At 22.7% G+C, this 123,751-nt stretch overlaps 9 protein-coding genes and 3 long non-coding RNA genes across 34 annotated transcripts in view; 6 read left to right on the top strand and 6 right to left on the bottom strand.

The window, feature by feature from the left end:
* Nucleotides 1-5,837: 5,837 nt before the first annotated feature.
* LOC107993224 (homeobox protein Hox-C6b) lies at nucleotides 5,838-14,054 on the top strand. 2 transcript variants are annotated; one of them, XM_017049542.3, is made up of 5 exons: nucleotides 5,838-6,080; nucleotides 6,751-7,036; nucleotides 8,221-8,501; nucleotides 11,506-11,666; nucleotides 13,866-14,054. In XM_017049542.3, the coding sequence occupies exons 2-5, from the start codon at nucleotides 6,756-6,758 to the stop codon at nucleotides 13,953-13,955; spliced, it is 813 nt and encodes a 270-aa protein (XP_016905031.1). In that variant the 5' UTR covers nucleotides 5,838-6,080; nucleotides 6,751-6,755; the 3' UTR covers nucleotides 13,956-14,054. The 2 variants fall into 2 exon arrangements, with proteins under 2 accessions (XP_016905031.1, XP_016905032.1); XM_017049543.3 differs by having other exon boundaries at nucleotides 5,839-6,080; nucleotides 8,224-8,501.
* Nucleotides 8,120-8,961, bottom strand: LOC133666416 (uncharacterized). The gene is made up of 2 exons (XR_009830523.1): nucleotides 8,635-8,961; nucleotides 8,120-8,423 (listed from the first exon to the last, which is right to left on the bottom strand). It is a non-coding gene; the product is annotated as an uncharacterized LOC133666416 (long non-coding RNA).
* Nucleotides 13,941-15,780, bottom strand: LOC107993225 (MKI67 FHA domain-interacting nucleolar phosphoprotein-like). Its single transcript, XM_017049544.3, has 4 exons — nucleotides 15,557-15,780; nucleotides 15,251-15,472; nucleotides 14,760-14,868; nucleotides 13,941-14,677 (listed from the first exon to the last, which is right to left on the bottom strand). Exons 1-4 carry the CDS (start codon nucleotides 15,692-15,694, stop codon nucleotides 14,436-14,438), a joined length of 711 nt encoding a protein of 236 aa, XP_016905033.1. The 5' UTR covers nucleotides 15,695-15,780; the 3' UTR covers nucleotides 13,941-14,435.
* Nucleotides 15,781-25,290: 9,510 nt separating this feature from the next.
* LOC107993201 (S-adenosylmethionine synthase) lies at nucleotides 25,291-33,086 on the top strand. 2 transcript variants are annotated; one of them, XM_017049508.3, is made up of 10 exons: nucleotides 25,291-25,460; nucleotides 25,964-26,522; nucleotides 27,479-27,556; nucleotides 27,805-27,927; nucleotides 28,558-28,670; nucleotides 30,382-30,525; nucleotides 30,745-30,963; nucleotides 31,054-31,236; nucleotides 31,350-31,483; nucleotides 31,611-33,086. In XM_017049508.3, exons 2-10 carry the CDS (start codon nucleotides 26,408-26,410, stop codon nucleotides 31,714-31,716), a joined length of 1,215 nt encoding a protein of 404 aa, XP_016904997.1. In that variant the 5' UTR covers nucleotides 25,291-25,460; nucleotides 25,964-26,407; the 3' UTR covers nucleotides 31,717-33,086. The 2 variants fall into 2 exon arrangements, with proteins under 2 accessions (XP_016904997.1, XP_016904996.1); XM_017049507.3 differs by lacking the exon at nucleotides 28,558-28,670 and adding an exon at nucleotides 29,257-29,369 and having other exon boundaries at nucleotides 25,294-25,460.
* A 1,176-nt stretch (nucleotides 33,087-34,262) lies between these two features.
* LOC107993154 (zinc finger protein 892) lies at nucleotides 34,263-38,594 on the bottom strand. Its single transcript, XM_017049423.3, has 5 exons — nucleotides 37,941-38,594; nucleotides 36,633-36,963; nucleotides 36,266-36,538; nucleotides 35,995-36,177; nucleotides 34,263-35,907 (listed from the first exon to the last, which is right to left on the bottom strand). Exons 1-5 carry the CDS (start codon nucleotides 38,103-38,105, stop codon nucleotides 35,537-35,539), a joined length of 1,323 nt encoding a protein of 440 aa, XP_016904912.1. The 5' UTR covers nucleotides 38,106-38,594; the 3' UTR covers nucleotides 34,263-35,536.
* A 1,310-nt stretch (nucleotides 38,595-39,904) lies between these two features.
* LOC107993178 (uncharacterized) lies at nucleotides 39,905-54,436 on the top strand. Of its 7 annotated transcripts, none has more exons than XM_017049459.3 (7): nucleotides 39,905-40,061; nucleotides 44,906-45,061; nucleotides 47,124-47,224; nucleotides 50,386-50,465; nucleotides 51,821-52,099; nucleotides 52,664-52,774; nucleotides 53,291-54,436. In XM_017049459.3, the coding sequence occupies exons 2-7, from the start codon at nucleotides 44,937-44,939 to the stop codon at nucleotides 53,567-53,569; spliced, it is 975 nt and encodes a 324-aa protein (XP_016904948.1). In that variant the 5' UTR covers nucleotides 39,905-40,061; nucleotides 44,906-44,936; the 3' UTR covers nucleotides 53,570-54,436. The 7 variants fall into 7 exon arrangements, with proteins under 7 accessions (XP_016904948.1, XP_061933025.1, XP_061933026.1 ...); XM_062077041.1 differs by having other exon boundaries at nucleotides 40,017-40,194; XM_062077042.1 differs by lacking the exon at nucleotides 39,905-40,061 and adding an exon at nucleotides 40,774-41,058.
* Nucleotides 54,437-54,451: 15 nt separating this feature from the next.
* On the bottom strand, nucleotides 54,452-61,390 carry LOC107993177 (probable E3 ubiquitin-protein ligase HERC4). 6 transcript variants are annotated; one of them, XM_062077037.1, is made up of 19 exons: nucleotides 60,979-61,230; nucleotides 60,580-60,660; nucleotides 59,834-60,026; nucleotides 59,625-59,735; nucleotides 59,439-59,561; nucleotides 59,062-59,337; nucleotides 58,840-58,991; nucleotides 58,660-58,776; nucleotides 58,310-58,576; nucleotides 58,085-58,212; nucleotides 57,751-57,919; nucleotides 57,377-57,676; nucleotides 57,107-57,292; nucleotides 56,884-56,967; nucleotides 56,633-56,815; nucleotides 56,249-56,559; nucleotides 55,932-56,081; nucleotides 55,514-55,853; nucleotides 54,452-55,448 (listed from the first exon to the last, which is right to left on the bottom strand). In XM_062077037.1, exons 2-19 carry the CDS (start codon nucleotides 60,580-60,582, stop codon nucleotides 55,296-55,298), a joined length of 3,246 nt encoding a protein of 1,081 aa, XP_061933021.1. In that variant the 5' UTR covers nucleotides 60,583-60,660; nucleotides 60,979-61,230; the 3' UTR covers nucleotides 54,452-55,295. The 6 variants fall into 6 exon arrangements, with proteins under 6 accessions (XP_061933021.1, XP_061933020.1, XP_061933022.1 ...); XM_062077036.1 differs by having other exon boundaries at nucleotides 60,580-60,895; nucleotides 60,979-61,224; XM_062077038.1 differs by having other exon boundaries at nucleotides 60,492-60,895; nucleotides 60,979-61,204.
* Nucleotides 61,391-61,983: 593 nt separating this feature from the next.
* On the top strand, nucleotides 61,984-92,441 carry LOC108004242 (moesin/ezrin/radixin homolog 1). 9 transcript variants are annotated; one of them, XM_062077024.1, is made up of 11 exons: nucleotides 61,984-62,192; nucleotides 64,091-64,150; nucleotides 65,454-65,633; nucleotides 82,374-82,406; nucleotides 87,058-87,180; nucleotides 87,647-87,919; nucleotides 87,997-88,326; nucleotides 88,412-88,654; nucleotides 88,745-88,920; nucleotides 89,022-89,238; nucleotides 89,346-92,441. In XM_062077024.1, exons 2-11 carry the CDS (start codon nucleotides 64,139-64,141, stop codon nucleotides 89,508-89,510), a joined length of 1,752 nt encoding a protein of 583 aa, XP_061933008.1. In that variant the 5' UTR covers nucleotides 61,984-62,192; nucleotides 64,091-64,138; the 3' UTR covers nucleotides 89,511-92,441. The 9 variants fall into 9 exon arrangements, with proteins under 9 accessions (XP_061933008.1, XP_061933011.1, XP_061933012.1 ...); XM_062077027.1 differs by lacking the exon at nucleotides 82,374-82,406; XM_062077028.1 differs by lacking the exons at nucleotides 61,984-62,192; nucleotides 82,374-82,406 and adding an exon at nucleotides 63,436-63,651.
* LOC133666415 (uncharacterized) lies at nucleotides 66,911-71,647 on the bottom strand. Its single transcript, XR_009830522.1, has 2 exons — nucleotides 71,444-71,647; nucleotides 66,911-67,242 (listed from the first exon to the last, which is right to left on the bottom strand). It is a non-coding gene; the product is annotated as an uncharacterized LOC133666415 (long non-coding RNA).
* Nucleotides 92,442-93,211: 770 nt separating the features above from the next.
* Nucleotides 93,212-105,409, top strand: LOC107993210 (mitogen-activated protein kinase kinase kinase 4). Of its 2 annotated transcripts, none has more exons than XM_062077019.1 (18): nucleotides 93,212-93,372; nucleotides 94,400-94,531; nucleotides 96,080-96,359; nucleotides 96,461-96,643; nucleotides 96,734-96,924; nucleotides 97,024-97,386; nucleotides 97,461-97,703; nucleotides 97,778-97,993; nucleotides 98,084-98,494; nucleotides 98,553-98,654; nucleotides 98,745-98,904; nucleotides 98,972-99,425; nucleotides 99,511-99,858; nucleotides 99,940-100,127; nucleotides 100,214-100,382; nucleotides 100,475-100,597; nucleotides 100,803-100,954; nucleotides 101,036-105,409. In XM_062077019.1, exons 1-18 carry the CDS (start codon nucleotides 93,293-93,295, stop codon nucleotides 101,213-101,215), a joined length of 3,975 nt encoding a protein of 1,324 aa, XP_061933003.1. In that variant the 5' UTR covers nucleotides 93,212-93,292; the 3' UTR covers nucleotides 101,216-105,409. The 2 variants fall into 2 exon arrangements, with proteins under 2 accessions (XP_061933003.1, XP_061933006.1); XM_062077022.1 differs by having other exon boundaries at nucleotides 101,018-105,409.
* Nucleotides 101,675-112,077, bottom strand: LOC107993140 (choline O-acetyltransferase). Its single transcript, XM_062077033.1, has 8 exons — nucleotides 112,059-112,077; nucleotides 111,393-111,567; nucleotides 110,209-110,438; nucleotides 109,535-109,746; nucleotides 109,162-109,284; nucleotides 108,803-109,007; nucleotides 106,823-107,023; nucleotides 101,675-106,403 (listed from the first exon to the last, which is right to left on the bottom strand). The coding sequence occupies exons 2-8, from the start codon at nucleotides 111,487-111,489 to the stop codon at nucleotides 106,194-106,196; spliced, it is 1,278 nt and encodes a 425-aa protein (XP_061933017.1). The 5' UTR covers nucleotides 111,490-111,567; nucleotides 112,059-112,077; the 3' UTR covers nucleotides 101,675-106,193.
* Nucleotides 112,078-120,322: 8,245 nt separating this feature from the next.
* Nucleotides 120,323-123,751, top strand: part of LOC133666413 (uncharacterized) — a 5,576-nt gene continuing 2,147 nt past the window's right edge. The window contains exon 1 of the long non-coding RNA XR_009830520.1: nucleotides 120,323-123,751. This exon is cut by the window's right edge and continues 956 nt beyond it. This is a non-coding gene — a long non-coding RNA (uncharacterized LOC133666413).

The raw sequence follows: 123,751 nt of genomic DNA, 5'->3' as shown, positions 1-123,751 counted from the left end.
AAATCTCATTTTAAAATAAGAATTTAAATATTTTAAATATTCTTAAAAATTTTAAAATAATATATAAATATATATATGAAAAATGATTTTTCATATTCCTTAATTTTGAATTGTTGCTACATACAAAATGTCCAGGTAGAATATTTGAAGAATAGATTTAGAAAAACACAAAAGTTCGTAAAAATATCTGTTAAAGTTTATTTTTCTACTATAGATAATTTAATTTTACGCCAGATGAAGTGAGATAGCAATGGAGGAAAATGCTATCTCCTTTATCTTCATTTCATTTTATCTGGTACAAAATTGTAAATTGAAAAATAAACTTCAATGAATACATTTTATATATATTAAATTTTGTATTTATTTTAGTTTTTATAATTATTCTTTAAATTTTCTATTTATCTTGTCTAAACTGTGTATATTCAAATTGTATTTAATATTTATCTGTAATTTTGTAACAACGTGTTAATCGACGAACTTCATGTAACATTTTTTTTTCACTTGTACAACAAACTCTTTTAATTTAAAAAAGTAAAAAATTCTATTTATGTGAAAAAAATACAAATCAATTCATTCTAATAAAAAATTATATAATATCCCATAAATTTGCTAATAAATTGCATTAAAATAAATAAGTATTTTTCGTTTTTAAAATTTTTAAAATGCTACTCGAACTTATATATTTCGTTTAAGAGGATATCTGTTCCTGTGGAATTTTTATGGAAAGAAACGTTATCATTAGGAACATTTCTAAGAAGTGTTCTTATGGAGTATATATTTTAGAATCTATATAATAAAAGTTTTATACAATCAAGTTATTTTAAAATATTTATTAAATCAAATATCAATTTTACTTAACAATATCATATCATTAATATGTTTGCACAGAACAAAAGATATTATTTAAGATCGATTCACAATAATAGACAATTTTGTTTATATATTAATGAACAAAATAAATCTGTTTCTATCGTAAAAATATTTTTATTTCAATAAATTTTATAAATTTTATTCAAACTTTAGATAAAAAAAAATTTTTTCCCATAAAAGTATAAATAAAAATAAGGAAAGAAAAAAGTTTTAGATATAATCTTCACCTCAGCTCAAAATTTTTGTACTCAAAAAATAATGTTTTAAACAGTGAATCTATTAAGGAGTTAACTATACCATAACTCTTTCGATCTCTTTACATTTCTGCAACGATTGATCTCTTTTAATCTGTGCGTATACAGCTCATGAAATTAATCTGTAAACGAAGCGATTATTTCGTTTTTCGATTAAATGAATGAACAGCGTGGATATATCTATGCGTTCGTTGCGAATCTCTGGGTCCAGCTTGCCGCACAGGTATTGCAACTTGCAACCTGTGTGGCATGAGAACGGGGCCTTCTCTTCTCACATAATGAACGACTTCGAAGAACGGTAGTGGCATTGACCTGAATCTATTAGGGCTTTGGTTTGGCGGTATTATAGCTGCCCGTGAATCAATCCCTTACTTAGCAACATTCGTAGACCACACGAAACTTCGTATACCTCATTATACCGGTCCTTATTCCGCCTTGTACCACTTCTTATGTCGATAAAGATACAACTTTATTCTTTTCGTATCCTTTTCATATAAAATATCGGTTGTACAAGTGTTCTTGTTTCATTCTCAATGGGATACTTTGGACCTTTCATCGTGTTTCGTTTATATATTTTCGTGTTTATAGGTTTATTGTTTATTCTCATATGGGTATCATTAATTGTAAAAGTTTTTTCATTTTAATTAAAAGTAAACAGATATTTTGAATATTTCCTCTGTTTTGTAATATTTTCATATTTATCGTTTTTTATTTACGTACGATTCATTGCGAAAGATATTTAAGAGGAAATAGATATTTGAATGTAGATTGAAAATTATACGATTTATATAATAATATTAGATAATAGTTTTTATTTACAAATTTTTAATTAAATTTATTTTGGTAATTGATAAATTAAATGGAGAATAATTTTTTAAAACAATACTCAATACAAATAATAATACAATTCAAAATAATACTAATTTTATAATTTTTCAATTTTAATTAAGATTCCATTTTTTAAATTTTCAACTTTTACTATTTTGTTACACTAAATCTTTCTTAAAATCACTTTCACTGTCTTAAAAAGAAAATTTTTTTGCTACAGATTCGATCAAACAGAATTCGTGACATTAAGATCAGGAGACATCTTTATACAAGAATTCCGTAAATAACTCTTTGTATAACTCTTTGATCGATGATTTCATTCCAAATGCAGACGACAACGCCCACTCGTGTTAAGAGATCAAATCCCTATTTCGATATACGTAATATTTCTTATTTGTTGCTGACAATTAATTGCATTCATTTTGATGATCCATAAAATTTAACAATATTCACTTATAATTATTTATTTACATATGAATAAAGACTTATTGTAAAGTAAATATTTCACTTCGATGTTCGAAGAACCACAAGTATTTTCACTGTTAAACTTGTGTTAAACTTCTATTTAAAGAGAATAAACTTGAATTTTTGCAATTAAAAATATATCTTGACAAAAAAAATCTTACAATGATGAATCAAATTTAATTTTAACAGTATAATCAGATTATACAAGTTAATAAAAATATTGAGACAAAAAAAAATTATGAAAACAATATAAGTCTAGATATTCATGAAGTATGAAATGATAAAAATACTTGAAAAATATAAAAAATATGAATCTTGTAATGCATGTAAAAAATGACACGATTGTTTAATATATTTAATGTCAAATGTTGCGTCGCTCATATAATGTAGATGTGAATATATATATTTGTAAAATAATATGTATAATACTAATTATATATCTAATAGAAAATATTTTTTCAAAGGCAATAATGAAAGTCAAAAATAAATCAATAATAAATTAAGTATGCTTACAATTTACTGTGAAACAAATGTTAATACATTATTATAAAATATATAAATTCTAACACAATAAAGATTTTTAATGGGATAAAATATAAGAAAATTAAATTTCTTTTTGTAAAAAGAACAAACAAATTAATAAGCAGTCGTTGATAAGTATAATTTTCATGTTTTATTAATTTTTGCAACCTTAAAGGCAATTATTTATACAAAAACTAAATATGGAAACGTTAAATTTTCGATTTCATAAATTTTACATGTGTAAAATTATTTATTTAATTAATTTATATTTTATAATTATAGTGTGAAGAATTAATATATGCTTAATTTTTTTAATATTTCGGTGTCATTGCAACGAGTGTGTGTAACTTCTAGCTTGATGATAGCATATATGAATAAATGACTATTCTTTATGGTTAATGAGAAATACAGGCAGCAACTACGGATTTATATACCTAGAACGAAATTTAAACTCATCATATTCAGAAGCTTTATGAGAAACTTGAATATCATATCTAAAAATACATAACTATTAGAAATATCTAAATATGTGAATGAAATAAAAATAATTCTAATAAATATTTATAGATTCATAAGTTTGAAAAGTATATATAAAAATATATATATAAATTTATATAAAATATAAATAAAAGTATAAATAGAAAATTTATAATATGATAAATTATTATAGTTAAAAAATTCTATTAAACTCTATGTTATTTATAGATAAAAATCAAATTTTAGTATATCTGCCATGTTTTAACATTTATAAAATTTCTTCCATAACATCTTTTTATTCGTTAATTTATATCACAGAATTTAAAAAATATTATAAGAGGAAAATTCAAGAATTTATTGCTTTTTTCAATGTTCATTACTTATTATTCTAAGTTCAATATATGTCACATTTTTCCATAAATAATTATGCAAAACTTTCATTTATATGGATAATTCATAACAGATTTTAAATGGATATTTTCAAATGAATAATAATGCATTATTATTGTACGTTAATACATTACTTATTGATCTGAAAAAATTTTTTAAAAGAAATTGCAAGGTATTTATTATATATATATATAATATAATAATATAATATATTATATATATATATATATATATATATACAACATCTATATCAACTATTTAATTGTTTTAAAATATTTAAAAATTGAAAAAAATTATTCTATTCCATATATTTAATTGTGTTTAATTACCTCGTCATTTTATTAAATATTAGATTGAAATTATTTAATTTTCAATTTCATTTTTAATTATGGAATAAACAAATCTGCTGATGCTAAATCTAGAGAGTAAATAAAAAGATACTTAAATATAAAAATCTTTTTTTATCTAAAAATATCATTATTGATATTCTTAGCAGATACATTATCATGTAATAGTATTTATAGAGATTATACACACATCGTTAATAGTAACAATAATTTTTACAATTTTTTCAAAAATCAATTTAATGTGATCTTTCTTATTTTCTTGATATGAGCACCAATAATTAAAATCGAACCACTTAAAATTAAAATCGAAAGATTAATGATTCTAATTTAAAGTTGATTTTGAAATATGACAAAATAATTAAACAAAATATAAATTCTAAAAAAAATATTTTATATTTTTAATAATCTCGTTACTTTCTTGCCACACAGTATGTGTATTCTCTTTATATGTACTTATTTGCTTACTTATATGTGTCTCCATAGACTATATTGCATTTAATAATTTCTCGTTTCACATAGAAGATCGTTTTTGATTAGACGGATGTTGGAAATATTCAAAGAGGAGAGGTTCTTTTCCACTCGATATAAATAAGTTGAAAAAGGAAAGTAAACAACACCGATGACTAATAGGATCTTCGTAGTCACCCTCTGAGAAAGGAAACCAACCCTCGAAAACGAAGAACGAAGATTGCTATCCATTTTCATCGTCCCTATTCTTTCTCTTGTGTTTTCTTAGGTGGAGCCAGAATTGACTTATACGCTTATTGACGCAATAATGGTTGACAATGGTGCAATGAAAAATTGTGTTGAAAATACGATGATTACATGTTCTATGTACTCTATTTATTAATTATATGTATATATATATATATATAAAATTTAAGTAAAATGAAGAACATGAATGAATTTTATATAGTCATTGTTTTTCATAAATCTATTTTTATTTAATGGACGTTTCTTGTAACAGGAAATTTATGAAATGCAAATGTAAATGAAATAAAAATTTATTCTGGTTTCTAAAGAAAAACTTCCAATAAAATAGAATGTGTTATTATATAACAATTGTATTTTCAGAATATATATATATATATATAAAACATTATTTTTGATCATAACATAATAACAGAAACTAAAAAAAAAGCAATAATATGGATTATTCGTTCAAAAAAATATGTAATCATAATATACATATAATATTTTATTCTCACAATAAAAAAAACCATAATTTTAACAAAATTTTAAAATTAATAATAAAAAGTTAAAAAATAAAATAATTAATAATATAGATAGAAAAAATTGATAAATTAAAACAATATCTGATCTTTTTAGATATAAGAAGTTACTTTAATTCGAAAAATTATTACATAAAATTTTATTAATGGTAATGGTCCACATGTATGTGTATATACTATAAATTTAAATTACAAAATAAATCATAATGCGTATTTATGTTAGAAGCCTTAGATTTAAAAAAAATGACAAAAAAACATAACCAACGTTCAAAGTAACCGAAATCTCAGAAATATCGTCTAGTTGTTTCTTCTCGTGTTGATCGAGATCGGTTCGGATTGGTTGGACTTGACAGAATAACTCTCTAACTCGAAACATTTGTCTGTCCTTTCAGCCCTACTCCATCCCCACAACTCTCATGTTCTCCAACTACATGTTTATTCGGATCTTCACTAGCCTGTCGCAGAATGGTCGTATGTGCTTGTTTGACATTTACAAGTTGGTGCTAATACAATTCACAAGTAGTGGGTGATCTTGTAACTACTTTAGGAGTAAAATTTATTTCGACCCTAGAGCCATGCAATTATTAAATATTTAATTCTTTAATTATAGTGATCTTATGTGATTTTGTGAAAATTTTATAGATCTTCATATTAATCTGATAATAGGATTGTTAATATTTGTGAGTTGTGTTTAGGTGAGCATTAAAATATTTTTCTATATTTTTTTCCCCCTCCTATTAATTTCGAATAATTTAAAATTATATATTTTATTAATTATATACTTTTTAATCATTTGTATATAATACATATTTAAATTCATTTTTAATTAATTTATATAAATTTAATTCTTTTGTCAAATATAATATAAATTTTATTGTATTATATTTATATTTACTATCTTGTAAGTCATCTCCTGAGTGATGCTTTTTTAAAAATTCAATTGCAAAAAATTATTTATATGTTTTTAAAACAAAATTAATCATCACAACTATAGTTTCTTTCAAAAAATCACAAATAATATTATTTTTCTTAAATTGATCGCACCTAGAAAAAGCAATAATAAAAAATTAAACAATATGACATACATAAACATTATTAATACATTAAATTCATGATATTTTTCTAAACAACGTAATCACTTATTATTTTTAATTTAAATTTTTCAAATGGCAAATCACAGAAATTAACATTAAATAAATTTCCAGAATAAAAAAATCAGAAAATTATTCCCTTAAAATAATTATTTATATAATGATCTAATATTTTTTAAAAAATTATTTTATTTAATTATATATTGCATATATTTTAATATATTGGTTTTCTAAAAAATAAAAGTAATTTAAAATTTTTTTAATTTGATTTTAGATGAAATGTCTTGTTTAGAAAATATGGCTACAACAAATCAACAATATAGCGAAAATATTTTTGAAAATCCATCGTTGACATCATCTTCTTCCGAGTTGAATATTCAGAATACTTACTTTCACGGAAATCGCGAGTCTTCGTTCACTCATGGATACTTTTGGAACAATTTTTCAAATCCTTGCAATATTTCAACATCGGTTAACACATTAAATGAAATCAATCTGTCATCGTTTTGTGCCACAAACATTCAACATTCTAACATAAATCGAAATTGCCGAATATACAGGTATATAAAAATAATTACTTTATATATTGGAACACTTGTGATTATTAATGAAAATTTTTCTTTTATTCTTCATTTGTTATAAAATACAATTAAAAATTAAAAATTTTTAGATTATTAAACACAAAAAGATACATTGTTGTTTAAATTTTTTATCTTATTCAATTTTTTTATCTTACTCAATTATCAATATCTTATACAATTGTCAAATTTGATATTTAGAAATGAAGTTTTTAGAACATTTAATATAGTTTTCGCTAATTAATTAATTAATTAAAAAATGAAGGATATATTATATTATATATAATATCAGTAAATTTATCCATTTAATATAAATGATTATTTTCATTTCAAATTTATGACTAATAATTTGTTTATATCTTATTTTAAAATTCTTCTTAGATTATATTTCTCATTATAAAACTAATAATAAATAAGAAACATCAAAATGAAAACAACCGAATCAATAGAATAATATCCAGTGATATTTTATTGAAATTAATATATTAAAACATAAAATTATTTGAATAAAAAGAATCAATTTTAAAAAGAATAGATGAAAACCAAATCAAATAGATATGACATTTTAGAAAAATAAAAATAAAAATTAAATAATTTTTTAATTTAATTTCTATAAAAAACATCTAATAAATAACTTTAGTCTATTCTAGAAAATAAAAGAAAAGAAAATGATTATGATTATCATTTTGTTTTAAATATTTAGAAATAAACAAAATATTGTAATTTCAATTTTATTTTTGCAAATTTCGATGTTTTTTTTTGTTTAAATTTTTGTTAAAATGTAATATATATATGTGTGTATAATTCAAATAAATTTTACTATTTTTTTATTTATACTCGAATTTTTTTATTTATATAATGAAATAATGAAAACATAATAATCAATGAGATGACAAATTCATATTATTAAATAATTAAAATAGTTAATATAGTTAAAGAATAACTATAAAAAGAAAAAGAAAAATTTAGATATATAACATTCTTACACTTTTTTTTAAAATATCTTTTTCAATTTTTTCTATAATTCAATTTCAATTTTAAATTTTTCATACTATTATTAACTTATTTTATTTTTTAACTAAAAAAATATCATCATTATATTAATCAAATAATCATATTAAAATTGGAATAATGATTTCGTTATTAAATAATTTCTTCCTCACAAGAAGATGGCAGCAATACTCGCATCAAAACTCCAATATCGATGAAAAGAATATAATAGATGGAATGATAGAAAGAGTAAACGTAAATTCTATGGAACAATCTTTAGATTTTGTTTGCGAAAAAACTCAAGATCGTCAAATTTCTACGACCACAAAAATATTTCACGCTTGGGAGATTCCATCGTGTCAAAACTCCGAGCAAAACACTGAGAATGAACAAAAATATTATTTATGGAGCGACAATTCCTTTGAGAAAGAGATGTGCTCTGTAGAACAAGAACATGGTAAGATAATTTTATATAAAATATTATCAGCATGCAAGATTGAAGCAAAAATTCGATATAAACATTTTAAGAGAATGTAATTCAAAATATTGCATGAAAAGATATTTATAATATATAATTCGAACATACTTACCATTTCCAATGGTTAATAATGAACGCAATATTAACTTCATTTATGGCATTACCGTCGCCAATATGGCTATAATGGAGCCAGCGTAGTCTAAATATTTATCAAGCAACATAACTACCATTCTCATTTCATATCATTACATGTAATAAAAGATGAAATTATCATAAAAATTTATTCTTATAGTAAAAAATTTAATACGATAAAATCATTTTAAAATATTTTATACAAATAATATATGTAATTGTTTTAATATGTAATAAATGTAATAAGGATAAACTTTTTTTTATTTCCATTTCAAATATTTATTTAAACAATATATATATATATATATTCATAAACTATATATTCATAATTTTCAAAATAAATAATATGTAAAAAAAATGAATTGTGATATTTTTGTATATTCTTATATATTTACAGATGTATATTATTATTAAAAAATAATTTTTTTATTTCAAAAATAATTTCCTTGGAAATCGAATTTGAAAATTTACAAATTCAATATTTAATTATTTCTTGATTGTGTATGTTCAATCTTGATTTTCTTAAAAAATATAAATATAATATAATATATAAAGCAAATTACATTTTGCATTTTTCATTTGTTTTCACGCATAAAATAATTTCTTTTCAATTTATATATTATATCCAAGCAAAAATTTAAAAAAAAAGAAATTGATAATTACTTATTTGAAAACAAAGCATCAAATAAAAAATATTTTCTTTTTTAGATTTATTTTTCATCATCATATATCAGTATCATTTTCTGCTTATTTGTACCATTCATCCTTAATTCCTTATACAGGGAATACAATATATTTGTGAAAGGATATTTGTGAATATTGTAATTCTTCAGAGATCAAAATAAATTTAAAAGTTAATATACAAAAAAAAAATCTTATTTATTAATAATAATAAAGATATCATTTATTAAGTTATAATCAATTGAAAAAATTAAGAGTATTATAAACAATCAATATTTTTATATATCAATATTTGTATTGTGTATCTTAATGTAAAATCGATTCTCCGAAGATATTTCACGAATATATTAATATATTCCATATATTTGAAATTAAAATAGGCACAAAAATAAAATTGATACTAGATTCTTATTGAAAAATTCAATTCTTTGAGGAACATGTAACATAAATATACATTGATCCAACAGAGAAAGAACGATATTCGTTCTTTCAAAAATATCATATATACTTGTTCGATTGACGTCAGTTAATAAACATAGTAGATTTATTTGAAATAGAAAATAACATTGCGATATCAAGTTTTCATTGAAAAATTAAATTCTTTAAGATTGATATTAAGAAATCCAATAGGGAAAAATATGATATTCAAAAAATTGCATATACCATACTTGTTCGATTGACGTCAGTTAACAAATATAGTGAATGAGATAGCGGTACGGAAGCAAGGCTAAGGGCTTTACCACCGATCCGACCATGTTTTATACATCATCGCCCGTAGATAATCCTGTGATTCCGACAACCTACATTATAGCGGCACGTTTATTAACTGGTACGCGGGAGCAGCTTGGTAATGACGCATTGAATATGAAGCTATTTTCATCTGACCGCCGCTTTCTGAATAAAAAACACACTGGTTAAAATCTTACTAGGATTACGTTACATGTAATATCTATAATAAAACGAATGTAAGAAATCATTGGTTAACAATTTAATAATATATAAAGTGAAAATATTCGAATATTTTTTTTTATTTTCTAATGAATTTTCTGTTTTTAACGAAATTTTGTAATAGGTTGTTTGAACAAAAAAAATTAAAAAAAATAAAATTAAAAATTCAAATTCAGATTGTTAATACACTCTTGATAATTTCATGATTATGCAAAACAGAGTAAAATTGTAAAATATTTAGTATTTTAAAATGTGAAGATATTGAAATTTTGGAATTGAATTTATCCTATTACAAAAATTTTTTATAAAAAAAATCCATATTTGAAATTGCTTCATTATGCTATATATATATATAAATTTTTATTAAAATTAAATTAATTAAATTTCCTATAAAATAGTTTAAATGCTTTTGAGATACAGTATATCAAATATCTGATATACTGGATGAGTCTTCTAAATAATAATAATAAAATAAATTAATATTTGTTGAAAAAATATTTTGTATAAATGTTACATGAAATAGAAGTAAATATAATATAATATTGTAACTTAATATTGTTAATTTTTTTCAAATGGACATACGAAGAATATATATTTTATAAAAGTCAATATTTTTTTCAAAAGGATATTTGTACATAAATATATGATGATTGTTTCAAATTTGCAATAATAATTCGACATTATTATATTACTTATTTTCAAGATTGTACAATCGTATACGTTGTATTATTAAAAACATCCTTTTATACACAAAGGTTGTCACATAACCTGCCGAATCGCACGATATCACTGCAATGAAATCAGTATCGTGTAGCTCATTTATATTGAGTCTTAAATTCAATATCATTCGAACAATAATAGACTGATATATGATTCAGGAAAATTTTTTTATGACAAATTGAAATTTAATAAGTCTAATCTGATACTTTATTAGAAGAAAAGTTTTGAAAAATTCTATTATTAATTAATTTTAAAAAAACAGTGATGAATATCAATATTATCAATAATTATCAATATCTACTTACATAATTATCCATGATTATTAAAATAAGATGCTATTCTTCTATAATTTAGATTTCAACTGTATCACTGTTTTTATGTATAGTTATATGATAATTTTTAAAATGTGAAATGTTATTTTATTTCTTATTTAAAAGTTTTGTATCGTTTTTAAAATCATATCTTTATTACAATTTATTAAAATTATTAATTCTTATTTCAGAGACAAATAAGAGATTAACTGGCGATAAACCTCGTAAAGAAAGAACTGCATTTACGAAACACCAAATTCGACACCTTGAATACGAGTTTGCGCATAGTAATTACCTTACACGTTTACGTCGCTATGAAATAGCAGTTGCTCTAGATTTAACAGAACGTCAGGTAAATTTCTAATTAATTCATTCATTTTAATAATCTAATATTTTTAAAATGATATGAAATATTTTCAACTCATTATTAATAGAAATTGTGATTTTGAATATATATATTTATTAAGAATTTAAAAATCCGTATTATTAATATACATTGATTATAAAATAAATGCACAGATTATAAATATATGTTGTCTTGTAAAAAATTTTTGAAAATAGAAAAATTTCACATGCACTTCTCAAATTATATTTTTTTAATATAAAATTAAAATTTTTTACAAGAAATAAAAATTCTTATTCAAATTTATAATTTTGTTTATGAAGATATAATAATTTATTGGAAGGAACTGATTCTCGAAATATTGTGAACAAAGACAAAATCTTTAATCTTATTTTTAAATTTTATAATGGATTTACAATTAAAATATATGAATTTATAATTAAAATAATATAATTTAAAAGAAAATAGCATAAATATTGTAAAAATTTTTTAGAATTTGATATATTTTTATGTTTTTTTTATATTATCACAAGAACTACATTTAATCATTTTTTATAAAATTTCATATATTATTTATTTTCTTTATATTTATTTCGTTATTTTTTATTATCTTATTTATTTAAAACGCTTATTATATATAAAAATATATAAAATATATACGAAATATAAAAATATTTATATAAAATATCCATCTAAAATTTAGTATCAATATCTACTTACATGATTATCTATAATAAAAATATATGTAGATGAATATAATAAATATAATAATATAATAATATAAAAATATATTTTTTCATATAAAAACATAAAGTATATTTTACTTATAGGCTAGATAAACAAAAATCAAAAAATTTATATATCCGTGGCTCCATCTCGCGTTTGAATGCTGAAAGTTTCAACTTATTACTAGTATAGCAGAATATGCGAGGAGGTATTCGTGACGTCACAATACAAAGAAAGTAATATCATATGTAGGGTTATGTCTCCATCATTTTAAAAACGCAATATTGAAAATTAATAAACAATGTTTTATTAAAAATTTTTGTATTTTTAAATTTACTTCTTAAAAATGAGATTTCAAAGAAGTTTCTCATAAAAATTTTAATTTGAAATTCTTTTCAAACAAAATTAAAAAATATTAAATATTAATTAATTTTTTATATTTTATTTTTGAAGTAATGGGAAGCATAATCAAAAATAATAATATGTTTGTTCTTCTTGTACAATATTATTTTCTTTGCTGTGACGTCACAAATACCTCTTTCTACATTTTGTTATACTAGTAATAAATCAAAGTTTTCAGCATGCAAACGCAAGATAGCGCCATTGGTATTTAATTCTTTTATTTTTAAATTTGTTCAAAATGTATTCTGTCAATAATTTAAGATAAAGAAGAAACTAACGATAATTTTATATTTAGAGAAGATATTTATTTAATAAATATCATAAATAAATCTATATCTAAATATTTCAAAGTGAGAAAATCGCACAAATGTTAAAAAAATTAGGAAAAGAAAATTTTTTTGAAAAAAAGAAAAGAAAAAAGATAAAAGGTAATTTCAATTTTAAAAATTTTTTTTAAATGATTATGATTAAAACAATTAAAATTTATAGTAATTTTTAATAAAATTGAATAATATAAATAAAATAATAAAATTCAAATAACTAATTATTATAAAAATATTATTTATTTAATATAAGAATGAAAAATATGTAATAGTAAGAAATCTCTTTTTTTTAGTTCAACTTCAAAAAAAAATATTATGAAATGAACAAAAATAAATGATTTAAGATATATGATTATCTTATCTTTGTATCAAATATAACAATATCCACTTGTTTATTGCATCATAATAGTCGTATTATTTTTTTAGTAAAAAATTTTTCTTTGTATATATTAAATTATTCTTATTCTATATAAATATTCTATATATATTATTCTATTCTAAAAAAAAGTATTAGAATATTAACATTGTTCAAAAATAATTTGATATATATATGTATTAAGGCATTTATGAAAAAATATAATACAATTTATCTTAAATCATTTATTTTTTTCTAATCTCAAGAAAAAAAAGACATAATTTATTAACATTATATAAATTATATATAAAAATCATATAAACAATAATAAAAAATATTATTATAAATATTAATAAATCACAAAATGTTTATTTTAACTATAAAATTTTCTTGATTTTTTAGGTAAAAGTATGGTTTCAAAATAGACGCATGAAATGGAAGAGGACAAAAGCAGGATTAGTAAATGAATCAAAAAAGTTTAATGTATCTTGATAATTATTTATGTAATTTTAAATATTTAAAATTTAATTGTAAATATTAAATTACATTAAATCATGTAATCAAATAACAAATCTCTACAATTCTTAATTATAATATCTATTATAATTTTTATTGTATAAATTACCTGAGATTAGAAGTTGAAATATTTTTTAAACTATTAATTACATTGCAAAAAATTTTAAATAAAAATTAAATGAAGAAAATATAATTTTACAATTTGATACTTTTTTTTATAATTAGAAGATATATGAAAATCGGACTTGATATTTTAAATGAAATTATAAATTTCTTAATAAAACAATCAATTAAAAAGCTTAAAGTAAAGTTAAACTATTTATATTGCAAAACCATTATTTTAAAAAATATTCCTTTCTAAACTGATTTGCTATTTATAATATATAAATTTGAATAAACATGTAATTATTTTTGTTTTTAATAAAAAATTAATGTTAATAAAAATATTCCTTAATATTATTTAGAATCATCTATTGGTACAAATTTCATATCAAAACCTTTTTCTTTTAATTTTTTTTCTAAAATAGATAATTTATCTTTTGTACTTTGTACGAATCTTATATGCTTTTTTTTGTCAATATTTCCATTTCTTATCTTAGTAATTTTATTTCTATTTATTATTTTAGGATAAATTTCTTTTGTCCATGATCTACCAACAAAAAAATCACTATGTTGTTTTTCAGGTGGGATATATGTAGCTAAAATATAAAAATATTATATTACATTAATTTAGTTTAATTAAAAAATTCATTTAATAATGTTATATAACTTTTATGATACCTTTTAATAATCTCCCACACATAAGATAATTATTCATTGTTTCTGCAGCTATTTTAGCAACTTCAGGATACATAAATTCCACATATCCATAACCACGACTTCTACCAGTCTAAAAATATCATATTATCATATTATTATGAGATTGTATTTTATCTATTTTTATTATTATTATATTATTATCATATATTTTATATTATTTTTATATTATTATCATATAATAGAATCATATATTAGAAATTGAACAAAATATTATAATATTTTATAATAAATTTATAATAAATTTAAATTAAATAAAAATGTTTATTTATAAAATAATTGAATAAGTTTTATTGATTATAATTTAAAAATTTGGTTCTAAATGTAAAATTTGTAAAAAATGTAAAATAGATTTTGAAAATGAAATATATTCCAAATAAAATATATAATATATAATAAAATTTTTAATTTATTTTTATTTATATTATATATAAATTAATAATTATGATACTTACATTTTTTGACCGAACAACACGTACTCTAGTTACATTTCCAAATTGTTTAAAATAATCTGTCATTTGTTCTTCATAAAAACCATGAGGTATATGTCCTAAATATATTATACCTCTTGAATGTTTTTTTTGGAATTTTGTTTGTCTAATTTTGGTTTTATTAATTTTATATGATTTTTCTACTTTCGGAGTTGAAATTGTGTTTATTACTTCAACATTTTTTTTCTATAATATTAAAATATATTTTAATTTTATTTTATATTAACAATATTATTTAAATACATAATATATATTTAAACACCGTCTAACCTTAAGTACTTTTTTAACATTTTCAATTGCTTTGGATACAGTTGATTCCTCTTCTAATTCTGATGATTTTCGTTTAATTTTTATTGCTTTTTTAACTGGTGGCACTCTTATTGCATTAGACCTTTTTTTAATTTTCATTTTAAATTTTCAATAATGCAATCTATGTATAGAAATATGTTATAGAAACTTTTAATACAATATGATATAACTTTTAATACAACTTTTTGCCGCTAGGTGAAGACACATTAAAAGAACATTTTCATGTAACATAAATTTTGATATTCATAATATCAATTTTTCTATTTCATTCCATAACAAATAGAGTATTTATATATCAGTATTAATATCTTTCAAATAATATATATATATATATATATTATTATATGAATTTCTTTTTGCTACGAGAATTTGGGAGTCATATCATTGTGGCAGTATTTATATATTTCATTTTTATAGGTAAAATTTATATTATTTTATTTCATTCTTAAAATCAATTCTTTATTTATTATTCACTATTATTATTTAAAATTTTAGAGGAAATAATTTCTCATTTTAATTATAAGATTTGAATAACTATAAAGTCATATGTTGATCTAATATAAAACCTACTAATTTTGTAATAAAAATTATTAATTTTGATATCACAGATATAATTTTTGTTAATTAATGTGATTGATAAATGATTGATAAATGATGTATCGATAAATTCCAGAAATAAAAAAAATAAAAAATATAGTGCGTCAGGAAATGCATTTAATGTTTATTATTAATATTAATATTATACTATTAATATTATATATGAAAAATTAAGTGATGAAATCTTTATACGATATTATTCAATTATATATGCATGTATACATGTTATACCATTCAATTTAATCGGTGGTTAAGAAATCATATGATTCGCGGTATGTTGTTGATAAACTACGATTCTAGGATAAATTACAAGAATTCATTCGTCATCATTATTTCATAACTTTTTCGATATTCAAATCATAAATTCGATAAAAAATAATATTACATTAATATTTCATCATTATGTGCTTTTGAAAAAATAATTATGTTATGTGTAATCTGTCAAAAATAAATGCTAATAAAAATGTTTACTATTCTAAATAAAAACTTGATATTTCAAATCATAGAGTATTTTAAATATTAAAAAAACCATAACAATTTAATTTATTATATTTATATGTAAATAAGACATTCAATAGTATTATGTTATACATTTATAAATATTTTTTCCACATAAACATATTGAGAAGTCTATACTATTTAAAAAAAAATTTACTTTAAAAGAAACAAAAATTTTTTAATAAAAAGATTCTCACCTCTTGAGTTTACATTCGTAAAGTAAATAAAAATAAGAAAATAGAAAGTATATAAAAAAAAAGTGAATAAAAAGATAATGCAATATGAGAAAAAAGTTAAGAATAGAAATGTAATTATTTAAAAATATAGCTCTTTCTTTAATAAAAGCATATTAAATCGAAATAAGTTCTTTTAATATTTAGAAGATTCCTTCTCATCTATTTCGAGCAGCTGGTTGCCTCGTTGAACATCGATCGCATAGTCAGCTTTTTCTGTGTGAAAGACACCAAAATATACATATATGTATATACATTAGGAGAAAGAGAGAGGGAGAAGGAGAGGGAGAGAGGGAAAGAGAGAGAGAGAGAGAGAGAGAGAGAGAGAGAGAGAGAAGAAGTTAGAGAAAACGAGTCATAGTAAGAAAAGAGACGGAATATATCTATCTTTTGTAAACGAAGTGTGAGGCGACAGAACCAAAGGGTTTTCAGGGTCAAGGCAAACTACTCTTTCCTTTCTCTATCATTTTCTATCTTTCACTGTTTATATTCTTTTCTAACATACATAAGCTCAGTGTCATGTATTACTCGAGTCAGTGTCAAGGGTCACTGAACTTTTGATTCGAACTATCTTTGTCACCGTCTTTGCGCATAAAACTTAAATTTTTCTACTAATCTTAATTACAAACAATATGGATAACAGTTTTTACAATTTTTACAATTACTTAAAATTCTGGCTTATTTTAAATTTAATTAAACATTGATTGTCTAATCCCAGATAAAGATTTGTAATTGAAAATATATATAGGATTCGTTTTTATTAAATTAAATTAATTAATTTTTTTATTTTTTTTAAATTTTAAAAAGGAAAATGAAGAAACTGATAAGTTTCCAATTATCTTCACAAGAAAAAAATTATAAATTATATTTTATATAAATCACTTTTATTGAAATAAACATTATAGAAATTGATAATAATATAATAATATAATATAAATATTTTAAGAATGATTTTAGGAATTAAAAAAATTTTTTTATTTGATTTGGTTTTTTTGTTTTTTTTTATTTAATAAAATTTAAAAAAAAATAATTTGAATTGATTTTCTTAATTTACTAATTTTCTGATAATAAATTAATAAAAAGCAATTTAGCACGCAATCAATTTTTTGAATCATTATCAAACAAGTTGCGATAATCAAATTTTTTATTAAAATTTATTAATAAATTTTATTATTGATAGTTTTGTAGTTGTAATTTTGATTTGTATAAACAATATAATATTGATACATTATATATACATTATATAATTTTTATTAATAATTTTTTATTAATTTAAATGATTCAAATTTATTAAATCTTACAATTAAATCTAAATTTTACAATATTTTTGCCATATAAATGAAAAAAATATGATATAATAATGAATATACATATAACTCATTGTATATTTCAGAGATATAGTATCGATTTCTATTTTCAAAATTGATTCAAATATTTTTCATATATTTATTAATTGCTAATTAATAAATATTTATTAATTGAAATTATTTATTAATTATTAATAAATCTTATTTATATTTTTAAATTTTTTATATATTATTATTTTTTATATTATATTATATAATGATTTATAGATACTATTTAGCTCGTCATTTATCATTTATCATTTTTTATTTAATAAGAAAAACTTAAAAATTGGATATAATAATTTACAATTTATGACATTAAAATCTAATTAAATACATCCTAATCCTATTATTCAAAAGTTAAAAATTATAATCTGTTTTATTTCTAGAAAATTCTTAATTACTTAATTTCTTAGTACTAATTAAATATTTAAAAAAAGAAAAATTTTTTCTTCGTTTTTTATAAATGATTTGCGGATGTTTTTTATCTATGTTCTTTATCTTTATTGACATACTATTAAGCATATATAATAAGCAAATTATTACTAAGCATTTAAATAATATATAAATATATTTACTTCCGTTTTATTATTCTTGACTTGTAACAAATTCAAAATTATATGGATTCATTTATTTCTATTAATAATCTCTCTTTATTGATAATATTGTATATTTTTATAATCATAATCAAAAAAAAAAATAGAATAAATGTGCAAGACAACACCCTGACCTATTTTTATTGTAATAGTGATTAGTGAAAATTTTATCATTTTCTAACCGATTTATATTTTTTGGTTTATATTTTCTTCCTACCGTTAAGATAATAAATTATGTTTTGTTAATAAAATAAGAAAGAAAAAAATTGCTTTAATGATATAGCAATCAGTTAATGTCAAACAATATCTTCTCATATGTGTATATAAATTGACCATGAACTACGAACGTTTATAAATTAAATATAGCAATAAAGAATAAGATGGCGATACTAAGCGAAAATAAATGTAATTTTTTAATTTTTTAAATTAAAAGAAAATTAATATTTTTGCTACAACAATCTTACATGTTTTACAAAATAAAAATGTATGTATAAATAATTTTATAATTGTTTTTAATAAAAGTCATAAAAAAACTAATTTGTGAATAAATTCGCCATCTAAAAGTTGCCATCCAATCTTTAATTTATCTCTTGGTATTTAGCCGACAATTGATGGATACGGATAACTGGCATCAACATTTTATTCATAACATATCGCCAATTTAACAGCATCACGACATCGGTACAGAAACTTTCAATTGTCTAAACATAAATATAGACATCATATACATTTCATAATAAGATGAAATGAATAGAAAGTCGATGTCACCGTATGTGCAGCACACGATCGTACTTTGATCGGCGAAAGATTCAGGTTGCTAGCGAAAAGATGTGAGACCATGTCGATAAATGATTGAATTGTTGCCGTTGAATTGGCGCACTGCAATTAAAATACATGTAATTAACATGAATATGCCGATACCGACTGGTTGCCGATCAATTGAGGTGCTGTCAAATGGGCGACGACCTTTACCCAAGTATTGGGTAAAATGGCGGAGGTACTGGGGTAAGATGATCATATTAATTTAATGAATACGATTTTGATATGCGAATAAGTCAATCTTATTATAGTTGGTGTAAAATTTGTATTGAAATAGTTAAAGCATTGTATTCGGTTCTTTAAAGACATATAATTCATGTATATTCGTTATATACTTATTATATTATACTATACTAATGAAACAATAAATAATTTTAAAATATAAAGTGAATTATAAAGTGAATCAATTATGGTAAAATAAAAAGTTCATCTTACCCCATTATTTTATTCCAACCAAACACATGGATAAATAAAATATCAATATATATATCAAAGTAAAATTGAGACTTAAAATTCTATTGTTAATTTATAAAAAAATGTCAATGTTTTTGTGAAATATCTAAATAATGGTATCAAAAATTTAAAAAAAAATATTAAATGGATTAAAACTTATGTAACGTATGAAACTGAAATCGCTACTTTTTTCAAAATATCGATTCATTTTAATACCTATGTCTGACATTATTTGGTATACAAAATTAAAATTTGTAGATTGATATTAATGATTGATAGTATCGATATGATATCGATCTCAATATTAATTATGTATACATATATTATGTATATATATATATATTATTGGCCATGAAGATTCTGATATTTTATTAAATTTAAAATAAGAATATTATATGAATATAATTAAAATTACACAAATTAATAATGTACAAATTAAAGATAAATCAATTTTACTTGTATTATTTTTTTGTCACTGTTTGAATTGATTTTTGTATTAGTTTAAAAAAACAAAATCATTTTCGTAATATTTAATATATAATATGCATATATTAATAAATATAATATTACAACATGATAGATAATTTATATATATATATATATATATATATAGAAATTCTTATTAGAGACAATATTTTACTATTCTTATTATTATATGTGTATACGTATACTTATATGAGAATACATATGTATATTAATTAAAATAATGTATTAAAAATTGCACGATTTAAAATACTTTTTAGATACTTTTAATGTATCATTTTTTACACGATCTTTTTGAAAAATATAATATAACTGTAAATGTAGTCTTGAAATACTAAAATAATAATAAAAAACCATTGACAATACTAGATACATATAGTGTGTCATTCAAGTTAAAAAGTCAATAAGTCAACGAAAAGTCAATTCAACAAAGCGTTTGGTACGGTTAAAATTTTAAAGTAAGATACCTTATGTCAACATATACTTACTATGTTCTTCTCAATAGATAAAAAAAAAATGATCTTGTCTATATGAATATATACGAATTGAAGGTAGGATATTTTACTAACAATATACTACAATATATCACATTACTATACAAAATGTGTAATATTTTGAAAATAATAATAATAATTCGATTGAAAAATGTTCTGAAAAATGAAATATTTCTACACTGATATTATAATATACAATTTATCTATTCAAATAATCTTAAAATATATTTTTTAATTGAATATATATTTTATTAAATTGAATTTAAAACATATAAACAAGTATAAATAATTTTTAATAAAATTAAAAATTAAAAATCAAATAATAATTTTAATTTTAATTTAATTTTAATTTTATATTAAATAATAAAGTTATGAAATTCAATATGCAATAATATTTATTATTAATAATAATGCGATATAAATCGTTTTAAATAGAATTCTAAGAATGCTAGTTCAAAAACGTATCAGTTCAATGAACTCCGAAACGATATTGATTTCATACGTCCAAGGGACGTTTAATATGATATTCTTAATCATCAACAGTGATCCAATGAATTGAATTATCTTTTAAAAATTATTACTAAAAGAATGTCATTCAAACAATAAATATTTGAAAAGTATCAATGAAATTTTTAATAATGGATCTATATTTATGAAAATGATTTAAACTTAATATAATTTGTTTGTATAAATATAATTAAAATGATGGAAACAGAAAAATATAAAATATTTTCATATCTTTTAGATAAATAATTCTTAATATTATATATTATAATATCTGAATATAATTATATATAAATATTATTATATATATTATTATATTAAATATATATTCAATTAAAAATATAAATATCTATTATATATATATCGAAAACGAAAAAATTACACATAAACTTTATCGTAAAACTAGAAAATAAATTTTTATGAAGATAATAGATAATAAAAATAAAATTATTAGTTGAGTTTAAAATATTTTTCGACAAATTTTCAAAAGATACAAGATACCAGAAAATGTAATTAGAACAAAAAAAGGAAAAAATCTTGTAAGTTCATGAGAATCAATCATCAGAATGCGAAAGAAATAAAAAAAAATTATTTATATATTAATATGAAATTAAAAAAAAATTATCAATTTGTCATTAGGGATCACTCCGATTAAATTTCGCAGATTAAATTAATAAGACAACAATCTATGATTTTTTCCAAATTGTTAAAAATTAAAAAAAAGATGTTATGTCACAGTTTTTCTGATCACTATAAAATATAAATATACAATGTATTAGATCAAATAAAAATAAATCAAAAAAATAAAGCAAATCATTTAATTAAATGAATTAAAAATTAATGTTTTGAAACAAGCAAAAATTGTAAAAAATTAATATGTATAACATCATTTATTAAAATGTTGATTTACATTTAGAAATATCGATGTTTTTTATTTTGTTATATGACATAATTTTCATTTAAAATTAATATCTATATAATTTTCAGTTTGAATAATAAAAAATGCTTATTTATTTCATTATTATTTAATATAATAATAAATAATAAGATAAAATTATTTATTATTATCAGATATTATTTAAGAAATAAATAAACTTTTTTCACTCTTATTATTATTATTTTTTTTACTTTTTTTAATTTTCATTATTGTTTTTTCTTGTTTTTTTTAATGTAAATAGTAAGCGTTAGTTTAAGTATACAAGCAATTTTATATTGCATATTGTAATGTGATTTTAATCGTATTTTTACAAATTTACTAACAAATCTATAATAATTAATTATATTAATTGTCATTTTAACAATAGTTTTTTTATTTTTAAATATGTTTAATATGATATAAAACTTGAATCAAGAAAATATATATTTAATTAAAATTCGTTGAACCATACAATCAATTGAACATAAACGACCGATATCATTACATTAAAAAAAAAATGATAAAAAACAATGATTAAAATAAGTGTTAATATTTATTATTTATAAAATATTGAATTTATTTTTCACACGCTTTATTTAATAAAACTTATTAATTATAATAATATCTAATTTCAGATAATAATATTCAAATGACTTTCAGTTATTTTTATAAGCATATTATATAATATTTATAATAATTATATCGATTAACAAAAATAAACTATATGTTATAACACATATGTATATATATATATATATATGTAAGTAGTTTATAAGTTTATATATATATATAAGTTTATATATATGTAAGTAGTTTTTCTAAAAATTCCATATTATGTACATAGTCATATAAATTTGAGAAGATAATATTTCACAAAATGTAGAATTTCATTTCTATAAATTATTTAATAATTAAGTTGATAAATATTATCTATATAATAAATAAATAATAAGCGAATTGTAAACAAAATAAAATGTTATAACACAAACTGGAAATCTTAGAAGAAAATTACAATATAAAATTTAAATTTCATAGACATTTCATTACTTAAATAAAAAGATATTTAATTGCAAAAAAAGAAATGCTTGCTTGCAATTTATGCATGTCTCATGTTTAGTTGTCTCAGTGATATTCAGACTGTTCTATGATTTCACTCTGAAAAAATTACACATAACTACGTTTCTTTTTTCTTTTTATTAAGAATTGCATGTTTATAGAATGAGATAATACAGATATAAAATAAATGTATAGATTGCACGTGTCTTCTACAAAAAGGAAAAACCGCAAGTACGATTAGTATAATAGAATGTAATTACGTACGTGATATTATAGTATCGTAAGATTAATTCAATTTGATAAAGAAAGTTGCATTACAAACATTACAAACATAAATTAAAAATTAAAAATAAAATATCAATGAAAAATTAATATGAATCAACAATTTTAATACATTAGTTCTATTATTAAATTAATTTTCATAAAATTAACAAAATAAATAATTTTAATTTTTATTATTTATACAAAAAAAAATTAATACTAAATATAATTTAAAAAAAAATTATGATTTCATTTCATAATTTAAAATCTTTATATTATTATTATTATTATTATTATTATTATTAATAAAATAACTAAATATAAAATTATAATTATAAAATATAAAATATAAATATAAAATTAATTATAACAATTAAAATAAAAATTTAAAATTTTCAAAAAATATAATTATATATATATATATTTATATCATAAATTTTATTGTAAAAATGTAAAAAATATAAAAGTTTCTACATATAGAAAGATTTATAAAAAATTTGCTCAATTTTAAATAATTTAATGTTGATATAATATTATTTTATTATTTTATTGTATAATATTATTTTATTAATAGAAAAAGAGCAAAAATATAAAGCTAAATAATGATCTTTAATTTAAATAAAAAATATAAAATTCAAATATGAATGATAAAATCTATTTTTATTAATTTTTTAAATAAAAAAAAATATTAATTTTGAAATTTAAATTGATTTATTTACGAACTGAAATACTTTAGAAATCGATTTATGATTAAATAATATGATGCAATAATAATAGATAATAGAAAATTTATTTATCAATCTTTTTATTTGTATATATTTAATATTAAATTATTTTAATATTTTTTTACTTTTTACTATTAATTTTTAACAAGATGAAATTTTTATGAAAACTTTTATAAAATTAACTTTAAAAAAATAACTAAAAGAATGCAAACATTTGCATTGAAATACATTTTGAAATACATATATATATATATATATATATATTATAATATTATATAATAAAAATATATTAAATACATCTTATATATATTATATATAATATTATATATATATATTACTATCAATGTTTTGTTAACGAAACATGTTTACTGAAAATGATTAACGAAATTGATTATTTTTCATTATTCATTTCATCAGTTCTTACAAATTTTCTTTTTCTTTTCAATTTCATTATCCTCTTTCTTTAATTATGTATAGAATTTTTCTTTTTCTTGAAAGTAACAGAATTTGCAAAAAATATCTTATCGTTTTATTATTTTACTCTATGAGTCTTTAATATCTTTTTAAGAATTTGTGCAATTATATATACATAAATACTTACTTCGTGCAACATGCATTACTATGAATGCTTTCTTCAACCCCACTCAAGTATTTCTCAACTTGGAGGGAGATGCTACAACATATAAAAGTCCGAATGATACATCTACTCAGTAGCAATTCTGTTCTTTCGAAGAAAATATACAAAACGTACAGCAGTTTGATAATTCAAGTCGGCTTGAACTCAAAGCTCAAAGTTCAATATACAATTATCCGGTTATTCTTTGAAAGTTTTCCATTCGAATAACCAGTGATTTTCTATAGAATCAAGACGCTATATTAACGAGGTGACGAATATTTTTAATTTGATTAAGATAATGGTTCGTATGGGAGATTATAAATTCACATGAGTGTGTTATCAGTGAAAATATGTGATCATTAAAAATCACGAATGTTTCGTTATATTAATTTCATTTAATATAAAAACTTTTAAGCTTTTACATAAAGTTTATTAAATATAAAGCTATTTTGCTCTTACACACACACATACATATATATACATTTGCATAGAGAAAAAAAAAATATATCGATAGAAAAATATAATTCTAGATAAAAGATTTTTTAAAGATTTTTCTTTTTTTAAATATTATTTTTACATTTTTAAATATTAAGAAAAATACCTATATTTTATACTCTTATTTTTATTAAATATTATTAATTGAGATAATAATATATTGATTGTTTATATAAACAATTTTGAATTATTTTTAAAATCATAGTATTAATTAAATTATTGAATTATAATTGTAAAATGTAGAAAAAAAATAAAATGTGATTTTTTTTCTTACAGGAATATTAAATATCGGGATTAAACATCAAAACGTGAAAAGTAAAAACAAAATCCATACAAATCTAATCGAATTCCGCGCCGATCATCATCTCCTGGGTGATAGAGTGTCACGTGACTCGAAATTAGCCGAACGAAACGAAGGTACCGAGGTTATAAATAGCGGTCACTACAGAGTGGGGAGTCTCTTTTACTTTCTACACTGTACAATAGTGCATTTGCTCCGCGCTTGTCTGACTATTACGTTTTGTGCTGTGCTGGTGTAAGGTTCGCTCGTGCGAAACCAAAGTAGGATATAAAGTTCGGACTAAACTTTCTCATTTTCTCTAAGTATTAGCGACATCGAACGAGCTGAACGTGTCAATAAAATTGCAACACGTGGCCAAAGTATTGGAACGCAGACAAAAGAAACCGAAGTCTATATCCACGATCACGAAAAGAAAGAAAATGCCGGAGACCGCTCATCACATGAACGGATATGCTAACGGGCATACACCACCCGAGCTACAACAGGAAGGCAGTTTTCTCTTCACTTCGGAGTCCGTTGGTGAAGGCCATCCAGGTAGGAACCTTAAAAAGCATGCGTTCACCTCATGACTCTTCTGTATTTCCGATGTTGTACGACTTCGTCTTGAGTTCCATGTCGGAGAGCCGCGTGTGCCGCCATGAAACTCGATGAACGGATCATACATATATACCGTGTGCGCACGCCGCAATTCTACCCTTCCTTCCCGCTTTCTTACTTTCCTTAAAAGCTTCGAAATGTGGGGATGGTATTACATTGCGATTTATTCATTATTCAAATTCCCTTTTTAATATCTATAAAATATCAAATATTGATTCATTTAAATACTAAAACTATATTTTTTTAAAATTGATATCAAGCAGAAGCGAATATGTACTCCGGCGTCGCCATGTGCTTCTTAATATTACAATTTATGATTTTTAATTTTTTATTCTTATATGTATTTTTTCTTACATATACATTAAAATTTTTTTCTTAATCTAATTATATGTTTTTAAGTTATTAAAATTAAATATAATTATATTTTTATATAATTCATCAATTTTTTATATTACTTATCTACTAATTATCTTTTACACGTGTAAACTCTAAAGTAATTAATATTTATTTAATCATGAATTTATATTAAACTATAATAACTTTTTTAATTCGTATTATTTACTATTTTAAAATATATAATTTAAAGTAAAATTAAAATTTTTTATTGATTAAAATGATTAAATATTGTTTGATTTATTATAGAATAGATCTTATAATATTAATTTCAATAATGCATTTTAATAAAATTTTGTAAACGTGTATCAAGTTTGAATCAATTAATAATATAGCATATATTTGATTTTATGATTATGCAATTGTTTCTATGAATATGTTTTATTTAATTTTATGAAATTCACACATATATGAATAAAAACAGTCAATTATTCATAATTTTAAAAAAATTTTATTTATTTTATAATTATAAGCAATTTTATTTTTTTTTCTTTTTTTAGATAAAATGTGTGATCAAATAAGTGATGCTATTTTAGATGCACATTTAAAGCAAGATCCGAATGCAAAAGTGGCTTGTGGTGAGTTTTCTTAAAATGATTTTAATTTTTTTAATGACTTGAAGCAGTTGGTGCTATAACCTCTATTTATAAATTAGTTACTATGACCTTGAGTTAATTTTGAATCATAGAATTCTGAAGGGACCTAGTACTTAATATAATATATATAACTTAACTTATTATTACTAAATATAAAATATTTTTATCAAATTATAATCTTTATATTTATATATGTGTATATATATATATCATATTTTTAAATTATTTAGAGACTGTGACAAAAACAGGAATGGTTTTATTATGTGGAGAAATTACATCAAAAGCTGTGGTAGATTATCAAAAAATTGTTCGGGATACTGTTAAACACATTGGATATGATGATTCTTCAAAAGGTAAAAAATATTTTTATTTATTCTTTAGGTTTCCTCTTTTCAGTGATGTATGTTTGTTAAATCCCTTGCAACCCTTACAATTTTGTTAAATTTATTTTATCTATACATCTAAAACATTTAAAAATTTCCTTGCTAACATAAAAAATTTCTAACTTATATATATATATATGCCCTGTGGCCGGATGATATTTTTATTATCTTATCCTTCATAAAATTCGCCTCATTTGGTTCTTTAGAATTAAATTTTATAAATACACGATCGAATCATGGCACGAAAGCTTCCAGCTTTAAATATAAAAATTTTTAGAATGCTTCTTTTATTTATTAAATTAAAAAATATATTTTTGTACAATATATATGTATAATATATATGTATATACACACACATACAAACATACACACATATACATATATATATATATATATATACATATATATAAAAGAATAATGAAAAATTTCAAGTTCTTATAAAAAGATGTGCTTTACGCTACATACACGTTAATAAATTGTTGGAGAAAATTCCATGACTCGATCGATTGGATGACCAATATCCTGTTCATTATCTTTCGGAAAAAATAAATAAAAGAACACGTATGAATATGTAACGTAAGCATATCATGATCGTGGCAGGATTCGATTGGCATACGTTGAACCTTTTGGTGGCGATCGAACAACAATCTCCAAATATCGCTGATGGTGTTCATTTGGCCAGGGAAGAGAAGGACTTGGGTGCAGGTGATCAGGTACATAACCCATTCTCAGCCCGTGCCGCAGAGCAGCCATACAATTCATTAACATACTCTTTTATTTTTTGTTTTTTTTTGTTTTTTTATTTTTTTAAATTTTTTTGTCCTCTTCTTTCTTTCTTATAATGTATTTTATAGAATTCTTACACATATATTTCCTTATGTTATGTGTGAATGAGTGAATCTGTGTTTACAAATAAGTATTATAATTATACAAATATAAATTATATATTTTATAATATAGAAATTTTATTAGGAAGTTTCATATATAAATAAATACTATAATAATTATTATAACAAAATATATTAATCTATATAAAAATATATTTTATTTTGAATATTTTAGTTAGGCTTTAAAATTATATATAATATTAATTGTAAAAAAATTTATATGGTATTATTATATATTAAAATAACTTATATTTTCAATTTCTTTCCAAAGCAAAAAGGTAACACTATTATTATGAAATATTATTGAAATAGCAGAATAAACTGGAATATGATACAGTGAAACATCAGTATAATGAAAGTGTTGATGTTCATGGTAGAGAATATTTATATCTCATTCATATAATTTCTGCAGGTTTTGACTTCAAGCTCTGCAGTGTTTTATTGGCGCTTGATGCTCAATCACCAAATATTGCAGCAGGAGTTCATGAAAACCGTAGTGATGAAGAAGTTGGCGCAGGAGATCAGGTCAATTAGTATTCTGATCTGTTCATTCGAGTTTTCTGTTCTTCTTTTTGTTCTATTGCCTAGCATAGTTGCTCCTATTTAGTTTCCTGAATAATGTATATATATTTGTTTTCCCTATTTTCAATTGTTTTCTATGTATAGTAGTAATAGAAAATTCTTATATCATTATTATATATTTGTAGATATATATTTAGTTTTAATAGTAGTATCGTATAGCTTATTCTTTTTTCATGTTTCTTCTTGTTATATAGGTTTATTATATCAACTTCTCATTTCTTAGTAATAGTTAATTGTTGTTCATAGTTATTATGAAAGCATGTATACACTATTAGAACTTACCTGATAACTTAGAATATATTTCTTTTTTAATATTTCTTCTATTATCTTATTAATTTATCATCTGATTGTTTGTGCTAAAAAAATGATTTTACAATATGTTGTAATATTGTTTGTTAATACTTATTCTTTCTTAAAAATTCTTTATAAATATATATAATATTTGTTAACATTTTATTTATTTCATGATTATATTTAAATTTTTTCTGTATACTGAAGTAATTTCTTTGCTGATTCAAAATCCAATGTATTTTAATTAGTTTTGAAAATTTCACCTTCTCAAATTTATATTATTATTTTATTATTATATATATTAATATATATTCTGTAAATAGTAACACAATATTTTATTACATAACAAAAATTATTAATTTAAAAAATATTGTATATAGTTATCCCAATATTGATTAGTAATTCTGCTCTGTGTGACACCTTTCTTGTATTTTATTAAGTGAATCTTATAATTTATCATATATTTAGTTATGTGCAAATTCTAAATGTGAATTAACATATTGAAACTGTATGTTGTGTGCACGTTATTACTTTATTAATGCTTAATCTTTTATATTAAGAATTTACATAATATTGCAAATTAATTAAAAGCACAATAAATCTTTTTTCTGCTTCAAGTTTATATTTTATAAATTTTAGTTTATAACTCAAATTATTATCTCAGGGTCTGATGTTTGGATATGCAACAGATGAAACTGATGAATGTATGCCATTAACTGTTGTCCTGGCACATAAATTAAATCAGAAAATTGCAGAATTAAGGCGAAGTGGAGAATTATGGTGGGCAAGACCAGATTCAAAAACACAAGTATGATTATTAATAAATTGAAGCAATATATATTTTAATAATATTTAAATAAATTTAATAATTTACATTAATATTTACAATGATGTCATATAGTATTTGCTACTCTTGAGTGCCATGATGTAATATATATTACTGAGAATAATAATAATTATTATAAATTATATATATATATATTTTTGAATATATTTTATTTCTGATATTTTGAAAATTATAAAATAGGTCACTTGTGAATATGTAATGGATCATGGTGCCTGTGTACCTATAAGGGTTCATACTGTTGTAGTGTCATTGCAACATAGTGAAAAAATTTGTTTGGAAGATTTACGTAAAGTAGTTATGGAAAAAATTATCAAAGAAGTAATTCCAGGAAGGTATTTAGATGATAAAACAATCTTCCATGTTAATCCTTGTGGATTATTTATTATTGGTGGTCCACAGGTAAAGTACATATTTTTTATATTCGATTAATTAATAATTTCAAATTAATTTTTGTAAATTATATTAATATTTGTTTATTTATTACATTAGAGCGATGCGGGTCTTACTGGTCGGAAAATTATAGTTGATACATATGGTGGTTGGGGAGCTCACGGAGGAGGAGCATTTTCTGGCAAAGACTTCACAAAAGTTGATAGATCTGCTGCTTATGCAGCAAGATGGGTTGCTAAATCTTTGGTGAAAGCTGGTCTTTGCAGACGATGCCTTGTACAAGTATAAATTACCGATATTTTTATTTTTATTATTATTATTATTAATGAAATATTTATTAATATCTTTGTTTAATATTCTTAATGAAAATATAAATATTTACAACAAATTTTTAGGTTTCTTATGCTATTGGAGTAGCAGAACCTCTTTCAATCACAGTTTTTGATTATGGTACTTCTAAATTATCTCAAAACGAACTTTTAGATATAGTTAATAAAAATTTTGATTTACGACCTGGGAAAATCGTTAAGTGAGTATATATATATTTATCGTAAATAATATTTTAAATATAAATAATTATAAAATTATGATGCATATAATGATAAATAATTAAATTTTATTAAATATTATAAATAGCAATATAATCATTTTTTTAGAGAGTTGAATCTTCGTAATCCTATTTATCAACAAACTAGCACATATGGACATTTCGGTCGAGAAGGATTCACTTGGGAACAACCAAAAACTCTAATTCTCGATTGATGAGAATATAGATAAATCAGTTTGACGTTTCTTATTGTAAAACGTCTATCGTTCTCAATAATCATATATCTCGTAAACGTTCTTCGAGATTTTCCGACCTCCGCGCTACTTCGCCAAGTCCATCAATTCCTTTTGCCAATTTAGTACTAGCAAGAAGAATGACATATTAGGTTTTTCCACATCACGAGATACTTGGTATTATGTGGTATTATAGTACAAATTTTGTTTATCCAGTATGCAGACAAGAGCAGTCAATTTTTCTCCACTATTTGAAAACTGAATTGAAGTTTATCAATCATTAGATATAATGAAACTATTGACAATGAGGAAAAATAAACTAAACTAAACCTGTTATGAGTATCTTATCCTACATATATATTCGTAACAGTAAAGTAGTTTATTCAGTGATGCAATTCATTACTGTGGCTTGTAAGTGGTGTGTGTTGGAAGTAAAAAATGATAAAAGAACAATAATACTTAAAATGAAAAACAATCTATTTCAAAAATGTATAAATTGGCAACATCGGGCCGTGCCTCAAAGCAAATATTTGAGATGAAAACATTCTCTCAAATTTTTAACAGTGTTTTAGTACTTTATATGAACGTACATGAAAGTTTGACCAACTTCCTTTTAGAGAATATTAATGTAATATTTTAATAACTTGTGTTTTTACATATTCTAGCAAATTCAATAATTAATAATAATGGTGCTTTCATGTATGTTTCTTCATTAGAATTATTTATCGTTCGAGTGCAAATATAAACTGGTAACGACTATGTACATTAATTTTAGCAAAGTGGGAAAATGAATTAATTAAAGCGACCAATTATAAAACGAACTTACTTTTTGCATAGTTAAACATTTGTGACATATGCAGTATAATGTTGACGAGGAGTTAATAATATCGCATTTATTTAAATCTGATTGTTAATTAAAACAAAAATTTTTTTAATTATATTTAAATTTAAGTAATGGCGATACTACTAACTCTCATATATTTATATACATATATATATATATTTTTTTCCCTCTTTGCTTTGTTTAATTAGATAATTTTAATAGACATTTTCGATCTTGTAATGTATAGCAAATAATACAAAATCGAATGTTAGACCTTATTTTGTGGAGGTCTAATACAGATCGTGTGGCGGAGCTCGAAAATTATACGATTTTTCCAATTTAGAGTGCGAAGATCTGTGACGTTATCGTATTTTGAACAACAGAAGTGTAAATGTGAAAATTTAGTAAATTCGTTCCGTTAGATTGATGTACCGATCTATCGTGTAATGGTATTGGCAGTGTAAAGATGCACAAGATTATATGCAAATCATAATAAAAAAAGATTTTTTAATAAAATATTAAATTGTCACTGATTTTATTTATTTTTTGCTCCAACTATTTATAATACCTTCTGCGATTCCTCCTGATATTTTATAATTAGATAATTATATAAAATTATTTACATATAAATTGGAGCTCTGTTGCACAGATTGCAAAATTGCAAATTATCTGTCAATAACTTTTGCATTTTCATAATTATTTTTCTTAACAATATTGCAAAGATATAAAAATAAAACTTTCTTTATATATAGCCTATTAGTATTTATTTTCTAATATTCATATATTAATATTTATTTTCTAATATTCATTTTAATGTGAATATGTGTATGATGTAGTATTTTAAAAAATTAAGAATATAATATTATATAATATAAATTATAAAACATTAAAATTTATTACAGATACAATAATTTAAATAAAATATGTTATTTATTTTTATCACAAGTGTATTATATAGTGTCATTTAAAAATTGTGTAAAATTACTTATCCTAGATATATCTTTATTAATATATTAATTATCATTAGTACCAATTATCAACTATTGATATTTAAATACACTGCCTAAAAAGCAGAAAAATATATAGATAAAACTTTGAATATACAAATAAATAATTAGTAAATTGTTATTGTACAAATTTATGTACTATTCTTAATATTATATATCAAATGTGAAATATATCTATGGAATAAATCTCATAATTTTCTGAATATAATCCTTTCTGATAAATTGCAATATTATATTATGATTCAATAAATTGTAATTAAATTTTGAATAATGATAAAAATGACAATTAAAATTAAATAATTTACATTTATTTTTTTCATTTTAATAATTTCATCCATTATAAACTTTTTATGAATTTTAAGAATTTATTCAGTATACTATAATAATATTATGATATTTTATAATAAATAAATTATAATATATCATATACATATGAAATGCAATATTATATATTCCTATCATTATATTTTTAGATATAAGGAAAAATAAAAAAAATTACGATTTTTTTTTGTTAAAATATATTTGCTCTTTTAAAATCACATCTTTGATCTTTTTGGATCAATTTGTTTTTAAATAATTGATTATAATTTTAGCATAAATTTACGAATTATTAATTTTATGCTTTTACTATAATATGTACAATATATTATATATAATTATATTATTTTTAAATTTAATTGGGAATAATCAAAACAATGTAAAAAGACATATAAGATATTTAATTATATTCTTATAATAATATATATATATACATAGAAATTCACGGAATTATATACAATACAGTCATGAAAATATGAATAAAGAAAAAACTTTTTATAAAATATGTTAAAATACTGATTCATAATTTTAACAATATACATTATTGAAATATAATATATACATAATAGTATATAATGAAAAAGAAAAAAAATATCAAATTTGAGATACACATATAAACTTTACATTTCATGAAAGAATTATATTTTATATACTTATAATTTTTTATGCGATTTTAAATATACAAAAATAATATGAAAATAGTATTATTACTAAAATTCCAATATGTAATACAAAATAATAAATAATCAAATTTTGAAATCATATTATGCTTTTCTTAAGAATAAAAAAATCATATAAATATAGATATGATGTATAAATATAGTTCTTTCTTTCAGACATAAATATTTTTTGTTTATAAGATATAAGATGAAAGATGAATGCTTTGCTAAAAATTATATTTGTTTTATAAAAATAAACTTTTATATTAATGTTTCATAATATTTTGAAATATTTAAATATTGATAATTTTGTTATATGCAATATAATTTAATAGCTTTTCGAAACTAATAATCATAAAATAAAATTTTAAATTGAAAATGGGACATACAAATTATATAAATTCTTTTCTATCATTTTACTAATATTTAAAATATTTTTAAGCAATTATTAAAAAACTTAACATATTATTGTATATAAACTAATAATTAAGTCATATTATCAATGTAATAGCTAAAAATTTACTTTTTAAAAAATTATATACATTATATAAATTTTTTAACTTTGAATAATGAATTTAAATAATAAATTAAAAAGAAAAAATTATGTAAAAAAAAATTGTAATATATAAAATTACAATAAGTAAGAAATGTTTTTATCTTAAAATAAAAAAAATTCTAAATCTATGTTTACAAGATTTTTTTTAATTCTGAAGAAAAGCAGAATATGTTATTAAATTTTACCCTTCTATTTCATCTATATGATATAGATATAGAAAAACATAATCAACATAGAATATTATATAGAAATGTATCTGAAATTATAATGAACAAATTAGTGCATAATTATCATTATAGTTAAGATATGTTTTATAAATTATTCTAAGAGATTAAAAAAAATTATATTATTAAAAAAATGTTTATAGAAATATTGCATAATTTTAATTTAATGTTGACTGATATTGTAAACGAGATAATATTTATATCTTAAGATAAATTTAATTTGTTAATATTTTTTTAGGTGCATGAATACGACTGTGTCTTAATAGTGAACTTTTGTCGGTAAAAGATTTTTCACATTCTACACATTTATATGTTCTACCAGTATGTGTAACCAAATGTCTGCTAAGTCCAGATGCATGACAGAAAGCTTTAGGACAAAGTTGACAATGATGCAATTGAATATCATTTGGATCTAATTTTTGATGCCTTCTCATATGTACTTTTAATGCTTCTCTTTGAGTAAAACTTTTATCACAATGTTGACATTGGAATGGTTTTTGACCAGAATGAGTCATGAGATGGCGAAGTAAAATTTCTTTTTGTGCAAAGGCACGATGACAAATATTACAACCAAATGGTTTTTCACCTATATAAAATAATAATAATTTGTAATAATTTTAAAAATAAAAATTTAAATACACATGTTTATTCAATTTTTAAAATAAAATATTACCTGTATGAGTACGTTCATGTCTCACTAAAGCTGATCTAGTAGGAAACCATTTTTCACAAGCTTGACATGTAAAACCTCTTTGTGTAGAATGAACAGACTGATGACTTTTTAACATTATTCTTCTGGTGAATGCTTTTGGACATTTATCACATTGAAATACTTTTAATTCTTCACTTGTTTCAACTGTATAAAAAATTTAGATATATTAAGAAAAAAAAATTTCATAATATAGAAATCATATATATATATATATATATATAATATTTATTACCCATGGTATCACCAATTGGTTGTAATTTTAATGTTTCTCCTTGACTTGAACTATTACTTGTAACTTCCATCATATAAACATTTTTATGATCAGCATTTGCAATTGCTCTTTGTACTTCTTCTGCCTCATCCTCTGATTCTTGTTCTTGTTTAATACGTGATGTACGTATTGTGCAACGTGCTTTAGCAGCACGTTCCTCTGCAGGTACTAATGTGATATTTTCTGGATCTTCTGACATTGTTTCTTCCATCTCTATATTTTCAGAATTCATTCCTATTTAATAAAAATATAATAATTTATAAAATAAACACGGAAAAAAATTATATACTAATTAAATTCTAAAAACAAATAAAAACTTTTAATATACCTAAAATATAACCACCAACAAGTTCTTCTTCTGTGACTTCAATCGGATCTCCATCTTTTTGTCCACTATTACCTTTAATTGAAACTAAATCAGCCAATAATTGTTTAACTTGTTTAGATTTTCCACTATTGGAAGAATCTTTTAATTCATCTCTATTGCTATCCTGACTTTCCCCTTCTTCACTTTGGCCAGTTAATTGTTGAATTAATTTCATATGTTTACGAAGTTTTGCATCAGCAGCTTCACATTTTTTTTTAAATTGATAGGATTTTTCTAATTGATATTTGCATGGATGACAAATCATATTTGGAAGACCATCTTCTTCATAAACCTATAATATATGAAATTTTATTAATTTTCCACTAATATATCAATTGCTTATATACATATATATATATATATATATATATATATATATTACTTATAAACTTATAAAACAAAATACAATATTTAAATTATTGTTCTATATAAAATAATATTATATAAAATAATATTATATTTTATCTTATAATATTTATAATAATTGCTTAAATATTTGCAAATCATTTTTTTTCAGCAATATATAAAAATAAGTTTGTATATTTTTGTTTTAGTTAAGTTATATTAACTTATATTTAAATTATGTTTTATGTTTATTTATATCTCAAGTCTTAAAATTTTGAAACAATAGAGCTAATGAAAATATTAGAAAATTGTATAATGAATTCAAAAAAAATATTCATGATATAAAAATGTTAGTAAAAAGAAATATTAGATATTTTATCTTTTTTATTTGTTACAATTATTTATATCTAAAATAAAAAGAAAAAGTTCAATAGCATATATAAAGTGTCAATATTAATACATTGGCTATAATATTACAGATTTCTATAAATCCATAGGGTAAATGATCTGTAATGCAATGATACGCCTTGTCTAGATTCCTGTAATGAAAGGGAAGGTGGCGTCGACATATCGTGAACGTAAAGTCGATAACTCGGTAAAGCCGGTAGTTGCTTTGCGCAGTGTGTCGCGCGTTGCCCGAGACCTAAAGTTAAATCATAGACGGTTCTATACCTCGTCTGTGGTTAAACGTTTCCTTTATACCTACATCGAATGTGTAAGTGACTCTCACAAATACAGAGCAAAATCAAAGAGTGGGGTAAAAATGAGAGAGAGAGAGAGAGAGACAAAGAGAATCTCACGCAGAGAGATAAACTAGATTCCTATTTTTCGATAAGATTCCTATATACGTACGAAAGATGATTAACTAATGTGATTTTAACTTAAATTTATCACATATTTATTAAATTAAATCTTCTAACTTACCTCCAGATTAACACAAGCCATTATTCGTAAAGATAAGGGAATAGTTTCATCGTCGTAAATCGGCACCATCTCCTCCTCCTTTGCCAAGCACAGTCGGCACAGCTCGTTCACATGAATGATTACGTTACTCGTGCTATCACCCTTTTTTCTGCTGTATGTTTTCATTTTGATGTTCTTTAAAATCTTCTACACGTTCGTTACGTAGATATTTCACCTTTAATGTCGAGGAGAAATAGAGTTTTCCCTGGAAAACCCTGGAGAACGAGACTCAGTCACACACAACGGAATCTATAATGGCGGCGGCGTCGGTTGCGGCGGCAGCGACGATTGACCAATGGCGGACATACGGCGCTGTAGTACAGCAAAGATGGAGAATTGTGAATTTTCTACACGCGGAAAGGAGAAAGATGGTTACGTATAAAAGAGAAACTGCGTCGTTTAGGGTCTTCGTCATCGTAAAGTCGGTAAGGCCGGTAACTATTATTGATTTTCTATTCTTCCCAACGGCGGGAAATAATCTTTCATTTGCTATTATAGCGGCATATTCGAATTTTTTTGTATTTAATGTTTTCACATTATTATATTTCTTATTTCTTATATTAAATTGTTAATTACAAGAAATGATTATCCATGATAACAATAAAGATAGCAATAAATGTATTAATTCTTATTATTTCATAATACTGACTAAAGAAATAATGTTTCGCATTGGACTGCATTCGAACAATGGTTTTCGTAGAATATCGACCGTTCAGAGATACGTATTATAAAAATTTTAATACTTTCTTCATTAATATTATTATAAATAATACAAATAAAGATTATTATTACGATCAAATATATTAATTATGATATAATTTCTATATTTTTAATGTATAGCAATTATAGATAGTAATATTAACATTTTCATTATCCGACTCTCTTGGTAAGAAATTAGATTATATATATATATATATATATATTATGTGTATATATATATATATATATATATATGTTTAACTGCTATGTTTTTATTATGTAAAATTGTTTAAATGAACATACTAAACATATGTACTTAATATACTTAATTATTCTTGTTTCTATTAATAATTTATTTCATAATATACTATTTGATTTTTTTTATATTAATTAAATTGTCGCACATTTATAATGATAATAAAAATAATTAAATAAATCTAAAACTATTTCAATTATTATTTTTTTTATTTTTAGAGAGAAAATTATATATTATAAAAAATAAATAATTTACTTTTCATAATTTTATATTGTTATTATAATTGAAGAATATAGAAACTTTATTTTTTGCTTTATTTTAAAAATAATTAATGTATTTAAAAATTTCAAATTAATTATTATGAAATTTATTTATTTAATCATAAATAACTTTATAATTTTTTTACCCGTACTTAAAATTAAATTTTATAATAAATTTTTAAAAAGGATTTTTTTATTATACTTATATGTTTTTTATAATTGATCCAATCGATTTTTTATAGTTGAAATGATGAAATATTATAATAGAAGAATTATTACATATCTATAAATTATATTTTATTAATTTTTTAAAATATAAAATTTTTTAAAAATATTAATAAGAAAGTATATAGATATCTAAAAATAAGTTTTTGTTTTGATAATATAATTATAAAATTTTTAGTATGAGAATGTATGTGACACATACATTTACATAAAATTTATATATTCATTAATCGAATAAACAAGCAACAAACAATTTAATATTTAATATTGGATAATTTATATCAAGATAACATTATCATCAGGTATAAGTGCATGCTAGGTAATTTCAAAAGAAAACGGTATCCATCGCATCTGTGATGGTAAACAACAAAGTTTGTTGGAAAGTTGTCAACAATTTAAAAAGAGAGAATTTCAGGAAACGCAAAACAATTTCCTACGTTTGCCAAAAGCATTGTCAGATATAAAGATTGGTAGAAAATAAGGGTCGAAAATAACTAACAAGTTAGAAGAGGAAAGGAGAGTGATTCGACGATTCTTCCGATAGAGAGGGGGTGATTCCCATTACTTCTCTTGTGCTTTCGCTTTTCCGTCCAGTGTGTTTCGCCACTGAGGAACCCGCGTGCCTTGCGTTTTAACGCGAAGGTAGGTGCTCGTCATTGTGATCCTCATGCTTCGTATTTTCGTTTTGTAAATCCAGAAATTTCATCAAGTGTTTTAGGGGATGATTCATTTATATAACAATACTGCGAAACGAAATTAACTGAAAAAAAAATGTGTAAGAGAAAAATAATACAAGTTTTTGCTATAATACATATTTATAACAAAAAATATAGATACACATGATTTAATTACGATTTAAAATTTATTTAACAATATATTTCGATTATGTTTCTTAAAATATATTTGCGATGAGATTTCATAGTACAAAATAATATATGAATCGTGTTATTAATAAAAATTTTTGATAATATTAACGATGAACAAAGATTTTATATTCGCATAATTCATGTAAATTAAACAATGTGATTTGTGAAAATAGAAAATTATTTAAGTGTATATATTTTACATATTTAATATTATATTATATATCATATTCATTTCATTAAAAAAATAAATATATATTCAGTCACATTTTTTTTTACTTTTTTCATAATAACTTTTCATGATTTTTATATAAATAAATGTCAAATGATTTCCGTTTATTTTATCCGAGAAATAATTTATCATATAATTCGAAGAATATTTAAATATTTGCGTGAAACATATGATAAGAAATATGCTCCGCCTATTCCATTAATTTATCTATACGTTCGGTTTTTTTTCTATATTACATAAAAATTTAAAACGTCAAATTATTTGCTTTCGCTTTATGTTTTATTTGTGCTTTATTTGTTTAAGAATGATTGAATTTTATATTTATTATAAAAAGAAACTGTCGGTAACAAACGATTACGGAATCGACTGAATATATCAACGATTGTATATCCAGTTGCGATACGATACAATTGATTTTTAAAGCGGTCGTTGGTAACTCGTTTTAAACGATTATCGACCATGATATGAATAATATTATTTGTGACAAACGATCGATTCGAATAACGTTTTAATTTTTATTTATCGATATTAAATTATACAATATGTAAGTACAGTTGTCAAAAATGCAATTTTATCTATATTATTTTTATTTACTAAAACAGAATAAATATCATAACTTTTTTTTAAAATAAAAATCTTAATGTTATTCAATCTCATTTTTTTTTGAGTTTTATAAAATACTATTTATGATTTAAAAAAAATAGTCATAAAAAATCATTATATATAGCATAATTAGAGATTATTACGAATATGACATTGTAATACATGTTAAAATAGATAATGTGTATCTATTTCGTAGTATAAATATATATGTTATTTATTTAGCAAACAAGGACAAAGTTTCAGTCAATTTTGAACATTTCTTGTCGCGTTGTCAGAGACATTACTATGTAAATACATATTTATAATTAAAGAAATATCAATGTAAACTAAAAAATATGATCGTAAATTTTCAGATACAATCGAAATTTTAATATAGATAAGTTTTTGATACGATATTTCATTTTACAAATCTTGATTTTTAATGGCAATTTGTAATATAATATAGTAAATATTATTCAAATATTAAAAAGCTTAAATAGATATATTTATATAAAAAAAAATGGAATTGTATAGATTGTATATTTCAAAAATAGGTTTCTGAAATTAATTGTCGTCTAAATTTTTTGAAAGGTTTGGCTAGTTTCTCGATATATTGTCGAATCCGCAATTCCACTGTAATCTAATACGATCCAGAAGTATCATTAGGTGCTTCGGGTCACGAAGTGAAAAGAGGGAGATGTAGAGATTTTGCGGACGATGTAGATATATTCGGAGGAATTTCGTAGCAAAAATAACTTCGGTAGACTACCGGTGGCTGCCCAGCAGTGACGCGTCAGAGAGAATCCGAAACTTTCATAAGATAAACGTGCGTTTTGCCCGTGTACATCTTCGTTTTTCAATTCTTCGCTGTTTTCGTTCGAGTTTCCGGCCATTAATGACGGCGTAACCGAGTTCCAGACTGACAGTTTAACTAGTACGAAGTAGTTTTATTTAAATAGAAACAGTTTATTTACTATTTAAATTTTTATATTAATTTTATTAATTAATTTATAATTGTATAATTATAGACATAATTTTAAATATTTTCGTTTTAAAAAATGATTTAGATTATTTTTTTTCTTTTCTTTCTTTTTGTGTTCAAAAATTGCTTTTTTTCAATAAAAGATATTAAAAACGTTTTTAAAACAGACATAATTTTTTTTAAATAAAAATAATTCTTTGATTATAAATATAAAAAATTTTTTATTATTTTGCAATATAAAAAGCTTTAAAATTGTTTTTATTCTATATTATATATATTTGCTTTACTCATTATTGATTTTTCAGTTGTATTTCAATTATTATGTGTATATTAAAGTAGGAATATAAGATATACTTTTTATTTTTGATTTAAAGAATTTAAAATGTCTTCGAATGTTAATAAACAAGTTTAATAATATACAAGTTTTAAATCACAATTTATTTTATTTTATTTTATAATAATACATATATGATTTTTATTCATAATAAACATAATAAACAATTTTTAATTTTAATTATTTAAAATTTTTTTTTGTTTTTAATTATTGAATGAATCTATAAGTCTTGAAATTTATTTTATTATTTATTAATAAGCTTCAAATTTCTTATACATATTATTACCAATTAAATAAAAAAATATTAATGAATAATTGTGAATGAATCATTATTTATAGAAGATCAATGTAATTTTCATTTCATTTATATTTGAATCATTAGAGATCTTATTACTATATATAGATCATTGTTTTACTATTTTATTTTACTATTATAAAATCTATTCAAATAATATCTATTTCAAAATGAAAATATTTTTGAATAATAATATTGTCGAAAAAATTAAAAATATTATAGTAACAAAATATTTATTATAATTATAAATGTTCTCATAATTTTTTATGAAGAAAATATATCTATTATATCTTTAGAATTTCTGAATTATGATCAATATTATAATATAATTTCATATTTCAACTAAATTAAAATAAAATATACGATTTATTTATTATTACTTTAAATTAATTTCTAAGGAATTTAAAAAGTTTCTATTTTAAATATGAAATTATAAAAGATTATTCGTTTCAAAAATAAACTTTTTATCATTAAACAAATATCAATAACAATGCATTTGAAATTAATATTTAAAATTTTTATATTTTGTTCTTTCAGTTTTTTTTACATGCCAGTTAAATAACATAAATAAAACGTTTTTCAATTTTTAAAAATCATACTTGCCAATAAATTCAAAATATATCTTATAAATTACAAAATTACGAAGCAAATATAATGCGACAAGAGTTAAAAGTTAATGTATGCGAAAATGTCTCATTACTGCTTTTCCATTTCATGATTTGGACCTATTTTCATGTTACGCTCCTGAATACATTTCTTGGCACGAATTTTCGTACAACCATCATCGGTTTGGATATCAAATATCCAAACATTCAACGAACGATCCCGAAACATCGTGACGATGATTCGTGACCCACTTTTTGCGTTTGTACTTTATTTCGTTACAATATGCGATCAGTTCGACGATGAATCATCGTTGGCTAATAGTATTTATGTTACAAGATCGCACGTTCGATCCTCTTCTTATAATTATTCACGTGCCAATCCGCAGTAATGTATCGTCCAATCAAGAATAACTGTAGTTCAGCGTTTCCCAATATTTTGTCGAGCAATATTAAATATCTTTTGTAATATTGAAACTATTTGCAACTCTATTTTGTAATATTTAAAATTATTTATGATTCACTTTGCAATATTTAAATTATTTGCAAATAGTCAAATCTAAATTATTTGTGAATATGATATAAATCAAGAAACATTTTAAAAATATAATATTTTTTGATTGAAAAACAAACTATCTTTGAATTAACAATAATATTCAAATATTTAGTTATATCATTGTTATTTGCAAACCTTTATAAATATCTTGATTTATATTTTAAGTTTAGGATTTTATTACAAAAAATTATTAAAATCAAGAATTGAATAATGTTGAAAATTTTAATTATTGATATAAAGGTTAAAATTATCAATTAAAATATGTGATTCTTTTCGCGACTCAGATTGGAAATTACTGCCTAGTTAATTACTGTCAAAATTACGACACAAAAGTTGGCACATAAGAGATTCATAAAATTTTCTAAATTAGTAGCCATAAATGTTAAATTAAAGCTTGTTTAATAGAATGATTTAGTTCAAATCTTGTGTTAGTTTGCCAAATGATAATTATACTTTATGCCTTATTTGTTTCTCCTTAATTTGACCTCATTTATCGAAGCATATCGCAATATATTCATAATATATCGTTTTATACGTATACGTATATATCATTTGAATAACAATTTTGTTATTTAACATAATTATACGTACAATAAATGTTAATTATTTCTGTTTTTACTAATACATTGCTACGAAGGTCATTTGCACATTTTATCACAATACAAGTCAGAATACAAGTTATTTATTATCTATTATTTAAAAAAATGAATTTTCTTTTTTAACTAGTTATATATAAAATATAAAATAAAATGGTTATAATAAACGTATATAAAAAAAATTATAGCATGAATCGAAGAATATTATATAATTTAAAATTTTTATTTTATTATAAATGATGTCTTAACGTATTGTGAATAACTTGGTTGTTATGATAAGAAAATTCCTTCTGACATATTTTATCGTTTCTTATCATATTTTGCATTTAAAAATTATATAATAAAAATTCAATATTTTCACGATATTAATGATAATATTAATGATAAAAAAATAATTTTTATACATAAAATTTTTTATATTATTTATTACTTGTTATTTTTCAGAATTAGATATTAATTATACAAAAGCGCAAATATGTCCGCACAAAGGACAATGTTCGTGAATAAACAATTCAACTCTCCTATCAATTTGTATTCACCTCAAGCAATACAGGAAGCCTTGGACAGACAAACTCAAGTTTTATCTAATGGCGCAGTTGGGTAAGTCGATTTTCGCTTTTTAAAAATTAATAAACTTAATGACTTATATTATCTATAATTTTATCTATAGTTAATTTTTATGCGGAAATTTGATATGCAATGTAATTTTTAAAATTATTTTTTGTTTATTACATATAGCAAGAAGTAATTTACGTCTAATTTTAGTTTAAGTATATAATTTAAATATAAATAAAATTTTCAAAAAACAAATAGATATATATACTTTTTTCATATATTTTTAATATTATTATATTTTTTTCATGCATTAATATTTAATTATATATTTATGTTTTAATATAAATTATAATTATTTATGACATATAATTATATTTAACTAAGCATTGCAATATTAAATATTAACGTAAATTTTATTTTCATAAATACATTTTATTTAATTTATTGAGTTTTTTTTTCATTTCTTAAAAAATTTTTTAATTTTGTTTTAAAAAAATTGTACTAAAACAATTTTATAATGATAAAAAGAAATTTTTTGAATAATAAAAATAATTTTTTTTTCGCAAAAATCGTTTAAGTACATATATTATTAAAAAAATTTATATTAGAATTTGTATCTAATTCTTTTAATTTTTTATTTTTATAATTTTTATTTTCTTTTCTTGAACATTACCTTCTCTTTTTCTCTCTCTCTCTCTCTCTCTCTCTCTCTCTCTCTCTCTCTCTCTCTATCAAAATCTAATACAATTTCTTCAATTAATATTTTTACGTACGTAAATATATATATTATATGTACGTATAAATTAAATAAAAATTTGAATTTTGAAATTTTTTAAGAAATATTTTTAAACTACATAATTTTAAAATTATTTTTTTAAAAATTAATCTATTTTTGAAATAATATAAATATTCCACGAAGTATATATAATTATTTTCAAATTATTATTTGAAAACTTTTTGTCCAGTGATATCTATTATATAAATTTTATAATGAGTTTAAGAATCTATTATATAATGAGTTTAAGAATCAAAACGCATTGAGAGAAGTGATTGATATCTGCGACCACTTTGCATCAATGAAAATAGAGGCTGCACCTGGTCTACATGTACCGTTCGATGGATTCATATCGATTCTCCGTCAACGTGTGGATGCTGACCGGTTGCAGGTCGATGAATCAGCCTTCTCGTCGTCATTGGCGCGCGAATCGTTATTTTCAGAGGTCCGAATCACACGAGTTAGAAATAAACCCCTCTCAGAGCCTATAGCTGTTGCGCAAAATCCACGAACACTGTCGTACTTGACTTAGTTTTGCGTTTGGTGGCCTCGGGGTGTACCGTTCACCACCGGTTTTCGCGTGTCAGTTGTACGACTTCCCTTCGGTATCGTGCGCCCTTCCCTCGTAACGAAGATGCTCGCCCAGACCAGGTGATCCTCCTACATTTTATTCTTTATAATCGCATCTCTACAAAGTGTTACTAGTCAATTAGTATAATTTTCATTTATCATTTTATAGTTACCAGAAAAAAGTTTGTGTTATAGTTGGTATTAATCTTATTTTGATATGAATTTGTAATATATTAGCGAATTACTTATTTGTTTTGCTCTTTCGATAAATTTCTTGATTTCGTAATATTTTTCTTACAGAAAATATGTAATTTTGTTTAAACAAAAGAATGATTGATTGAATAGATTGAAAAATTGTTAAAAAAAATGCTTTTAATATAACAAATAACAAATTGATTCAATTTTTGTTTCTAATATTATTAGTAAGATCATTACGAAATATACATTTATTTTTATAATATCTACATAATACATATAAATATTAAAATTTTGAACTGCATAAGATTTTAAAAGTTTTGAATTTTTATTATCTTTTTATTAAAAAATAAACTGTTATTCTGCTAAAAGAAATAATTATAAATAAATTTTATAATAAAAAAAAAAGAAATATATAGAATAGAAAGAATTTTATTTTTATAATAGAAATTATATTGTTAGAATATAATATAATCAAATGGAAAGTATAATTATAAAAACTTTAATATTAATAATAATCATTCATGTTATTATTTATAATAATTTATGTTTTTGTGGATTTTTCAGAATTGATTTCAATCAGCTCGCAAAACCAGCAAACTTACAAAATAGCGCGGTTCTACGAATGCTCGAAGAGGAAGAGGCTAGGCAACGAGCTGGTCAAGCTGGTAAATAAATAAAAATCGTTCAATTTCTTTCAGATAAATCGTTTCTTGCTATGAGTTCTTGTAATATGTAATATCTATCTTAATAAATAAATAAGCAAATGTAAAATAATAAACCTGTAAATGATGTTATATAAGAGAAACGTCTATTATTCAGTACAATGAATTTTCGTAACGAAAGAGAATGTAATTATTTTATATTTATCTTAACAAGTGATTTCAAATTCTTTAAAAATAATGAAAAATTTATAGCTATATATGTACAATAAATAAATTCCACAATTTTTAAATATTTTTTAAAAATCTAATTAATTTGATATTAATTCAATGATTCTCTAAATTATCCATTTAACTTTTCAAAATTAATTGCATCACTGTATTGAGATTAAGATACAAGTGTTTTTCTGTCGTTTCATTTGGCGAGAAGTCAAAATTAAGACATAAGAAAATATTTCTTTAACCAGATCGAAGTAAAAACTTAAATATTTTATTAACTTGTATCATTTTAGTGAAAGATACATTTAGTGAAAGACACTTAGACAAATTAGACTTTTTAATGAATTTTTCTCGTTATTTAAAAATAACATGATTTATTCGCAAGAAACGATTTTAAATTTTAACTGTTACGAAAAGACGACGTATGCATTGTATAAAAGAAAATTAATCAAAAGATTTCAGCCACTGAAGCACGAAGTCGCACATTAACCTAAATGAAGAAGACTAACAAGAAGCGAATCTTATGCTGCAAGCTGTTAATCATGAGCCAGGGAGACTAATATCACTTTCAGTCAAGCCAGTTTAACGTATCTACGGAGAGGTGAACACTAACAATATCACTTGCACGAAAAGCTTTGAGAGATCCTTTCTTAGATTTTGCTTTCTATCCCTGCTTGATAATTTGATCATAGTGTCATATCGCGTTGATCCAAATTTAATAATAAATAAGAATATGATCATTCTTATTAATTTTGAATGATGGTTCTTTTTGCTCTTTTAATAGCAAAAAGGATTTCATTTAATTATCATAATTATTTTCATGATTAAGAAAAGTTAAATTCCTTTTCTTTCTTTTAATAACGTTTAATAATCTCTACAAAATGTGCTAGCCAATCAATATACATGTGATTTCTAAACCATAAATATTAATTTTTGCATTTAAATATATTAAAATAAAGATATATTTTTTTTCATTCTTTTAAAATAAAATTTTTAAATTTAATAGAAAAATTAAATATTTTAACGTAAACTTAAAGTTAAACTATCATTATTTTCTTATTATTTAAATCTTTGATATTTAAAATGTTAAAATACTTGATACCAATACAACAAAAGATCTTGATTAATATATTTGGATAACAACATATGATATGATTATGATTATGATATATTATAATTTAATAGAAAATAAGATATCATTCTTTAAATATAGTTAAATAGTTAAACGAAGTGTCATTCTTTAAAACTGATACTTGTTAAATTTATAACATCACTTCACTTCTTTATACTAATCCCCAGGTATTGGCCAGTTACCAAAAATTCACCAAAATCGGTGGTTAGAATGATCTGCGATAATGAAAAGTATAGGTGACTTCGGGATAGCATCAGTTGTTGGCGAGTATTCGTTTTGGCAATGTCGTTTCCTTCTTCTTGTCTTTCTTCTCTGTATTTGACTAAGTAAATTTCTTGTAGAAAAACGTGTAATTCTTGTAGAATAACGGTACGTTTTGTGGAGAATATTCGTTCCAATTGCTAGTTGCCAGTGAAAGTTTAATATGTAATGTTCGGCGTGTGTATATGATTTATAAATCATGATTTCGTATGAGTGATGCAATTTTTGTGGTTTTATTGTGTCAGGAATTTAGCATATTATAAACTGTGATTTGTGCAATGTTCATTGAGTGCGCGAGAAATTGCATTTTTACAATTTTTTTTAACATATTACAAGTAATTATACTTCAGATTATTTTGAAATAGAAATAATATAAAAAGAATTGATATTTTTTTATTAACAAAAGTTTATTTTATAAAGTTTGTATTAAAACTTTATATGCATATAAGTCTTTATATGTATTTGTTTTATGAAAATACACAAAACTTTTAGATTAAAGTTCCTAGAAATTAATATAATAACTTAATATTAATTCAAGTGTGATACAATACATAGATATTATATACATTTAAAATATAATCTGTTTTTATTAAAATTATATTTATATAAAAATAAATTATATTTTTGAATTTTATAAAATTATACACAATAATTATAAAATTGAAAATTATTAAATGGACAAACTTTTTATTAAAATTTACAATTAGTTTTTTAATAGAATTTCAATTAAAATTGCTTCATCGTATTGAAATAAATAATATATTTAAGATATTTAATATAATGTGTTATCCAAAATATTTTAAAATTTTATAATCTATCAATGTTGTATTATTGAAATGTATACAATCAAAATGAAGGATCTTTTAACGTGTTAATCATCCATTGAAATCTTAAATTATTTAAATATATAAGAGGTTCATTAATAACAAATTAATTTTTATTTTTTAAAATATATTTTTATATTCGTGTTCTTGATATTTAATATTCAAGGTTCCAAAAACCAACGATCCTAAGAATATTGCAAGGTCGAGACGAAATTGTGAAAATTCTTCGGTAATAATCGCGCAAATATAAACTTGGCCGGTATTACATTGCAGTGTAGAATAATAATTCGTTTTATTGACGCAATAACTACTCTTTTCCACGGTTCTTTTTATCAAACACGAGGAATGAAATTCGATCCAACGTTTCTAGCCAAGTGCGACGATATAAATATGAGATACGATGAAAAGTAGTTGAGAAAAGTTGATGAGAATTTATATCGAATTTATTATCGATTTAGTTAACAAGAATTTATTATAAAATATAATATAATAAATTATTCAATTTACTTTTAAGATTGACATATTATTGTATAATAGACACATCCGTAAAAATATTAGATAAAAATAAATCATATATGAATGTAAATATACTGCTTTCTTGTGCACATTTTTGTAACTAATATAAAATTCACAATGTATATATATATGTATATATATTAATTTAATGAATTTTTCAATTTGAGTATTATAATAACGATTATTTGAATAAAAATTATTTGAATTATTTTCAGGTCTTAAGCGCGTAGCTTGGCCACCACCTCCAGAAGATCAAGATTTCGATTTCGTAGAACAAGGACCTATACAAGCGAAGGTAAGTTTTAAAAATTTTTAAAAATCGTAATGAAATATACATACGCTTAATGATACTAAATAGAATGATTCCATATATTATTTATAATATAAATTATATTCTTAAATCATTTTTAAACGCGATTTCAATTCAACTCTTTGTCGATGTTTATTGTAACGAATGCGATTAGATTTCTGCATTTTTGTCCGAATTACATGTGATATTTGTCTTATTTTTTTTTTTTTATCTTGTTGTTTATTCATATATTTGTTATGCAAATGTTCCCTTTTTTTCTTTCTTTTTTCTTAATAAATATATGTATGTACATATTTCCTTCCGTGCTTGCTGTGAAATCGTAATCAGATAAACCTAGAACGATACTGTAAAATCACTGATTTCAAAAAATTTAAAATTTATCTATAGAAATGTAAATTTTAAACAATAAATAATATTATAAATACATATAACTCGGATTTGAATTGGATTGAAAAGGATACCATAATATCTTTGAAGTAATGAAATATATATTCTAATTATTTTAAATATTTAAAAATATTTAATAAAATCTGATAGTATTAAATTAAATAATTTAATTATTTAAATTCTTTATATACGACATTTTTATTGCTATATAAAATTAAAATTTAAATAAAACTGAAAATAATAATATGAAGAATAGTTATTATAATACTTAGTTATAAAATATTGAAAAAGTTAATATCTAAGATGTAAAGACTAACAGAAACAGAACATGGTAGATACTAATGAAAATAAAATTTATTTATTTTATCTAATGTACGATTTATTAAATAAATTATTGATAAAATATATTTTCTAATACAATAATATAAAACAAACATAAAATTTAGTAGAATTTATTCACAATTTTATAATTATTTTTAAAGATAAATGATGAAAATTAAGTGTATAAACAAGAGAATGGAAAATAGGAACATTTAACAATTTATTTATTATTTTTTATTTTTTTATAAAAATAATATTCTACAGTTATCGCATAGCATTTCTCAGATACATTTTTTATTTAGATATTATTTTAAATCAACCATGATCTTATATCATGCAACTATATACAAATATTTGAGAAGCATGATACAGTCTCGTTCTAGGATTTCGTGCACGTTGCTGATTCGTACGTAAAACATTAATACGTATTGTAAATGCACACTTCACGACGCGGTTGACTACACCACTGTGGTTGTCGAGGCAGATATCCCGAAATAATAAATTCTTCCAATGAAAAATTTTCAAATATTTCGTACAAAATAATTCAAAAGGATGATCAAAAAGTAATCACCATTCGACACAGAAATACCTACAAAAGCCTTTGTTTTTCCCTTTTATTCTTCCTTCGAAAGACCCGTGGAATCGGTGATCTCGCCTCGTACCAGAGCAGTCCTTCATCAGGTTCATCACCTCAGCCGCCCTCAACGATAGCTCGTTCCTCGACTCGGAGTGCCATACCATCCTCTCCATCTCCGGTTAGTCCTGGTGGAACACTGCGACAACCGTCATATTTTCAATCAACGCCAAAGGGTTGGCATCCGGTTACACCACCGGCAACTTCACCGATCTCGCAACAATCGATTCAACCAAATTGGTACAATCAACAGCAACAACAAAATCAGCAATTTCAAGTAAGTAATCGAAACATAGATGTCGACTTATGTCAAACTTATATATATCGATATATATATATCGATATGTATTGTATAATAATAATTGAAACAAATATGAAAGAACAAAATATGATATAAAATTTTCTTTTATTAAATTTCGTTTTTTATAAATATAATAATATATTTCATAAATGATATCATCATTTAAAAATGAGGTTACATAAAAATCAATTATATAAATTAAAAGTGATATGCTAAAAAAATTTATAAACTATAAATATAAGAAAAAAAATGAATGTTACAAAATTTATAGATATAAGATCAAACTTCAAATTGATCTTAATTTTAAAAAGTCGACATCTATGTGCAATTGATAAATTCAACAGGTGGCTTCAAAGAAGATATGCGCGATAAGGAACTTATTAATACCTTTTTCCTCTACTCTGGAAACAAACGTGTAGTCAACGGCTGTTAATTTCAAAATGTACCTCTTTCAGATATTTAATACGTTGATCTGTTATGATTTGTTATTATAATTATATATAATTTATAGGATTAATCTGATCGCATTACTAATTACAGCAACACTCTCAAGATTATACTTCTCTACGATCGATACAAAATCAAGCTCCTACGATATTTGAAGCACCACCATCCACAATCATACTTCGCCCGGAGCCTCCAATCTCACAGGTATAATATTATACGAATATTATATGTATTTCTAATTTTTTTGATAAAAGAGAACAAAAGAATGATTTTATAAAAAATATCTTTTAGATTAAAAATTCTTTTTTATTATTAATTGTATGCAAGAAAAACATTTGATAAGTATATTTTGTTATTAATATTATTTATTCGAGTTATTGAAATTTAATAGGATATTAATCTTGATTTTAAAAATTAGTAATATGAATTAATTTTTTTAAAAGTATAATGAAATTATAAAAAATTCAAAGGATGATTTAGAAAATAATCATATATTTTAATACTTATTCTTTATTGATTATATTATATTAATTATATTAAATATTATATATATTATATTATATTATATTAATAATTAAAGTCATTTTTTTTATCAATTATTTATATTTTATATATATATGTTTGAAATGAAAAAAATAATTTAAAATGTATAATTTTAAAAATTAAAACAATATATATTTATAATAATATACATTTATAAATAATTTAATATTATTTTAGGCACCAGCACCAGTTTATCAAGCCCAACCTGCTGCAACTAAGGCTCCAATAAGTGGAAATATGAGAGGAGATCTGAAGTGGCCGCCACCATCGGTTAAAGCTCAAGCAGAAGCTGAAAACAGAGCTAGAATGGAATTGGCAAAAGGTCCTGCTTTTAGGCCTCGTAGGGTGCAGAAGGACTATTCCGGATTTTTCGCTCAACATGCTTTGAATAATACATATCCAGGTTATCGAGCTCCACCAGGCACTCAATATTTTACTCCTTCTTATCATCATTAGCAAATTTATTAAAAAATTATTTACTTTTCTCGTAATTTTGTCCTGAGCTCGATTTTTTACAACTTTTGCGAGAACCATGACGCATATTTTGTTTCTTATTCGAATGCTGCAGAAATTCTTTTAAATTTTAAACGAAAAAAAATCACTCAGGATCATTCTCATTGAATTTCGAAATTTGTGCATTGAAAAAAAGAACCAAAAATATAAATATAAATATAAAAATAATAATAATTCAATGTTTGGTTAATATATATGTTTCGATTTATTTTTTTATATATAAGACTTAGAACTGTACACGTATAACTTATATGTGTTTTGCTCTTCCAGTTCTTAGTTTAAAATAATAGAATTTTTGCGAGATATACAAAAGGTTCTTAAAACATATTCTGTCAAAATTTCGAATTTCAATACACTTTGTATATATTGAGACTGATGGAATACTGGCTTTTTATTGCCATGACTTGTACTCTCATATTTTAACAATAACTGAAAATAATAATAGTACATATTTTAAAAATATTTATCATATTTTTTCCGTCTTTCTCTTTTAAATATAAATAAAAATTAATGCTTTCAGCAGAACACTGTTATTTTCCATAGAATAATCATATATATCAATTAAGTGAAATACATATTTCTATAGAATATTGTCATTGATAAAAAATGTCAATTAATTCAGATTTCTCGACGATTAACGAAATTAATGTTAGAATAAAAATCGAATAAAATACGAAAAATATTAATGAATAAATCATTAATATCGAAAATATTTAAAAAGAAATTGACCATGTGTCTATTAAACGATTAACGAAACTTTTTAATAATGTAATATATCGATGTGTATAAATAAAAGATATTTACAAATAACATTATTAAATATAATTTTTCTTTTTTTAATAAAATTTATTTCAAGATATAACATGAATATAAGATAAAATTTTTTTATTTCACAATTTGTTGTTGTTGGTATATTGGTTTTGCTTTGTGAAATGTGTTTATTTACTAACAATGTATAAATTGTTTTATACAATTTATAGAATGACATCCAGTTTTAGAATAAATCATATTTCTATTTATTTATTATGTTTATTCTAAAATAAAGCAATAAATTATTTAAATAAATTTTAATAATAATTTTCATTTTTTTATAATTTAAATAAGTTTTTGTCATGTACAGTAGAATAACTTTTTAACACTGTCGTGCAAGTTTTTTTATCAAATAATTAGTACAATTAAAATAATTTAATTGTATTTTTAATTTTTAAAAATTAAACTATTAACAAATATTTTTTACATATTTACTAATAATTTTCCCTGAGTTCATCTCTTTTTTGAAATCTAAATATAATATAATAATTTTAAATACTATTTTATTTAAAATAAAGCATTAATAAAATTATAAAATTAAAAATTTAGTAAATCCTATTTGAATAATATTTAAATAACATAATATAACATTTGCATGTTATTTTTTGAACCAGTTGTTTACATTTTGAAATATATATCTATTCCTTGTACAATCATGATTACAAAATATTATTAATTAGATTTAGATTAAATAAATTGTAGAAAAATAGAATAACAATAATATAAATTTTTCCATTTAACCATTCAGATATATAGCCTCTAAAAAAAGATATAGAATGATTTATAATTTTTCAATATAAATAAAATTTCAATTTAAGCCTGAGTTAAAGTTATATATGGCATGATTACAATAGTAAGTTTATACTAATGAAAAGCCATGAGTTTGTTGAATTGCTTGTAATAATTTATATCGTAATCTTTCTCGAGTTTGATATCGAGGAAGATCAAGTAAATTAAAACATGTATGAGCAACAGGTAATAAACGTTCATCATTCATTGGTTGTATTGTAATCTAAAATAAAAAATATTATAATACTACATTAAATAATATGAAATGAAACATACGAAACGACTTACTTTGATTGCTTTCATGCCTTGTATAGGTATTCTATCACTTCCTGTTAAAAATAGTAAGAACTTTTTCTTTTCTTCCAATGGAAGTTCACGAAATACTTGCCAAAATAATACAATAGTAGGATTATCTTTTGTATATCCTTCTTTATATGTTGCATTCTTTTCTAACTCTTCCCAATCATAATCTTCATTTCCTACTACTACAGCCATAAGTTCATAACTATGAAATAATTCCAATACACGACCACCGCAAACTTTATGAAAACCTTTATAAAATGCTTCAAAATGAAGATCTACAGATTTATTTAATGTATAATCTACATACAAATCAACAAATTGTTTTCTGTAAACAAAAATAATTTGATTAAAATATAAAATTTAAAATAAGAACATAAAACAAAGAACTAAAAAATAGGCATACTTATTTTTCCATGTAACAGGAACTTTACTACCATCAGGTATGAGTTCATATATTTTCTTTTCACCAAATACTTCTCTAACTATTTCAAAATGTAAACCAAAAACTTCTTCAAAATCTGCTTCTTCATAATCTAATATATTTTGCATACTTCTAAAATAATATTAATTTTATTGAATAATTATTAAAAATATTATATTATATATATTTTGTCAAAATTCATTTTATAAATTTATTTTAAATTAAGAAAGAAAGATATAATAAAGTATAAAATATAGAGATATATAGAGATATTTATGATTTATATAAATATAATTTACTTGGCAAGTACTGGTGACATATCTTTCATATCAATTAAACCAACTGGTTCATGTAACAATTTCTTATATAAAGCTAATGGAAATGGCAAATCAATAATAATAAAATTATAGATAACTAGTCCACAAAGGATTCCAATTAAAAAATACATATTTTCATCTTCAAGTGAATCTTCACTAAACCATATAATTCTAGTTTCTTCATATTGTTTAAACATGCCATATTTAGGATCTAAAATTTCCCTTAGTAATAACATAAAGAATTCTTTTTTAACTCCACCTGCATCTTCTGCTTCTTCACCATGAAATTTTACCTTTATAAAGTAACTTTATGAGTTGCGTCTTACAAATAAAATATTTAGAATAAAATTATGTACTAATACTCACTCGAAGAGGCTTTTTTAAGTCACTAGAATTATATTGTGACAATTCTCGCAAAGTATCAGCAACAATATTTTCCCGCGAAACATTCAATATTACAAACTGATTATGATGTGGTATAGAAAATGGATCAAAAAACATTTGATTCATTACAGCTAGGGTTGCTGCCTCATTCATTGCTGATTGCATCTAATATAGATAAATAAGTTTAATATAAAAAACATATAAATTTTATTTAATATAAACTTCTATTTTACCTGAATAGCTTGATCCGTTTCAAGAAGTATAATTTTAGCATTTGCATCAAGAAGAAAAGGATAATTACAGAATACTTTTTGGCACTGAAAAAAGATTGTAATTATATAAATAAGTTATAAATGTTTGATTAAAAGAATTTTTAGAGGATTGCATCAAAAGTTTAATAAGAAAATATTATAATAAAAAATTAAGAAAATTAAGAAAGTATTATATGCAACGTACAGAAAAAGATTCTTTTTCTGAAATCCATTTTATATAATCAGTTCTTATATCTATAAGTTCTATTAATTCTGGTAAATGAAATGTAGAATAAGGTACTTTATTGCCTTCATCGCCTTCATTATTCAATTTATTTAATAAATGTAAAGAATCTAAGATAACTTGCAATGTCACATCCCATGATACAGCCTATATAACAATTGTTAAGATGTATTAATTATTTATTTTTATAATGATAAAATAAATAACTAAATAATCACTCTTGAATATTACCTTATTTGATTTAAACTGTTTTACATAATGTAAAACAACTGATTTATGAACTCTAACTAATCTCTCAAAATAATGGGGTGGTGTCTTAAGCCACCAACTTGTAACAGTTTTAAGAATCTCTGGCTTTAATGCTAAAACAGCTTTGCAGAATGGCTTATGCAATGAATTACAATTAAGAGGATTTACAAAACCATGATATAAAGGTAATATTAAATAGATTCTTAAAGATTCCGTACAAATTATTTTAGATGATAAATTAACAAAGGAAGGAATCAAACTGTCTATTATGCAAGTAAATATCTGAGAAAAGAATAATAAATTTGTTGTAATTTTAAACATAATAATATTTCATAAAATCTATATTTCTTATATACCAATTCTTGAATTGTCTTGTTATCCAACTCTCTAATAATTCCAAATAATCTACTAGCTTGATCAAGATCCACCCCATGATGCTTACTTGAACATCCATAATGAGCATCATTTTTAAGTAAGAATGATCCAGTTACACAGGACAAACTTTTAAATACAGTTTCTAAATATCTATAAGTATATTAATTCATAAAATTTATGATTTATATTACTATTTGTATATAAAAAAAAAGCAAAATCATAATTTTTTATTATCAATTGAAAAAAGAAATTTAAAAAAAATTAAATGAATTCTACACATCTAAAATAGCTTTAAGTACTAACTTTTCTACTCACGTCATAAGTTCATGATCAATAGATGAATTTGGTGGAACTCGTTGACATGCCATTAGTTGATCTTCAGTTATTGTAAGAATTTGAGAAGTGCTTTCTAGAATTCTACAGTCATCTGGTTTTACAATATCCTGAATATAATTATTTTATATATATATACACACTATTATCATTAATAAATTACATTCATAGGTATTTTATTATTTCTAGTCGTAAGAAAATATTTACATTTTGTGAAATTACTGTGGCAAAACAATGATCTCCACCAGTGAAAATATGTTTAACAATATAACCAATTGTACGAGAATTGAATTGCTTATTAATATCCATTATTGTTGAACCATTTGGTGCAATCCATGGACCATGTACTACTTGTGGAGTTGTTACGCTTCGAGTAGAATGATTACCTAATTGTCCTGCACCACCTAAACCCCATGCATAAACCCTACCTCTTGATGGTACCAATGCCAAAGTATGTCTTTTACCACATGAAATCTTAAAATTAAATATTTAATAATATAAACATATTATATTAATAAATACAAGATATATTAAAATTATTTTTTTGTATAACATACTTGTGTAACTGTGCTACCCATAAGTTCCATCACTTGACGAGGTAAAATTTCATTACTATTGCTTCCATGTCCTAATTGACCATACATTCCAGCACCACATGTAAATACTCCACCATCCTAATTTAAATTTTAAATGATATTATTGATAAAATTATTTTTTCAACAATTGAAAATACTTACTACTGTTAAAAATACAGAAAATTCTTCTCCACAAGCTGCATAACATATTTTTGCATTTTGTAATGTTTGTAACTGACATGGTAAATTTCTATCTTGTGTGTCATTTAGTCCTAATTGACCAAATGTATTTTTTCCCCATCCAAATACAGCTCCTATAGTAAAATTTAATTATTTTCATTATTATAAAAATGACTTTTTATGTATTTCATATCTTTATAATACCTGATTTTGATATAGCTATGCTATGATATCCTCCACAGGCAATAAAAGCAATAGGAATTCCAATAAAGGCACTGATAAATTTGGGCTTTATTTCATATTTAGTATCAGTACCTAAACCAAGTTGTCCTTCACTGTTAGAACCCCAACTATATAATTCTCCATTATTTGTTAATGCAAATGCATGTTTCATTCCACAAGCTATTTGTACTACTACACTTGTTCCTAAGGTTTTTACCATACGTGGTGAAGATTCCATAAAATTTTTGGAATTTAAACCTATAATAAAGTTATAAAATATAAATATAAAAAAATAATAAATAAGAACTTTTAAATACAATATCTATGAATAATTTTTTAATATTTACAAATAACATTACCTAGTTGGCCTTCTGTATTAGATCCCCAACTGAATAATTGTCCCCATTCATTTATTGCTAAAGTATGATATGCTCCACAAGCTGCTTTTTTGAATACAAATGCATCCAATCCAGGTATTAATTCTAAATATAGAATTAATATAATTTAATATAAATTTAATTTGATTTATTATATTTTTTACTTACGTAATCTTTTTCTTCCTTTTTCATGACCAAGTTGTCCATAGTCATTATTCCCACATGAATATATTTCACCAATTTGAGTAATAACTACTGTATAATTTTCACCACATGCAACTATAAAGAAAAATTATTTAAAAATATAAATAATAAAATAAAATGTATATATATATATATATTTATATATAAATGTATGATTCTATAAGTAAGTTTACTTTGCTGTATTTCTGCAGCTTTTTTAAAATCAAGTTCACGGGGAATCAAAATATTTTCATCTTCTATACCACCCAAACCCAATTCCCCATGTATAGTACTACCCCAACAAAACATATCTTTTTTTTTATGTAAAGGATATTCCACTGCTATAACAGGCTCGCTAGCCAAACGTCGCTTTTTATTCCAGTTTGCCTACACAAATAATAATATAAAATAGATATCTCTTTTACTTAATATTTGTATTTTTTATATATATTATAATCAATGTAAATAATAAAATAATTCATTATTTATGTATTCTTTTTATATTCTTTTTATATTCAAAAGATAATTTTTTCAATTGTTTTCAATAGTTTTAATATCTTTTTAAACTAATTTTTTTATATCACATAATTAATAAAAATTTTATTATTATGTATAATAAAAATTTCAATATTATGTATAATAATTAAATCAAAACCAAATGAATTATATTATAATTAAATCAATTATTTTTTATATGTAACAAAAATTATATTATTTACATTGTTTACATGCTAGTTTATTTTATTTTATTCATACATAATATGAAATATAGAAATATAGAAATTTAAAAAAAAAATGAAACTGAATTTGATAGATTCAAAATAAATGATATGCATGCTTATATATACATACTTTTTGTAATATTATATTGCAAATAATAAAAAAGTAATAATTAATGTTTATGATAATATTTGGGAAAAAGCAGGTATTAGTAACTAACCATATTTTTCTATTTCTCTCATACTGAAAGCATCAGAAGTGTGGATGGGATATGCTATTTATGAAAAACATGTGGTACATCCTAAAAATAACACATTCTCTTTTAAATTCTCTTATTTTTTTCTTATTTAAAACTTTAAATACACAATATTTATAATAAAAACATTATTTTGATATTATTATAATTCTTTAAAAAAGATATGTCATTATCATCATGTAAAATTTTGTTTTTTAGAGTAAAAAGATGAATAAAATTAAATTATATATAAAATTCAATTTAGAGATAAATATTTCAATTTATCGTCTCTAACTGAAATCTGAAAAAATTTAATTTGCATTAAAGATGATTGTGCAAATATATATTAAGTTAAAATCAATATTACATTAAACTTTATTGTACCTGTTTTTCTTGTCATAAGCAGAATTTTATCAAATTAGGTTAAGAGAAATGAAAGATATTTGATATTAAATAGTTTAGATTATGATGGTATTTAATGGATTTAAAAAATAACAAATTAAAAATGAAGGAATGAACAAGAAAGTGAAATGCAGCAAATTTCACTTGTAAGTCGATAAGAATTTATTTTAGTATTATAGTAAAATGATATATCACTATTACAATTTTACTATCATAATTTTACCATTTACTTACATTTCTTGTGAATACAGTGTTTCAACACTTAAATATAAATACTAGAAACTTAGAATGTACTATAATTTATTTGTAAATGTAAAAAAAATTTTCATTTTTACGAACATTCATTATCATAAGATTACAATTTTAAGAATACAAAATTTTACATACAATATTAAAATAGAGCAATTTATGAAATAATAATACAATTTATATAAAAATATTTATTTGATATATAAAAGAGATAATAAAGTATGAATAATAATACTTTTGGATTAATAAAAATACAAAAAAATGTTTATATATTATATGTAAAAACAACAATTATATAGTAATTTTATATTTTTTGCTTTACAAATATAAATGCACATAATTTAACATTAATCATTTTTATATAAATCATTTTTTATAAATATTAAAATAAAAGCAAATAATAAATTATAAAATTTTATACGTACATGATAAATTTTATATTTATAAAATATTGTAATTTAATTTTAAATATGAAGAATATATATAATACTCTTTTTATGATCTAGTAAATTTTAAAAAAATTTAGAAATTGAAAAAGTTATAATATATTAAAATTAAAAATTAAAAATTAAAAATAAATAATTTAATAAAAATAAAAATACAAATATTAAATATAAAATTATTAAAAAATTTAAGAAAAAAATATTATATATTCTTTGATTGTATTTAGTATTGAATTATTATTTTATAGTCGACTTCATCTATCTTATACATAGTTCGTGATTTATCCCTCCTTTTTAAGAAAATTAAGCGAGCGGGTGGGCAGGCGGCAGCCATATTATCAGTGAGGTGTCAGTATTGTCCGAACGTGACGAGATTTTTGGGTGTGGATCGTACAATTTCCTGTCATTTTCTTTAACGGGCATAGTGCAAGTGCAAGTGCCACTGGCCTACTGTGAATGTGTGGCACATGTATCATAGAATTTATATCTCATAATCACAATAATGTAAGTTTTATATACTGAATTCTAATTCAGTATATTAAGTAGTTACACATTTTATATAAATTTTAGAATAGATTGTTTTTTAATTATCTTTAAAATATCATATATCTCAATATTAATATTTTTATAACAATAAATATATTTGCTTTTCATTTTTTTTGAAAAATTTTTTTTGCTTACTAACTATATATATAGGTTATTTCTTTAAATTATAAGTTATCTGATAATAGCCTTGAATAATTTCTAATATGAATACATTTCTCATTCATGACTGACATTTCAATTTTACGTATTATATTTATATAATAGTTTCGCAAACATATTTGCCTTATAATTTTATTTATTGAAGGTGACATACCATATCCCTTTTTTTCGTATGAAGGACTATGCAGTAAACACGTCATGAAAATAAAGATTCTGTAAATGTAGATAAATAATTATTCATTATAGAATAAAATATTCAAATAATTTAATGTTGCAATTATCGATATATAAATAAACTATTATAGTTAATAAAAAACTATTATAGTTTCAATATAAAATAATCTTATATATTGTTTAGCAATCATTTTTTCCTTTAAAGTAAAATGAGACGATAGAATACAGAAGCTTACGTTTCTGTTGAAATCCTACGCATTTCTAGCTAACCTCAGCAATTAGCTACATTACTTTACACAATATATAAGTATGTAAAAATTTTTTTCCTATAATTATTTTTTTATTTATTAATTAATATTTTGGGATCTTATTTAAAATTTGATTTGTATGTTATGTTAGTACATATAAAATTATTTTGATTTTACGTAAACTATGACAAATGTATTTAATGTTTATGAAATAAAGGTATATAACCTTTGTGTAAATTACTATTTACTATATATATTACTATAAATTACTATATATATTACTAAAATTGTATATATTTCGCGTTAATGAGCAACCTTGAAAATGATTTTTTATCACAACATTTTGTATTCATTACTTTATGTGAATATTTTTAATATATAATATATAAGATTTTTATATATTTAAAAAAAATTTTTTTTTCATATAAATATTTTAAATTTGATAATATTCATTCAATTATTATTTTTTGTAAAATTATGCTTAAAGTTAAAAATATTAAATTTATGCAGTATTCGCAAAAGCTGCTTTAGCCATTCACATAAACAGAGATTTTGTGATGAGTATTTTGGACTTCGAACGCAGTAGTCGGAAATGGAAACTTTATTAATAGATACTTTCTATCTCTATGTTTCGTGAAAAGTTGGACATATACATCGTGCAGAGCTTTTTTACCGGTATTAACAAAAAGTTAGGAGATATCAATAGTTCAACGAACGTAGTAGTCCTAGATAAAAGGGGAATGCTAGACACAGTGCGCAGGCACTCCTTGCTGCGAGCGGATGTCGGTCACGCGGATTTACATTGTAACCTGTCTCTTCTTCCAATATGGAGACTTGTATGCAGTTCTGTGAATGTGCTACTTTTTTTTGTTGACAAGAATTTTGCAGTAAATTCTAATTAATCAGTTGTGAAAATTTAATTTTTAGTAATGATTTTATTATTTTTCATTATTATCAATAGTTGCCATTAATTACTATTTGCAACTAGTTAAATATATATTTTATGTAAAAAGTTTTATAAAAAATATTGTAAAAATATTATTGAAAATAATATTCATTTTATAAAAAAAATAAAAATAAATTTTAAAAGCAGTATTTAAAAAATATATAAAAATATTTGACATTTTCTCAAATATAGTATTTATAGTTTATAATATTTTGAAACATTTTTTTTTAGCTTTTTCAATTTTATTTTTTTTTGCTATTGGTCTAATATTTTAGAATTTACTATTAATATATATTTTATTATATAATTACAATTAATTTATGTTACAGATTGATTACATTTTCGTTGTTTGACACGAAAAAAACAAAAGTGCCAATATGCCGAAAACGGTATGTATATATATTTTATGAAATGCAACAAATTATTTAAACAAATTAAATTATTATATTTATTAATTTTATTTTAAATTTTATTTTGTGTTAAAAATACACAATAACAAATATAATTTTGTATAATTTTGTGTAATTTATAGGAATAAAAAATTATTCTTAAAAGTTAAAATTAGTTAAATTATTTAATGTATATTACATGTAATATAGTTATATAGAGTATATATAGAGTATATATACAAAAATAATAAAATTTATAAATGAATAAATATTTGAATACGATTTGAATACGAAATTTTAATAAATTTAATTTTCAGTAATTACACAAAAATAAAAAAATGTAATCAAAGGAAGAACAGAGTATATAACATATAGATAATAGATAATAGATAATAATAAAGTATATAGAGTAATATTCTAATATAGTTTTATATATATTAATTATAAATTATAATTATTTTATAATTATTATATTATAATTATTATATGGAAAGAAATAAACTAAAATATTAAATTTATAAATTACATATTACATAGATATTTAAGTAATTATTTTATAGTATTTTATAATTTTTTAAAAATTTATGTCAACTCCATATATGAATATGAACCGTTATTGAAAAGTTAATTCCTTTTGTACACCCGGTATTTTAACTAAACGCTGATTGGCTATGGCTACGCGCACCGGCTTCCTCACGTGATCATTTTCGTTCTTCTCCCTTTCTCTTACAAATTCTACCTATGATTCGAAAAGAGAAGAACAACGATGCACTGCTTTAAAGGAGAAAAGTGGGGGGAAAGACGCTGCCGACTGCACTTGCCCCTTAGCTCATTGTATGACTTGAGACCGGCATAAGTCGACAGTTGAACGGTTGAGTTTTGTGATATTCAGTGTTTATCTAATTTGAACAATACATCTATAAATTTACAGTGCACTATTCGAATTATTCGTGTTCTGACCTGCAATAAGTAAGCATTTATCGACATAGATCGTTTTAACGGTTTTGATCTCATTTGAATTTGCGTTTACGTTCTCATATCATCGTAGCCATGGTTGCTGGTGCTAAAATGGTAAGCGTTCTGTTCTGATTTTTTCAAATTTATTTTAAATGATATGTCCAAAAGAATATAATTTAAAATCATAATTTTTAATGTTCTTGTTAAATTTTTATTCGTTTTTAAGAAAAAAAATTTATATTCTATATAATGAAAAAAATTAAAAGTGGCGTCCTTTTCTCTATCGAATAATTGTTTATTTTAAACCTTACATTTCTAATTCTTATTTCTTTTCTTATATGTGAAGATGAATGTGAGGGTGACAACGATGGACGCCGAACTGGAGTTCGCGATCCAGCAGACGACCACAGGAAAACAACTCTTTGATCAAGTTGTAAAAACGATCGGATTGCGTGAGGTGTGGTTTTTCGGACTTCAGTATACGGACAATAAGGGTGATTTAACATGGATAAAATTATATAAGAAGGTAGGATGACTGGTTATTTATTGCAATAATTATTATTTATTTTCTATATTTGTTCACAATAGTTCTCTTTTATATAAAATTGAGTTAAATTGAGTTAAATTTCAAATATATGAAAGCTTTTGTAGTTGCTTTAATGTGAAATATATTCTGTATAGCATAAATGCTAAATATTTATTGCTTCGTATAGATAATAATAGATATATTATTATTTAGAAATAATAATATAATTACTTTTACGATTTTAAATTAATAAATTTTCATAAAGCAAATTATTTAACTATTATGTATTTTATTATGTATATAAAATATAATTTAGTTATTATAATTTTTTTTAAACACAATTGATAAAGATTAGATTTAGAAATTTGTCATCATGATAAAAAAAAGTGACCTAGGTAGAGATGTGACGGCGGATGCTGATGTCATCGACTTTTGTAGGCTCGCTATGTATGACTATACGTTCAACTTTACTGTTGATCTTTATTTTATAGCATCATCCAATAATTTTAATTTTTTTTAATAAAAAAAAATATTTTTACTTTTTATAATATATAATTCATAATTAATTATATATTTTTTTGAACGAATATATGATTATAATAACTGTTTAATCATTATAGTATATTAATAATTTTATATTAGTTTATACTAATTAAACATAACCAAAAATATTTTTTTAAAATTATTTCACATTTCAACTTTTTTAATTTTTAGATATAAATTAAAATTCAAATTGATTAAATTATTATTTTATCATAAATTTATAATTTAATAATTTAATTAATATTAATTAATAATAATTTAAATATTAATTAATAATAATTTAAATTTAATATTATTTTATCAATAAATTTCAATAATAGATAGAAAAATACTCAAATCAAGATTTTAAAAATTTTTATTTTCAATTCAAATTTTCAATTATTTAAAAAAATATATTTTGTTATATTTTAGATTTTGATATAAAAATATATACATTTTCCTTTGTAAAATATAATTATTATATATAAAGTAATATTTTGCAACTCGAGATATTTTATGATTCACATTTTAATAACTAGTTTTTAAAAGATTTATATGTATATTAGGAAAGTAATTATGAAAAATGATTTTTTCATAATTCTAAATAATTTATTTAGAAAATATTATTTGATTGCTGGTATATATATTTATATATTTAGGAAAAATTTAAAAATATATAAAATGAATACAATATGAAGAAACATGTAAAATATTTATAATAAAATAATATATGTTTTATATTTAAAGAATAGAAATTTGAAAGCAATTTTTATATAGATTTATTTTTCTTTATGTTGATAAAAATAATAGATTTGTATAAAAATTTGGATATTAATTTTTTTTTAAATAAAATTTAGTATTTAGATTTCCAACACATGATTTGAAAGAACAGTTACAATCAAATGGATGTTTCATTTGCTTTCACCAAGTAGTTGATGAGACGCGCCTTCACCTTGACACAGTCGCAGTATATCTTTATTGTCTCCTTGTCTTTTCTTTCAACATTTTTGCAAACTGACTAAATATAATCAATTTTAGGCGACTATAGCATTTCGAATCATCGTTTTTTTTTTCCTTGTTTTCATTCCTAGAACAGGATATATATACGTAATTTCCAGTGGGAAAATTAGAAACTTGTAGAACGACATGTGGTCGCCAGGTGAAATTCGATTTGACTCAACATATAGAAACATATGCAATGGATAATGATTTTCTGAGGAACGATTGAGATTGGAAAAACCGTTTATAATGTATCTATTATATAAAATTATCTTTTAGAATATCCGTTTGTAAGTAATCTCGAAATTTTTCATCTGTGGAATCGTAATTTTCTTCTATGTTTTATGTAGACTTAATTGAATATGATTAATTACGCGCAATTATATCCGCGTCTTATTTTGTAAGAAAAATATATTTTTATAATTTTATTGCAAACATTGAAGTTTGCATTGAGTAGTTATTAATGGCTTAATTAATAAATTAAAATCAATAATTATTTATAATTATTTTGTATCACTAGGAAAATTGAAAGATATTAGCTTTGAATTGTAATTTTTTTTATTTTATTTATTAATTAATCATTTGATTTTGAATTTTATTTTTGAAATTTAATTCAATTTCTAAGTTAATAATATTTTAGAATTGTATTTAAAAAATATTTTGAGTTTATATTTATTTTTTTAATTAACAAAAATGAAGATTAGATAATGTAATTATGTTATCTGCAATTGTAAATAACAATGAATATCTTCATTGTAGTACATTGATATATATAAATGAATGTGTGTGTATGTGTGTATATATGTATATATATAAATGAAAGTTATATGTATTCTTATTTTAAGTTGAATTTGTAGAAATCATAGTATAATAGAAAAATTATATGATTATATTAAATATTTTGATTATGCATAAAAAAGAAAAAAGCGATACATTTTTTAGGTTTATTATTATTATGAATATTATTATGAATATTTTTTAAAAACTAAATTTTAAAAATTCAAATATAAATAAATATACATAATATTTAATATTAAATTTAACATCAAATTATAACATCAAATATTAAACTTTTATTTTATAATTATTGAATTATTCTTGACAATTGCTGAAAAATGAAATTTATTAGTTAAAAATTTTTTTCAATTATAAAAATAAGTTATATTTATTAAATTAATGGAGAGAAATTAAATTTGAATATTCATTAGAAATACAAATATAAAATGATATTCGTTGAAAATCGGAGAAACGAATTTTCTAAATCAGAGAAGAATCTTAAAAATTCTAAAAAAAATATATTGTATATTTTTTATACAATATATTTTTTATTTCTTAAAATCCTCAAAATATTTCCAATGATAAAGTATATAAAATAAAAATACAAAATTAAAATTATTTAATTTTTTCTTTAAAAAATTTTCTTTTATTATATACTGTTTTCGAACTACCGACCGAATGACTGAATCTTGTTGAAATATCTTGTATATAGTCATAATAATAAGAATTAAAAAAAACGACGAATGTATCGCTAATTTATCGAATCGGTAGGCGAGATATCCCAGTACATAGAGAGATAGTTAAGCTAGTCAACGTCCGGTTGAGTTGATTGGTAACTTTTGATAGAGATTTTCTTTAACAAGCGACGAATGATTGCATGCAGCCGGAAAATATGATAACGAGGGTGGTGAAGAAAGAGGTGAAAAAGAAAGTTCGAAAGCTGAGAGGTCGCTCGGACTCGGATACCGATGATGACGAGTTTGAAGATGACCTGGTAAGCGACGGGAAAGAAGGGACTTGGTTTTCTCACGTTCCGAGATTCTTCGATGTGAAAATGAAGCAAGGATTCGGATAGAGACAGAAAGAATGAGAGAGAGAGAGAGAGAGAGAGAGAGAGAGAGAGAGAGAGAGAGAGAGAGAGAGAGAGAGAGAGAGAGAGAGAGAGAGAGAGAGAGAGAGAGAGAGAGAGAGAGAGAGAGAGAGAGAGAGAGAGAGAGAGAGAGAGAGAGAGAGAGAGAGAGAGAGAGAGAGAGAGAGAGAGAGAGAGAGAGAGAGAGAGAGAGAGAGAGAGAGAGAGAGAGAGAGAGAGAGAGAGAGAGAGAGAGAGAGAGAGAGAGAGAGAGAGAGAGAGAGAGAGAGATGGTAGGAAAGGCAAATAGGTCACCGTTTCTCAAACTTCTTTGATGATAAAACGTTTAGCTAAGTTGACGAAGGTACCGTTATTGTTTCGATGTTATTTCTTCTCGTAAAATTAAATATTTATCTTGTATAAAATTAATTATTAATTCAAAATATGTTCATACGATTATGGTAGAAAATAATTTTTTGAATATTTTTTCTATTTCTTTTTTTTTAATTATTTTTTTATTATATTAGTAGTTAGCATTTAATTTATTATTATTATTATTATATATAATTTTTTTATTATTATTACTATATATTTTATTATATATGTAATTTTTTAATCATATTTCAAGTAATTTTTTAATTATTATCTCAAGATATATCTTTGTAATTGTGATTGTGATACAAGATATTTTTTTGAATTTTTTTTGTTATTTTTTTTGTTTTTTATATTAATATTATCTATGAAATGATATTGAGAGAAAACTCAGATATTACTTATTAAAAAATATTATTTGCATTATTTTACAAGTTAGATTTATATAGAATAAAATGTAATTTTTTATCAAAAATATTTTTCTATTATATTTGATTATAAATATTTTAATATTTGAAAACAAGTAAATTGATTAAAAATGAAATATATAAATATAGAATAGATATTAAAATTTATGTTCACAATAAGATAAAAAAATATAGATGAAAAAAACCTAGAGGAAATTACAGTAAAACTTTTCTTGTTTAAATTGCTTAATATCATAACGAACAATAAATTATATCTACGAATTATGTATACTGTATATGCAAATTCTTTCTAAAGCAATTATTGAAAATAAATCTTCAGTATCCAAGCACTTCTATATCCGCATCTATAAATTTTCAATATTTATGTTAATGTAACAACATGTGTAATCTATCTCTAATAATATTTAGAAAGAGGAAATTTTTGAAAAAATCTCTCTCTTTTCTTATTAATTATGTATAGTGACAATTTAAAAAATTATAATTTTAAATTTCAATTATTAAATTTTAGTTACAAAATTCATTTGATTCAATTTTATAATCTTTTTTAAATATTTTATTATCCTTTTTGATTGTGAATAATAGCAAATATGATTTATTATGTTTTCAAGAAAGTCGATTATCAAAAAGTTTTAATATAATTCTATTTATGATATTACAAAATTCTATATTAGAAAATAGAAAAATAATATTAAATTTGATATAATATGAAAAAAAAATTGATATATATAAAATTGATGTGCTTTTTTCCAGCTTTTCAATTGTTTATTAAATTATAAATTATTTTTTGACCAAGTTTGATTATTTAAATAAAAAAAAACTCATAAAAAAGATTAATTGTTTGGTTATGTTAGATAATTTTCAATATTTTTTTTTATCAAGATTAAATGCATTTTTTGGAAATAAATTTTCAAAAGATTATAATAATATCAAAAGAAATAATAGTATCGAATAAAAAATAATCATGTTCTATAAGTGATGATGACTTGATTCAAATATTTTTTTTTATCGATATCGATAAAATCTTACAAGATGAAAATAGTTTATAACAAATAGTTTATAATAATTTTAAAGAAATTAAAAAAATTAGCGATAAAATTATTATTTTATGATTTAAGAAAAAATTTTTAAAAATCATTATTATTATAATAATATTATAATTATAATTATTATTATAATAATAAACAGCAAAATATTAATACAATTATATGATATAATTAATTATAAATATAATTAATTTAGTAATTTATTGTTCTTTTTCCAATTAAAGATATTTTTTATTAAATGGACCTGCTATAAAGCTGTATTAAATGTAATTAACTGTATTAATTGCTTTTTTATGATATCTCATCGATATCTGGTAGCTATGTCACGATATAGAATGTTTTTTTAGATGGCAGTAATTCGAAAACCATAAAACTTTCAAATCATAAAATCCTTTTTGCAGAAAAATCCTCAATTATATTGTATCAAATTATATACTATATTTTATTTAATTTCTATACATTATATATTTATATATTGTCCTCGGTTTGATCAATATTTATAATCATTTTAGCGTAAATATATTACCAAGAAATTACATTTCTTCGAAAAGATGTTAGCTTTTCTTGTGAATTGTCAGTTTATCTTCGCGATATACCTACCGATGACGTTTGCCTTTTAAAGCGCGTTTCGCTAAGTATAAATAGCGGTGCAATACGAGGTGATGTCGTTGACTGTTCTTTAAGAGTTTTAGTAGCTTCACCGCTTATCATCAGTGTTTTACAGGTTTGATAAGAATGGAAAAGGAAAGAGAAAGAGAGTGCACGCACAGATTGTGTGCATTCTGCTTTAAGAGGAGGGAAACTGCTTTTGTTTGCTTCAGCCGCGAGTCTGTTACGTCAATTGGCATGAAAATAACGCGGCTGATGACTCATTATGTAGACACCATTTAAGGAAACAAGAAAAGTACTCGCATCCCAAAGACTAATCATCTTTATTGCGTGGCCTTGTCGATTATTGCCCTTGATTACTATTCGGAAAAGGAAAAAAAAAAAATGCACCTCTTTACGAATGTGCAATCATATGATTGCTTTAATATTTTTTATTAATTCGCTTATCTTTTTATCTAAGCTTTTCTCTATGGTATCATTTGTTATGATTTTTTAACTTTTGAATTAATTTTTATCGTATATTCTTCATTCTTTTTAAATATATCACTGCGTAAAATATTTTATAATGTGCTATTTTTAGTAAATGATCATTCATTATTCGAGAGCGTATCAAAAGGAAAATTAAGATATATATTTTCCCGTTAACTTTCTTCTTGCATGAAATGACATTCCTTTTCTTGTTTAAGGTCTTTTTCATACGAAAATATAAATATCCTTGTGATATTTATATAATAGATATTGATTCTATATACAAACTCAATAAGTTTAGATAGCGATCGTTTGAAAGATTCTATTGAATTTGTGTATATAATTGGTATTTGTTATATATAAATATGACGATAATAGTATTGCCGTGTGAAAGAGGCTTAAGGCTGCATTTACAATAAGTGTGTTTTCTAACGATTTAATGTTCTTACTTCGTCAAAAGAATCAAACAAATAGGTTTTTATGAGAATGGTTATGCGATTCGTTTTTCAGATATTCCGTGAATTTATCCTATAAATATTTCAAGCGCAGTCGTTAGGATAACAAATCGTCGGAAAACGCATCCACTGTAACCACACTTTAAAGTGTCATATGAACAAGATTGCATAAGGATATCTCTCATCTATAGATGAAGCTAATAACGATTTGTATAATCTGAACCGCAAATCTGGAAAACTATTTTCAATTTACAATTAAATAGAATTATATAATAATTCATTGAAATTAGAAGTTATATGCAGAATATTCTATTTAATGATTAACATAATTTTTCAATTATTTGTGATTGTATAACAAAAGAACCATTAATGTGATTTTTAATAGGATCATTGTTTCTTATTTTATTATATAATAATATTAACTAAAAATATATTTCAAAATTAAATTACTAACATAAACAATGGACATTCTCCTGATTTTCATTTGATTTTTTGAGAAAATATTTAGAATTAATAATATTGAAATTATTATAGTTTAATATAGTATAGTAGATTTATGCATTCAATTTATTATATAATATAATGAACAGTAAAATTTGAAACTTCTACAAAAGAACAAAATATTTTATTACGAAAAACATTTTGAATATCAAAATAAAATATGATTTTTTTACATTATAATAACTGTTTTCAAATTTAAATTATTCACAAATAATCCGAGCTTAAGAAGTATTATTATTTTTTTATTATTATTATTATTATTATTATTATTATTATATATCTTATTATTATAAATCTTGTATTGCATTAATAAAAATATTATATAATATCTTTTTTGAATTCATCTTAATGAATTCATATAATAAAATATAATAAAAAAAACATAAATATGATTTCATTTAAAAAAAGTGATCTTGGTTTTACTATAAAAAAAACTATTTTTGAAATTTATTATTGTTATCTGTGGAATCTTAAATACTGATAAATTTTTGTTCACAACTTTTTTCTATTACATAAGTACAAATTGTTACAAATTAAATAAAAAATTGTATATTTATGTAAATTATGAAATTGCTTATTGATATAAATAACATATTTTATTCAATTTTATTGGTAAATATCGAATTATAAAAATTATCAAACTCATTTAAAAAGATAATCTGATAAATCATGATCTGATAAATCATGTTATCCAACGTCATATTTCGAAAAAAATGTTATAAAAAGGAATTAGACATGCACATAATATGTGTAACTCGTTTTATTTTTGTCACTTTTCATTAGAACTTGCATGATTATGCTTTCTTTTTAATTCTTATTAATCATTTAATATAAGAGTCGCAAATACGCAAGAATAAGATGAATCATGAGTGTGTCGTACGCAGTGTTCTTATTCCGATTATGTTGCATGTATTCTTTTATGAGATGAACGATGTTAATGTTTCATTTTATTAAAAGGCATTATTAAATAAGATCTTAAAATAAAACGAAATATTCTTAGTCTTTTGAGAGAATTGTTTTATAATACGTATATATTTATTATATTATAATTAAATAAATTTATTATTTTGATTTAATTTTGATTCATATATACAAAAATATTTTTTTTAATACATTTAGTTAAATTCTTTTTAATACTCTTAATTAATTTTATTTTTATTTTAAGATTAATTCTTTGCAAAAGAATTTTATCTATTTTTATTTAACATGCATTATAGTGTTTTTAAATTATAAATAATTTTATAAATTAATATAATTTAAATCAATAGAAAAGATATAAAATTTATCTTATTAATTACGTTAATAAATAAAATAAAATGTAAAAATTATTGTGATAAAAGAAAACAAATCAAAAAAAAATTCTAATTTTTTTATTGCAAGAAAATTAAGTTAAATTTCAATAAAAATTTTTAAATGAAAAATATTTTAATAATAAACAACTATTATCAATATAAATTATAATAAACAAATACGTTCGAACGTAATAGTTTAATATTTCATTACTTGATATGATGGGTTTGTTATTACTCGGAATAAAATTAAAATTTATTTCATTATTTTTTGAAACACAAAAGTATGAAGAAACAAAACATTAAGTAGCAATTAACATTTATCTTGAATTTATGATATATATATCATGTGGATGATTTTACACTTTGTACACAAAAATGTTTTCGTTCTTAGATCTTGCAACTTTGAAACTTGTTCATGATATACGAATTAAATATTCACTTGAATTTTTAATCAATAGAATTAATCAATCATCATTAGAATTCATCTTATTAAAAATTTTTTTCAAAATTTTCATAGTAATTTTTTTATAATATATTGCAATTATTTATTTCCTTTTTATCGTCTTTCGAATTCAATTTGAAATATAAAAAATTTTTTTGAATCTAATTATTCAAAGAAAAAAATATATTATACTTTATTACACTTCAAATAATTTTGCTTATTAATTTGTTAATAGCGCGTCAAATAATTTATATAATCTTTTCTAATTATTTTCTTTACACTTTGTAAAGTTTCAAGGATATATAACGGCATAATACTTTGAAGATACATGTTTTAAAGAGTTGTTGAATTGTTGATCAAAGATTCCGCGAGGAAATTAACTTTATCCGAGAATAATGGTACTCCGCAACAGGCTGTGAATCGAAAATTGCAATACAGGTGCTTGTTTTCTTACATGTAGACTGTTGATTATTACGTAACATGTTGCAGACTCCAGCAATTGGTCAAACGGTTATTCCTTCTGTGACTTTATAACCAGTTCTTCGATACGATGTCTCTTTGATCTTGTTTTTTTATCCTCGTGCTATTTATATCACTAATGTCTATTACAAGGACAGTTCAATGGTTAGAAATTTTTAAACACTATAAATTTTTAAACGTGTATCTTATTTTAGATTTTTTATTTCATTTATTCTTATGTATATTTTAGAACATATATTATATTTTATGGTGGATTTCGTTATCAAATTTGTCTTTCAATAAAAAATGATCAAAAATCTTAATTATCATAATTATTAGAATTGATATAAATTTTTATTGATATATAATAAATGGATTATATATATATATATATAATTTATTTATCCTATACAAGAATTAAAAAAATAATTTAAAAAAATGATTCAGATAAGAATTAAATGGTTTTTGCGGGAGATATAAGATTTAATTAATTTCTCTGACATGAATGCATAGAGGTCATATGAAGGTGACATATGTTTTCTGAAATAGGATTATAATATATTAATTCTACAAAAAAATATTAAGCTACTTATGTTAAAAAATCATTATAATATATGAAATTGTTAAAATATTTAAAGATTTCTTTTTTTCAGCATTTTTTTTTCCATAAAAACTGAAGCTGTTTTATCATTTTCAATTTATCAACACTATATCGTTTCCTTGTATATTTCAGTAATTGACTCATCTCATATAAATAGTAGCAGGGTAAAAATATGAATCAATGCGAAGAATAAAGGATATTTTACAATTATATTGAACTAGAAATTTTTATTAAATATTATTTATTTTATAATATTATTTTTTTTTAAATAAAAATACGATAAAAAATTAATTTTCTTAACAAATTTCTAATAATTTGTAAAATACGAAAAATAATGTAAAATATATCAGTAAAAATAATTTTTAAAAAAAGACATTGATGGTCATAGTTTTTTTTATATGATATAACGAAAGTTTCAAATCCTAATAAATTATACATAGTTTAGCATATTGTGGAAAGAATTTTTGTGATAAATTTGGCGATAATATTTATATTTATTAATCAAATTATTCTTAATATTGTTTTTTTTTATTTTAAATATTCAAGTGAATAATTCGCAAGAAATTTTATTACATATTTAGCAATACGTATACGTAGCTTATCTGTAATATGAGATTATGCACATGTCTTGCGTTTCAATGTTTTCTGTAAAGTATCAGCATTCTTGAATATCATGACTCGTGTCAGAAAAATTTTCTGTAGATATAATTATTCTAAAAATATCTTTTCTATGAAATTAATAAATTCTATGATTATGATGATGATATTTTGATAAAAATTATTAAATTATTTCAATGTATTATTTAATGAAAATATAAAATATGTATATTTTTTTAATTTATCTTATATCTGATTATCTATATTTTTTATATATATTTTTTAAAATTTTATGATTTTAAAAAATTCTAGATGAATTTAAAAAAAAAATTTCTATATCAAAAGCACAAATATAATTAAACTTATAATTTAACTTAACGTGATCATCTATGCATAATACAATGGAAAGGAAATATCTATATCAAAACGTTTTTGATATTAATTTTATCATGGAAAATATAGTGCATGATTATATCATTTTAATATAATTACATTTATTTTATAACTTTATTATAAAGGATGAAATATAATTAAACTCAAGTAAAATCATTGCTAAGTTCAAATTACTTAAACTATCTCTGTAGTATAATTTTAAAATAGTGTGTATATATCAGATTAGTAATCATATACTAAACTAATTTTTTTTCTTCATTTTCAGTTTATTCAATTAATCTTTTGAATATTTTATCTGTTTATTATTATAAACAGAATGGATTAAATCAATTCAAAAGTATTTCAAAAATATTTAAATATTCTCAAAATTATTTATTATAATAAAAAATATCTAAAATGAAGATTGATTTTAACAAAAAAATAATTTATTTTATTAAAGAAATAATTTTTTTTTTAGTATAATAGAATTTTTATAAATCTTTTGTAGAGAACATTTGAAGATCAATCTTTTTTTTTTTTTGATGAAATCATATATTTTTAATCTATTTCATTTCGTTACTTCAATCATTATTTAGTTATTTATTCAAGAAATCTTTGAATTTTAATATTACATGTCTAATAATAAACTATTTTTACCTTCTACATATTTTTACATATATTTTTTACATATATTTACCTTCTTACAAATATTTAAATTATTTTATATTCTTATATGAATATGAGCGCATTAGTTTATTTCGTGAAACAAACTATGAACTTTTTCTAGCATATCTATAAAAAATATTATAGAAAAAAATTAGTGAATCATTTAAGGCCTGAATAACTTTTTCTATTTAAGTTGAAGATCTTTATACTATCATATCGATTTAAATATTTTTTTTAACGAATAGCTTAATATAGTAGAAATAATTATTGAAACAATTGTATTTAAAAATATTTTATTAAAAAAAAATTTAAATAATTAACTCTTTATTTATTACATGAAATTAATTCCAATTTATTTTTTTCAAAAATATACAATTTCTATTTGAAATATTTTTTTATAAATAATTTTGAAAATTTATAAGATGATATACTCATGTATATGCAGGATGTTAATATATATTCATGAAATATTTTTGAAAAATTGATTTTCATGATGAATGATCAAAATAAACAAAAACGTTTGTATATAAAAATATTAGTTAAAGCTTATTTATTAAGTTATAGCAATTTAAATTTTTATTAGGTGAAATAAGATAGAATTGTTTCACTTTATTTTTATCAAATCGCTTTCTTCATTTCATTTAAGGCAAACTTATAACTTAATGAATAAGTCTTAATTGACATTTTTGTACTAATTTTTGTTCGTTTAAATTTCTAGAATCGATCCTGCAAAAAAAATTGAATATATGTATACCAATGATAGACTTATTTTTCTCGAACATTTAATAATTTGATTCCACACAGAAATAGAATAATCATGTTTAAAATAAATTCACACAACAACTTTTAGTGTTTTATCTGTTTTATAGATAAATTTTATACGTATGGACAATCTTTGAAATTAATGTGTTTTCGTACGATTTTTTATTGTCTTTTTGCTTCATTTGCTCTGAAGTCGATACTCTCGAGTTACACAGTAATTTCAAGGACAAGCAATGTAGCCGAACATCCAAATAGCTTTTTTGTATACTTAACTTTAACGTATTTTCATTCTTTGAACGCATGCTAACCGCAATATTAACAACTGGAAGAGTGGACTACTTCCGTTCTTGTCTAGGGTAAGTTATGAGTTTAATCAACAAATAAATCATATTGCATATTTTTAAATTATACAAAAGATCAAAGATTGCATTGATTTATTTTTTATTTAAGATACACAAGTAATACTATGCATTTTGATTTTGTTCATTATGATTAGTTGATAAATAATTTTTATTTCATTATATAGTAAAGTAATTATTTTGCAATGTTATAGCTCGATTATGTAATTTTTTTCATTTCTTCTCCTTCTCTTTTTTACTTTGATTTTATAATATTAAAAATAAAGATATGTATATAAAATAAGATTAAAATATGTTTTATCATTAATTTATTTTTCAATAAAAAATTATTTTATTTTATATAAATTTTATACAGAATTTTATTTTTTAAATAGTCCGATGAAAAAATTCGTTTTTGAATCTAAACGACTAATTTTTAAATTTTGTTCTTTATTTTCTTTTTAAACTATCTCCCCTATTTAAATAAGATAATAACTGTTACATTTTTTTACTTCTACTTTAATTGTAACTATTATTACAATTGTAAAAAAATAACAAGTTTTCAAAAATGCATTTGAATATAAAAATAATGGAAAACATATTTGTTCTACCATCTTATAACGTGACTGTTAATATATAATCTTTTTATTATAAATTGCAGATTTTATAAATATGCAAATATTTTAATAATATACAATATTGAACATATATAGTAACCATATATGTATACTAATATAATAGTATATAGTTTAGTGTGGATTATTGTGTTCTATAATAGTTACCTGATAGTTATTTTTATACACAGTATAGTTCCATTTAATATTGATATAATTATATACATATTATATACAATTATATATAATTTATATTAATTTTATATTTTATATAAATTACATTATATAATTATATATAATTTATTATTGAAATAAAATAGAAATTCATGATTATATTTGTTCTTAATATTCGAACGCATATTATTAAAATTTAAATTTGCTAATGCTGCTAAAAATTTTAAACGATAAAAATATACATGAATTACTTGAATTTTGAAAATATAAATCGAATAATGTTTATAGAATTACATTCATAAAAATATAAAGGAATCGATTGAATAAGTAATATTATTTCCAAAAAATGTAAATATAATTAATGTAAGTTTTATTCAGGTAATATTGCAATAATCGTAACTTTATTATAAATAATAAAGATTATTGTATAATAATTTTAAGAATTGATAGTAAGCATACATAAAAATGAAAAATCATACAAAAAAGATATTTATTTCATATTATTATAGTGAATTTTGCGAAAGAACGATTTTCATGGTAGAATTTCAAAAAAAAAAAAAAAAAAAGGAAACATTTGTTGATAAAACGAAACGAAAATTATCAAAATTATCTTTAAAAATGAAGTCTAATATATTTCTGTTATTATATAATGCTTATTCCAATATGTTCATGAATCAAAATTACTGTTCGAACGAAGTAAAAAAAATCTAAGGAATGATTCTAGAGACTAAATAAATATAAAAGTTAGTTTGCAAAAATTGTAATGTTTATTTTTTAAGTTATAAAAGATTTAATGCAAAATTAAATTCAAATATTAAAAATAAACTTTAATGACATTTTGCACATCATTTTTTTTGTTTTAATTTGTAGAATTTTCTCTTAAATCTTTCATCATTTATATTAATTTATTTAAAAAATTTTTTTCGTTTATTTACATGTTCGGTCAAGATTTGAAAAAAAACAGTTTTCATTGATAATTAATTATTTATTATTTCTTATATATATTTAATTATTTTTTAACATCGATAATAATGAGTTTCTTCACAAAAAATTTGTAATTTTCTTACATAATAATTTACTAATTAATAATGTTAAAAAAATTGAAAATAAGATATAGATTACAGAATTTTTTTCATAGTTTTACAATTAAATATTTAATGAAATAAAAAAATGAATTAATGATTCTTAATAAAGAATCTTTGTTTAAATAGCATTACACATTTATCTTCCAAATAAGTTAAAATCATAGTTTAGAAATTGGAATAAAGAAAGTTTCAGGAAAATAATGATAGATATTTATATTTTAGATTTCGTATATTCCATGTAAAATCTTGTAAATTTCAAATGATAAAAATAAAATATAAAAAATTTCGTAGATTCGTATTTTATGTAATCAAAACTATTTTTGGAAAACTAACATAACAAAAACTTCTAAAGGAATAGATTTATATAATAAAGAAACGAAAAGAATTTTCAGAACTTAACTTAATCTAATAAATATTAATACTTTGTCTTGTGATAAAAACAGTTCATAGCATTTTCTAAATGATAAATGATGTTATGTTATTTTCTGTTTTTATCTTTTCTGTTAATATCCTTAGAATATTCTTTATAATTTATTTACACACTTTATTCCCAAATGAGGTAAGTGCAAAAAAAAAAAAAAAGACCAATCATTCATCTATAATCATTTGGTGTATATTATAATAATATTAAATAATTAGTTGTTTATATGTATTTGTATTATAATTTCACAGTGGTACGACATAACATTTTCAAATCGTGACTAGTACGATTTATCGATGTCCTTGGAACACGCTTTTAATATCAATTGTACAATAGTATAATTTCGATTCATAATTGAGCGACATGTTTTGGAAAACATATCTCGGAACAATTTATACGAAACACGTTGCGCATTTATTTTTTTTCTAATTAGCATTTTTTAATTATAGTTTGTTTCAAATTAAAGCTTAAGCGTGAATTTACGTTCAAATTTTAGTAATGCGCCATTGTTGAAACAGAAAGAAATATTTGTTGAACGATATTTTTCTTGCTTTTTATAAATTTTATTTTATTTATTTGTATTTAATGTTAAATAGCAATAATAATTTTTTTTTATTGATTATCAATGATAATGAGTTTCTTAAGACATTGGACCAACATTTTGTCAGATAATCTTCGTTAAGAATAGAATTTAGAAATTACGATAATGTTAATATATATATATATTATCGATAATGAATTGATTTAGGATAGTTATACATAATAGTATTATATTAATTAAATTTTATTTATTTCAGCATTTATTTTTTATGATAAAATGAATGAAATTATTGAAAAATTCGTTTGTAAAATGATAATGTCAAAACTTCATTAAAATGATTTTTATTTTACAATGATTAAAAATGTGAATATTATTGATATAATTAATGTTGAATTTTATTTAAATAGTAAAGTAATTATATTAGATTTTTTTGAATAATTGAGATCGGAAAAAAATTATTATTTATTAAGATAAATTGAAAATATTATTTTTTTATATACTAGGATTTATTTTCGTGAAAATTACTTTTTATTTATTATATCTAATCTTTGCTTATGTTAACAAGATACATTTAAGTATATCTTCATAATAACATATAGCTATATCAACTTAATGAATGATATTATAATTTTGAACCTACTTAAATATTTTATTTTTATTAAATTAAAATTAAATTTCTATTTATGTTTATTTATTATATTGAATAATCGAGAATAAAATACGTTTTTTCAATATTTTTCAATATTTATTAATTAAATATTAATAAGTATTGCATAAATATAATATTTATGCAATACTTATTTATTTTTATCACTTAATAATAATATATTAAAATTGATTAGTATTTCTGCTTATTATTGGCAATACTGCTTATTCAATATAAAATTAAAAAAGAAATAAATTTATATAATGTATAAAAAAATAAAAAATAAATTTCTTTTATACAGACATGTATGAAATATTTATAATTTGTCAATATTTCAAAAGAAAATGTCCAGATAAATTGATGTTTTATTCATATTTAACTATACTTTTCAATATACCATTTTGAACTATCCTTTATCAGTCTCATTCTCGACAATAAAATTACAAGACCAAGAATAGTATGTGACAATATTGGCAAATAATTGCAGGTGCTACCGTGTGGTCTTCGAAAATTCTGGCACGTAAGACTGTAATTAAAGTTTTTTAAACCTTAGTAGACATGAACCGTGAGATAATTGTCCCAGCGCCTAGATTAAAATCCTCGAACTAAGTGATAACACCTTGATTCATTTTATGCGATAATAATGTGTTAGTTTTAATTTTCGAATGGAAAAAAATTTGAAATTTTTTAGTGTGTCTTTTCTGGAGAAAATTTAATAAATTCGAATATTTTGTTTATTTTTTTTTAAATAAAAATTGAATTATGTTTGAAAAATTGAATCTCACAATTGTATAATTTTAATTTAAAATTTTTTTATATATATATGTAATATTTGCGTATCATGAAAATTAACGAGTGATTTTCTATGCAAAAATAATAAGAAATAATTCATATGTGATTTAACAAACTAATAGATTGAATTAATTATCAAAATGTAAATATAATAATATAATATTTTCATAACGTTTTCCTAAGAATAATAAATTATAATTAATCGAGGATTGATCTTGGCGTTTACAGAGATGCTTGTATTATAAATTCAAATCGAACACTGCAATTAATGCTTTTTTTTATCACGTATTTGTCTAAAAAAATAAATGTTTTTTTATTGAATGCAAAATTAACAATTACAGCTAGCAAAAGTTATGCACACAGTTTTTTCTTTCGTTTGATTTTTATTTATTTCTTTAGTTTGATTTCGATGATAACAATTTATAATCTTTATTAATCTTTAAATGCATTTATTATTGTTATTATAAAATATATATATATGAGTGAGTATAGTATAACGATAATTCAATATCGAAACTATTATTTAATCTTCTAAATTTATTATAAATTAAAAAATTTAAATAAGTTTTTATAAAGTTTTTATAATTATATAAATTTAAAATATTTTTATTATATATTATATATACATTATTGTCATAATATATTATATATAGTATTTCTTATTTGTATCACAAGGATATCAAGATAAATCATTTCTTTTATAATGTTTATATATATTTTTAATAAACACAATTTTTAAATTGTAAAATGGAAATTTAATTGATAAATTATTTTATTTTTATGCATGTTAGATAATTGTATTTTAATTAAATTAATAAAGTTACATAAATATATGTATAAATTTACATAAATATATATAAGCATTGATCATTAAGGAAATTATATGGTATAAAAGTTCTTACGTAAATTTTTAAGATCTTAATATAAAATTATGTATGTAATATTTTTAAAAGATTTTGAATAATATTTATATTGAAATATATTCCTCCTAAAAAAAAAGCAAGCAAATTTTTATTTAAGATTTTTGCATTTAAATTTAGATCAAATTTTTAATATATAATATAATTATTCAATATAATTATATTAATTGTAATTTGATAAATATAATTTAAAACAATAAATATGATTTGCCAAGCTAAATCTTAAAAAAAATCATTCTTTAAAAAGTTTTTAATTCTCATTAGAATTAGTTTATAATCTTATTTATATTCTTATTAACAATGTTAATAATGTTAATAATGTTACGAATGATATTTATATTAGTTATATTCAACAAACAACTATAAACCTAACAAAAGTAAATTTTATAAAGAAAAAAATTAATGCATTTAATGATTAATTAAGATAGATATAAGGAGTTGATGGAAAATAAATAGCTAATATTTACATATATAATTGAGCATAATCATTATTATATAAACCATGCTTTTTTTTATATTAATTTATAAGATAATGCATTTTTTTTTAATTTTTAGTAGTCATTGATTAATAAATATTTTATAAACTATTTAACTTTATATAACTTTATAAAATATTTAATAAATATCTTATAAACTTCGATTTTTACGAATAACAAAAAATATAATATCACATAAATTAAAAGAAGAAACATAATGGAATTTTATATGTATTTCAATTGAATTAGATATTTTAATAATATTTTTTAGTATACAAGAATAATTGGAAATTTCATATTGAAAAAAATTGAATTAAATCGAATTAAATATTTTTGTATAAAAAAATATCAAATTTAATTAATTTGTTATAGTCCAAACAATATTCGATGTTTCATTCATTATTTAAAATATTACATTATTACATTATTTAAAATATTCTTAAAAATTGTTTATGTGAATATATATTTTCATAATCATTAAGTAGTTGATTTATAACATAAAAAATATGCTTCATATGTAAAAAAGTACAAATAAAATAAAGTCAAATCTAGTTAATTTGAGAATTACTTCAAATCAAGTGAAATAATATAACACTAATACTATAATAAAACGATTTCAGATTAATTGAATTTTTATGTCTAATTTCCACTTATTGTTTTTCCTGACATTGATAAATTAATATAATTACATTAATATGTACTCATATCAAAATTCTCACGCTTATTATATTTGCAATCTTGATTTCATAGTATTTTTTATTACATTACATTACATTGCGTTATTTCCCTCTTTGTTTTTCTTTTTTTTTCTATTTTTTTTTTTTTTTGAACAAATTTTTTGTTTCATGAAATTATACAATCATGCTGAGATATCAATAATAATTAAAACTGAAAAACTGGTAGTACCAGCATAATGCGATGTCAGCGGTGTGATCAAGGCATATCCGGGAATTCGATTGGCATTTCCGTAGGAGGTCTACGCATTCGTAACGCTCAACCGTGTGTTACGAAACTCGAACATGACTGGAGACCACCATAAATTTTTTTTTTACCATGAACCTAAATAATTGCTTCCAATTATTATTAAATTATTGTGGATTCTTATGTAGCTAAAATATAACAATTGAATATCTAAATATTAACTTCATTATAATTTATAAATTTATTAATTATAAAATTTTCACTTTTTTTTTATATTATTTTCGTTAGTTTATTACAATTAGTAACAAATATATATATATAAATTCTATTTAAATTTTCAAAATTTAAAGATTCAATTTATAATATATAATATATAATAAATATATATAATAAATTGAATAATTTTTTTCTGAAATTATGTTTATAAACGAGTAATTTCTTTTTTTAAGATTTTTTAAAGAATGCAAAACAACAATTTTTAGTTAAATTTTTTATCTTAAATATACTACTTTTAAAAAATAAGTTTTTTGAAATCTATTTATATAAAAATAAAATTTTAATGAAACATGTATTATGAAATATAACAGATAATGAAAATACTATTGACATACTTTTCTATGATATTGTAGATATTATTCATATTTCTTGATGGATTATAATAATATCATAATTATACAATTTAAAATTGTGTATAATTATGAAATATGTATGTTTTCTTAATTTACTTTCGAATAATATTATTTAAAAGTTAAAAAAGTGTTTAATTTAATTGCAATTGTTTTCATATTTCAATTTCATATTCTATTGTTTGTTTGAGTTAAAAATCTTAATGAAAATATATAAATTTTAAGTAGTTTTAATATTTAAAATTAAAATTTAAAATTAATGAAGTAATTTAACTAGATTAATGAAGTAATTTAACTAATATTTATCATCTATTTTGAAAATTGTTATAAAATAATTATATTTTTATAATTAAAATTGTAACAATTGTTTTATTTGTTTCTTCTGTAAAATAAAATTATATTTTTATATTTTATTTTACATTAATATATTATTATATTTAATGAATTTATTTGCAATTGGATAATATTAATGTAAAAAATACACAAATACAATATATTTTAATTAAATGTAATCTATTATGTTGAATACTTTCATGGAGAATTTTCATAAAAATGTTTCATTCTGAATATACATATTTAATTGTGTTGAATAAAATATGCATTAAATAAAAATTTATTTTTATTTTTATAAAATAAAATAATGGTCTCTAGTTAAATGAAAAAAATTATATCTTAACAGTTTAGATTTAAAAAGCAAATTCTATAATTAATATTATGATTAATTGTATTTAATCAGATATGAATATTCTTTAATTAAATTAAATCAAATTTCATATTAATTTCTAATTGTTACTAATACTAAATAACTTAATTATGAACACATCAATCGATAGTTTCAAAAAATCTATACGTTTTTTGTTTTTTTATATTTCATCGTATATCCCTATTTTTCTTTTGTATCAGATAAGATATTCACATACCTGTGAGACTAATAAATAATCTTGTCAATCAAAACGTCATCGCAATAATCATTTTCCATTTGTAAAATGTTTAGATAGATAACTATCATGTTTTAAGCATACCGTACCCTTTCTTGGACTTTCAAATCACAAAAAGATATATCGGGCAAAAGATATTTTAGATCATAATAATCTTATCGCAAGTTAAATCAGAAGTTCATGTGGCAATGTATTATCTTAATGCTTGTATTATTATATCACAATATAATATGATAAAAATGTTATATTTATTACTTTAATATCACCATTTACCGTTTCTGTCATTTAATTATGCTATAAGAATTATGCCGATATTTTATTTTGCATGTGAAATATTACTATTCCATCATGTATACCGATGAGAAATATCACTTTGCACGTTTTCAAACGATGAGGTGATTTAGATTGGCCATTTATTTTTTTCCAAATTTTTTGAGTATGTTCCTATCAAAATTTTTTTTTTTGCGTGTCTTTCTAATTGATTCAATAACGTTTTAGGTGATGAACCAGGAAGTCAAAAAAGAGACTCCGTTGCAATTCAAATTCCGCGCCAAATTTTATCCCGAAGATGTTGCCGAGGAATTAATTCAAGATATCACCTTGCGTCTTTTTTATCTTCAGGTATGAGTAAATATAATATTTTTATTTCCAACTGTGTATTATAAGATATTAAAAAATATATATCTAAATCTTTCAAGATTTATATGTAGATATAATAAAGATAATAAAGAAATTAATCTGTAAAATATTATATTAAAAAGAAAGATTATTATTATTATACAAAAAAGAATTATATATATACTATAGATTATTTTTTAATATTTAAATATATATATATATAAATAATAAAAAAAATAGCTTTTATCTTAATTAAAATAAAAAAATATAATTTTTTATGTTAGTTATAAGTATATATTAATAAAATAATATATTTTATTGTGCAATTTAAATTTAGTAATTTAGTTTAAATTTTATAATATAATAATGAAGTCAGTTGAAATAAAAAAAACAAAATTATTATTTAATATATATACATATACATATATGTATACATACATGTGTATATATATATATGAATTATATTTAGGTGAAAAATGCTATTCTTACGGATGAAATTTATTGCCCTCCGGAAACATCTGTATTATTAGCCTCTTATGCAGTTCAGGCGAAACATGGAGATTTTCAAAAAGGTACGCATACTGCTGGTTTTTTGATAAATGATCGATTATTGCCACAACGAGTTGTGGATCAACATAAAATGAGCAAAGAAGAATGGGAAAGTTCAATTACTAATTGGTGGCAAGAGCATCGTGGAATGTTACGTGAAGATGCGATGATGGAGTATTTAAAAATCGCTCAAGTAATGATTTGATAATTTTTTGTGTTAATTTATTATGTAAATATATAATTTATTATATAATTAATATATGTATCTAGGATTTGGAAATGTATGGAGTAAACTATTTTGAAATTCGTAACAAAAAGGGTACAGATCTATGGTTAGGTGTTGATGCTTTGGGTTTGAATATATACGAGAAAGATGACAAATTGACACCAAAAATCGGTTTTCCATGGTCTGAGATAAGAAATATTTCATTTAATGAAAAAAAATTTATAATCAAGCCAATTGATAAAAAGGCACCAGATTTTGTCTTCTTTGCCACTAGAGTTAAAATAAACAAGCGAATTTTAGCATTATGTATGGGCAATCATGAACTTTACATGCGTCGACGTAAACCGGATACAATTGACGTACAGCAGATGAAGGTATATTTTAGATTTGTTTCTCTATCTATTTTTTATTGCAAATAATGAGTTGTTTTTATAATTACAAAATATTTATAATCTAAAGGCGCAAGCAAGAGAAGAGAAAATTGCCAAACAGCAACAAAGAGAAAAGTTGCAATTAGAGATAGCAGCAAGAGAACGTGCAGAGAGGAAACAACAAGAATATGAAGAAAGGCTTCGAAATATGGCAGAAGAAATGGATAGGCGGCAAGCTGAGTTAAATGAAGCTCAAGAAATGATTCGACGTTTAGAAGAACATCTTAGACAATTACAAGCTGCTAAAGAAGAATTAGAAGATCGCCAGAAAGTATGTATGGTTTCGTGTGAAACATAATTTTCTTATGATATACATTTCTACATGACTTATTTTTATATTTTTATTTTTATTTATATAAAGGAACTTACGGCTATGATGGAAAAACTTGAACTTTCGCATGAAATGGAAGCTGCCGAACGTGCTAAACTTGAACAAGAAATACGAGCCAAACAAGAAGAAATACAACGTATACAGTCTGAAGTAGTAGCAAAAGATGCAGAAGCAAGGAGATTGGAAGAAGTATTTGAAGCTGCCAAGTATATAATTTCTTTTTTCTACATTTAAAATATAAATAAAAAAATAATTATATTTTATATTTTAAATCTTTTTTAACTCTTTAATAATTTTTTATATATAGATTAAGACAAGAAGAAGCTGATCGAGCATTTCAAGCTAATACAACACCCCATCATCATCATGTTGAAGAAAATGAAGAAGGTGAAGAAGAAGGAGAAGATGAAGTTTCTCATGGTGATGTTACTAAAGATCTTGCAACTGATGAATCAATAATTGATCCAGTCGAGGAGCGACGTACCTTGGCAGAAAGAAATGAACGTCTTCATGACCAACTTAAGGTAGTGATTTTTATTTATATTTAGTAATATTATTACAAATAATGAATTTTTTTTAAATTTATAAAATATTAAAATTAATAATTTTTTTACTTAATTATATTTTTCAGGCATTGAAGAAAGATCTTGCACAATCACGTGATGAATCGAAAGAAACCGTTATGGATAAAATTCATAAGGAAAATGTTAAACAAGGTCGTGATAAATACAAAACGCTTCGCGAGATTCGCAAAGGCAATACTAAGCGCCGTGTTGATCAATTTGAAAACATGTAAATTATGTATGCATTTATCTATTTGCCTGCCCATTTCATCCTATCTTTAAATTCTCTTTCAATTTCATATACACATGGAACTCAGTAATCATTTATTCTATGTGAAAGACGTACAGATTCGCTAATTCATATATAAAGACAATTTAGAGCTTCAACATATTATTTTATAATATTTTTTGAAGATGTCTCAAGATATAAGTCGCTTACAATTTATAAGCGAAATGTAAAGTTTATAATATGTATTACTATTTTTTGAAGACGATTCTATAGTCTGAAGTACAGCTAAGTAAAAAATTTTTCATAATTGGCAAGGAACGCGACGAGCGACCAACTTGCGCCGTCTTCCATATATGCTTCCACGTTGATCGCTGTTAAGCAGTTTTTCGTAAAGCAAAATATTTATATATTTTTTCATAACAAGTGTAAATTTTCTTGCTGTTTTAGCTATAAAATATTTAACGTTAATTCATAATAATTTGTTATTTTAACTATTAATATATATTATTAGCTACTGTTGTTTTTTTTTTTTCTAACAATATCCCTTTTTGCTAAAATGTCAAGAAAATGTGTTACATAATTTGTGAATATTATTTTATTTCTTCAAAATATTACAAGATTATGAGCACCGGCGCACTAGTATTTTCTTTTTCGAAGTATTACTGTCGGTCATTAAACATAACATATATAATTTCGTTTCAGTAATTATCTTCTCGTCGTGATTCTTATCATGTCGCATATTGTCCGTCCTTGGTAAGGATTTGCCGAGAAATATTTTGTATTTTTATTTGCTTACTTCTATTTACGAATTATATTATTTTGTTAATAGCGGTCGCTATGTATTTACATATACATATCAGTTTCATTTTTATTCTGATGTATCATTTTGCAATTTACAGTAAATATTTACAGTAAATAATATAATATAAATAATAAATAAAATTATTTAACACATTGACATTTTAAAACAGTACGAAATAATCATCATTATTTTTTAATGAGTTATAAGTAATCTCTAAATATTATTCTAAGTAGGTTAATAATGTACAAGCGACCGCTTGATTTAGAAAACATGAAATCAATGATATCCGTCTTCATAAAAAGTAGATATGTAAGCATTTCATCAAATCGTTTGCGAAATTATACATACTACTTAGTACGAACGAATTTGAACTAATGTTTAGTAACTTTATATTGATACACACTCGTGGCCTTTATTGATATAATGAAATAAGTATATTGAAATACTAGATATAATAATCGGTAATATAATAATATATAGAATATAGGAAAATCGCGTGACTCTTTGTATTGCATACCTTCAATAAGGTAATTGCGCGGTTCCTATAAAAATGATAGGTACCAAGATTTTTGAAAGTATGGAAGAATGAATGTGAAAAAGAATGGGATAATAAAAAATGTGTGTATGAAAGATCGAATGCTTGAAAAACTATAATATGTGGCTGTCTGGTACGCCATATATAAGTTTTTAGAACAGTTTTCTTTTTAAAAAAAATTTAGTACGACAATGAAATTTAATCAAGCTGATACGAGAGAAAATATATAATGCCTTACAAATGCTGCCAATTTTTTGACGGAATGCAAACAAAGAGCGTTATTATGAAATGACATAGTTTTTGCAATGAAATAAAAAAGATGATGAAAAACTTTAAAAACTGATCAATGTATCGGAATTCACTTTGTATTATCATCATCAATAAATACGAAAGAAAAAGTACAGGAAAAAGAAATATGTATAACAATAGATATTTTTTGATTATATTTAATACTACAATTTACAAATTAGTAGTGTTATTATTGTATTATTATATATTATAAATATTAATATTTACAATCTAGTACTATTATTATTATTATTATTATTATTATTATTATTATTATTATTATTATTATTATTAATATTATTATTAATATTATTAATATTAATATTATTATTATTATTGAAATAATATTAAATGAAAATTGAAGCAAAGGATTTTATAGTCGTCTATTTGTACTATTAAAAAAAGATTATTGAATAGCAATAACAAAGTATTTTATATAATAAACGTCAGGCTCTAATGTTCAGACAGACAAAAATATCATTTTTATAAAAACTTATTTGGATATTTATTAATCGCTTGGTTAGCATAGCAACAAAGCTACTTTTAAAACATTCCAAAAACATTTGTAAAATACTTGATATGTTAGGATTTTTCACTGAAAAATTTTTTTATAAAATTTATAAAAAATACAAACAAGAATTTTTTCTATATATATTTTAAATGTACTTAAATATATTTATATTGAAAACTAATATATATATATATAATATATATATATATATTGTTTATTGACGTAAAAAATTTATGAATCATCCTAACGTAAATTGCTAAATAATTTTTTGTGAAGGTAATAAATAGAAAATTATTTTAACATTTATTTGTATATTGTAATTTTATAAAAAAATTATGTTATTAAACTTTTGATTTGAAATAAAATTTAATAACCAATTTATATATATTTATGTATTTACCTTCATAAAATTATAAACAAAACCTTTAACGGTGCGCATATATTCAAAATGTCACGGTGCTATAATTTTTTTTTGATCCAAGCGTAAAAAACATATGCAAGCGTAAAACAGAAAAAAATTTGTTTTTTTATATCTTAAATAAATTTTTATAATTATTGATGCTTGACGATATTTTATAAATTTGCTACAATTATTTTCGAATATTCCACTTTTATATTGAGAAAAGTATCTTTATAACAGTATTATTGATTAATTGAAGTGCATATAAAAACACACAAGATAAGATCACAAAGCTAGTAAACATTGTATTTGTTGGTGCGAAGATATATGAAAATCTCTTGTACTTTGCTGAAAAAATTAGATATTGTTTAAATAAAAAATCATATCATATGTACTAAATATATTATTCTGATCCCGATTTATTCTTTTTTAATATAATTTTTTAATATCAATTCACTTATTCACAACTTGCCAAATTTTTTTCTAATTAGTGATTAAATTGTATAACTTTTTTTTCTTTTAGATATATTGAGGAATATATAATATAATTTTATAATTAATATTACTTTAAAAATTTTTCATACTGTAAAAGTATGATTAATAATTATATATATTAAAGTATAAACTATTTATTTTGTATTTGATATCTTATATATTTTGTAATGTAATATTTGTAAGTAATTATATTTTTTTATTTGAATAAAATTTTACTTTCTCAAAATTTTATTATCAATCTAATAATTTGTATTTTGTATATTGTATAATTTTCTTTAACTAATTATAAATAATGAAAAAGTTAAATAATATATATTTCATAAAATATTTGTACGTATGTGTGTTTACATTTATCTTCAACGTGAAAAAAATATTTATTTTATATGTATTTTACATGTAACCATTATATATAAATATTATATGTAACTATACAAGAAATGATAAATTAGAATTAGATACATGTATTTTTATAATTACGAAATTAAATATAAATAATTAAAAGCAATTTAAAATAATCATAATTAATAATATTTATATTTTGTTATGGTATGTATGATGTTATGTTATGATATGAAAATAATTTAATATATTCGAGACATTTCAAAATTACCCGCGCTATTATTTGATTACTCTATTTTTCAAACACCTGTTTGTCAAGTAAATGGCAACAGCGCAAGTTTATTGCATCTGCGCAAGTTCTTTAATGAATGACGACGACGTTGTCTTTGATATGATGTGTTTGTTATATATGGAGAATGTTGCGTTACGATAAAAAAAATTACATAGAAAATCCATTTTCAAGTCCATCTTCTGATGATGATACTGGTTATGTCAGGTAAGTTTTTTAAATATTCACATTTTCACAATTTATTATAATATCACTATTATTCATACAATTTATAGTTATACAAAAATAGCACCGGCGAGAATCACGAGTGATGTGTTTACACTTTGTTATATGACGCATTCATTATTTGATTTTTAATATTTAAAAATGATACATTTGTATAGTAAATAATAAATTAGGTTGTAGAAAATATATATCATTTACGAAAAACGAATGTCGATTTTAAAGTGACAACATTTATCAATATTTCGTTGACGATATATTTCATTCGCCATTTATTGATAGCAAAATATTGATATTCTGTGAATAAAATGATTGCAAACATTATATAAAAAAACAATTGTTGATTTTATTTATCAAGATATTTATTTGATTATAATATGAATAATGATATTATAATACTCATTATTTTAATATTCATGTTGTTATATCAAATATAAAATTATAGTTGTTTAACATAAAGTTAATCATAGTTAATATATTTGTATATTTAAAAGATTTATTTAATTATATATATAATATAATATATTCGAATTAAAAAAAAAAAAAATAATAATAATAATAAACTAAATATATTATTATTTTTATAATATATGACTCATATTAAAATATATAGATATATTGTATTATTTTCTGTATAACTAAATTATAATTTTTAAAAAAAATAAATACTTAAAATAAAATATGCTAAATTTATTATTGATTATTTTTTTTGGTATCATATTGAATATAATATTCGATATTATATATATATATATATTTGTGAATGTACATATATGTATATATAATTAATAAATTGAATTAATTTTAAAATTAAAGATAATTGATTTGTTAAATATTTAGTATAAAGATTTAAATATCTAAAGCTATTAAAACTTTTTATAATTGCTTTTTATAATTATAATTTTAATTTTTATAAAATTTTTTATTTTATATATCATTCATATTTTTTATGATACAGTTTTGATTTTTGGTATTCAGAAATTTTGACTATATTACAACAAATTGTTTCCAGCAAGAGTTCAAAAAATCAGACAAATGAATTCGATGAATCGATTCAAGCAATGTGCGATATTTATGGACAAACACCTCCAAGAACTCGGTTAAATCGTAAGAAACGGTATTCAAGACAAAAACTTAATGGAGCGTAAGTTATATAATAATTAAATCAAATTATCAATAAATTATATATTTTTGTTTTCGATGAGAAAATTTGATTGATAGAAATTTTTTTAAAAGAGGATCGATTATAATCAAAACAAAAGAATATCGTAAAATTTTTAACCATTTTAAATAATCCAATTGAAAAATAGAAGGAAAAATCTTTTTATATAAAATATTATTATGATACAAAATAATTACAAATAATAAAATATTGTCTTATATTTTATTAAATAAAATATATTATTTTCAATTATTCGATTTGAATTATATTGTCATTTGAAATTCAAATGAAATTACATATGATGATCGAATTAGTCTCATCAATAATTAATCAATAATTGATTAATTTTTATTAGATTTTTATATAATAATAAATATTCAGAAATAATAACCAAATATGCAATTTATTAAATCTTGTGTGAATCGTATTATTATTAATAATCTAGTAAATTAATCTTTAGATTTCTTGTCCAATATTTATGTTTTGAAATGATCAATTATAAAAATCAATTATAAAAATCTTTATATATCTTTAATCAACAAGTTATATTAGCAAAAGCAACAATAATTTTTTTTTTTATGAAACAGTTTTTAATATATAAAACATAATGAATTATATATAAAACAATTTTTTTATTAATAAAATATTACTTTAAAAATAAATTTTTAAATTTTAATATTTTCAAATAATTATATTATAGTGTAAGATAATGTAAATTTTAAATACATATTTATATTTTAACTAAAAAATATTCCTAAACGAAATCATATTTGAAATTTAATTTTATAAAAATAATGAAAATTTGAATATTGATTTCACGCATTTAAAAAGATTTTTTGTCAAAAGAAATTATTCTGTATGTATATTCTGCATATGTATCAATAATTAAGATCATTCAATTAAATAATTAAAAATTCATTAAAATCATTCATTTCATTATCCAAAGTATTTCTTTCATGAATTTTCATGATCTTGAAAATCATGTTCATGAACATGAATGAAGTCATTTTGAAATATAATTTCACATAATATAAAAATATATATATGCAGCATTCCATTTAAAAAAGTCGAAGATTATCTTCGAAAAATATTGAAGATAAAAAAAATTGAAGTTACTATGTAACTAATAGAAAATAAAAAATTTTTCTTTCAAATATTTTTTTTTATACTTATCATTTATAAAAAAAAATGTTAGTTAATAATAATAATTTGTAAATATATATAAAAATTGTTATGTTATTATAAGTAATTTATGATTAAATATATTTCAAATAAATATATTATATATGAAAATCATATATATGAAATAAAATGGAAATAAGATTATTTTAATATAATCAATATTTTAATTTTTTCATAAATATTTTGTTTAATATATATTATTTTAAATTAGAAATATAAAATTGCATTAAATAACTTTTACAATTGTAAGACATATTATTCATTCATGATATATTACATTATATTCTATTAGTTTAATATTTATAAATTTATCTATTTATATATTTACAAATTTAATTATTTTTTAAGAGAAACGAAATCATGGGAAAAAAATACACAATCAAAAGTAATGATTCGCAGACGTAATACTCTGGATAATATAATTTTTAATGAGATGTGTGACAAAGCAGATAAAGATTATGAAAACGAAGCAAATCGAGATATAACGAAGGAAGGAAACAGAAAATATAAAAGAAGTTTAAAAATGTTGCGTGGAAATGAAAGAGATTTAAAATTAGATATAGAGGCAGCTTATAATTATATGGAAAAATTTAATCCTTGTGAAGTATCAACTCCTAATCACATAAAGGTATCAAATAAATAGAAAATGACGAAATTATTTTAATTTATTTAAATAAATATATTTTTTTGGTTATTATTCAAAATAAAATTAATTGAAGATATTTACAGGTTGAAACTCGAAATAGATTTCGCAGCTTGCGATCAAAGCCTATTGATGTAGAAGAAAAAAAGATTGAAATTAATATTAATGAACAGACTTCAATTTCGGATAATAAAGAATCAACACCAAAGACGCTAAGTTTTAAAGAACGAGAAATATTTCACAATACATTTTCTTTCTTAATTAGATTGGTAAATAATTATTTTGTTACAAATAATTTAATATTTAATTTATTACTTTTCATATTAAAATTTTTAAATGTTCTTTTTTATATTTTATAGGGAAATGTAGAGCGAAATTGCTCTCGTCAAATTAGTCATGAAGAAACATGTTGGCAAAATGAATTAAAAGATTTAATATGGCTAGAATTACAAGCTTATCATGCTGATCGCAGTCCAATGGCTCAGGATGAATATTTATGCAAACAACGGGAAACTGTTGAAGGTTTACTTAAAGAAATAATGGAGTACAGGTAAATTATGCAAGAATTTCATGTATATGATTAATTTGATGTACTGTATTATTATAGTTATTAAAATAAAAAAAAATTAAAATAAACATATATTTTTAGATATAATCCTGTTGCAAATGTAAAAAACGATAATAAATCAAATCTAAATATAGAATTAGGTATTTGTCCAGGTTGTCTTTCAATGTATTGTAGAGCATGTGCACGAGCACAAGGTGAAGCATTACAACAAGTAGAGGTATTATTGTCTAGATTAGAAGCAGCAGAAGCACTTTATCCTTCATCACAAGCTTTTGCTATACATTATCCTTTATATAAAAGTACAGAATTCACTGACAGAGTAAAAGCAATGTGTCTTTGGTATAACATGACTATACATCATCAACTCAAATTACAAATATTAGGAAAATTACTTATGAGATCACATACTAAAAGGAAACATGATGATGGAGATTCTGGAATAAGGTATCAAAAATAATTATACTCATAGAGTAAAATGATATTGTTAAAAAATGAAATTTATATATTTTTCATTTCAGTTCACGATCTTCAGATACAATTGATTCTTTAGATTGTAAACAAACTTTAGTACAATTTGAAATATCAAATCAACAAAATGAAAATTCCAGTCCTTCAGATAGTAACAATAGTAGTAATTCTTCTGGTTTATCCTTTTCACAATCTTGGCCTTCTACACCTGAAATTTCATTTACAAGTATAGAAAACTATAAAAGCGATAAACTAGATTTTTATTTAGTTGAATTTGATCGGCAAGCTTACAGGTTAATATTATGTTAGTTAATATTATTCTTATTAACTTAATTACTTCTTTCATTTCTTTTTTATTAATTAATAGAAAATATATTGAAGATGTATTAAAGACTAGAGGTCTAAGAAAAAGTTTATATTTTCTTGAAAGATTGCATACTTGTGTCTTAAGAAAAGCAAGATTGACATTAGAAAAAAATGATATAAGTGATATTTTAAATGAAGAATATGAAGGTGATGTAGAATTGCGTCGATATGGTGTATGGAGTCCTGAAGCAAGAGAATTAAATCTTCCATCATATAGGTATATAAATAAATTTATATATATTATATATATTATAAATATTTATATATTTTATTTTTATATTTTGATTAAGTAACTAACTTTTTTTAGAGCTGCTTTTATGTTCTTATCTCGAGTTCCATTAGATGTCGTTCATGAATTTTTAAGGATGAGATTAGAACAAAAACCAGAACAACCCAGTCCTTTATCAGTTCGACAACTTATGCGTGAACTTAGAGAGGGTCTTAAAATTGCATGTATTCATCGTGATAGATTTGCTGCTCATTCTTGTGCAGCAGTTAGTGATAATAGTTGCGAAAACTTATTTCAAGAAAATGTGAAAGATTTTGATGAAAGTTTAAAAGCTGTTTTTGAAGTATATCTTGATTATCTACAACAATGGGTTGATATGGTACAACATGATAGCTTCTATAAAAATTTAATTATGGATGAATGGATATTTGTAAAATCAGTAGCAAGAAATATAATAAATGGATGTGAAATTGCAGGAATTAAATTTTGGTAAGTTATGTTATAATATTATTATAATGTATATTTTTCCATATTTCTTATTTTATAGTGAAATCGTGAAAACCATGATTGAGCAAGTTAAAGAATATCTTAATGAAAGACCACGAGAAATTCAAGAAACTACTGAGGATTGGAATGATGAATCAAACAGGTAAAATTATATTGGCTTATTAAAACACTTTTAATTGTTTTTAAAATATTTTTATTTTATTATATTTTTATTTATTTTGATATGATTTAGATTTCAGCGAATATTCATAGAACGTGAATGGCAAGGAATGTTTGTAGAGGCTCGAGAAAAAATAGTTAAATGTATTGTTCTTGCTAAATGTATAAAATGTGATATTGAAAAGTGGTCTACATTTAATGAAAAATTAGAAAAATCATTAATATCTGTAAAGGTAAATATTATTAAAAATTAAATTAGAATTTTATATATTTGAAAAAATATCTTTTTTATATTTGTAGGATTCAGTAATGGGTCTTAAAGATGATATCACAACTGTAATTGAATATTTTCAACATAATCTTAAAAATATAAAAGAACCAAATTATGAATATGATCGATCTACTATGCGATCAAGAATAAGAGAAATACTTCATCAAGCTTATCGAATGGGTTTTGATTATCATAAAGAAACATATAGATTATTTGCATTCGAAGAAAAAGCTACTTTAGCAAAAAGTTTAGTTTCTTTTGCTTTTTTATGGATGGAATTTGTTAAAACACGATGTGAACGTGGAAGAGGTTTAAGACCTAGATGGGCAAATCAAGGTTTAGAATTCTTAATTATAGTATGTGAACCACAATATACCAAACATTTAACTGATGAGGAATTTGAAGAATTAAAAACTTGTATGGACCATTGTATTTCACATGTTGTTGGAAGTACAAATACTGCTACAAATATAGAAACAGAAAGTAAAGTTTTATTTTTATTGTATATTATTTTATTAAATGTTTATTAATTATTATTGAATTAAATATTTGATTAATTATATTTTAGATTTAAAAAGATTATCTCATTCAAGAGCATCTTCACCTTGTCATACTAGAACTGCAAGTTTTTCCCAGAAACCTAGAGATATTCTTAAATCTCCAGATATTCCATCCTATTTTAAAAAAGTTTTTTCGTCAAATGTTGTAGATGGAAATATAAATACAAATAATTTAGATCAAATTCCATCCAGACAGGAAAGAATCAATCGAAGTATACAAAAAATAGAATTTAATATTGACGAGAAATTAAAAAACAGTGAACTTATTGGACAAGTTATAGATAGAAAAGCTGTTGATAGAGTTTATATTAAAGCAAGAAGAGTAACTTTTACTTGGCAAAGAGGTATTAAAATTGGTAAGTTTAAATGTATATTAAAATATTTTTATTTTAATTAGTTTAATATTATAAATTAAACTATAAAACTATTAATTATAGGACAAGGAAGATTTGGTAAAGTATATACTATAGTCAACAATCAAACTGGTGAATTATTAGCTATGAAAGAAGTTCAGTTACAACCAGGAGATCATAGAGCAATTAGACGTGTTGCAGAGGAATTACAAATATTTGAAGGAATTCAATACAAACATTTAATCCGATATTATGGACTAGAAATTCATCGCGTAAGTTAATGTATATGTAATATATATGAAATATTCTTATTTTTAATAACATATATAAAAAATATTGGATAATAAATATATTACAGGAAGAAATGTTAATTTTTATGGAATTTTGTGCTGAAGGAACTTTAGAAAGTTTAATAGCGGGTAGTGAAAATGGTTTATCAGAATCATTGATTAGAAAATATACATATCAACTCATTTCAGCTGTAGTAATACTTCATTCTCATGGAATAGTACATCGTGATATTAAACGTATGTTTTATAATTTTATAACATAAGAATAGAATATTTTTAGTGTGTAGAATATATATTTTGATTATACAATATTTATGTTTTACACATAGCTGCAAATATTTTTTTAACGGATGAAGGTAATTGTTTGAAACTTGGTGATTTTGGGAGTGCTGTGCAAATTAAGGCACATACTACTATGCCAGGTGAATTACAAGGTTTTGTTGGCACTCAAGGTTAATTTTAATTTTTACTTAAGAATTAAAATAAAGGACATGAGTTTTAATTTGCATACTTCAGTAATAAAATAAATAATGTTAAAATGATAATTAAAATAAAATAAAAAAATTATTAAAAAGAAATAATGAAAATTCGTGGCCTATATTTTAGTTGTGATATTATATTTTTGAAGATATTTTAATATTTAATATTTGTATACAGCTTATATGGCACCAGAAGTATTTATGAAGTCAGAAAGTAGTGGTCATGGTAGAGCTGCCGATATTTGGTCAATTGGTTGTTGTGTTATAGAAATGGCGAATGGTCGAAGACCTTGGTCAGATTATGACTCTAATTATCAAATCATGTTTAAGGTATATAGATTTATATAATCTTTTTATTTATATTATATATTATATTATATTTTTTTTATATAGATATATATTTTATAATAGGTGGGAATGGGTGAAACACCAGCATTACCAAAAAATCTTTCAACTGAAGGCATTGATTTTATTAATAAATGCTTACAACATGATCCAAAGAAAAGATTGACAGCAAATGTTTTACTTACACTTCCATTCACACAAACAGAAGATGTTAATGCTGATTTATTGTTACGATACCAAGCATAATTAATAATTAGTAAGAATTTACATTAAAAATCTTTTTAATTTAAGAATATTAAAAATTTAACATTAATACCTGTATCAGGTTAAATATCAATTTTCAATACTATTTTTCAATTTTCAAAAATATGTATTAAATACATGTGAAAAAGTAACAAAATTAAGGATATAAATATTGAACTGAAATTATTGTGCATTCTTAAAAATATAGCTTAAGAAAAGATATTTTTAGAATATTTTTAGAATTTATATTTTTAATAATATAATAAGAAAATATTATGTGGTAATTAGTATATATTTTTTCCTATCTTTTAGAAAAGTACTTAAACAATATGTACAAATGTATATTAAATGTATAATTGTATATTTAATTATTGTACAATAAAGAAATCAAATTATTTCTTTTTAATCGAATATTATATTTTAATTGAATTGTATTATTAAAAAGAAAAAATAAAAAAAAGATGATGTTACAAGGTAGTGTTTATTTTTGCACGAGAAAACTTACATATGATACAACATACTTGCCGCAAATTAAATAATTACAGAGGTATGCTGTGTATACTTTCCATATGAACAGAAAGTGAAATGTATTTAATATTACTAGATATTATATTGCATACGAAGACAACTATTTTATGAAAATTTTTTTTATTCTGATTTTATTTATTATTGTAAATTTCATCTATTTTATTATGTGTTATAAGATGTACATATAATTTTACATTAACAATAGCAGTCTTCGTAAGGAATGCATTTTATTTCGAAATAATTCTAACTGAACTTAATTATATTATTTTAGTTCAATTGACGCACTCTCTCTCTCTCTCTCTCTCTCTCTCTCTCTCTCTCGCTCTCTCTTCTATAAGTTAAGAAGATATGTTCTATTCGATAAAGTCATCGCTATGATGACTTTCGTTTGATATGCGCGATATTCTTGGCCGTAAAGATATTGCAATATTTCTGCAATATACGTAAATACTTTCAATGATATAATCTATACTTTCAATGATCCAATTCTATCTTAAATATAATAGTAATTTGTATCTTAAGAAATTAAGTAATACAGAACACTTTCACATATTGTACACATATACGCGAAAACAGATATAGATTTTTTTTACATATAAATGTGTCTTGATATGTGTGTAAATACATTTATGTGTAATCATAATTGTATATAATTTTATTTAATAACAGTACATATATAAAGGAACAATTCCTCGTATTATTTGAAGATTTATTCTACGTTAAATCAAAGCAAAATTGCTTAGACTTTGAATATAAAACTCCTGATTTAATGTAATAAGATTTCGTATTTTCAAACAATCATGACTTAACGATAATATATATGAATAAAACTCTGTTTTCGATAAAATATTTATGTTTTAGCATGTGAAAACTTTGCTAAACCTCAATGACAATCCTAAAACACGTGTATTTGCACAATGAAAATAGTATATAATTTATAACAAAGCTAACAAACAGCTTCGTAAAATATGAATAATGTCAACAGATGTGCCACAAGATGTAACATGTGTTACATTATGTATATGATGTATATAAATGCGTATATATAATTTTTCTATCTATAATAAATTACAATAAATTATAATAGTTTGATATAATAGGATGAGTGTAACGATGTCACTGAGAGTAGCGCCGACCAATAATATTTCCATATCTCGGGAAAAAAATCGTATTTGACAGAACATGGTATATAAGAAAAGTAGCATTAATACAGTAGTAGTTAATTAGACATAGAACTTTAATGTGATAGAAAGATAGAGCTATTGTCAACGTTTGCTTGCCTATTAAAGAAGAGCAAACCGCTGACCTATCTAAGAATTGGACAAGAGTTTACTGTGCGGGCGCCAACACACGAATGATTGGCCACGTTTAGAATGCGTTGCGACAGACGAGATCCGTGCGCTAGAAATTTTTTCTCTATCTTATCGAATTATTTAATTTTTCAACTTCTATTTGTATATTCTGTCTCTTTATTATGTTTTTATTGTAAATATATCACACCACAAAATAAGTTTAATAGTGTAAATCATGAATTTTTAAAATTTTTATGATCGATATTTTTTGTTTTTATAATTGAGAATAATTTTATAATTTTTACCTGATATATTGAATATAAATTTTTTAATATATTATATTAATTTCAATAAATTTAGTTAAACATATTTATTAAACATATTTTTTATCTTAAACATATTTAAAGTTTTGTACTTTATATTTACCGAACTTTTGTTAAGAAAAAAAAGATTTTTACAATTTATAAAATTCCTATATTCCTATATTCTATATAATAAAAATAAATAAGTAAATTATATGAAACAAATTATATGAAAGAAGAATATATGATAAGATATAAAATATATTTTTTGTTTCATTGTAATCAAAGTCTTTAAGTATTTCATTATTAGATAATATTATTATGATTTTTTGTAGTTGTAAGATACTTATTTCTAACATAATTTCATTGATAATATTTTTAATAACTACATATTGTTGAATACTAAATATATAAAAATTGGAACTATCAATAATATTATAAATAAGCATAAGAAATATTTGCATATTTCATTTTTCGACGAAATGATTGAAATATTATTTTTTGAATATATTTTTATGTATTAGCACTTATAAATCTTAAATAAAATATTTACGAAAATAAATAATTTTCTATCTACAAATTGAATTAAAAAAATTTTTATATTCCTATTTGAAAATGTATTGAAGAAACTTTACTAAGTAAACTTTTCTTGTGAGACAGAATATTATATTTCAAATACATGTCTTTTCATTTCAATTACATGCATAGGTAGTCAATAAGATATACGCATCATAATGAAACAATAAAACAACAATAAAATCCATGTTCATGGAGAACCAACAATAAAAGAAAATTTTAATATTTTTAAACATATTAATATATCTTTTTTAATAAAGCTATATGTTGTAAGTAAATATCTTATTAACATTTTTGTAATTCTTAGAAATGGTTTCTAAATATCACTAACTAATCATTCAATTATACTAAAGGTTATATATCATTATAGAATACTTAAAGTCACATGATTCAATCTGTTAAAGCACCGATAACTCAACAATATAGGTTACAATTAATGATTAACTATTATTCAAAGTGTGTTAAAAATAGCATAATTGATTTTTCTTAACAAGATGAGTCAAAATATTACGTTTCGTTTTTTTCTGCGAGAAAAAGTATATTCATATGATTTAAAAATGAAATATATCATCTTTTGTCATAAAAATTATTATATAGTAATGATTTGCAATAACAACGAACATTGTGTTATCATTAATTTATAATTAAAATCAAAAGCGATATGAAATTAACAAAATTGTTAGATTTCAGAGGAAAGAAACTTCCAGCGCTCGGACATTACTGTATAAACGTTCGAGGATTTTCATAACATACACAGAGGACTAGAGTTTTACAATAACTGATTGATCTAAGTATATAGTTGTATATTGCCTACTACACGCAGCGACTACCGTTTAAACATTTTCGTTACAATTTGTTCAGGCTAGGTCGCCAATTATTAGATAAATATTTGTATGTGTATTTTTTTTAACAACGGAGAACGAGATTCTAGTGATTTGCATGATTTGCAAAGAATTCTTCAATTTTATTAATAATTAAATATTATACAGATAACTATATATTAATTAACTAATAAAGTGATCTATATAATGTGATATCTTTATATTGCATGTATTAGAAAATTTTATTAATTAATTTATAATTTATTAAATTGTGCCATTTTGTGAAAAATTCTTTACTCTCTTATATTCAAGCGAAATATGTAATACGAAAACGAAATTTTTAGAAAAAATATTAGAGAGTGTTCTTTATATTTGAGAATCAATCTTTTTAATTATAATATTTTATCATTATTAATATTTTAAAAAAGAATAAAATAAATTTTAAAAAATTAGAATTTAATATTTTATTATTACTTGTTAAAATTGTTAACTATATATATATAATTCATATAAGTAATTCTTTTTAATTAAAACTTATACAATATTCTCTCAGATAATTTATGAAAATATTTTATTTTGTGAAAAAAATTTTTTTTTAATGGCACAATTTATTTGCAATTTTTATTCGCAATATATGGATTTACTATGGATATGGAATAAAAAAAAAAAAAAAACAAAGCAAGACATAAAATATTATTACAAAAATAAAGAAAATAATATCTATCCGGTTTATTGTTGAAATATTAATATTAAGCTAAATAAAAAGCTATTTTTTATTTCTAACAAAAACAAGATTTTTTATAATTTATACGTAATATATAAATTTATCTAATAATAAAATGTATTCGTTAAAAATAGATTGTTTAAAATGAATTTAAAAATGATAACTTTTGGTTAAGATATTTAGATATGTCTTTGCATACTTATTTCTTTTTTTATTTAAAGATAATGTCATATCTAGTAAATTGTGCGAGTTCAAATACTTACAAGTAAGTTTGTATATAGTAAATTTTAAGTAGATCTAATGTAAATATATCTTTCAAACACCTACTATCAATACTACGATAAATACTTTCATAACAAGCTTAAATATGCCTCGTTTCGATATGATTTCCAATTTGGAACATTTTTTATTCCTAACTAATAATATTCACTGCTCAACTATCGAAAAAACTAGTCTATATTTGAAGAATTCATTCGTGGCAGATCGACACAAATTGATTAATTTTTTAACTTTGAACTATTAATATCTTGTATAATATACTTCCTATGTAATTATCTTATTTGTATTATTCTAAAAAACAATAAATATAAAGCAAAACAAGATGTAAAATGTTAACAATTATCTAAAAATAAAAAGAAAATCGCTTTAAATTCTTTTTTTTGCAATTATTGCCTTCTTTTATAGTTGGATAGTATGAATATTTTTCTTTCAAAGCTAATTTATTCTTTAATTGTCCGTTTATCTTTGATTCGCCTTGTTCAACATATCTGCCATATCCCGTAAGCTTTGTTCGAGCGTTTGAGCGAACCGTGTTGCGTTTGTTTTACCATCACTGTGAAAAGCGGATACCGAAAATATGAAACCATTGCTTCTGAGATTATAAGCGCAACCATAACCATCTGGAACAACTGGTCCGTATCCGATGATAGCATCATTTTTCGATGTTACCTGAGAATTCAATAATTTTTATCAATTATATTTAAAATATAATATAGATATATATTAGAATCCATTATTTAAATTAACTGGAAGATAAATTCGCATGAATAATCAATCAGGAAAAATGAAATTTATGAAACAATTAAAAATTAAACAATTTTCAAATATGAATATTTATTGAAATTAATCAATAATTAATATCGAAATTTACTTTATTATAAAATCTTGTAATTTTATTCTATTTAATAAGAAACTATTTATCTTAATAAATAATAATTATGATAATAATTGATTATAATGATTGTGTATTAAAAATTGTATTAATCATCATATACGTAATAATAATCTTTTTAAAAATATGAAAGAGTTCAAGAAATATACACGAGAATCTTGAACATTGATTAATTATTGATTAATTAAATACTTACCTGTGATGTCGAGAGAGCAAAATGATTGACTATCTTATAAGCTTGATCCGTGAAAATATCCGGAACCGGTTCTCCAACTTCCTGCGCGGCATAACGAAGGCCCATTAAATGGTTATCAATTCCATAACCATTTATATTATCATTCATTTCTTTGGTTTGTCTCTGTACTGCCAAGTCGAATAACTCCTTGATTCTTTCTTGCTGGAAATATAAATGGACCGTTTCATTTGCAAATAAAAGTAATATATAATATATACTGTTCAAAAGTTTGGAAACAGTCACATTTTTGCATGAAATGAGAAATATTTTGTATATATTATAAAAGTAATTATTTATAATATATTTTTATTGGCATTGAGTACTTTAGATTAAAGAAAAATTAACAAAGACAAATTTTTTAGAAATTAAAAAAAATTTTTTTTTAAATTTCTAAATTTTTGAACAGTGTATACCTTTATTATTTATTTTCATGCTAAATTAATCAATTATAGATCTTTATTGTTTTAAGTGAAAAATAAATGGTAATAAAATAGTAAAATTTGTATGTAATATAATATATAATTAATATAATATAGAATGTAGAGAATAATATTGTTCATTACAAATCATTGTTGATTTAAATATTACTTAAAAAAATTATTTGAAACATTTAAATAGTAGCAATATATTTATATTGCGAAAAAGAAACATAAAATGTGGAGTAGAGAATATTATAATTTATAAAGCAGTGCTTTCAAAGTAGATAATTACAGTAATTATATTACAAGCGAGAGAAAAATTTCAAATTAAAATTAAAAATACCATTTAAATAGAAATACTTATTCTTAATTTCATGCTGATAAAGTATAATTTTTTGCATACATGTTATCTCGTACTTAACAATTAAAATTTTAAATATAAGTATAATATATAAAAGTCGAATTCTGTAACATTTTAATCATATTTTTCATATTTTCAAAATAAATTTTTTATTTGTGTTATTTTGTTGAAGAAGAAATATATGTACATATAAGTATATAGAGTACATATATAAATACATACATGTATATATATATATATATAATATGTACATATATAAATACATACATGTATATATATATATATATGTGCATATATGTTTCTTGATAATAAATTTTTTTATTGTTTATAAGAATTATGCGTTATACATACGAGATATTCTGTATACAGTTTTATAGAACGAATGTGACCATGGAAACAATAGTAGGGTAGAATATTAGGGTAGAAAAGTATACGTATGGAGGGAATAAGTTTCATTATCGTGCATTTTCCATGAAGACTCGTGTAATTCTGGAGAACGAGATGGCTGAAATAACATCGTGATAAACGAGAAACAACAATCAACTAGCCGTGCCATTTTCCAAACGAGGGTGAATCGTGGAAAGAAAGCAAACGATAAACCCCTATGAAATTCGCCAAGGCTACTCGAGAGATCGTGCAAATACTTGAATGGGAAAAAGAACATTGGCTGATCTAATTGATTCCCCCCTTTTTTTTATACTATCTTCCTTTCCTTTATAGTTTCGTTCTTTTGATAGTAGATTCCTCTTATTGCTTCTATATTATTTATATTTATATTAACGATACAAATTACAGAATATAATTATAACAATTTTGTATCGCTATTTTGTTTGCTCATTCTGTAATTTTCTACTATAATATTATCAATTTAAATTTATGAATATCATGATTAGTTTTCATTTCATTTTTAGAATTATTTTCTAATAATGAAGAAAAATCACCTTGTATATGAAATAACATACGATCTCAGATTCAATTTCAAATTTTTTAATCAAGATTTTACGGATATAAAAAAAAAGATTATGCAATATGGGTGTTTTGATTACAAGAATTAATAAGATGGATAATAAGATCATTATTTTCGAAATTATCTCGTCTTCCGAATGTTATTCCGCCTTGTTATAAAAGACAAACTACAAAATACAGCCAAGTTTCAGTTACACTGTAAATGGTGAACTGAACTCTTTTGGTGCCTTCGTCTTGAGTGTTCTGTTGAGTGGCGGTTTGACTATCAGGATCTCCTTGGCACATTGCTTTCGCCCAGTTTAGAGCCTCGGGACTGGCCGCTCTGATGCAATCAACCCTTCCTAGTGCGAATCTTCGAATACCCGCGCTTTCATAAGTTGCTACTAAGTTTCCATGCAATCTGCACGAAACAAGAAATATTTTTAAGTAAAAGATATTTAAATAATATTTGATGGAAGATTTAAATTAAAAACGATCTTGCAGATTTTTCATAATAATAAAATATATAAAATGTGTATCTTTTATTTTCTTATATTTTTAATATTAAAACTCACCTAAAATGGGTAAATTGTAGAGCTAGTTGTATATAAACATCCGGACTAATTTTATGCGATTTAATGAATTCCTTCGAATATTCTTGGAACCACAATATGCAAAGATCCAAGTCTTCCACTAATCTGTATTGTTAATGTATGTGAAATATAATTGAGAAAGTTCAATTTTAAGTATATTTTAATATATAATATATATGGATAAATATATTTTACAGTATATTATTATATTTTATAAAATATATATTTATAATTTTTTCTATAAAAATAATTATCTTAAGGAATAAAAATCTATTTTCTCTATTTCTTGTCTCTTCTTTTTCCAAACTTCCTTATACATATTAATATATTAAATAATAGATATATCGTGACTTACGCATCAAAAGATACCATTGCATCTCTGATATCGTTAAAACTTTGTTCAGATAGATGCCACTCGAGCTTTTCAGGTGCAGGCAAATGCGATGGAACGGTATTTTCCTCTGGTGGTGACATAGCGTCCACTTTCTCTGTTAGTTCTTCGAATGTAATAAAAATCGCTGGACCTTCGCCAGCCGAATGTTCATAATTCATGCCCCACATTCCGTCCTTGGATTGAATTTATCAAGAAACACGTATAAATTGAATAAATTTGATAAAAAAGTCTATAATATATCACTAAGATATTATATATCAATTATTTAAAAATAAAACGATAATATTTTATTTATGATATTTTTTATCATTTCAAATTCTGATTTGATATATATATATATATATATAAAAGAAATTTTAACAATAATATAAATATAAAAAGGGAATGAAAAAATAATGAATCATTGCAAGAAGCGTATTATCTATTATAATGGAAGTAACAACTATATCCATATAAGTATCTTTTCAAAGTTTTTTATTCACCTAACTTGGATAAAAAAAATCGCTCAAATAGGAATAACTCACTCGAACAGAAATAACATTTTATCGAGGAAAAGTTTCTGTTTCAATATTGAATTTGAATTTCCGTCTTAATTATCGTGGGTATAGTTATACTTTATATAGATGTATGTATACCTTGCCGAGAATGGCGTGGAATGTTTTATCGAACCATCGGTTCGCACCCAAATGTCTGGAACCTCCGCCATGAAGAACGTGATGAAGTACATTCGCGTAATCTCGATCATCGATCCATCGATCTTCTTTCTTTAGAGGATTGTTGAATGTCGCTGGTAATATATCATCATCGATACATACCACGCACAGACATCTTTCCAATAATTCCAAATTATGCCGATTTTGTTCGTCTGTAAAAAAATTCTAATACTTTTTTCTTTTTCCTTACATTTTTCTTTCTGTTGTTATTTATTTATTATTACAATATTATTTGTATATGTTATTATATTATTTCCATTAATTTAATAAACATTGAAACTGGTTCGAAATCGATCATGTCTTCATTGGTAATTTTGTTATTAATGCTAATTAATATTTTCTCTCCATTTGATAATATCCTATCTCGATGTCGTTCTAAAAATTTCCTAATATTTTATATTACAAATTATATTACAAATCTCTTTCTAATATCTCATATTACAAATTAAAACAATTGGATCAATTATAATTGATTTAATAAATATTTTAATAAATAATCTTTTATCAATTATATTTTTTGCTGATTATTCATCGTCGGTGATAATGATTAATAAAAAATTCGATGGTTTTTGTTCGAAAAGAAGAAAGAAACTTGTTTTATCGGGTCATCGTTAACTCGTTTTACGTTCATTCGATTTGTAGGTCGTAGATTGTCGTTGGGTAAGATCGGGTTAGGGGGCTAATGGGAATATTGCGAATATTGGCGAGAGCAGAACAGCCGTTAATTATGGCCTAGAAGGGTACGTGGTGGAAGGGTTGCTGGAAAACTTGCAATGAGATTACTTTAACTGCTTGTAAATGCTATGAGTCACATTTTCACTTATATGTTCATTTAAACAGTTCACCATATTAAGAGCAAATAAACATAAATGTTCTTTTTTTTTGTCTTTTAATAATGAGAGAAAATAAGATAATATTTATTAGAATAATAATTAAAATTATTTAGATAATAAAATATTTAATAAAATTTATAAACTTGTTTTATAAGATTTTTATTTAAAAGAATAAAGAATTACGATTCATGGAATTTATTTGTGATGTCGTAATTATTTTATTAATTATATTTAATATATCAGTAGTAGAGTTATAGTTGAAATAATACATACGTTTAAGTAATTCTTCCCTTGCTTTTGCCCAAGCTGGTCTCTTCATCGTTGTAAGGATACCAACTGGTGGAGTTCGAGGATCAGCTTTAGTTTCCATAATTTTCAAAATTTGTTGAGCCAATTCGGTTTCAGTTATACGGCCTCGATCAGGAGCCCTAACAGGAACGCTATAAAACTAAAAGGATATAATTTCGATTTATGTTAGTCGAAGTGATTAAAAATTTATGTATCATTAACTACTCGTTGAATAAAGAACTTAAAGATGAATAATTGATGATGAACATAAATATTTTATTACACAAATATTTTATCGAAATTGACATAATATTTCATTCGATATGAATATTTCACAATAGATTCTTGTAGTATGACAATTGTCATTGTTTCTTAACAAACTTAACGTATATTTTTATATATCTATAATTATTTTGTAAATGTACTCATTTGAAAGAAATAAATCTTTTTAATTTTATATGAAAATTTTTTAATATTCAATCTTTATAATTTTCTTCTCATAATTTTTAAAAATTATCAAATTTTTTTTGAATTTTCTATTATTTTTAAATGAAAAATAATTTTATATTAACGAAAAACATTTTAATCTAGAGATTATTAACTATTAAAAATAATATTAAAAAAATGAAATGAAATGTTCGTGCAACTTACTTAATGTTGTATAATTTAAAATAAGTAAAACGTAGATGTAGAACAAATAGTTGATTTCAAGTGGTGTTTCTGTAAAATAAATATGAAATGAAATGAAATGATGGAAAATGAAAGAATAAAGAATTTCTAAACATTGAGAAATTGTTTATAAAAATTTATAATGTAATATATATACATGTGTATAACAAATAAAAATTTTTTATGCAAAATCATATTAAATTTTTTTTATAATTGTAAATAAATAATATATTAATAAATTTTACAAAAGGATTTAGTACATACTTAATAAGGAATTATTTTTTTATTATTTTCATTATTTTTGAAAAATCAGGAAAAAACTAAATATTCTGATATCAATGAATAACGAAGATAAAATAAATTTTTAGAAAAATGTATACATATTTCATTATAATTTCATATTCAACTATAGAGTGTTAAAAATATACCAGATTGTGGTGAGCTACAATGATGTGATTCCCAGATGTAGTTCTATCAAGAATAATTTGTTCATCACCGTTTGTACCTGGTCGTCTGTATATTCGATACATTTGATAATGCTGAGCCATACACAAAGGTTGCATACTCTTTCCATCTTTCGATCTCACTTCATCAACATCCAATTCGGATCTAAAATGAAAAGATTATCTTGAATAATTTCGTTTCAAAAACTCTAATTTTAATAGAAGAATCTGCAATTTTTTAATGTACATATTTTTTTGCTTTTTAAATTAGAAAGTAATTAATATTTATATTCCACAGTTTTAAAGAGATTTTGCTACTTTGAATAAAACAAAGAATAATAAATATTTAGTAATACGTTAGAAAAATATGAATATGGCATATTAATAAATATCAATTACATTATTTAATTTTTTCCTTTTGCCTTATGATGCTATATTGAAAAGAATTTTTTAATAGCTATTAATAGAAAATATAACATTCTTTTCCTAGACATTCGTTCATTTAAATCACTCATCATAAAAATACTATAAATTAGAACAATATTTAACAAAAGAAATTTTCGTTAATTCCGGAAAAGAAAATTCGAAGTGGTTCCTCGGCGAGCGGATACAGGATACCGAGGGGTTTGAACCTTTCTGGAGGAGCATCCTTTGCGTTTTACTCGCGATGAGTCTCTTTACGGTCGTGTTCTATGGATCCTACAAGCCGGATTTCCTCGCAGACGTGCTCCCTCGTTAAATTGATTTCGGTGCGGCTTCTTTTTGTCCTCCGCTCCGCTCGAATCACCGTCTCGAATGACGGAGCTCCTTCCTTCGAGAGCTCACGCGCCTTCCATATGCGTTTGCCTTTCTTCTATCTCGGTTCTGACTGGTAAGCCTTCGTGTCGACTACGATTAGCTTAGTCAGCTTCTTCCAAGTAAGAGGGTTACAAAGAAGGGTTCGAGAAGATTTTTAACAAAGATTTCGTTTCATTTCTTTCCATTCTTTCAGTTTGATTTACGTACTTGTTTTTAAGTGAATATAATCTAATTCTATTGTAAATTATATGTAAGTTAAATATCTATAGTTGTTAAAAATTGGAAATTTTTAATATCTTAAATCGTTTGTACAATATATTGAATTCTAATGTATCAATTAATAATCAGAAATTTATTTAATTGCTTATGATTGTAATATAATTGATCTGTATTTATTTCAAGTATTATTTATGATTAAATTTTATTTAATGTTATTATAATTAAATTTCTGTATATAAATGGAATATAAACATTTTGTATTATTCCATTTGTTTCAAAGATGTTTCAAAAATAATATATTTTTACCTATCTAATATTTCTTGATAGTTAAGTAGCTCTGTTAGAAATCTGGCAAGGAATATGGCAGCTTCTTTTTGGTTGCTAAATGTTTTGGGCCTTGCTGCAAGGCCAGGATTACTATTAATTGGTAATGCCAGAGGCACAGACAGGTACATGTCATTTAACCACCAATCGGTTGCCTGTTAACAGATAAAAGAAGAATTTTTTAATTATAATAATGCACGTATAAAAATATAACATAATAAATAAATAATACGTACAAATGTATAATTCATAATACAATTATTCATTTTTGTTTGCAAATTTTTTGGAAGAAAAATTGATTGTATTTCAGTTACATTTAATGAATATAATAATATATAGTATAATTGTTTTATATAAGAATAAATATATACCAAAATGAAACAATAAAAATATATTTTATGTTTTATAGTTCTTTAAAATTCACCATTTTATTATTTTACGATCAATTTATTTTGCTTGGTAATTAATTGCAAATGAGATAAACCACAACGAAAATATCCTGCTGTTGAACGAGATTTCATTGTTTAATCCATATTTAATGACGTGTCACGGTAATCCTCGTTGAAATTTGGAAAAAGTGTCAGTTTTGACAAGTACTGAACAGCGATTATCTTTAAATTCCCTTCATTATTGTCAAGCGACTCATCTGGTATTAAATACCGAGTGCAAAATATCATGTATAATATCAGAATTATGTACATGTGATATTTACATACATATATGCAAGTCCATGCATAGCATCATTATATTCAAAATTTCAAAGCAATAAAGACAATCTAAAACAATCCTAAAAAAAATTGTTTTATAACAAAAAGTTAATTTTTATATAAATTTATTCCTATAATTTATTTTTCTCGATATTAGCTGTAATGAATAGCTTGAGTATTTTTCAGTGACAAAGTATTTTGGATTCATTGAAAGCCTATAATTAAGAAATATAAGTGCACGTTACATAGTACATATATAAAAAAAATTTACATATAAATGCTTACATATGAGTTGCTTACTTCGCTTTAACGTTCATTTATTTTCGCATTCTGCTTTTTGTTATAATCGTAAAACATCTTAGTTCCATATTTTTTATATGTTTTTCTCATATTGAATTGCTCGTTAGTAGCAAATTCCCTTTTGATTAAATACGATGATTCAGGAGAAGCATGAGTCGATCATATTGCTGTGCATTAACGTATAAATTTGTTTTTTTAATGCCTTTCGTTGCAATTCATTTATCGTTTATTACCAATAAATTAAATTTTGTATATAAAATGTATATATTTTTTATTATTAATACTCTTTTACAATTATTCATAATTATATATTATCTTCTATGGCAATAAATAAATACTTTAAAATAATATTTGTTTATACATATTATATCATATTTATGTATCTAATTGTTCTATCTTATTTTATTTTTTTCAAGAGAAATGTAAAAGAATAAAATAAATTTTTCAGTAATTTTTCACAATCAAAACAAAATAGTTCAAACTATTTTATTTTATTTGAAAAATTTTTATAATTAAAAATATTATGAAATGATATCTAATAATGCCAGAAATCAATGAAATATTTCTACTCTTTATTTTATTATTTCATTTTTATTTTCTTATTCATTTTATTATTTATTTAGAATGTTTAGAATTTATTTATAAATGCTTATAAAAATTAAAAAATTAATTCTGAAATTCATATCAGTGTTATCTTTTATAATGTTAAAGAATTTTTAATAGAGATTGAAATCTGATCTTAAATTTATGAAATCATAATTCGAAATATTACGAAATTTCGAAATTCTTGAAACTTAAAATCGAGAATGCCTTTTTTCTTTTTTTTCCATTTCATAAATTTTTTAACTCACTCAATTGATAATTAATTATATATATTATAATAACAAATTTTTTTTTTATTATATATACTTTATAAAAAAATTTTATATATTTTTGAATATCACAATACTTTATATATATATATATATTTTTTTTTTTATCTTCTTTTTTTTCTTTTCTTCTCAAAAATTTTCTTTTTCTAATTTTCCTAATATTTCCTCGCTAAATTATTTAACAATAGAATATTGTTTTGTAAATAATAGAATTTCTATTACGTTTTTTTCATTACAATAGTTTTATAAATTGTTTTTGTCGATAAAGTAGGAAAAAGTCGAAAAAATTGAAGATCAACGCCATCTCGCGTTTGGATCATCGAAGCTCCGACTTGTTATTAGCATAGTAGAATGTACAAGGAGGTATTCGTGACGTCACAGATAAAAAAGGAGAGAAATATTGTGCGAAAAGGACAGAAAAGACGTGCCACCAACTTTGGTTATGCGGTTCCTGATACCTAATATGACTACCTAATATGTCGGAAAATTAATTAATGATTTTTTATTAAATTTCTATACTTTTAGATTCGTATTTCAAAGCTGAAACTTTAAATAATTTTCACATATCGATTTTAACATAAAATTCTTTCGAATTAATTATTTAATAATTAATTATTTAATATGTTATATTGAAATGACGTTACCGACACGTGACATTACATTGAAAATTAATTAATTTCTTATTTTTTATTAAAAATTTCTGTACTTTTAAGCTTCCATTTTAAAGTTGAAGCTTCAAATAATTTTCACATATAGATTTTAACTTGAAATTTTTTAAATTAATTAATTATAAACAATTAATATATCACACGTGGAATGACGCAACCGATTCTCATTACTTTCTTATTATTATGAAATTTATTTATAATTATTGATATATTTCGAACATTATTCTCTTCTCTACTTTCATATGTATTTTTTATTTGTAATTTTACTGTTATTTAAAATAAATTAATTATTCATTATTTGATTTTGAAACGAATATTCACTAAGATATTCTTTATAATAATCTTTAATAAATAATTATATAAAAAAAATTTCAGAATAAAATTTATACGAGAAATTTGTCTGAGATTATAGCTTTAAAATGCATGCTTGAAAGTATTAAAATTTTGCGTGTAATAGTAATTAATGAATTTTCAATATGGCGTCTTAGATGTGTTAGAACATATAAAGTATTAATCATTAATAAATAATTAATAAAAAAGGATTTCACATTAAAATTGATACGAGAAATTTGTCTGAGGTTCTAGCTTTAAAATGCATGCCTGAATGTTGCGAAATTTTGCGTAGAATATGAGTAATTAACGAATTTTCCTTAAAAATGGTGAAAAATATTCTCTGTCCTTTTCGCATAATAGTGTTCTCTTTGTTACTCTTTGTACGACTTCGAATACCTTCTTGCATATTCTGCTATGCTAATAACAAGTTGGAGCTTCGGCGATCCAAACGCGAGATGGCGCTGATCTTAAAGTTTACAACTTTATCGACAAAATGGATTCCGTTAAAAAATTTATATTAAAATTATTATTTTTGCTATTTTATATATCGTACGTATTTTTTACACGTATTTTATTCATTTTATTTATAAATTTTCACAAGTTATTCGTATAAATTATAAGTAAATACTTTGCTTCCTTTAAATCTTGTATATCCATCGTTTCGAGCGCTTAGTTGCGCATAGCGCACAATTGCGCAACCAGCGTGCAACACGATACGCTCGATGCGCGTTTTAAAGTAATCATTTCGCGAGATAGATGGTTCAGATTATTTTTTCTTTTTCGATGTTTACTCCGTTTCGCACAAATTCGTTGTAAATTCGCTGTAAATCGTAACGTAAGATGCTTAAAATTTATAAACAATTAATAAAACGAATATTTAACAATAATTTAGAATCAACGCTTGTAAATTATTATAAGCCCATTGAAATTTAATATATGTGATTATTAAAGAAACAATTCAGAATTCAATTCACAGATATAAATGTTGGCGCGTATGCAGGCATCCTCCTAAACTAAATAACTCCTGCTAATCGTGTCGAGAAAGTATCCTCGTGATGCACACGCGTAGTAAAAGCGTATACACGCAAATCAGAGAAGATATCAATTTTTCGAGGGGAAGATTATTTTGCCTATCTAGCTAGCTTCATATTTCTTATTTGACATTGTGGATTCATCATACTCACGTAGCGTACATTTGAAACTCTTTTAGAAACATTACTACTACTAATATCACATTGTCGTGTCACTTTGCACGCTGATTTCCGTTTATTTCAATGATTGGTAATGGATTTTGCAAGGTTTTTTTTTTCTTCTTCTTTTTCGATGTGGCAATTGAGGAGTGAAAGGTTTTTTAATTGCTCGTATCTAACGAGAAGGAAATAATATGCAAATCTGATAGGCAGATATATGGTGATTTGCGAATTAATGGAATGATTTTGGAGATATTCGATTAGGGAATTGAGTTTCAAAGTTTCAAGTTATCTCTTTTCCAGTTGAGAAGTTTTATTAATTCGATTTATCGTGTGTCTATATACATATTGGAATTGGAGAATAATCGAACAAAAAGTGTAAAAATAATATTTATATGTCACCACTTGTATTCCAATTATATTCTCCTGATACAAAATCAGAAAATTTACACGGCAACTTTTATTTCTTGAATTCTTGAAAGAAAATTTCACGTGCCATCTCCTGTCAACTTATATTCTTTTGATACGAAATCAAGATTTCTTTTTTTCTTTTTATAGAAAAATTTTGTTCGAATTGAAGAATTGATTATTCGAGGAAACGATACTTGTTTTTTGACTGAAAATTTGTAATATTTTGCTCAAATAACATTCAGAATAAATATCGAATCCGTTCTCTAATACATGAATATGCTATTCTACACTTTTATATTCATATTTCAAACATAAATAATTTTTCATACAACTTGAAAAATTAATTTTAAAATGGCATATATCTACAATTTGAAAATATATTGCACTAATTCCACAATATCTTTTTACTCGATACAAACATGTATGTATATCGTAATAACATTATTACTAAATGTAGGAATATTAAAAAAAATCAAAGTACAAAGACTTTTATCTTACAAGTTTTTTATTGTGCATTTCTGCAAGAGGTATCAGAAATGTTGGCCAGAAAGCGTGTATTGAGACACATCTTTGGTAATATGTTACGCCAGAAGAAGCACGTGCAACGTTTTAGCAAAGGAGTAAGCAAAATGTAGGCGTAATCGAAGCGTTCTCGAAAGGATGTTCTCATAAGGGTGATAGATTTATTGGGTCTTGAACAGTATTAATAGAAATTGCTTAAAAACTCGATACTGGGATCCATTGGATGAATATCGAAAACATACGTCGTTATGTATATATTTTTTTGAAAAGAATTAAATTAACAAAAAAGAATGACAAATTTATAGAATTTTTAAAAGAGTAATATATGTAGCTGGAATAATTTACTATTACATCTATATTTATACCACATTAAAAATATTAACAGTCCATAAACGTTAATTATATTTTTACGCGAAAAAACGTGAACAATGATTTATTGGATATCTTCTATAAGATGATATAAAAATTGGTCATAAAAAAGTTTAATACTCGTCCGAAGAGATCCATAAAACAGCGGATTATAATGGATCACAATGCTATGTTATCGTACAAATATAACATAAATATAATATAAATATTGCATTTATCGCATAAATAACTTTCCCAATAAAATCTCCGTATGTAAAAAGATGGAAATAATAATAGTAATAATTTTTATTTGCAGATTTGATTAACGATCATCGCGTTGACAATGAAGAAGCGCGTAAATCTTTCTTGCCCGCGATATCTTTTCCACCTATCGGCTCTAGTTCTCTCCCTTTTGGCATCGAGACCCACGATCCGAGTTACGAAACGAGTTTGTTCCGTGAGGATTTGTGAGCATCTCCTCCGACTTAATGAGACATCGTTACGCGTAACCGATCCCGTGTAATATGAATTACCTATTGAACCAGTTTTGCGATACGCGATGTACGATGCACGAGACCCGTGATCCTTTCGATCTTGCGTCGATAAATTTCGTCATCCAGATACACCGACAACGGTCCAGACAACGGGTAATGACGAGGATTTTTTACAATACCACTTTCGCTTCCACTTTCATTTTCAGCTTTTCTGTAGTTTCATCATCGGTATGATAGTTTTGTTCTATTTTATCGATCGAGCGGCGCAGCTGTTGATGTTGTCTCGACCAAGCGATTCGCTTTTAATTTTCATCTTTACGGATGGACTGGGATTAACCGTAAAGATAGCAATTTTTATCGTCTTTTTTTAATTTTTTTAAATGTTTCTTTCTAATTTTCAAATTATTAACAACATCTCATTTATTCATATCTGATTTAAAAATGATTCGATATTAATCTGGTAAAAAAATTCATTTAATATATCATAACGTTTATTTCTATTTTTGCCACGAGTAATTTCATCGATATGTTTATTATCCTGTTAATACATCGATATCCAGTTATATGAATGTTTAATTCATCTTAAACATGATATCATCATTAATCTTGATTGATGATTTCTTGTCATTCTTTAAATTGAGCTCCTTTTATGAAGCTTCCTTTCGCAATCGATTCGTTAACGATCGCATATACTTTTTATTATCTCTATCGCGCATTTTTCTCCTCTTCATAGAGAAGCGTATAACATTAAAACATTAAAGATATTAAGTTCATTTATCATTAAACCAACTGAAAAGTAGAAGTAATATGGAAATATCAAAGATAAATAATCTTATTGCTCGTTTATCTTCGTTTTCTTCGCGAAACAGGAAATGACAGGCAAAAGAAATTTAATCATGTTTCCATTCGTAGCGTATAATCTTTATTTTCTTTCATTTTATTAAACAGCTCTTCATTAATTTGACCGATCATTATCAATGATGGAAACGAAAGTAGAACGAATTCTATGATGATGAAGTTAAATACTGAAGGATAATATTTCTAATATTTTTTCCATCTCTCTGAGAACGAATTTTTATTTATTCATCTTTTTTTTTCTCTCACCGCCAAACACTTAAACTAGAATTAAAACAATCGGCCATATGCTTCGAATAAAATAATTCGAACCGTGTTTCTAAAAACTAGTCCACCTACAATGCGCGACATCCTGCACGTTTTAATAATAGATCTTTCGCCGTGAGAAGATTCTGCAAACGGATCGTACACGTTTCTGATGAATGTTATCCCGAGCTGGTGTTCTGTAATAGCGGCATGAAAGTATGTAAGTAGTTCAACGAGTGCAGGTGGAATTATACGAGGAGAGTTTCGTGCGATGTAGGTAAGTGCTTGCTTTATTCGAAGTGCCGTGTAGAAACGGTTAATGCAATAACGATTGGAATATTCTTTCGATATCCGCGGTATGCGCGTGTCTTTCGTCGCAACAATGCTATAATTAAATTCTTACTCCAGAATTTTAAATAATTCGCCGTGCAAGAATCTTACGTTAACGTAATTAAAATTGTTACAAATTTTGGGAAAAGAAAATAAATAAGTCAAATTTTCAAATTCATTGGAATTAAATGTTAATAATAATTCACAAAGATGAAAATAATTTTCCTTTTTTTTTTGCAATTCAACTCGTTGCATCGATTACGATATTGATTTAACATTCGGTTACAAGGTAAACTCGGTCGATCAATGGATATAAATAATCATTAGAAGATGTTGTGTCATTGTTCTTCGATTATTCCATACTATAATGGTATAATGATATAATGGCATATTTAAACGATTATGTAATCGCATTACAAAATCGGTTTTGATTCATCGACTATGGATCTATTGTCGAGTCATCCCGTGAAGATTGCGGACAGCCATGAAATCTTCTTTGACCCATCTTGGCAAATTATGACATAAGCTATTTTTGTCTATAAAGACTTTACCGTGAGATAATATTAAAACATTCACGTGTAATTCATAAGAGTTTTGTACACGCTTTGAATCATCGTGTTATACGTAATAGGCATTATCGAGATTACAAAAGCCTCCGAAAACAATTGTGCGTTTCCTTGTTAGAAAATGCAACTTATGTATCCGTTGTTATGTTAAATAACTGCTTCATCGTTTTCGTGTTAAGTCACTACTTTATTAAATTTATTGAGTAACTACTATCGATTTTTATATTGAGTAACTACTTTTTACTCTTCCACGTTAAATAACTAACTTTGTCAAATTGTTTCGTCAAGTCGGGAGTATTCGTAACGTAATATTCATACCAACATTAATTAAGTAAGTAATCAAGTGATGATTCTGTGCAATGATTGTCACAATTTTCAGATGAAGAATTCTCTGGGATAAAAAGTACTCCGTTTTCAATTCACCAAATTTCTGATTGGGCATCGTGGCACAAGTGGAATCACTAAGCTCGGAGACATCAACCCTCGTTCATCGAAGTTCACGGGGGTGGGTGTCAAGTTACGGAGATTTCAACAGAAGCTCGAACACGATACCACAGCTTTCCGTTCATCTCTCTCTTTCTCCTCCGCCGATTATATTCTCTCCACTTTTCTTTCTTCCTCCACCCACTAAAAATATTCATTTTACCCACTTTTCTGGATCGTTAACAATAACGATTAATCACCCTTTTTCGTTAATTTCTCCTCCCCTTCTTCCCAATATTTTTCGTCTTCCCTTTGTCTTTTGCACATGCAATACGTTCCTACGTATTATACAATATGACTCTCTGTGAGCGCAAACTCGGCGTTATCGACCACTCGGCGGGACACGGCCACGTTTGTGTACCTTCGTGTCAGTGGTTTCCAAAGTGCACCTCTGCACACCTCTGCACACCTCAAACGGATTCAACGGCCACGGAACGGATCTTGATAATCCTTTTGGACTTCGTGACACATTTTTTTTTTTTTTTTCCTCCCTCTAAACCTTTTTCGTGGACCATTGGAAACAGGCTCGAGAACGATTACGAAAAGGTGGGGTTCTATTGTTCGGATTTATTATTCTGGAAGGATTTGTTTGATCTTCTTGAAACGGAATTTTTTTTTGATCGAAGTAAATTTCTGGTGGATTTTAAAATAAAAATACGAAGGTAAACGACCAAGTTGTATGAGGAGAAGTCTAGGATCATATGATGTTTTATTTTTGTTGATAAAATTAAATTAATGAATATAAAAATTCGTCTTAATTTATCATTCTTCAAATTTATGTTTATTCCAAAAACAGATGATAGAAAAAAATGAACATTTACCTTTCATCTCATTAATTCTCAAAAATCGTCGAAAACGAGTTTGTAAACCCACGCTTTACCGTACGGGAAATGTTCGAGTTTCGAACTCGAGGAACGATGAGGGTTAATGATCGATAGGGTTCGAGTTTGGATTTCCATCGATTTCTGCGAAACCTTTTGTACGACAGGACACGACCCACCGTTTTCACCACGTGGCTAATGAAGTATCGCGTTAAACGGGAAACTCGACACCTCAGAGGGAGAGAGAGAGAGACTTTCGAACGAACGTGCGCGCAAAAAGGATGGGAGACACAGTTTGATAAACCGGGGTCGAACCAATCCAGCGTTGGTCCTCTGAATTAGTTGCCGACAACTTCGAGCACGAGTTTCGAACTTTTTGAGTGAGTCACGGTTATGTTCGGTTGGTGGTTTATTTTTTTTTATATCTCAATCTGAAATCAATTGTAATCTAATGAAAATCTAAGTTATCTCAGATTTGCGTTTTTCTTTTCTTCTTCAAAGAAATGTTATTTCATGCATGTTAATTGAACCTGGTTTTGTAGTGTAAGTAAGGTGATTCTAGAAATGCGAGAGAATATTGCAGCATTTCTCTGGATGAAAATATTGAAAATTTATGCGAGGAAGAAATTGAATGTTGTATAACCAAGAACCATTTCTTGGAGGCATTATTTCTTTCCCTTGCTGGAGAAGAATAAGAAAATATTTGGATAACAAAATTCTTGCAGTAGGTATTATTCTTTGACGT

The sequence above is a fragment of the Apis cerana genome, linkage group LG7, assembly GCF_029169275.1.
Source record: "Apis cerana isolate GH-2021 linkage group LG7, AcerK_1.0, whole genome shotgun sequence".
NCBI lineage: Eukaryota > Metazoa > Arthropoda > Insecta > Hymenoptera > Apidae > Apis > Apis cerana.
This window is presented reverse-complemented; position numbering and strand designations above follow the sequence as displayed.

Bases quoted from the DNA above. Each gene is read 5' to 3' on its own strand.
- LOC107993224 (XM_017049542.3), top strand. From the start codon at position 6,756: ATGTCTTGTTTAGAAAATATGGCTACAACAAATCAACAATATAGCGAA. The intron at 7,037-8,220 runs GTATATAAAAAT...CTTCCTCACAAG, and splicing joins CGAAATTGCCGAATATACAG to AAGATGGCAGCAATACTCGC. The intron at 8,502-11,505 runs GTAAGATAATTT...TTCTTATTTCAG, and splicing joins CTCTGTAGAACAAGAACATG to AGACAAATAAGAGATTAACT.
- LOC107993225 (XM_017049544.3), bottom strand. From the start codon at position 15,694: ATGAAAATTAAAAAAAGGTCTAATGCAATAAGAGTGCCACCAGTTAAA. The intron at 14,869-15,250 runs GTAAGTATCATA...TGATATTTTTAG, and splicing joins GTGTTGTTCGGTCAAAAAAT to ACTGGTAGAAGTCGTGGTTA. The intron at 14,678-14,759 runs GTATCATAAAAG...TTTATATTTTAG, and splicing joins GTGTGGGAGATTATTAAAAG to CTACATATATCCCACCTGAA.
- LOC107993201 (XM_017049508.3), top strand. From the start codon at position 26,408: ATGCCGGAGACCGCTCATCACATGAACGGATATGCTAACGGGCATACA. The intron at 27,928-28,557 runs GTAAAAAATATT...TGATCGTGGCAG, and splicing joins ATATGATGATTCTTCAAAAG to GATTCGATTGGCATACGTTG. The intron at 31,237-31,349 runs GTATAAATTACC...ACAAATTTTTAG, and splicing joins GCAGACGATGCCTTGTACAA to GTTTCTTATGCTATTGGAGT.
- LOC107993154 (XM_017049423.3), bottom strand. From the start codon at position 38,105: ATGAAAACATACAGCAGAAAAAAGGGTGATAGCACGAGTAACGTAATC. The intron at 36,964-37,940 runs GTAAGTTAGAAG...CATATATTATAG, and splicing joins TGGCTTGTGTTAATCTGGAG to GTTTATGAAGAAGATGGTCT. The intron at 36,539-36,632 runs GTATATTAAAAG...TTTATTAAATAG, and splicing joins TGTTGGTGGTTATATTTTAG to GAATGAATTCTGAAAATATA.
- LOC107993178 (XM_017049459.3), top strand. From the start codon at position 44,937: ATGTCCGCACAAAGGACAATGTTCGTGAATAAACAATTCAACTCTCCT. The intron at 50,466-51,820 runs GTAAGTTTTAAA...TTCCTTCGAAAG, and splicing joins AAGGACCTATACAAGCGAAG to ACCCGTGGAATCGGTGATCT. The intron at 52,100-52,663 runs GTAAGTAATCGA...TACTAATTACAG, and splicing joins AACAAAATCAGCAATTTCAA to CAACACTCTCAAGATTATAC.
- LOC107993177 (XM_062077037.1), bottom strand. The intron at 59,562-59,624 runs GTAAGTAAAAAA...TTCTATATTTAG, and splicing joins AAAAGGAAGAAAAAGATTAC to AATTAATACCTGGATTGGAT. The intron at 55,854-55,931 runs GTATGCCTATTT...TTTTGTTTACAG, and splicing joins CCTGTTACATGGAAAAATAA to AAAACAATTTGTTGATTTGT.
- LOC108004242 (XM_062077023.1), top strand. From the start codon at position 65,201: ATGGTTGCTGGTGCTAAAATG. The intron at 87,920-87,996 runs GTAATGATTTGA...ATATGTATCTAG, and splicing joins AGTATTTAAAAATCGCTCAA to GATTTGGAAATGTATGGAGT. The intron at 88,921-89,021 runs GTATATAATTTC...TTTTATATATAG, and splicing joins GAAGTATTTGAAGCTGCCAA to ATTAAGACAAGAAGAAGCTG.
- LOC107993210 (XM_062077019.1), top strand. From the start codon at position 93,293: ATGTTGCGTTACGATAAAAAAAATTACATAGAAAATCCATTTTCAAGT. The intron at 93,373-94,399 runs GTAAGTTTTTTA...AATTGTTTCCAG, and splicing joins GATGATACTGGTTATGTCAG to CAAGAGTTCAAAAAATCAGA. The intron at 96,360-96,460 runs GTATCAAATAAA...AGATATTTACAG, and splicing joins CAACTCCTAATCACATAAAG to GTTGAAACTCGAAATAGATT.
- LOC107993140 (XM_062077033.1), bottom strand. From the start codon at position 111,489: ATGGAAACTAAAGCTGATCCTCGAACTCCACCAGTTGGTATCCTTACA. The intron at 109,747-110,208 runs GTATACATACAT...ATTCAATCCAAG, and splicing joins TCCACGCCATTCTCGGCAAG to GACGGAATGTGGGGCATGAA. The intron at 109,008-109,161 runs GTGAGTTTTAAT...TGTTTCGTGCAG, and splicing joins CTACAATTTACCCATTTTAG to ATTGCATGGAAACTTAGTAG.